The 126,773-nt window shown below is 43.4% G+C and overlaps 1 protein-coding gene and 1 long non-coding RNA gene across 2 annotated transcripts; both read right to left on the bottom strand.

Moving 5' to 3' along the window:
• Window positions 1-10,725: 10,725 nt before the first annotated feature.
• Window positions 10,726-59,518, bottom strand: LOC120915305 (G-protein coupled receptor family C group 5 member C-like). The gene is made up of 4 exons (XM_040325684.1): window positions 59,357-59,518; window positions 29,952-31,011; window positions 13,235-13,299; window positions 10,726-11,256 (listed from the first exon to the last, which is right to left on the bottom strand). The coding sequence occupies exons 2-4, from the start codon at window positions 30,997-30,999 to the stop codon at window positions 11,182-11,184; spliced, it is 1,188 nt and encodes a 395-aa protein (XP_040181618.1). The 5' UTR covers window positions 31,000-31,011; window positions 59,357-59,518; the 3' UTR covers window positions 10,726-11,181.
• A 35,351-nt stretch (window positions 59,519-94,869) lies between these two features.
• LOC120916078 lies at window positions 94,870-95,745 on the bottom strand. The gene is made up of 3 exons (XR_005743948.1): window positions 95,486-95,745; window positions 95,187-95,391; window positions 94,870-95,050 (listed from the first exon to the last, which is right to left on the bottom strand). It is a non-coding gene; the product is annotated as an uncharacterized LOC120916078 (long non-coding RNA).
• Window positions 95,746-126,773: the final 31,028 nt, after the last annotated feature.

Here is a 126,773-nt window from a genome sequence, read left to right on the forward strand (position 1 = left end):
TTCCCCGCCCCCTAGTGTTAACCCCTTCACTGCCAGTGGCATTTTTATAGTAATCCAATGCATTTTTATAGCACTGATCGCTATAAAAATGCCAATGGTCCCAAAAATGTGTCAAAAGTGTCCGAAGTGTCCGCCATAATGTCGCAATACCGAAAAAAAAAATCGCTGATCGCCGCCATTACTAGTAAAAAAAATATAATAAAAATTACATAAAAATACTCCCTATTTTGTAAACGCTATAACTTTTGCGCAAACCAATCAATAAACGCTTATCGCAATTTTTTTTTACGAAAAATAGGTAGAAGAATACGTATCGGCCTAAACTGAGGAAAAAATATGTTTTTTATATATTTTTGGGGGATATTTATTATGGCAAAAAGTAAAAAATATTCATTTTTTTCAAAATTGTCGCTATATTTTTGTTTATAGCGCAAAAAATAAAAACCGCAGAGGTGATCAAATACCACCAAAAGAAAGCTCTATTTGTGGGAAAAAAAGGACGGCAATTTTGTTTGGGAGCCACGTCGCACGACCGCGCAATTGTCTGTTAAAGCAACGCAGTCCCGAATCGCAAAAAGTACTCTGGTCTTTGGGCAGCAATATGGTCCGGGGGGTAAGTGGTTAAAATGATCGTGTGTGGGCTGCACATTGTTTTTCATCTTCTGAAAAACGACAAAAAAAAAAATCGAATATGCTGCATTTTTTAACATCGTTTTAAACAATGTCGTTTTTCGGGTAGTAAAAAATGATCGTGTGTGTGTGGGCTAAAACGACGTTTTAAACCCACGCATGCTCAGAAGCAAGTTTTGAGACGGGAGCGCTCGTTCTGGTAAAACTACCGTTCATAATGAAGTAAGCACATTCATCACGCTGTAACAGACAGAAAAGCGCGAATCGTTTTTTACTAACAAGGAATCAGCTAAAGCAGCCCAAAGGCGAATAGAACTTCCCCTAAGAGTGCCGTCGTACGTGTTGTACGTCACCGCGCTTTGTTCATAATTTTTTAAAAACGATGGTGTGTGGGCAACGTCGTTTTTAATGATGAAGTTGGAAAAACGTTGTTTTTTGGACATGCTGGAAAAACAACGTTTTTTTCATGCCGAAAAATGATCGTGTGTATATATACTGTATATATATATATATATATATATATATATATATATATATATATATATATTTATTTCAGCATCATGATGCCTATATGCCTTTGACTGTACTGATCCCCTTTTAATTTTCAATTGCATTTACTAGTTGTCCTGGAGGGACATTCGGTAGATGCATTTTTTTATTGGGATTTGTTATATCATGGTCATTTCTTTATGTATAACATTTTTGTTTGTTTTTGTAGAATAAATTATCTTAAACTGAGTGACTTGGTTATTAAACTACTTTTTGGGTGTTTTTGTTTAATTGATTTGGTTCCTATAGTAAGTTAAGGTAATAATACATCCAAGTCTATACAGTGGTGTTTCAGTTATGTCTTTTTACTTTATAGTCACCTAGATTCTGAATTAGTTAGTGGGATTGTTAGGCCTTTATGGTGGGTATGCGTATATTGCAACTTACCAGCCCGTAAATGTGCTGGCTGCTTTTGCTTTTGTTTTTCAGATTAAGAACATTTTCAGCAAGTACAGAAACCTTTTGACCTTGCCAGAAGTGTTCTTGTCACTTCCTGTGAGCTGAAAAGAAAGCACAAACCATATGTTTCTTGTATAAACTTCTAGTCCCATCAATCTACCAAGAGATGAACAAGAGGTAGAAATGTTTGAGGTCCAGCCTGGGTGACATATATGGCTCTCTCAATAGATACATTGGAGAAATTAGTGCAGACATGAAGTGGCATGAAGTGCGTTTTTCACGGAATTACCAGGTCAACACAAAGTAAAAATAAAGTTAAAAAAGTGTTAAACAAATACAGCTACCGCATTTGAGGACTGCCAAGCTTCAATATATACATTTTTTGTTTTTGGGTTTAGAGACACCTTAATGGCTGTCTTGGATCGGTGTTGTTACTGTGGCAGCAGTGGACCTTTAGGTTATGTGAGTGTTCGATTTCACATAAAAAAATGGTATTAAACATGATAAACTTAAAGTGTTACTAAACCCAGGACCCTGCATTCACAATATCTGGTCTCCCACAGTACACAAAACATTAAAATGCAATTATTTTAGTAAATCTAAGCTGCTAAATACCCTTTCTCATCAGCAGTATATAGCAGTCTTGCGACTTCTATCAGTGTCCAGCCAAGCACTAGTTAAAGCTTGTAGGAGGAGTTTTCTGACTGTGCTATGAGACTGAAAGACCCATAACCCTTTGTCTGGACAGTGCTGATTGGCCCTGTGCTGAATCCATGCACTCTTCCAAGGGAAATAAAAACTCTCTAGCAATACACACCAAACTGAGCATGTGCCCCATAGACTCTGTGTTATCAGGAAATTATTAGGAGTCAGTCGAAGGAGGGAAGGATCAGAGAAGACAGGATCAAACAGCCTTTTTACACAATGCAGAGGATTAACCCCTTAGGTTACACAGTGAGTATAACAATCATGCTTTACTGCTTATACACACTGGGGTGGATTCAGGTAGGGGTGGATTCAGGTAGGGGCGCGCACTACTACGAAGGCGCAGCGTACCGTTTTTACGCTGCACCTCCGTAAATTACCTGCGCTACGCTTCATTCACGAAGCAGTAGCTCCGTAATTTGCGTGGGTGCTCCGTAAAAATGGCCGGCGTAAGCGCGCGTAATTTAAATGATCCCGTAGGGGGCGTGGATAATTTAAATTAGGCGCGCTTCGGCACCGAACGTAGTGCGCATGCTCCGTCTGGAAACTTTCCCGACGTGCATTGCGGCAAATGACGTCGCAAGGACGTCATTTGCTTTAACGTGAACGTAAATGGCGTCCAGCGCCATTCACGATTCACTTACGCAAACAACGTAATTTTCAAACATCGCGACGCGGGAACGACGGGTATACTTAGCATTGGCTGCCCCTGCTAATAGCAGGAGCAGCCTTACGCGGAACCCGACGAACGCAAACGACGAAAAATGCGTACGCAGGGCGCGCGTACGGTTGTGAATCGGCGTGAGTATGCAATTTGCATACTCTACGCTGACCACTACGGGAACGCCACCTAGCGGCCATCGTAAGAATGCAGCCTACGATACGACGGCATAAGAGCCTTATGCCAGTCATATCTTAGGCTGCAGTCGGCGTAACAAGCTTTCTGAATACAGAAAAGTCGTTACGCCGGCGCAACTAAGCAATTGCGCTGCGTAACTATGGATACGCAGACGCAATTGCTTACTGAATCCACCCCACTGATTTTACTGTTACTGTGGGTTTAGTAACACTTTAAAGCGGGGGTTCACCCTAACGACGAAAAAAAAAATTTTTTTTTTCTTTTACCTTAAAATCAGGCATTGTAGCGCGAGCTACAGTATGCCTGTCCCGAATTTTTTACCCCCGTACTCACCTTGTAGTCGTCCATCGAAGATACCGGGGAATGGGCGTGCCTATGGAGACGGAGGATGATTGACGGCCGGCTCTGGCGCGTCACGCTTCTCCGGAAATAGCCGAAATAGGCTTGGTCTTCACGACGCGTGCGCATAGCCTGTGCGCAGGCGCCGTGAAGAGCCGAGACCTACTCCGGCTGTCTTCGGGGAGAGTGACGTGCCAGGGCCGGCCGTCAATCATCCTCCCTCTCCATAGGCACGCCCATTCCCCGCGGGAGCCGAAATCTACGATGTCCGAGTACAAGGTGAGTACGGGGTTAAAAAAATCGGGACAGGCATACTGTAGCTCGCGCTACAATGCCTGTCTCGATGGTAAAATGTGTCGGGGGGGGGGGGGGGGGGTGAACTACCGCTTTAAGAACAGGGCTGCTAAGCTAACATTTATTTTTCCCAGCCTTTATTCATATCTGCCAAGCAACATTTCATGTGAATGCTGTAATGGTGACACACCTCTTAGCACTCAGGACATTTTGCCCAACATATTAAATTGAAGCAGGTCTAATTAAAGTGGAAGTAAACCCTTCAATTCGATAGTTACAAAAAACAATTAACATTCCCGGCATGCCGGAAATGCTAGCTGTCACATTTGCTTGTGCTCTCAACCAAACTGTCAATCCATCCAATGGCTGGTTTCATAACAGGTCACACGTACAGCATTATGGCAGTTACAGATTAAACAGAGGTCAAGATGGCCGCTTCCTTGGCTGAAAACGATAGGAGGGTTTACTTCCACTTTAAGGTCAGATGGATATCAACTGTAGGTCAAATACACCTGTCACTGAATCCTAAATCAGTGGTTCTCAACCCTACCCTCCAGTACCTCCAACAGGTCATGTTTGCAGGTTTTCCTTTATCTTGCACAGGTGCTTTAAATCTGAGTCAATGGCTTGGAATTTTGGAAAGCTATTTTATCGAAGACCCCTTTCACACTGGGGCATTTTTTAGGCGCTTTTGGGCTAAAAATAGCTCCTGAAAAATGCCCCCCTGACAAAATTCTCACCGCTCCAGGTGAGCCCCGTAAGCAATCAAGGGCTGTTGAACCACCAAGGTGCTGGCAATGCTAATGATAGCAAAATGGAAAGACGAAAACTGGACAGCCGCACTCCAAAATCACTTAAAAAGAGATGTCTTTTATTTTTCAACTGTACATACAGTCACTGCAAACCAACAAAATACAGTATGGCCGACGCATTTCGCACTGGCAGTCAGTGCTTAGTCATGGCTCAGCACTGACTGCCAGTGCGAAATGCGTCGGCCATACTGTATTTTGTTGGTTTGCAGTGACTGTATGTACAGTTGAAAAATAAAAGACATCTCTTTTTAAGTGATTTTGGAGTGCGGCTGTCCAGTTTTCGTCTTTCCATTTTGCAAAAATGCCCCCCCTGCAGTCTTGGTGTAAAAGGCAGAGGGCTTTCACAGTGAGGTGATGCGCTGGCAGGACGTAAAAAAAAACTCCTGCCAGTAGCATCTTTGGAGTGGTGAAGGAGCGGTGTGTATAACGCTCCTCCCACTGTTCCTGCTCATTGAAATCAATGGGCTTCGCAGCCAAACCACTGGCAAAGCGCCGCCACAGCGGTGATTTGGAGGTGTTTTAAACCCTTTTTCGCACGCTAGCAGGGGTTAAAAGCGTCCCACTAGCGGCCGAAAACCTCCGCAAAAACGGTGGTAAAGCGCCTCTAACGCCGCCCCCGGGGGCTAAGAGAAATTCCCAAAACATGGCCTGTTTGGGGTACTTGAGGACAGGGTTGAGAGCCACTGTTCTAAATGATCTCAGAAGTCTCTCAAATGACACAGGTCATAACAATTATGACACTACAGAGGATTAAAGAAAACCAGTCACTTGTGGACCTTTGTAAATCTGAATCTCCACTCTTGAATTGTTATAACAGTGCAGCTTTATGTCTTGTGAATTACAAATTTTTTGCTTTTTACTTAGTTTTTTTTTTAGATTCTCTCCCTGTTAAAGCAGAAGCATCGGGCCGAGTGTCAGGCTGTAACGACATGCTGTTTTCAGCATCAAGTCTAGTGATAACAAATGCTCAAAATACAGTCAAATAATGAAAGTACACAAAACATAAAAACAATAAGATTTGTTAATTAATGGTTTTACCCTCAACCAGCAGACCAAATACAGTGCTATTTATCCACCCTGAGCTCAGACAGAAGACAGTACAGTCTTAATGGAGGGCAGCCTGACATTGGGCTGACATTTCTGTTCTGACATTTAAAGTAGAGGCTTAAAGCACATCTAAACCCAAGATTTTTTTTATATATATATTGTAGTTTACTTGTCCTTAGACGTGGTGTGTTTTAATAAGTACAGAAAATACCTTGCAGTTTTGCCAGAAATGCAGTGTCCATGTCACTTCCTGTGAGCTAAAGAGAAAGAACAAACATCCATATCTTTATTTTGTAGACGGCTAGTCTCATCAATCCACCATGTAATGAAGATGAACAAAGGCAGACATGTTGAAAATCAGTTTGTGACAACCACGGCCGCCTTCATACAAACAGTGGGGAAGAAAGTGTAGCACTACCCCCGAAGGAGCTGCTGGTTTGATTTGGGTGGCACGATACCTCTTGTCTTCCCGTCATCTAGGGTACTGGATGAGAGCTGCAATAAAGTCAATTAGGTAGATTCAGAAAGAGTTAGGCCGGCTTATAAGTAGATAAGCCGACCTAACTCCGAATCTACGCCGCCATATGTTAAAGCGTATGCTCAAACAGAGATACGCTTAAACATATCTAAGATAGGCCGGCTTGCGCCGTCCTATCTTAGATTGTAATTTTTCGGATGGCCGCTAGGTGGCGCTTCCATTGCGGCTGGCGTAGATTATGTAAATGAGCTTGTACGCCGATTCACAAACGTACGCCCGGCCGCCGCAGTCGAATTACGTTGTTTCCGTAAGGCCTTAGGACGGCCTAAAGTTATTCCACCTATGAGGTGGAATAACAATGTTAAAGTATGGCCGCCGTTCCCGCTGCGAGGTTCAAATTTTTTACGTTGTTTGCGTAAGTCGTCCGCGAATCGGGAGTTACGTCGTTTACGTCCACGTCGAAATCAATAGGCCCGTACGGCGTACTTAGCCGCAATACGCACTGGGAAATGTAGTCGCCCGGCGCATGCGCAGTTTAAAAAAACGTCAAAAACGTGAGGGTGGGTGGGCCATAGAGACTCTGGGGGAGAACCCACTTATGAGGGATCTGCAAGGAGGAGTGTAAAGAGCTGGCTGGACATTCAGTGTTCATGTGTTTTTACACTGTTGTGAATTATAGTGCTGGTCATCTAGTTATGGAGGTGAAGAATGTAATGCACAGATCTATTGACATGTTGCTGTTACAGTAAAATTCCGTTAAGTGGCTGTACATGTGGACATTCCAATATTGTTGGAGGTGGGCCTCAGGCCAGGAGAATGTGAGTAACTAAGGCGACAGAGTTTCTTCCTATACAGGTATATGCACACCCCAAGTAAGAAGATGATAGGAGGTGACCTAGCCAGTTTGGCAGAAGCTGGTGGTGAATCGTGACTGCCAACAAATTGACAAAACATCATCTTTAAGGCTGCATTCACACCTGAGCGTAGGTCGTTCGGTCGTTTTTTCCGGCGTTTTTTTCCAGTGTTTTGTTGCGCGTATTCATGCTTATTTGTGCGTTTGCATACAGCGTCGTCCGACATTTTTGTACTTCGACGTTTTTTATTTTAGCCAATAGGAAAAATTATCATCTTTTCATCACTTGTTGCTATGTTGGTAGATTTTTTTTATCTTCTGCCTGGGTGAAATGTTCTATTGATTAAAGCGACAAAATGCCCGTAGCAAACGCTCGTTGTCGCGCTAGTTGCTTGAATCGAGAGTTTCCATTACTTTCTATGGGAAATGGAAACGCTCAAAAACGCCCAAACCGCCCGTTTCGCGCGACAAATAAGGGTCCGGAAGTTGTTTGAGCTTCAGGCGTTCGGCGTCAGGCGTTTTGGAGTGGAGACGTGAACCATCTCCATAGGGAATAATGTATTTTTTCCCCTTTAGCGTTTTTTGAGCGTCGCGCTTCAGGCGACAAAACTATGATAATTTTATAATACTCATAGTATATTCCTTCATGGAGAAGCAATAAGAAACAGAAATGTATGGCATAAGCAAAGTCAATCTCACAAAAATGTATACATTCCAATAGCAAACTAACAAGAACAGATACCACGTGTTATACTGTATTTGATGTATGCATGCTGAATGTTAGTTTGTAGAGTGGGGAAGGGTTAGAGCCTCCATCAGGTTTTCATTGCCCACTGTGCCCACATAGTTTTCACTTCCCTTTCCAAAGATCATTGTCACTAGGCCAGGAAAAAAAAGGAAAAATTGCCTGGTAGGAACTCAGTCAGCAATAAATATACTGAAAGCCTGGATAAGAGTGTATCTGTGTTGGATAGTTGCAGTCTGGTATCTAATGATCAGCATCTAGTCAAATGAACTGGAAGAGACAATGTCATCAATTTAAGTTTTTCAGGATGCTCATGTCAGTTAAATGTATGAAATTAGTATTTGGTTGTGTAAAGTAACATGTTATGCCTACTCTGAGTAAAAAAGCAGAACACTACCTTGGTTGCAGAGGCTTTCTGTATCACACAACCTCTACTTCTATCTCCTTTTCACTCTAGCATAGGGTTTCTCAACCAGGGTTCTGTGGAACACTTAGGTTCCTAACAGAGATTGCTAGGGGTTCCTTGAGCAACAAGAGTTTCTAACTCCCAGTAACCGCTGATATTAATGATCTTTTTAGCTTTATGTAAGGGGGCAGTTTTCCCACTGTTTAACAAAGTAAGAGTGTCCTTCTCCCATTGACCAATAATATAAAGTGTCCATCTGCCATTGCCCACCAATGTATGGGACCACTGAACCAACTATCATATTGGAGGGCACTTTTCCACTGACCACCAATGTAAGGAACACTACAAATTTCACAATTGGTCTCTCTTTTCTGGCCATGTCATGATTGTTACTGCAACAAATTTTTCTTATAGAGCAGGGGAGTGGGAAATATGCTAGATCCCCTACTTTTTGTGTAATAATATAGTTACAACTTACTGGCTATACAAATGTTCCCTAAGCTAGCGATGTAATAATACAGCAGGGGTTCCCCAAGTGATGAAAATTATTTCAAGAGTTCCTTTGTATTAAAACATTTGAGAAATGCTGCTCAACAAACAAAACAACAGCAAAACCAGCAAATGCTTTGATTTAATAAGCTCTGATTCCAGCTTCTCACGTACATGGAGCCCTGATGCAGGGGGATTTTTTCCTAGCCCTTGAAACTTGTTGGCTGCGTCATTCCATGAACCTTGTTTATGAAAATGACTACAGGCGGTCCCCGGGTTACAAGACAGGGTCTGTAGGTTTGTTCTTAAAGTGGAGGTTCACCCGGAAATGTTAAATTTTAACCTTAGATTAATGCTCATTTTGTCAAGGGGAATCGGGTAGTTTTTTTTAAATCTAAGCAGTACTTACCGTTTTAGAGAGCGATCTTCTCCGCCGCTTCCGGGTATGGGCTGCGGGACTGGGCATTCCTATTTGATTGACAGTCTTCCGACAGGCTTCCGACGGTCGCATCTATCGCGTCACGATTTTCCGAAAGTAGCCGAACGTCGGTGCGCAGGCGCCGTATAGAGCCGCACCGACGTTTGGCTTCTTTCAGCTACTTGTGACGCGATGTATGCGACCGTCGGAAGCCTGTCAATCAAATAGGAACGCCCAGTCCCGAAGACCATACCCGGAAGCGGCGGAGAAGATCGCTCTCTAAAACGGTAAGTACTGCTTCGTTTTTAAAAAAACTACCCGATTCCCCTTGACAAAATGAGCATCAATCTAAGGTTAAATTTTTTCGGGTGAACTCCGGCTTTAAGTTGAATCTGTTTGTAATTTGGAACAGGTCAATTTTTTAAGTGTAGCTCCAGCCCAAAAAACTATTTTTAAGTGTTTTGGATAGCATAGGGAAGGGTTAACACCTCTATAACGTCTGTTTTTCTGTCTATGTCCCTGGTCAGAAGATTTCACCTAACTTTCTGTCCCAATGACAATTGGATTTTGAAAATGTTGGGTTGTTGTGGAAATAAGGATTGGTGATAAAGCTTCAGTGGAGACACCTTTTCCCATAATAACTTCTTATGCCTCGTACACACGGGCAAACATGTCCAATGAAAACGGTCCGCCCCGGAGATTTCTGTATGATGGCTGTACACACCATCATACAGAAATCCGCGCTTACACGTTACGCGGTGACGAGGCTGCGCCGTCGCCGCGACGATGACGCGGCGACGTGCGCGGCCCTGGAAGTACATGCGAGGGATGGCGGCCACTCGGACATGTACGGTAAGTCTGTACAGACGACCCAACATGTCCGACGCACAGGATTCCAGCGGGCATGTTTCTAAACATGTTTAGAAACATTTGCCCGCTCGAAAACGGTCTGGCAGGCAAATGTACGCTGGAATCCTGTCCGATCGGCCGTACACACGACCAAACATGTCTGCTGAAACTGGTCCGCGTACCAGTTTCAGCAGACATGTTCGGTCGTGTGTACGGGGCCTTAGGGGTAGATTTCCTCTGACTTCCTGTTTACTCCCTCCTGTAAGTAGGAGTCATTTGTAAGTCGGATGTTTGTAACTAGGGGACCGCCTGTACTACGGTGAACTCTGAGGCCCCTTTCACACGGTCGGACTGTTTAGGTCGTCCGTTTTCATCAGATCTCGCCATAGGAGACAGCCGTGCTGCACAAGCCCCTCCCCACTCAGTGAGCAGAGAGGGACTTGTCATCCACCGGCTCAGCAGAGATCAGTCCGCCTCATGTGGAAGAGGCCTTAGACCAGTGGTGTGTAGTTTTCATTACTCTGCTCATCAAAGCAATAAAAATAAGTATATATGCGCAGACCTAAAAGGATAAATGAAAATAAGGCACAGGTTTTAACTCTTTTCCCACTAATAAAAATTATTATATTGCCATATTTGTCCCCGTTGGGGAGATTTCTATACCCTTCCTATTTCGGTTATCATTGTCACTGCTGCAGGAAGTATAGAACGTTTTCCTAAGCAAGGACACAGGAATAAAAACCAAACAGAGATTCTAACTCTTTCCCACTATATAGTAGGTCTCCCTCCCCTCTTCTTCTGTTTGCCACTTGCAAAGGTTCACCAGAGTTTTCAGTGATTGAATGTAGGTGGCTCTCTTCTATGTAAGATTTTAATACAAATTTTCTTTGGTTTGATAAGAATATACACAGTCATAGTATGACTTTTCCTTTACAAAACACCTAAGTGTCAGAATTACCGACCAATAAAGAGCAGATGTTTGCTACTCGTTGCACTCCAAGCAAACATTTGTCCTTCGGAATTGTTAACAGGTTAGTTAATTAAGGCTCCGGGGAGCTGTCTGGCAAGTGGAAAACATAGTAAATCAGACCAAGAATGATTAAATTATAATGTAGCCTGTTCAAATATTCATAGCACTGCAAAAGAAGAATTGCTGGGATGACTTGAGATACAATTTGTTTTGTCTGCTTCCCGTAGGGTTAGATCAGATTCTTCACACCTATATGTCTTGTTCTGAACTCTGCCCAACTGAACTTTATCAGGGTCTTCTAGTCAGGCTGGAGGGCTGCGCTGTCAATGTGTCAGAGATTCAAAGATGGTATCTCCAAGGCTCCATTGAAATCCGTGGTAGATGTACAGGTATGTGATTCACAGCATCCATGTCCTAAAATCAGAATGATAAAGAATGTTGCAATGTATCAGCTTGGAACAAGAAGTGTAATTACAGAAAACGCCCAGTGATAAAGACTCTAAAAATGGTACACAATGATAGCATACTCCAGACACAATTGAAAATTAAAGTGGAGTTCCACCCTAAAAAATTACTATCTATTAACAGCTTGCCTTTAATGTAAAAAAAAAATATATATGTATTTTGTTCTCACTTCTATCTGGCTGTTACTAGGCAGTATTTGCAATCTGCCTAGTTCCTGGTTCTAGATGGTTCAACTTCCTGTCCTAAGACCCCATTGCCTCCTGGGAAATGATGACACTCATTTCCCAGGAGTCTCTGGGCATTACTGTACCTAAAAATCACCCAACATGCACCTCTCCCTGAGAACCAGGAAGAAAAAGGAACTGGGCTTCACATGCCCACACATATGATGGATACGGCCACAACATGAGCTGGAGGATAAGGCAAGTGTTTGCAATGATTTCTGGAATGATTGGGGAGCTATTAATATGTTTTAGGGACTATTTAATGTGATTAATTTTAGCTTGCAAAAAAAAAATTATGCCCGGAACCCCCGCTTTAAGTCTTTGAAGCAGCTGGGATATTGTTATCTCGGTACCATCATCTATACTTAACTGGCGAATGTGCAATTGGGTGGCAGGTCTTTATCAAGCTTTTATGATCTGGCAGAGACATGGGACAGATCTATGACATATGTGGCTAAGCCGCGTGGGTTCTGGCATCAAACTTTATAGGGTTCTGTGGCTCATTTTAACATGCGCAGAAATGTCTGCAGAGGTCTGCTGCTGCTCTCTGTCGTATCAGAAACAACATGTTCGCATCGTAAACCAGCGTCGGGTATGCAAATTAGGAGTTACGGCGATCCCCGAAGTTTTTTTGCATTCGCTACGTCGCCGCTAGTCTAGTTTCCCGTCGCAAAGTTAGTCGTTTTTTTTTGGTGCCTTAACTTTGCACAGCAATCGTATTGCTGTGTAAAGTATGGCCGTCGTTCCCGCGTCGAAATGTAAAAAATAACGTCGTTTGCGTAAGCCGTCCGGGAATACGGAATTACGCTGCGCGCGTCACCGTTCAAAAAAAATGACGTCACTTCGCGCAAAGCACGGCGGGAGTTCGGAAACGGAGCATGCGCGGTAGGTCCGGCGCGGGAGCGCGCCTAATTTAAATGGCACACGCCCATTTGAATTGGCCCGCCTTGCGCCGGAGGCCGCCGGCGTAGGTTTTCATCGCAAGTGCTTGGTGAATCAGGCACTTGCGATGAAAAATTGCGGCGGTGTAACGTATCTAGGATACGTTACGCCGCCGCGATTCCACGTGAATCTGGCCCATAGAGTCTGGATAAAAAGTTTAGGGCAGCATAACATGTTTGGTAGTAAAATAAAATATTTTCTATATAGCTGAACACATCAGACCAAAGAGAGGTTCATCTAATACTGCACAAAGGATGGAGGGATTTGGTCTCAAAGGAGGGCCAGTCTCTTCAAATGAGGCACAGTTGGGCGCTATGCCGTTCTCACCAATCATTGTGCAAACAAGTCCAATGTATTTCCCCATTGTGGTCATTTGTGCAGCATCCAGTATTGCACTGTAAATGCATGGTAGCACATATTGATTCATACCAGCGTTTTTCAGGTATTGCTGGTGTGAGCAAAGCCCTAAATATGCAATAAACTAAAGCTGAGTTGTTCAAGATCAAAGGTTGTGTCTGAGCCATGCTGTATGTGACATTTCCTGTAGGGGGCACTGTTCTATTACTTTCTATCAAGGAATGAGTATCATAGGTCCTGGATATTTTCTGCCACTATCTTTTATACATCCTCTAATTCAAAACTTTGACAGCTGTAATCTTGTTGTGATGTGTGTTTAATGTATCAGAGGTTTAGTCCCATCATTAAGCACAGAGTAATAGCTCAATAAGTAGAATCTAATGGTCCTTTGAGGCTCTACTTACCACAGGATGCAATGGCAGAGTGGGATAGAGTCCAGTGTAGTTACTGTATGGAGAAACGGGCTTGTCTGGTGAAAAAAGATGCAAACAAATACAAATAAATACATGAATACATTAATCAAATTAATTTCTCAAAATAATAAAATGAATTTATTGACATCTGCTCAGGAAAGGCTTACACATTTTTGCATGCACTGTTGGAAAAATTATAATAGTTATATATTTTATAGTGCGTCTCTGAATATTACTATATTGTATAATCTCTGTAGGAATGACCACATTTAAACAAAGTTGGCAAACCTAAAGCAGTATTCAACCCCAAAGCAAATATAAATGATATTAAATCTTTCCAATTCAATGGCTGCCTTTGTTTTATTTTTTAGGCTTTTTTTCTGTGACAAACCATTTACTACTGACAGTACAATGCTTACAACGGTCAGCTTTTATTTATTCATGTAAAATCTTTCTCACAAAAGGGAAAAAAACTAATTTTCACCAGCAAAAGATTGAGAGCTGGTTCTCAAATTTTCAGACGAAAAAATTCCTATTGGAAAATCCGATCGTCTGTAGCAATTCCGACGCGTAAAATTCCGACGCATGCTCGGAAACAATTTGACGCATGCTTGGAAGCATTGAACTTAATTTTCTCGGCTCGGCGTAGTGTTGTACGTCACTGCTTTCTTGACAGTTGAAACTTTTGTGTGACTGTGTGTATGCAAGCCAAGCTTGAGCGGAATTCCGTCGGAACACAAAATCCGGTCTTGTGTACGGGGCATTACAATCCGTGCATGCACCCACCAGTCTTGGTGCCAACAGAGCCAAAGCGCAACAGGGAACAAGGTTTCAGGAATGGACGATGGGAATATAAAGAACCTTCTTTTTCACACTGCTGAGAAAGACACTTTAACCACTTCAGCCCCAGAAGTATTTGCCCCCTTCCTGACCAGGCCATTTTTTGTAAAATGGCACTGCGTCGCTTTAACTGACAATTGCACGGCCGTGCGACGCCGTACCCAAACAAAATTGATGTCCTTTTTCCCCACAAATAAAGCTTTCTTTTCGTGGTATTTGATCACCAACTTTTTTGTGACGATTTTGAAAAAAACATAAAGCCGGATTTAGGTAGCTGGGCGCATTGTTACGGCGGCGTAGCATATCGTATTTACGCTACGCCGCCGTAAATCAGAGAGGCAAGTGCTGTATTCACAAAGCACTTGCCTCCTAAGTTACAGCGGCGTAGCATAATGGGGCTGGCGTAAGCGCGCCTAATTCAAATAAGGGGGGCGTGTTTTATGTAAATGGGTGGTGACCTGACGTGATTGACATTTTTTACAAACGGCGCATGCGCCGTCCGTGTACATATCCCTGTGTGCATTGCTCCAAAGTACGCCGCAAGGACGTATTGGTTTCGACGTGAACGTAAATTACGTCCAGCCCTATTCGCGAACGACTTACGCAAACAATGTAAAAAATTCAAAATTCGACGCGGGAACAACGTCCATACTTAACATTGCGTACGCCTCATAGAAGCAGGAGCAACGTCACGCCGGAAAAGCCTTACGCAAACAACGTAAAAAAATTCCGCCGGGCGCACGTACCTTTGTGAATCGGCGTATCTAGGTCATTTGCATATTCTACGTCGCGGCCAGCGTAAACATGCACCCTAAGATACGACGGTGTAAGAGACTTACGCCAGTCGGATCTTAGCCTAATTTCGGCGTATCTTGCTTTCTGAATACAGAAAGAAGATACGCCGGCGCAGCTTTGAATTTACACGGCGTATCTATAGATACGCCGGCGTAAATTCTTGCTGAATCCGGACCATAATAATTTTGTACCTTTTTGCTATAATAAATATCCCCTAAAAATGTAAATAAAAAAAAATCTTTATCAGTTTAGGCCGATGTGTATTCTTCTACATATTTTTGGTAAAAGAAATTGCAATACTGATTGGTTTGCGCAAAAGTTTTAACGTCTACAAAATAGGGGATAGATTTATGGCATTTTTATTATTATTATTGTTTTCACTGGTAATGGCGGCGATCTGCGATTTTTATCAGGACTGCGATCGGATACTTTTTTGGGACCATTGACATTTATACAGCGATCAGAACTTAAAAAAGCTGTATAAATGTCACTGGCAGGGAAGGGGGTTAACGCTAGGGGTGTTCTAACTGGGGGGGGATGGGACTGACCAGGGAAGGAGACCGATCGGTGTTCCTATATACTAGGAACACACAGGGCCAGATTCAGAAAGGAGTTACGTCGGCGTATCTCCAGATACACCGTCGTAACTCCGAATGAGGGCCGTCGCATCTCGGCGCCTGATTCATAGAATCAGATACGTCTCACTGTTGCCTAGATATGAGCGGCATAAGTCTCCTACGCCGTCGTATCTTAGGGTGCATATTTACGCTGGCCGCTAGGGGCGCTTCCGTAGATTTACGCGTAGAATATGCAAATGAGCTAGATACGCAGATTCAGAAACGTACGTCCGCCCGGCGCTTTGATTTACGTTGTTTATGTAAGGCTTTTTCCAGCGTAAAGCTACCCTTGCTATATGAGACGTAGCCAATGTTAAGTATGTTTTCAATCTGAGTTTTATTAAGTTCTAGTAGTTCCCAGTTATACATACATTACTACTATAATCGTAGCAATCAAGCATACAAATATGATACATATTATCTTAACCAAAACGTCTAACAAACATACATGAGGGAGATAGAGGGGAAAAAAAAAAAAAAAACAACAAAACAAAACAAAAAAAAAAACAAACAAAAAAAAAAAAAAAAAACAAGGGGGGGGAAAGAGAGAGGTAGAAAAGAATAAAATAAAAGAGATAGGAAGTAAAAAAAGGGTTATGATCCACTAGTGATAATCCCCCCAGCATGGCTACTCATCTATATGGTTCCCTTTAACCCAGCTTAAGAATTCATCTGACTTTCGAAATTCAGACCATGCAGTCCAGGTATAAGAAAACTGCTCTTCCCTTCCCATTTCCCGTGCCAATAGGCTTTCCAAGTCCCTAGAGCGTTCCAATTCCTTCGCCCATTCCCCCAGGGAAGGCACTAACCTTGTCTTCCAATATCGCGGGATAACTACTCTAGCTGCTGAAATGAAGTATCCAAGCACCTCATCTCTTGCCTTTTTTAAGGGACCTGGGGTCATGTTTAGGAGAGCCACTCTGGGTAATGCACAAATTACTGTACCCTCCAGTTTTCCATATAAATCGAAAATTTGTTTCCAGAACCTTCTTACCGGCGGGCAATCCCACCAGACATGTAGCATGCTACCTTTTGCCTAATGGCAACGCCAACAGGTGTCAGGTATATCTTGATTAATTTGGTGCATTATAGAAGGACACCTATACCATCTACTCACCAGCTTATATGCCTTTTCTTGTGATCTTGTGTCTATTGAGGTTTTATGAGTCATAATGAAACTTTTTTGCCAATCTGGTAAAGCTATATTCTCTTGGAGTTCTTTCTCCCATTTCCGTGTAAACGGGGGTAGATCTGGACGAATTGAAAGCAAAAGGATAGAATATATTATAGAAATTGAGTGTGACAGTGGTTCTTTTTGTAATAACAAAGATTCAAATGCGGTTGGTTCAGCATAGAAATCTTGTTTCGATGGAATTGATCGTATATAGCATAAGGCTTGATGTCTCTGTAACCACTGCGCAGGGTTCTGAGAGGTCTTAGTCAACGGAGAATCTACCACTGATAATGAATCTGTCTGAAGTACTTGAGCAATTCTCCTATGTTCTTGTTTGTGCCAGGGCCCAAAGGTGATTGGGTGTAAAGCTGGTATAAAATCCGGTGTTCCAAAAAAAGGGGTCATGGGGCTCAACTGTTTTGATATTTTATATATAGGTATCAATCGGTCCCATATATACAGTGTTTGCCTAGTAAGGTCTACTGGTATTGAAAGGCCTTTTCGTAAAATAGGCGATGTCCATGGAAGGGCACATAAATCTATAGGATTCATATGTCCTTCCAATTGAACCCATTGCTTCGAGGAGGAGTGGTGAAACCAGTCAATGATACGTGCTAATATGGTCGCTTTATGATAGATCGAAACGTCTGGTACCCCCACTCCACCTTTATTTTTTGGTAGAGACAGTGTCTCAAAACTAATTCTTGACTGGACTGAATTCCAGATAAACCTAGAAAAGAGTCGATGAATTTTACGAAAGAACACTGCCGGAAGATGGATTGGGATTGTTTGAAACAGGTATAGAAGACGAGGGAGTATGTCCATCTTAAGGGTATTAATTCTACCAAACCACGAGAGACGTTTAAGTGTATATGATGTCAGAGTTGTTTGGATTTTATTGAGCATAGGGAGAAAATTTAGAGAATATAGTTGTGCTGGTGACGCTGGGATACTAACCCCCAAGTATCGAATCGACTCCATACACGTCTTAAATGGAAAGTCCTTCGATATTCGCTTCATTTTGGCTTGCGGAACAGATATATTGAGAAGTTCTGATTTGTTATAATTGACTTTAAAATTACTAACTTCGCTAAATCTCTGGAATTCTAAGAGTATAGAAGGAATAGAGGTATGTGGATTTGTTACAAATAATAATAGATCATCTGCAAATAGGGCCAGTTTTTCATGTAAGGGACCTACTTGAATGCCCGTTATGTTTTCATTTTGTCTCAGTGCATTTGCAAGATGTTCCATTATTATAACATACAACAATGGGGAAAGAGGACAACCCTGACGTGTTCCATTAGAGATATGAAAAGCTAGGGACAACGATCCATTCACCCTAACTCTAGCCGAGGGCAAATGGTAAAGAGACATAATCCTTGCCATCATACAGGGACCCAAGCCAATTTGTAAGAGGGCAGCTCGTAAAAATTTCCAACTAACCCGGTCAAACGCCTTTTCGGCGTCAACTGTTAACAGACATAAAGGAATCTCATGAACACGGGCATAGTCCGTCAGCAGGAGGGTTTTAAGCGTGTTATCTCTTGCCTCTCGACCACTGACAAAGCCAACCTGATCTAAATGGATTAGTTGAGGCAATAGTGGTTGTAAACGGCCTGCTAGAATTTTTGAAAATATTTTTACGTCTACCCCAATTAGAGATATAGGTCTGAAATTTGCGCACAGCGAAAGATCCTTATCTGGTTTCGGAATAAGTGAGATATGTGCTTCCAGCGTTTGTTTCGGAAAAGTAGATCCGTTTGCTATAGAATTAAATACTCTAGTTAGAAAGGGAGTAATAAGAGAAGAAAAGTGTTTATAAAATTTTGGTGTAAAGCCATCGGGGCCTGGGCTTTTACCCCCCGGGGTATTAACAATAGCTTTGGTAACTTCTTCTTCAGTGATTACAGTTTCCAACTCTTCTACTATATTTCTCGCCAAAGCAGGTATCGAATTATCTACTATGTAAGATGTTACTTTATCTTCTTCATTATCAAATGCGCTTAGAAATTTGTTTGGGGGTATATTGTATAAAGACTGATAAAAGTCACTAAATGTATCCCTAATTAAAGATGGTGAAGATATTATTTCACCATTTGAACCCTGAAGCTTTGAGATAAAAGTAGGAGTCTGGTATGGATTTAGAGAACTAGCCAACGACTTTCCGCACTTATCACTAAATTTGTATTGGTGTAACGCCACCTTACTTGAATATGTGCGGGCAGATGACTCATATAGTTTACGCAGACATGACCTTGCTAAATCAACCTCTAATAGAGTTTCTGTCGTGTTTAATCTCTTGTGTTCTGTTTCTAAGCTTCTAAGTTTTTGAAACGCCTTTGTAATATCTGCTGACCGCTTCTTTTTCATTCGGGTACCTAATTGAATAAAAGACCCTCTCAAAACTGCTTTCATAGCTTCCCATTGAATGGGAAGTGACGTAGAATCTAGGGCATGGTCTAACAAGAAATTTGAGATAGTTTCCGCTATATGGTTAGAGCACTCTGTATTTTCTAATAATGCGTCATTTAAGCGCCATGTCCATTCTCTAAGTGGAACAGAGGGGATAATAAGTTCCAAAAAAAGAGGTGCATGATCTGACCAAACCATTGTACCGATATCACATGTTGGTGACCAATCCAAGCAATTATGATCAACAAAAAAGTAGTCAATTCGACTATAGGATTGGTGGACCGTTGAGAAGTATGTATAGTCTCTTGATTTAGGGTGTAGTATCCTCCAAACATCTATCAAATGATAATCATAGAGAGTACGCTTCAATGTCTTCAACCTGGACCCTGAAACCACTTTTCTTAATGGGGAGGTGTCTATTTGCGGGTCCATTGGAAGATTAAAATCTCCCCCCAGAATAAGTCTCCCCTCCATGAAGCCAGACAGTATTTCCAAATATCTCATTGCTATTTGGCTTTGGTTTGTATTCGGTAGATATATATTTGCCACTGTAAATTTAGTTCCCCACAAGAAAAACTTAACAAAAACGTACCTTCCCTGAGGGTCTACCATATCATCAATTAATTCAATAGGCAAGGTTTTATGGAACGCGATAGAGACTCCTTTAGTCTTCTGTTCTGGATTAGTGCTATGAAACCACCGATTGAAATGTCCACTAGGGCAGATGGGGAAAGAATCAGTCTGAAAATGGGTTTCTTGTAGAAAGAGCAAATTAACTTTATGTTTATGCATTTGATATATAATTTGCCCTCTCTTAGATGCTATGTTTAGGCCCCTAACATTGTAGGAGCATATCTTTAGCACTGGTTGGGACACCATTGTAGTAGCCATGATTGAGAGAGAGAAAGAGAAAAAAGAAAGAGAAAGAGGGAAAAAAAAAAAAAAAAAAAAAAAAGGGGGGGAGGGGGGGTGGTGAACGTCTCGAAGAGACCCTAATGTACTAACTTGTGCAGTACACTGTGTGATATTTCACACCATAGGCACAAACTGTGCCTAGCCTATATAGGGGGTGAACAACAATACTAAACACACAAACGACAAAAAAAAAAAAAAAAAAAAAAAGGGGGGGGGGGGGAGGAGATTGGGAAACACAGAGAAAAAAAAAAAAAAAAAAATTAAACAAATAAATAAAACCCACCCCAGAAAAAGGGGGGAGGGGGAGAAATAAAAAACACAAATTTAACAAAACCACGAGATGCGCTCCCTGCGCTATCGCAGACTTTAAATCATTATTGAATTTAAGGGAAAGTGTATACCCAATCAATTCACTAGTTATTCTAAAAAAGCTTTTTAACACATATCACAGAAATCATATCCCCTTATGTTCAAGTGGGTTAAAGTACCTATCACATCATATAGTTTCCTACTTACCACTAAACAAAAAGCATTTAATATGTAAATTTCCCTCTACCCTATCCCCTTCCCTCCACTCACCCTCCTCCTCTGCTTACCGCTATAGTTCACTATCTGACCAAAAAAGAAATTCAAACAGAAATCCGACCAGGGCTGGTCGTTTCTCCATATTAATCCCATTATGAATCGCCGTCAGGCTGACGGATAAAAAATAACTAGGGGGGGGGGGAGAAGGGAAGGAAAGGGACAAAAAGGGGGATACCTAGAACTTCCAACTTTATTCTAACTAGTTTGTCCCTTGATTAGCGTCTTGGATCCCAGATCGAGATCCAACACTTCCCTGTTGCTGATTACGGGTGACAGATAGTCTTCCTGGCTGGCGGTGTTCCTCTGGTGGATCAAGCCAATTAGGGATAGGAATATGATTCTGTCCAAGAAAATCAAAAAATGCTGGAAGAAGTTCTGGTTCATAGAGGACGAACGTCTCATGTCCCTTTGTTACTTGTATACTAAAAGGGTGACCCCAAGTATAAGTAGCGCCTGATTGGCGAATTAAGTCTAGTAGAGGACGAACCATCCTTCGCATGTACAATGTATTCCTAGACAGGTCTGGATATAGGTGGATAGTGGAATTTTCATTGACAACCGGGCCGTGACTCCAAGCTTTACGCATGATTTCCTCTTTTAGAGTGTAATAATGCACTCGACATACAACATCTCTAGGGCGACTGGCTTGATCCCTCATCCCTCTCCCCACTCGGTGTACTCTGTCTAATTCGATATTAGAATCAGTCTCCCTACCCAAAACTTGATTAAGAATAGCAACCACTTTAGGATTTAAATTAGCGCCTGAAATATCTTCTGGGATCCCTTTTAAACGGATGTTATTTCTCCGGTTACGATTTTCGCTATCTTCAATACGTAGTTGGTGTTGACGAAGACGATGTATGTTTATTTGGGATGCAGTCTCCAAAGCAATAAGGCGTGCAGTGTGATCTTCTTGTGTATGGGCAATTCCAGATACTACATTACTGGTAACTGTTACTTGTTCTCTAAGTGTACTTACTTCGGAATAAATAGAAGATTCAATTTTTATAGCCCATGATTCAAAATCAGCCCTAAATGCAGAGATTAAAACAGCTATTTCAGACCCCGAGCCTAAAGAGTCCCTTGACGCGCCTTGCTGCGTTGTGACTGGACCCTTCCCAGTATGTACTGAAGAGGAGGATAACTCCAAGTCCATAGGCCTAGCCTGGTTAACATTATCCGTATATGGTACATCTACTCCATCTGTTCCTTCTATCGTTGTTGCCTTGTAAGTTGCCTTATTTACCCTTGCAGCTTCCTCTCCTATAGACTCCTCAATTCTATCAATTTTATCCATTTTATTAGATTTATTCGATTTATCAACTTTAGTTTTATCAGCAGTTTTTCCAACAGTTTTATCCATGGATAGCATGCTTTCTTTATCTAATTGGAACGATGGAAGAGACTGAAAGGCAGCGACTGCTGCAGCGGCCGCCGCTGCCCTAGTAGATAAAGAGGATTTTGTTTTACCTGAAGTCATCTTGTCTCTGTCGCTGAGAATAACTAAGTTTTCGATATTGCAGAGAAATATAGAGAGAAAGGGAATAACGGGGTATGAAAAACACCGCTATAGACCAACCTCTATAACCAGCCACTATAATTTATGACCAGTGTATAATCAGTAAGATCGGTAAAATCAGGAATCAGGAATACGTTTCTTAATAATAGATCTTAACGTCTGTAGCGGTACTGTAGCGGGCACTCCAGCAATCTTTCTAGGGGCACCTTGGGGGTTCCTCTCTTCCCCCTCACCACCACAGGCGGTCACTCAGCGTCAGCTGGTAAAAGTCTATATAATTCTATAGGAGTCTGTTGGAGTCTGTAGTCTATAGTCTGTAGGAGAGTATATTTATTTATTTATTTTTTAAACCTCTCAGGCTTCTCCCACAACACCTTGGGGGTTCCCCTCTCCAACACCACCACGGGTGACCACTCAACGTCAGCTATTTGAAAGTCTGGTAAAAGTCCTTTAAGAAAGTTTTTTTTTTTTACCTTTTAGACTTTCTTTTATATTTTCTCCGGATCTCCTGGTCTCCTGGTTTTCCTGATTCACCTGCAACAAACAACTCAGACAGACAGCGGCAGCAGCTGGCACCAGCACCCGACCTCCAACTACAGAGATGTGCGGGTGTACGGATGAAAAATATGTGACACTTTGTCCGCATCCACTCACATCCACGCGCCGCCTGCAACTCCCTTCAATCTCCGGTAACAGCTCAGATCAATTCACTGCTCAGTTCAGCTCGGTTCAGCTCAGTTCAGGCTGTTGCACGGATTTGCACGGCTTTGCGGGATTTTGCGGGGTGTAGAGTGTTAAGTGGGGAGTGGAGCGGAGGAGTAGAGCGGGATGCACCAACACACACGCCAGGCACGGATCACGGATCACGCCAGGCACAGGTCACGCCGGTCACAGGTATACAGGTATACAGGTACCGCTATTAGATCAGGTTGATAGATCTGGTCGGCGGGCAGCAGCTCTGTTCCCTAGGTCACTAGGTCACTAGTCATCCGCAAAAAAAAAAAAAACGATCGGGAATCTGACACCTCCAGCGGCAGCACAACGGCAATGGTAACAGTAGTGGTAACAGTAGCGATGAGTAGCGATGAGCAGGGGGAACTCCCAGGCACAGTCAGGCACAGTCAGGCATCAAAAGATCAAAGGGATCAGTCCAAGATAGCACCCATGTATCCAAATGTATCCAAATAGTGTCCACACAGAGTATCCGCTCAAACAAGCTCCAGAGAGGCTATCTGTCCATTCAATCTGCCTGTTGCAGGGAGACGCAGAGCTCGTGGAACACGTGCACGCTCAGCAGCTCATTGTTAACCCCTGTCTGGGCTGCCAATGTTAAGTATGGACGTCGGGCCAGCATCGAATTTTGCGTCGTTTACATCGTTTGCGTAAGTCGTACGCGAATGGGACTGTGCGTAAGTTACGTTCACGTCTAAAGCATTGACTATTTGCGGTGTAATTTGGAGCATGCGCACTGGGATACATTCACGGACGGCGCATGCGCCGTTCGTTAGTAGCGTCAATTACGTGGGGTCACGATTAATTAGCATACAACACGCCCCCTACCAGCCTATTTTGAATTAGGCGGGCTTACGCTCATATACGCTACGCCGCCGTAACTTCTGGCGCAAGTTCTTTCTGAATACGGGACTTGCCTCTCAAAGTTACAGCGGCATAGCATATATGAGATACGCTACGCCCGCCTAAAGATAGGCATTTGTTTCTGAATCTGGCCCAGAGTCTCTACTCCCCTGACAGGACGTGGATCTGTGTGTTTACACACAGATCTACATTCCTGCTCTGTCATGAGCGATTGCGGGTGCCCGGGGACAAATCCTCATACATAAGTTGTACCTGTGTAACTACAGTCATCTTTTCCCTACATTTATTCAAAGTGCAGAATTTACACAGGATTTCTCAGCTCTGAAAAGCAGGGGGCAGGGAGCTGAAGTTACATCAATGAGAAGAGCTCTGAGAGCTGATTGGAGGGAAGGGACACGCCCCCTGCACACATAATACAGGTACAGAGTTGAGGTTGTCAATCATAGGCTGTGTCCTCCCCATGAACATTTTTCTCTTGATGTCAGGAAAACTCATCAGAAATTATTCATACTGTTGGCAGAGGAAAAAGGCAGCTGACAGAAATTACATGTAGTGCTCTGGATTGAGACAAGTAAACAAAAGCCAAAAGTATTGGGACAACTGCCTTTACTCACACTTTAATGGCATCCCAGTCTTAGTCCGTAGGGTTCAATATTGAGTTGGGCCACCCTTTGCAGAGGCCCAAAGCAAAATCCATAAAGACATGAATTAGTGAGTTTGGGGTGGAAGAACTTTTGGCCTGCACAGAGTCCTGACCTCAACCCGACAGAAAACCTTTGGGTTGAATAAGTGTGGAGAATGCAAGCCAGGCCTTCTCATCCAACATCAGTGTCTGACCTCACAAATGCGCTTCTGGAAGAATGGTAAAACATTCCCATAGACACACTCCTAAACCTTGTGGACAGCCTTCCCAGAAGAGTTGAAGCGGTTATAGCTGCAAAGGGCGGGCCAACTCAATATTGAACCCTACAGAATAAGACTGGGATGCTATTAAAGTTTATGTGTGTGTGTAAAGAAAGGCAATACTTTTGACAATATATATTTCATGTCTGAGGTTTACAACCACTTTAAGGCTGGAGACTACATCATATTGTTACTGAAGAATAGCCAGTTGGGGAGAAGACTTCATATGCTGGCAAAACAAGTATTTTCCTGACCTCGTACTGAAGGGTGTTCTTCCATAGTTTCATAGTCGGGGGTGTTGATTCAGGAGGAGTGGATTGGAGGCATTCAGATTAAAACTACATCTGTCCATTTAGTCTGTTCAGGGCTGTCTTAATCAGAGGGCACACCTGGGCACTGCCCAGGGGTCCTGGCTGCATGGGGGAGGCCCTGCACTTTCCCCAAAGCAGCTGGTCCTTGAGCCCACGCTGCCCCAAAATTGGGGACCCCATAATGGCACTGGGAGTGATGGATACACAGGGGAGGCTGGCTGGTAGCAGTGCGCCATACGGTGCAGAACGATACCTATTATTTCACAGAAAGCAAGGAGGGGCAGGGCCGGAGCGCCAGTGATACTCTGACCCTGCCCCATGCAGCTTGAACTCGAAGGCTGCGGGGTAGGAGCTGGAGTGGAAGCTGCTGAGTTGGCAACACTGAGAGCCCACCTGCGGAAGTAGAATTGTGGATGGTGTCATGGTGAGCCAGGCTGTAAAGCACTGTTTGCATCGAACATCTTGGAATGCCCGGAGGGATGCTCCCTCCACTGCCTGTTTGATTGTTATAGGTGAGGGCAGTTCTGGAGGTGGGCACAGAGTCAAAAGTTTACATGCACTGTATCTCCACTGGAACAGGGGGTACTACATGGATGGAATAATGGTGCTGGGGGATATCAAGGGCGTATGGGGGGAAATAATGCTGAGAGGGGATCTGGGGTGTATAGGAGGTAGCAATGCTTGGGGTAGCTTGGGTGGCTAAAGTGCTAGAGCTATCAGGGATGTAGAGAGGCCACAGTGTAAGGGGCATCAGGGATGTAGTGGGGTCACTATACAAGGGGTATCTTATGGTATATGGTTACAGTGCTGGGGGGAATATCTAGGATGTTGAGGGATCAGAGTGCTGGGGAGATATCTAGGGTGTAGAGGGGTCAGAGTGCTGGGGAGATATCTATGGTGTAGAGGGATCAGAGTGCTGGGGGGATATCTGGGGTGCAGAGGGGTCAGAGTGCTGGGGGGAATATCTGGGTTGTAGAGGGGTCAGAGTGCTGGGGAGATATCTGGGGTGTAGAGGGATCAGAGTTCTGGGGAGATATCTAGGGTGTAGAGGGATCAGAGTGCTGGGGAGATATCTAGGGTGTAGAGGGATCAGAGTGCTGGGGAGATATCTGGGGTGTAGAGGGATCAGAGTGCTGGGGAGATATCTGGGGTGTAGAGGGATCAGAGTGCTGGGGAGATATCTAGGATGTAGAGGGATCAGAGTGCTGGGGAGATATCTGGGGTGTAGAGGGGTCAGAGTGCTGGGGAGATATCTAGGGTGTAGAGGGATCAGAGTGCTGGGGGAGATATCTGGGGTGTAGAGGGATCAGAGTGCTGGGGAGATATCTGGGGTGTAGAGGGATCAGAGTGCTGGGGAGATATCTGGGGTGTAGAGGGGTCAGAGTGCTGGGGAGATATCTGGGGTGTAGAGGGGTCAGAGTGCTGGGGAGATATCTGGGGTGTAGAGGGGTCAGAGTGCTGGGAGGATATCTGGGGTGTAGAGGGGTCAGAGTGCTGGGGAGATATCTGGGGTGTAGAGGGGTCAGAGTGCTGGGGAGATATCTGGGGTGTAGAGGGGTCAGAATGCTGGGGAGATATCTAGGGTGTAGAGGGGTCAGAGTGCTGGGGGGATAATCTGGGGAAAAGGGGAAGCTCCGCTTGTCTGCCTCTTACCTACTTGATGTCTGTTTACCTGCACGGTCTCCATTGTAAGGGCCCCAAAGCATTACTTTGCCCAGGGGCCCATGATGCTATTAGGACGGCCCTGAGTCTGTTACTACTGAGAAGTGGTGTGGACCTGTTTATGATGCTTCTCCGCTATTTCAATGTTGGCAATGCAACAGGCAACAGCCTTTGTCTCTACATCTTTCCAATCATTCCAATGGCAGATTGTTTTCAGAAAACCAAGAAATCACTGTCCAGTGACAATAAGCACCATCTTGATGGAATATGTGGGACTTGTTCCCAAGCTGTTCATCAATACAACTATGGAAAACAACTCTGGTCGTTGTTGACAGATAATCATGTGAATGTCCTTGACAAATCCAACTTCTGTTTGCTGAGTTGAAGAGGACATGTACATATATATAAAGTAAGTGAATTCACACAGAATTATATAATAGGCATCTAGATTGGTAAAATGAATACAAAAATGCTGCACAATAGAATGTTATGTCCTGACTAATACACCAAGGGGGTTATAACAAAAAATCTTGGCATAACTACACTTGTAAAAGAACACATATCCTGTGCTAATTTTTTTAAACTACAGTTAATATAATCTGTATTGATCATTTCCGAGGGAGAAATAATATTATTCATGTTCAGCAGCGTTAAAATAAATCAATGCTGAGCTCCGTCCATGCATTAAAATAATTGACATCCAGTATCTACTGCCAGCTTAATATGTAAAGTTGTGAACTGAAGAAACATTTGGAATAAAGATACTCCTCTCTTTGGAATAAAAGTATTCCTCTCTGTGTATAATTATTAATTTTCTTACTATACAACAGTGATGGTGAACCTTGGCACCCCAGATGTTTTGGAACTACATTTCCCATGATGCTTTTGCACTCTACGGTGCAGATGAGCATCATGGGAAATGTAGTTCCAAACATCTGGTGTGCCAAGGTTCCCCATCACTGCTATACAACATCCACAGAAGGGCTGACTGCACCATGCCCGCTTTTTATTTGTGACGTTACCAAGTCACATGTTTGGATTCGTTTTCCACCAACAACATGCAGGAATTCAGTAAAAGGAACTTTACATCACATAGAAAAATCTGGTTCCCTTTCCCATGATCCTTTCTCCCAAAACCCTGGACGGCTGCCAAGATTTGGAACCTTATGCCTTGTACACAAGACCGGTTTTCCCGACGAGAAAACTGCCATTCTTTAGATTGGTCGGGAAAACGTGTTGTGTGTATGCTCCATTGCAGTTTTCCCAACGAGAAAACTGCCCGCAAAAAAAAATTTGAACCTGCTCTATTTTTTCCCATCGTGTTTCCCATCAGTCTTTTTCTCGTCGTGAAAACCACTTGTGTTTTTTTTTTCCCGAGGGGAAAAAAACGTGCATGCTCACAATCAAGTATGAGACTGGAGCGCTCGTTCTGGTAAAACTAGCATTTGTAATGGAGATAGCACATTCATCACGCTGTAACGGACTGAAAAGCACAAGGCTGAAAAGCGCAAATCGTCTCAAACTTTTACTAGCACAAGGATCAGCAAAAGCCGCCCAAAGGGTGGCTTGAGAGGAATCATGTCGGGAAAAAGTCGGGTTTTGGCATGTCAGGAAAACCAGTCGTGTGTACAGGGCATTAGTCTGGGTTTTACGTGGTGAACGTAATTCCTGTGTTTAGTGTGCAGTTTGGCATGCACATTTACATGCGTTTGTAATGCGTTTTTTGGCATTATTTTCTACCTCACTAAAGAAAAATATGTATTTAGTATACTCTCAATTAAGCCAGCAAATCATGTAAGAGAGGAGAGCAGGACTGCCAGTGCAGTCAGTGCTGGATCTTGAGAGGTGTCAGATAAGTGTTTGGTTTTGGGGGGGGGGGAATAGCTAGTGGAACATTTTTCCCCCTAATGCAGAGATTGCATTAAGGTAAAAAAAAACTTTTTGTTTTTAGGACCACTTTACCACTTGACCTCCCTTCCTGGTCAGGTCATTTTTTTTTTTTTGATACGCCACTGCGTTACTTTAACTGACTGTCATTCTGTCAATGTGATAAATGATCGGTGGGTCCTGTCGGACATCGATTCCACGAGAGCCGCTGATCAGCTTCCACTGTGTAAAATCAAAGTGGAAGCTTTGCACCGAAAACCTGGAATTCCAGAATGACATACATATGTATGTAATTCTGAACAGAACGGCTGCCCTGTAGCAGTAAATCTGCTATGGGGCGGCCGTGAAGCAGTTAAAGTCAGAACATCTGATCTGTATACTCTTTCCAGGGCAGTTACATTGAAAGCACTGAAACCATTCAATCAGTATGGTTACCAGGCAACCGACATACTATAGAGCAGTGGTGGCCCACTCATTAGGGGCGCCACCCCCCCAATCCATGCGCCCGACCCTAATCTCCATGGATTTCAATGTGGGTTTTTTATTTTTTTTAAAGCACGTGATTAGAGCCAGAGGCTTCAAAAAGGGTGACTTCCTGCTTCTCCTCCTGGCCAATCAGGAAGCAGGTCCTGAGACCCGATTAACCAGGGAGTCTTAGGACTCCCGGCCTATTGGATTTCAGGACCCGCTTCCTGTTCGGCTGGGAGGAGAAGCAACGGCCCCGGCAACAACAGTCTCTTCCAGGAGCCCTACCCCGGATTCAGCAGTGCACCAACACCACCACCTCGTACTCATCGCCACACCTCTACGGCAGCATAAGGTAAGGCCATTGAGTGTCGGGGGGGGGTAGTGCAAGTGGATCGCTGACTACCCGATTGATCGCTTCAGCACCAACCCCACCTAAAATATTGAGCTCCAGTCAACACTGCTATAGGGAGAAGTGAGAAATCCTGCCTCCATATTTCTTTGAGCACAGAATCATATTTGTTTTCTTTGATAAAGTCAGTATTGTAAAATGTTAAAATATATATATATATATTTGTCAGTTATATCCTTAATACCAGCCAGAAAGTTAGGCGCCATTATTATTATTATTATTTGCTTTGTTAAGAAAAGTTTGCTAGTTAGAGAGCTCAGTAGCTAAAGCTTCAGTACACATAAGGTTGAATGAGTCAGAGGAGTGACTCACCCCCAAAAATGGTACAGTTCTATACAAAGTTTAAATTAGAACGAGAGAGTGTCAAAGGGAAAAGCTACTGTTGTGTTATAAAACCCTTAATGCTTCTTGATACTATGTATTATGGGTTTACTATCTGTTAAATGTTAAAAAAAAAAGGTTTTATAGAAATTGTTTAAAATGATGTAAAACAAATAAAAATACCAAAACCACATTTCCCAGCATAAACCCAAAGCTATAGCTAGTAACGGTGTATGCCTAGTTTTTCTATATGATAACATGTCTATTACTTGTTTCTTATTTATTGCTTACTTTGTTCTCTTCTAGAGCTGTCTGGCTCAGCAAAATTCAGGTTATCCATAGAGAATGCCCGGTTTTCCATTACAATAGAGGGAGACTCATCAGAATGTCGATTCAGGATGTTCAGTCTGTCTCCTTCATGTTTGTATCCAGACCTTGTCATCTCTACAAGCTGCGGGATGGCATAGAACACGAGGAACACCCAAGCGTTTGATGCCAAAGCTATGGCCAAAACTGGATCATCCCAAGATTTGTGGCCTAACTTCTCATTGCCATACAGATACATCACAATCCAGGCCACCCAGATAAGAAGAGACAGCAATGCAGTAGATACAATATGTTTTCCATGACGCCTCCATTGTAAATAGTGTCCACGGAGCACTGAGCAAGGGATCACCAATGATGCCACTATCAGGAACATAACGTAGACTAATGCCGTCACAAAGTCCTGGTTAGTAATGTTACATGGATTATCAGTATTTTGCTGAGTTTGGCGTACATTGGTAATGAGAAGCCATTCCACATTTATCACCGTCTCTACCATGAAAAGTCCAATAGCCAGCAGAAAGACCAAGCATCCTCCGGGGCCACGATTCTGAAGTACGAGGTAGTTGAGCCTTACTGAATTTGCCACAAGGCATGCAAAACATTTGGCAAATAACACTCCAAACAAAAATCTGCGGATTATGCAGACTGTGGAATTAGGTGCGATGATAAAGGCAAACACTAAAGAAAATAATCCAAAAACTCCAGTAAGAAAAAGAAAATTTAGAGCTAAGGCACCTTTGCGTTCATCTTGAGAAACTGAAGCAGAAAGGGCTATACATAGTAATATTAAGATTAGTGTAACAAAAATACCCAAAGCTGCCACAGATTCTAGGATAATACCCCAGGCAGCTTCCAAATCGCATAAGAAAAAGAAAATCCACTTCACATCTTGACCACAACCAGGAGGTAAAACTGTGACATTCGGGGAATTTGAAGCTGTTGAATTCTGAGTGAGTACTTCTCTTGCATATATCACCAGGCATAAAATGATCAGGTGACGCCAATGAGCCATTTTTTGTTAAATCTATGGGAGAAGAAGAAAACAAAATTACTATGACATAACTCTCACTTATTTTTCAAATACTGGGCTTAAAGAACAGCTCCAGATAATTATATTAATCGCCTTTCACCTCACTTCTGTTTTGCTTCAAAACATCTGAAATCGTTTTTCAATTAAAGGAAAGATACTGTGTATTTCCAGTGAGCACATATTTTAATTTTTATTTCTGAGTTTAATTTAAACAGAATTGTTTTAAGCATCTTTCACATTTGTATTTTTTATTTTGTTATTATTAAATAAAGAGATTGTTTTCAGCAAACTTTTCTTTAAAGTACAGTGGAACCTCGGATTACGAGCAAAATCCGTTCCAGGAGATTGCTCGTAATTCAAAATACTCGTATATCAAAGTGAGTTTCCCCATTGAAGTCAATGGAAACGAAAATAATTTGTTCCACATTGACTTCAATGGCATGCAATACCGCATGTCGCCAGAGGCGGGGGGCGCCGGAGAGCCTTGGAAACAGCCAGAAAGGCCCGAGGACAGTTGGGCTGACTTCCGCAAAACCTTTCCAAGGTTTGCTAAGGTCAGCCGAGCTGTCCTCAGGTCTTTCCTTGCATTTCCGAATGACGCTGATTGGCTCCGGCGCCCCCCCACCTCAGACCAAACACGGAACTGCACACCACTTTGTCCTGAATCCTGCTCAGTTTGCGAGACCACGCTCGCAAACCGAGTTAGGATATTTTAAAATACATTGCTCATATTGCGAAGAAGGCAGCGGCAATGAAGACAATGTCAACACGAGGAAGAAGAGAAAGCATGCGGTGAGGACGAGGCAAGGAGGAAGATGAAGGCAGTAGTGAGGAGACGAAGGAGGAAGAAGACGATGACTCAGGGAGACAGCTCGAGAAGACGAGGGCACCGCAAGAGACGGCAGCTCAGAGCTATTTTACTAATAAAATAATTGTCAAAAACTGTCTACTTTTCACTGCTTTTTTGGTGAATGGGTAGGGGTACCATGTACCCGATACCCATTTACATAGGCTGGGATCTGGGGGTCCCCTTGTTTAAGGGTCCTTCCAGATTCCGATAAACCCCCTGCCCACAGACCCCGACAACCGCCGGCTAGGGTTGTCAGAAAGAGACCTTTGTCCTCATCAACATGGGGGCAAGGTGCTTTGGGGAGGGGGGCGCAGAGCACCTTGTGGTTCAGGAGGAGGGGGCGCTCGCTCGTTCCCTCCCTTTCCTGACCTGCCGGCATGCTCGCATAAGGGTCTGGTATGCATTCTGGGGGGACCCCACGCTGGGGGGGGATCCCCTCCAAATCCATACTAGACATGAGGGTCCTGGTATGGACCTGGGGGGGAAACCCACACCGTTTTTTTGCAAATGTTTGACAGCTGATGATTCATCAGTTGCTAAGGATGCGGCAACCAGCTTCCCAACCCCTGCATAGCAACCAGCTATATACAGTGGTAAAATAGGAGCAGCAAAGCGCAAAACACATAGAAAAGATTGCATCACAAATGCACAAATTGCGTTTCTGGTGCAGATCCACTAAAGTCTATTAGCCACAAATCGCGGGATTAAGTCCCAGACCCTTTACAAAACCTCACCAGCCGCAAAACGCATAGATGTGAACTAGTACATAGGAAAACATGTTAAATGGACTGTGGTGCGTTTCTGCAAACTGCAAAACGCACAAAAAAACGCATAGGTGTGAACATAGGGTAAAATATGTGTTTTAAATGCTCAGTGTGCAGTGCCGCATTGATGCATTTTATTTTTTAGAACTTGTATGTTTGCTGGAAATTGTACCAAAGATACAGCAAACCAGCAAGCAGGCTTTTTCAAAAACCTAGAAAAAAAAAAAGGATTGATCGGAAGCTGAATCAAGCAATCTAACTTTGTTTTTTTTCTCCCCATCCCCCAAACCTCTCCTGAATGTAACCTGAAAGGTCAAGAGTACTAGTATATTGTTCCTGGAAAGAATTCCCTGCTTACTGACCTGCAATCTGTTCTATAAGCAGATCCAAGGATTAATTAGACATTCTTTCTAGAGGGCAGAGAGGGGAGAAGTGTGTGTTGCCAATAAGAAGAATAAAGCATTGCTGGTGTCAATTACATTCAAGGATACATGTCACTCTTCTAATTTTAGGGATATCATAAAATGTTGGTGTTTTTATTACATTATTTACAGATATGTGTATCTTGGTTATGGTCTGTAACTGGCCATAGAATCTAGCCCATACACTGTGGAAAAAAAAAGCCCTACAAATTCACCTAAAAAGCTGTGAAAAGTAAAAAAAAAAAAAAAAACATTGTCTGACTACAGAAACATGCATTCAACCAAATACATCAGTAGAGAGATGACATATTAATTCGATACCAACCTAAATGTTACTTGGATGCAAAAGCATATCACATTTTTCTAATCACCACAATTGTAATTTTCTGAAAAACTTTTTTTTTTTTTTTTAGGCACTGCCATTTATAAAATATTAGCAGTGTATAACACAATTTTATTAAAGTTGGTGGATGGGATTTATGGTTATGCTTGAAGCCTGTTATATAGAGATTTATTTTTCAAGTCGTTGCTTGGTAAAGCCAAGTGTGTTATAATGGGATGTTCATTATGGTGTTTATTTTGTGTGAAGTTCAGTAACTTTATAGCAACCAATCAATTATAATTTGAATTTTTTTTTGACTGCTCTGAATGGACAGAAAATGAAATATGTTTAAATATTTATAATGCTATTATATCTCCTAATGGCGCAATATTCACACTATATATACAAAGCATGTGGTTATATTTGATTTACACATTTGAAAAAGTTAGCTTCTAGTAGTAGTAAATCTTTAAGAACAAGTGCACAAGCAAGCAAGCAGAATTTTTATTAAATATCTAAAGTGTATTTAAAAAAAACACACACAAAACCTCATTGCTTGGTAGACAATTAAATTGATAATAAATCTTCTGCTTTCAGAGTGGACAGCGCTTTGTGGGAAGTTGGGAACCACCTAGAACCACTTGGAGTTTTATAATTCCTCCAATTTTTCACTGTAACTGACAATGAAGTTCCAATGAAGACATTATTTTCATGGTAAAGTGAGGCCAATGATGCTTACAGGGCATTTAAATATACATGCTCTTTTTTTATTTTATATTGCCTTATCCCGATTGGTGTGATTTTTCAATTTGACATAAAGAGTGCTTTGCCAGGCTAGCAAACTATATTAAATCACCCACCTTGATTGTTAAATTATCCATGATCTTAGACTGCATTTAATTATGGTAAGCAGTGGGAACAATCACTTGATTTTATAATCTTTTGCATACATATGAGTGCCAAGACAGCACTAGGAAAAGCCAAATAACATTTCATCTTGGAAGGTATATGATTCCTTCAGGGTATAACAACAGATTAGGTTAAATATTTAATCGCCTTTAGATAAAGTAGCACATTTACAATGAGCACAATCCTACTAATGAAAGGAAAAATGATTGCGCAAATTAACAACAGTTCTTTAAAAAAGCATGGAAAGTTTACACCTCAGCTGAGTCACAGTCACACGTTTGATGTCTCATGCTGACACCAGCTCAGGTTGTTTGATCAATTAGAAATTTGCTTTCAATGTTAATAACCTGTGCATTTGTAAAGACGCTTTAATGAGGAAACAGATGTATTGTAATGCTAATTTAATTGCTTGTAGGTGCAATTTGTCCTTTTATTTTGCCTTTACAAACGTTACCCCCTTAACCCGAAACTGAGTGACTTTCTGGGGGCTTACTGAAACATTGGGTGAATAATTAAATGAGCCCGGGGACAATAAGATTAACAATTTACTGTGTGAGTCAGAGGCAATCTGCGGTGGTCTGAATGTGTCTATAGAGTAAACAATGGGATATCTATTGAGGAACCCGTTACAGAGTTTCAGGTGAAACTATGGGACAAAATCAAACACATCTACAAAAATGTTAAAGGCTTGTACACACGATACACAACACACGATACGAAAATTTAGTCTGAGGAATGATCTGACGATTTTTCGGATAGTTAGTACGGTGCTTTTTTTTTTTTGTTCGACAAAAGCTGGGTGTGCAGGCTATAAAGATTTTGTCGTACGTGAACTCAACGTCCGATTTGCGCAAAAAAAAATCAACAGCAAGTCTACGAATGCTCAGAAACGAAAGAATACATACAAAGTTATTCAACACATTACGTTCCTTGAAGTTGTATTCTGTCGTCCGAGAATTGTCGTATTGTGAGTAACCTGTTCACTTTCGACCTAAGACTAGCAAGCAAAAAAAAAGGACTAACGGTTGTCCGAAAATCTGATCGTGTGTACGAGGCTTTAAATGGACATTGCAAAGTGCGCAGTCATACTCTTATTGCTAAACATCTTTTTTTCTAATGCAAATTTTAAATGTAAGCAAGCCTGAATTTTCATTTTCTAAAGCCAGTTTAAAATTTTGTCAAGACTGAGCCAATTAGGCTTTAAAAGAGGGTGGGGTTGGGTTTTTAAAAATCTACATAAACTTAAGTCCCGTACACACGGGCCGAATGCTGGGCAACATCGGCTGGTAAAAAAAAAATGGTTGTCAAAAATGGCAATGTATGCCAACCATTTGGCTGGCTTCTGTCAGACGAGCATGCTGGCAAACCAGCAGCTGACTGGCTCCCAATCAGCGCTCTCAGCCAATGGCGGATTCCCCTCATAGTGACAACATAGATCATACCCACACAATGTGTATCATCATGGAGAAGTATGGCAAAAAGCTTTTTTTGGTCATACTTCTCTTGTGGGTCCCAAGAGTGCACTTACTTGATGTCACAGAGCTGTTCCAGGATCTAGAATAATCCCAACAATAATGTCAGGATCTACCCAAATGCCTGACTGGCAGATGGCTCAGCCTCCCCCTCACCAGCCTGGCACTCTAGTGAGCACTGGAGGGGCAGAGCCCAGAGCAGTGACTGACAGATCTGATATATCTGGTGATCCTGCCAGCCATCTGCCTTCTTATTTCAAATTGACCACGGTAGGCATAAAAGCACATCCTTTCCAGCCTGATCAGGTTTTTTGGCAGTGCTGGGATCGCAGCCTGCTTATCCTCCAATGGCCAAGACTTGTGCTGACATGCTGTTCTCACTGGGATGATCAATGTATTGCTCTTTCTCTGCCTTCTACTGACAACCATCCTACAGTCTCCACCCACAGCTCTGTAAGCTCCATATACAGCTGAGAATGTGGTTACTTAAATTTGTTTATATATATTTATATATATATATATATATATATATATATATATATATACACACACACACACACACACACACACACACACAAACGTTTTGTCTTTCATTTCTGTTTTAAACTGAATGTGTTGTTTTTACAAAGTGAGGGTTCACATATACCTTAAAGCGGAGCTCCACCCTAAGGTGGAACTCCCGCTGATCGGAACCCTCCCCCCTCCGGTGTCACATTTGACACCTTTCAGGGGGGTCTAAAGACAGGTATTTGCACCCACTTCCGGCCACACAGTCTCGGGCAGACTGCGGGCAGGACGTCACCTCCCGTCTTCCCCCCGTTGTTCTCTGGGAACACTCGGCTCCCAGAGCACAGCGGGAGCCAATCAGCAGGCGCAGCGCAACTCGTGCATGCGCCATAGGGAACCGGGTAGTGAAGCCGGTTCCCTCACTGAGGATGGCGGGGGCAGCAGAGTGAGGAGCGATCGCTCGTCCTCTGCTGCGGACGGCGCTGGACTCCAGGACAGGTAAGTGTCCTAATATTAAAAGTCAGCAGCTGCAGTATTTGTAGCTGCTGGCTTTTAATTATTTTTTTTCATGGCACATCCGCTTTAATTTGGTAATCCTGCCGTTAACACACTACCTGTTCTGGAGTTACATCTGTACTGAGTAGGGGCTCTTTCACACAGGTCCGCCTGACAGTTTTTTAGGCGGACCTGAACGGGCGCTCCGTGCTCCTCTATGGAGCCACAGATGTCAGCGTGACATGCCCGCTGACATCCGACCCGCTCCGATCCACCAAAGTGTGACGGAGGAAAAACCTACTTTTCCATCCGTCTGGCGGATCGGATCGGGTAAACACGGACAGACGGTCCGTGTTCATCCGATCCCCCCATCGGGGAGAGCGGAGAAAAGACAGGGCTGTCCCTGCACAGTGTGCGGGGACCGCCCTGTCATCTGCCGGCTCAGTGGGGATCAACGGAGCGATCCCCGCTGAGCAAGTGGAGGTTCACGGGGCGGATCATTACTGATCCGCCCCGTGTGAAAGGGGCCTAGCGTTGTCACCCTAGGACAGGGAATGTGTTAGGACTACATAACAGTGTATTAGGACAGTATAACACATCCCTCTCTTTTCCATAACACAAGGAGGTGTATTTACCGAAAAACGCTGGGAAAGCTGGGTAAATGGCGCTGGAATAAAACATTAAATTCAATTCACAGAAGAAAACAAATAACTAAATGCGTGCAGTAATTAACCACTTCAGCCCTCGACCATTATGCAGCTAAAGGACCAGGCCCCTTTTTGCGATTCGGCACTGTGTCGCTTTAACTGACAATTGCGCGGTCATGCGACGTGGCTCCCATACAAAGTTGACGTCCTTTTTTCCCCACAAATAGAGCTTTCTTTTGGTGTTATTTGATCACCTCTGCGGTTTAAATTTTTTGCGCTATAAACAACATTTAAAAAAAAATACAATATTTTTTTACTTTTTGCTATAATATATATCCCCAAAAGACATATACATTTTTTTTTTCCACAGTTTAGTCCGATATATATACTTCTACATATTTTTGGAAAAAATATCGCAATAGGCATTTATTGATTGGTTTAGGCAAAAGTTATAGCTTCTACAAAATAGGGGACTGTTTTATGGCATTTTTAATAATATTTTTTTTTTTTACTAGTTATTGCGGCGATCAGCGATTTTTTTTTATCGTGACTGCAACATTATGGCGGACACTTTTGACACCATTTTGGGACCATTGTCATTTTCACAGCGATCAGTGCTATAAAAATGCACTGGTTACTGTGAAAATGACACTGGCAGTGAAGGGGTTAACCTCTAGGTGGAGCTGTAGGGGTTAAGTGTTCCCTAGGAAGTGTTTCTTACTGTATGGGGTGTGGCTTGGCTTGATACGTCACTGATCGTCTGTTCCGCTGACAGGGAACAGACGATCACTGACATGCCACTAGGAAGGACAGGGAAAAGTTTGTTTATACTTGCCTCTCCCCATTCTTCAGCTCTGTGACCCGATCCTGGGACACCAGCGGCGATCGAGTCATCGAGGGCATGGTCACGGAGCTTCGGACAGGGTCGCGAAAGCGCGCCGCCAGCGACCCACGGCTGGGTTCTTAAAGGCAACGTACCTGTACATGCCTTTGCCCAGCCGTGCCGCCTTGTCAACGTAAATATATAGGCGGTGGTCCTCTCTCTGGCTTCCCCCAGCATGAGCACAGTATTATTTTTTCCTCTTGTAACCCCCCCCCCCCCCAGCAGAGTGATTGCATGCTGGGGGCTTTAGCATGGTGTCTGTGAACATGCTGGGGCCGCCACTCTTAAGGGACTACATTTCCCATGATGCCCCCAGTCCCCAGAATCTTCTGATTGGCCCTCTGCTGTGGCCAATCATGGCGAGGAAAGCAGGAAGCAAGGCAGCGGCACGGCGAATCCAATTAGAGCCGCTCTCTCTCTCTCTAGCTCCAGCTGACAGAGAGGGGGAGGGGCGATCGGGGAGATATACAGTACATTGAAAACGTCTGTCTTATGACGAAATGCGTCTGGGAGGAAGGGCTCCGAGGAGGAAGGGCTCCGTTCGCTTGCCGGCCGGCAAATTTTGACATGACTGATTTTAACTGTGTTTTTGTAAGTACAACTTACTTTTTTTTAATAAAATATGTTATGCGGAGTTACGCTATGTTGTATCTTCTCTGTTTACACATGACTATTTGGTGGAGCTTGTGGAAGTGAAAGAAGCCAGTTCCAGGAACCTGTAACCTGTGGGTTCATTACAACGTTAAAGGCCACGGCTGGGCTATAGCCGACTGCAAACTGAGCTTGCCCTGTCTGATAAGCGGCTTTGATACCCGGTGGCGGGTTCTCACCGAGAGAGTGTACATATTTATGATAGTAACGGTGGTGATTAGGAGCATATCGTACAGGATTCACAGTGAAAGTGTACCCCGAGGACTGTACACATATGTTTAACAACTTTTAGCCCCCATTCACATCTAGGCGTTTTTACGCCTGTAGTGCTACGCCGCTGCCGCCAGAGGCACGAAAACACATGACCCTCTATGGAGATGGTTCACATCTCCACGCCGAACGCCGGACACCTGACGCCTGCCGCCTGAAAAAAGGTCCCGGACCTTTTTTTCAGGCGGCTTTCGGCGTTCGGCTAGGAGATGGGAACCATCTCCATAGAGGGGGTCAATCTGGGGCACACCTAGGCGGACAATACCGGCGTTTTGTCGCCGCAAATTGCGGTACAAAACGCTGCTATTTGTACCGCGATTTGTGGCGACAAAACGCCGCGAATTTGTCTGCCTAAGTGTGAATGGAGCCTAAGGCCTCGTACACACGGCCGAGGAACTCGACGTGCCAAACACATCGAGTTCCTCGGCCAGTTCAGCCCTGAAGCCGCCGAGGAGCTCGGCGGGACGAGAGCTCCCATAGAACAACGAGGAAATAGAGAACATGTTCTCTATTTCCTCGCCGAGGTCCTCGTCGGCTTCCTTGGCCGAAAGTGTACACACGGCCGGGTTTCTCGGCAGAATTCAGCCAGAAACTCGGTCGGAAGCTGAATTCTGCCGAGGAAACTGGTCGTGTGTACGGCTCCTCAGTCTCAGTGGACTTTTAAAAAAGTTTTTGGTGCATTGGTGCAGCTTTAATCCCTTGTTGTCTATATTGTTTGTGCATTGCATGCTAGCTGCTGCCTCCCTATATATTCAATCTGTTTATTAACCTGTTCAGTACTCTCTTTGAATGTTACTATTTGATTAGCGCAGTTTTTTCCTTTCTAGATATACAGTACAGCCAGCCCGCAGCTCTCCTTTCCCTGTCACAGTGCCACTGCTCCATTTACCAGAGGACTCGGCAGCGGCACTGTGACAGGGAGAGGAGAGCTGCGGGCTGGCTGTACTGTATATCTCCCCCGATCGCCCCCCTCGCTGTCAGCTGGAGCTAGAAGAGAGAGAGAGAGAGCGGCTCTAATTGGATTCACCGTGCCGCCGCCTTGCTTCCTGCCTGCTGTTTTTCTCCCCGATGTATCATGGCACTGGTTTCTAGGGGGAGGGAAGTGCCCTCCCTTGCCCTATGGAGCGGACGCCCATGCATGCGGTACAGGTATTTCACACTAAAAAACAAGTGTTTTTTAGTGAATGCCAACTTTTTTTTGAAAAACTTTATGCAGTATTTTACCACATTTCTTAACCGCTTGCCGACCACCTGCCAGCAGATATACGTACTGTGGCAAGGTGGCTCGGCTGCACAAATCGGCAAACCAATACGGCAAACACTGATCGCCGCCATTACTAGTATAAATAAATAAATATTCCATGAATCTATCCCCATATTTTGTAGACGCTGTAACTTTTGCGCAAACCAAGCAATATATGCTTATTGGATTTTTTTTGCAAAAATATGTCAAAGAATACATATTGGCCTAAACTGATAAACTGATGTGGATGGCCATCCACATGTACAAATACATGCTAAATATGTGCCGATTAGTGCCCACAAATGGGCACTGATTGGCACCATTATGAAACAAAATAAATCTGTGATGCCCAGCAATGCCACCCATCAGTGTCAGTGTCACCCATCAGTGCCACCTATCAGTGCCCATCCGTGCCCACCTATCAGTGACCATCCATGCCACCCATCAGTGCCGCCCATAAGTACCCATCAGTGCCACCTATTGGTGCCCATCAGTGGCGCCTATTGGTGCCCATCAGCGCCGCCTATTGGTGCCACCTATTAATGCCACCTATCAGTGCCCATCATCGGTGCCGCCAGTGCAGCCATATCAGTGCCCATCACTGAAGAAGAAAACTTTACTTATTTACAAAAAATTAACAGAAACAAAGAAAAACGTTTTTATTTCAACATTTTTGGTCTTTTTTTATTTTTTGCGCAAAAAATAAAAACCACAGAGGTGATCAAATACCACCAAAAGAAAGCTCTATTTGTGGGAACAAAATGATAAAAAAAATGTGTTTGGGTACAGTGTAGCATGACCACGCAATTGTCATTTAAATTACGACAGAGCTGAAAGCTGAAAATTGGCTTGGGCAGGAAGTTGTATAAGTGCCTGGTATTGAAGTGGTTAAACTAACGCAGTGCCGTATTGCCAAAAAAATGGCCTGGTCATAAGGGGGATAAATCCTTCCGGGACTGAAGTGGTTAAAGCAGTAGATACCGCTTTGTGAATGAGCCCAATATTTCTAGACACATGATCATAGACCCCGCCTCCAGACATCTGAAAACCCTTAAAGGGCCAGGAGGCACCGGCGCCAAAAGGTCAAATAAACTTCAAGCTCCCTACATAGTATACGGTATATACAGTAGTATTACTGCAGGAGCTATAGATGGATCTCATAAGAATTTATTGCTTTACAAATCTTTTGGCAGCTCAATATGTGTATTTCATAGGCGGATTAAGCCATTCATAATAACTGAATGATTGTACTGACAAGTGTAATGCTATCCTACCTATTTTATTGTTGATTCATTTGATAATAATCTGCCCTATTATTTTCCCTAATGACAGTGGCATTGATAGGAGAAAGAGAGATGTATCCCGTGCTCTATCATTATTACGGGAAATCTTGTTATAATAAGGACATTGTGCCCCGCCCCCTATTTCATGCATCCGTAAACTTTCACAGAAGGATAACTGAGAAGGAAGCACCCAAGCACAACACACTCACTATGTTAAAAGCAAGACTAACAAGCGTACACTGGCTCCCATGCTGGGCAACTTAAATAGCCTTCCACCCACCGTCATTCAGTCTCTAAGACTAGACACCGCCTCGCCAAGAGACAAACAGATTAGGCAACAGCCTCTTCCTTGTTCTATTTGTTAAGCAGTGGCATTATTCCGGCTTCACACGTGAGTTTATGAGCAAACAGTACGGAAATCTATTAAACAATACTGCTAGTGGCTGGCAGCATTCTGCTGTGATTTGTTTTATCAGCAAGACAAACATTTCATAATGAGGTTTTTTATTCTCTAGATTTAACCGTTAGGGCTCATGTTGCTGAAAAATATTTTGCTGGGTTGTTCCTCATTGCTGTCAGAATAAGGAACCGACGTAGATGAATTGGTTGCTTTCCATTTATAGGCAACCTTAAAAGAGAAGTATGGGAATCTGGGTTTTCTTACTTACCTAGGTGGATGCTGCATTGGTCCCTCGGTATCTCTGCACTGAGAACCGAACCATGACAACAATGGCTCGGTTCTCCCGGCTCCCCCAGCAGAGAACTGCTGCCTTTCAATCAGCAGCTCTCCTGATCTGCTCCTCAAATCCCTCTGCTTTGTTAGAACATGAGCAACATAGCAGAGTAGCACCTCTGACTGGCAACTTGCGCTGCATCTTTCTCTCCTAGTCTGAGCATGACCATTGTTATAATTAAAGTGGAGTTCCACGCAAAAACAGAACTTTCCGATGTCACATTTGGCACTTTTCAGGGGGGAGGAGGGAGCAGATACCTGTGTAATACAGGTATTTGCTCCCACTTCCGAGCATAGATCACCATGGTGACCTATGCCATGGCGGCACCTACTCTGTCCTCCCCCACTGTCTTCTGGGAGACAGGTCCCAGAAGACAGCAGAGACCAGTGGGAAAATGCAGCGTGACTCGCGCATGCACAGTAGAGAACCAGGAAGTGAAGCCGTAAAGGCTTCACTTCCTGATTTCCTTACCAAAGATGGCGGCGGCAGCATCCGAGAGCCGACAGACGTATCTGCTTCGGCTGCCGACATTGCGGGCGCCCTGGACAGGTAAGTGTCCATATATTAAAAGTCAGCAGCTGCAGTATTTGTAGCTGCTGACTTTAATTTTTTTTTTTTTTTCAGCGGACCTCCACTTTACGACAATTACAGTAGTAACTGTAGAGTAAATGTGCAGATTTTATTGTGCTCTTTGTCCCCATCTGGTTTTTGAGACAAAGCATGGTAAAGTTGCATCACTACAAGAATGAACCAACAAAACAAATAAAAGAATAAATATGAATGGTAAAACAGGTAAAAAATAAATAAAAAAAGTTAAAGTGAGAAAAGGGTTTTTAAATTAAATTTTTTTTTTCACTTGCAAGGACAACCCCTTGTTATCTACATGAACTTGTACTTATAAACAAAGCTTGCACACACTCTTTGCAAGCTTAATTTACATTGGAACTGTTGTCAGCAGTAGGGATGAGCCGAACACCCCCCCCCCCCCGTTCGGTTCGCACCAGAACCTTCGAACGGACCGAACATTCGTGCGAACATTTAGAACCCCACTGACGTCTATGGGACTCGAACGTTCGAATTCAAACGTGCTCATTTTAAAGCCTAATATGCAAGTTATTGTCGTAAAACGTCTTTGAGAACCCGGGTCTTGCCCCAGGGAACATGTATCAATGGAAAAAAAGTTTAAAAACTATCGTTTTTTCAGGAGCAGGACTCCTGAAAAAAAACGACAATTTTTAAAACTTTTTTTCCATTGATACACGTTCCCTCGGGCAAGACCCGGGTTCTCAAAGACGTTTTCACAGGCAAACTATAGACACCCAGCAGGTACAATATTTAAAGGAATTTTTCTTTTTCTTTTTTTTATTTAAGTATCATTGAAATCACTGCTCCTGCATATTGAACCTGCTGGGTGTCTATAGTATGCCTGTGATAACGTCTTTAAATAGCACAATCACCTGCCTGCCAGTAAATTAGGAAGAACTGATCTAGCTAAGCTATACAGTGTATAAATCTATGTACAACACCTGGGATGTATATATATCCTCTACACACTGTAACATTAACTGACTAGCCTGCCTGCTCTATCTACCTGCAAAAAATGACACTCCCTCTGTCTGTCTCTGTTCTCTGTTAACCTGCCTGGCGGTCTTCCCGAGTCTGACTCGGGGTTAGATTTTCCTGCTGCGAGCGGAAACCCCGAGTCAGACTCGGGCTTGCCTCGCTAGATCCACAGGCACAAGTTACTTACCTTGTCCCTGGATCCAGCGATGCCACCGCGCTGTGTGAGCGAGTGGGACCTCGTTCGATTCACACAGTGCCTCCGTGTGACGCCGATCTCCGTTCCCTGCGACGTTACGACGCACGGGGACGGAGAACGGCGCCAAATTCAAAAAAGTAAACAAACACCTTACATACAGTATACTGTAATCTTATAGATTACAGTACTGTATGTAAAAAAAACACACCCCCCTTGTCCCTAGTGGTCTGTCCTGTGTCATGCATGTCATTTTATATAATAAAAACGTTTCTTTCTCCCTGCAAACTGTAGATTGTCCATAGCAACCAAAAGTGTCCCTTTATGTCAAAAATAGTTTTAGATCAGCTAAAAAACAGCGATAATAAATTATAATCACTTGCAGAATTGTGCGATAGCGATTTGTGGGGAAATTCGTCATAAAAAAAAAAAAATAATGACAGCAACAATTCTGCAACTGAGCAAATTTCAGTGATTTTGATTTGATTACATTATTGAATAATTTTTATTATAATTATATTATTATTTGTTATAATTATTTATAATTATTTATTATATTATAATTTATAATTTTGTTTTTAAAAAAATGTCATACCTGGGATGCCTATTAGAATCTTGTTTGGTCAGATTTAAGTGAGTTATTTCTAAAAATTACAGACCTACAATATAAAACGCCAAATTTCCTTGCAAATAATGGTACCGCTTTTAGCATGTTTTTTCTGACAGAATCATACCGCCAGGGAGGTTAACTGCCGCAACACACTACACAAGGCCGCCCTGCAGGTGGCCTTTTATAGTGTGGGGCGTGTACTAAACCCCCTGAGCCATAATTGGCCAAAGCCACCCTGGTTTTGCCCAATTATGGCTCTCCGTTTTTTTTTTCCGCGCTGTGATTGGCCAAACATGCGGGTCATAGTGCATGCTTGGCCAATCATCAGCGCGCAATGCCGCAGTGAATTATGGGCCGTGGCGTGTCACTCGAATTTGGCGCGAACGACCCATTTTGTTCGTAATTCGACGAACGATCGAACATACGATGTTCGAGTCGAACGTAACACGAAGCTCATCCCTAGTCAGCAGGTTCGAGACTTAGGGGGAGATTTACTAAACCCGGAGAGTGCAAAAAAATGATGCAGTTCTCCATGGAAACCAATGGGCTTCTACATTTTATTGTTCAAGCCTGATTGAACAAGCTGAAGTTAGAAGCTGATTGGCTACCATGCACAGCTGCACCAGATTCTGAGCGAACCAGTTTTATTAAATCTCCCCCATAGACTTGGACCCAGCTGCCATGTCCCTGCAATTGTAGCTAACACAGCGGCTACAGCAGGGGAGGAAGCCCGGGGTATTTGAGTTGTTGAGTATACCTTTATCATCATTGTTAGCCTCCTTCTGGAAAAGGCTAGTTGTCTGGCTGGCTCAGAGCGAAGTTACAATTCCCAATTTGCATGTGTATTCCAGGTCAGTGAATTAAAATGTATTGAAGCTTTTGGATTAATGTAGAAGATACACAATTATCAATTTTAAGAGGTTTTCCTTCAATTACAATAACACATTTTGCATATGTTTTATGGGACACATATACGGTTTTAGTGTTAATGGTCGCAATTGCAAATTGAAATAAAAGATATCTTTAAATTGAAATTTAAACTGCGTTTAAAATGATAACTCATATTGATAACATTTTTCATAAAGGATATGTGCAGTCAAGAATGGAAAATCATATTCCATTATTTTCTATTAGCAATTGTTTTTGTATCTAGTATGTTACAAAGGTAATTTGTCAAGTGATTAAAATGTGAAATTAACTTTTTCCCAGGCTAGGCACACAAAAGTATTTCTATCTAATTATATCTTCGAAACAAGCAGTAAAATAACGTAAAAAATATATAACAATATAATGTGATCTAGGCATTGGTCATGCGGTCTTAGAACATTGACAATCAGGTATAGTCAGCTCTGCCTGGACAGAGGTTTTCTACATTACTAGAGGCCACACAACTAATGCCGTGCCTTATGCAACAAGAGATGAACTTGTATTCTAGATTTCTTGCTCCATTTTTTATTAATTAGCTGTTCTAGGAGTAGCACAAAAGTAATTGGGCTCATTATGGTCATTATATTATATCATATATTATATGGATAAAATAAGTCACACGGCTGAAAATGCTGATTGTTATGGGACATTACACGTGTGTTCTGGCTTAGTGAAATAAGCCTATTGCAGAACTGTTCCATTAAGATGAATGTAGAATTGGAAAATCTTGGGGACTGCTGAAAATGTAGCTTCATTCAAATGTTTACATTTCAGTCATCTTCTCATTCCATAAACCATTATGTTTTTCAAGGCAACAAAAATTAAACAAAAAAAATCACCTTTACCTGTCATCGGTTGGTCTGGTGACGTGTACTTGATGACAGACAGTATCATTGTTACATCTCTATTTTGAATCCTATTCATATTTTAACTCTGTACATCATGATATTTTTGGTTTGTATTTATACTATGTAATACATTTATATTTTTTTATGATTTTTTAAAATTTTATTTTCGTTGCCTTGAAAATCTTGCCTTCAGAGTTTTTTTTCAATTTTTTATCATATTAAGGGATGATGGCAACCACATGCTCCCTTACACGAGTTGATCCTTTCAATAAATTATTATGTTAATCTTTCTACCTTACTCATATGTAAGAAACATCCAGCTATCTGCCTGTTAAGAGTTATCATCCTCTCCTCGACATTAACAAATACGGATCATTTATTGCCGTCACGCCTGATAAGGCAGCACAACATACCCAGGGTAAAATATAAATTCATGTAGCCGTAAGAAATATTATATTAGAGTCCTTCAACCAATGAAGATTATCACTTGAGCTCTTCAAATATGAAATTCTGCTACAAAGCCATCTGGGAAATGTACAAAGGAAAAAGCATCATCCTCAACTAGGCTAAGTCATGCAACACCTCCATGCTCTATGAAACTAATGAAGGAGTTATTAATACCTTCTGTGCCTATGAGGCCCAATGCTAATTACTGTTTAGCAGTGCATGCCTTTGTGAATGCATCTTACTATAAAATACAGGCAAAGTGCAAATGTCTAAAACCCATCACATGGCATCTAATCAATAGAAAAAAGGAACTTAAGACAAAAACATTCCACAATTTTATAGTTGTCTCCTCTGACTGTGTGATGCACTTGTAGGACTGATTTCCTCCAAACTGTTTATCTTTTTCTGGAATTTAACGATTTTTACCAGTCTTTTTTTTTAGATATTCATGTGAATAGCTAAGGCTGGCCATTCGTGAAGCAAAGTTTGGCTGGTTCCTGATGAACCAGACAAAATTCAATCCGGTATCCTACCACCCGACAACCTTAGTTGACGTAAACCCAAAAATCCCATATAATCTTTAACATTTAAAAGTAATTTGTAATATTATTAAATCTATAATACAACGTATTATTGATCTTGCCATAAAGGTCTTTGCTTAGGCACATTTCTGATATGGGGTGACAACGCTCAGTCCCAGTCTCCCAATTGCTTACCTGTGTTATCACCCTTTCACGTGTACTTCTGGTGCCGTAACTCGTTGTACCGGCATGGTCCATTGTTGTCTCAAAGGCCTCATGCACGCAGGATGTTTAAACTGTTAAAAGCGTGCTTTTAGCCACATTTTTTGAGCGGTTATGGGCATTTTTCTGCAATTGCCCTCCGCCCGTACTTTGTGCCGGGCTCCGTTCCCTGCGATCGTCGCAACGCATCTGGGCAGAGCCCGGTGGCAAATTCAAAAATAGCAAAAAACATAATACATACAGTGCACTGTAATCTGTAAGATTACATTACTGTACCAAATCATTTCATGTACCTTTTGTCCCTAATGCTTTGTCCAGTGTCCTGCATGCACTTTTATATTATATATACTGTTCTTTCTGCCTGGAAACGTGAGAAGGACTGTCCATGGCATTCAAAAAAGCGTCTCTTTAAGTCAAAAGTGGTTTTAGACCAGCTAGAAAACAGCCATAGTGAATAAAAATCACTTGCAGAATTGAGCGATAGTGATTTGTGTGGAAATTCGTTATCAGACACTGAAAGTGATGACAGCGACGATTCTGCGACCAAGCAAATTTCAGTGTTTTTGATTTGATTACATTATTGAATACATTTTATTATTATTATATTATTATTTTTGATTAAACTATAGTTATTTATTATTATAAATTATAATTTCGGGTTTCAAACTTTATCATATCCGGGATGTCTACTAGACTCTTGTTTGTACAGATTTAAGTGAGTTATTTCTAAAAATGACAAGCCTACAATATAAAGCGCCAAATTTCTAGCGAACACAATGTACCGCTTTGAGCCGCAAAAATCGGACATAATCATACCGCCAGGGAGGTTAATATGACATCATAGGCTGTGATTTGTAAATGGCTAAGCAGAGGGAGGAGAATGTTACCACCACAGGGTATTAATCGAACAGAGATAACAAAAATGATTTAAATTGTAACAGACATAAAGAGAGTAAATAAGAAAAAGTTAGTTGTTAGAGTTTGCATGCACTTAAGAGAGGAGTTCCAGCCCCCCCCCCCCCCAAAGTGTTTTTATTATTACCTGTCCAGGTATCTGATGGCTTCCTCATTCAAGCCGATTCTTGAGGTGCTGAGGTGCTGCCGCTGCCATCTTGGCTAAGGGAAACTGGCAGTGAAGCCTTGCACTTCACAGCTGGTCTCCTACTGCGCATGCGTGAAATGTGTTGCGCTTTCTCAATGGGTGAAGGAGGAGGGGACCAGACTTCCGGATTCTTTGACAACTTGAGCAGGAAGTGGGAGCGGGTACCTGTCAACATAAGGTACCCGCTATCCACCGAAAGGTGCCAAATGTGGCAGTGGAAGGGGGGGATAGGCAAACAAGTGGAGCTTCCCATTTTGGGTGGAGTTCTGCTTTAAGTTTCAGGGCTAAAGACATAGCTCAGTTACAGCACATTAAAATACAGATTATATAGCAATAGGTAGTAACAAGCCATGGTCAGCAGACGTTTACCGTATCCATTTCAAGTTCGAAAAAAAAATGCAATAAAAAGCAACATTTTTATAAAAAATTTTAAGAAGTCGTGATTTTTGTAATTGAGCACTTCGGGATTCAAGGCTTTGTCATAGCAGCTCCATTACCTGGACATGTTCAAAACTAAATGCTATCAACATGTCACCTCTGCTGTTTCATTTTGTATGCTTACAATGGCATGCACAAAGGGGGCATGATGCCAACGTTTAGTTTGGCAATGATCATGATGAGAGAGAAAAAGTCCTTCAACACTAGAGTCCTTCAACAGGGATAGGCAGCCAGAAAATAATTCAGCTTGCACACAGACATGGGAGACTGAAATACCTCTTCTTAGCTAAGTGCTCATTCAAATAGTTTATTTATATTGCCATAGCTCCCAAATGTCCCTGATTTTGAGGGACTGTCCCTGATTCGGAAACAAGTCCCTCTGTTCCTCTTACTTCCTCATTTGTCCCTCATGTTGGTCTGATTTAAATAGTTGTATTAAAAATGCACTTTTTATCTTTCAAAAAGTGTTTCTCAGTGCTTAATCTTTCATTCAAGTTCTAAATTGTTGCATTTGTAATTTTCAAAAGCCAGTATAAAGAAATAATAGTGGTAAAAAAAAACACTTGTGGGTTTAACTAATTATTTATTTATTTATTTTTTCCTGCCTCTCTGCTCGATCATCAGGGGGTGCTGGCGAACATTGAGTCTGTGGTACCCGTTCCACTGTGTGTGATCATGGGGAGCGAGCCATCGGCGGCGCACATGCATGCCCCCTCCCGAAAGCCGGATCGTGTATATATACTAAAACTGCAATGTGGTGGACATAGGTGTGCGCAGCCTATTGCATTAGAGCGTGCCCCCCAAAGCCCAAACACACACTACCGATCACTCATGATTTTTATTCAGAAAAGGAAGGGGCCGGTAAATTACATATGCACTGGCCCCTTTCCCACACCTAAAACATTCCAGAAGCAACAGCCGATAGGAGAGGAGGGAAGCTGTCAGCGCTTCGGGGGGGGGGGGGGGGTTGGGAGCCAGGGCAGTAGGGGGAACCTGTGCTGCACAGGGTGAGTAGGGTGTGCCTGGGCACATCTGGCACACCCTGTGCACACGCCTATGGGGGTGGACCTGAAGTAGTGTGTCCTATGTCTATATACTTTTTCTAATAGGTCTCCCTCGTTCCCATCTTAAAAAGTTGTGAGGTATGTATTACCACCAGTAATCCTACTACATAGCGTATGGGCAGCTTAACAGTTGCATGTAAATGTAGCTTATGTTTGTGATGGCAATATAGTCCTGTTTGTACCTGGTGCTGAACCACAGACCTGCAGGCTCTTCCAGCCATGACTTACTTACTGCTAATCAGCCCAGTGGCTGAGACTGCATCACATTTCTTTACATTTGTCCCCTCTTATCACTTGGCTGGTTTTTATTTTACCCTTCTTGTAACATTGACATTCTGCATGAATGTTATTTTTTCCCTGACTTGCCTATTATTGCTATTATCTCCTGCAACATTCCAGGAACTCACGATGGTGATTTACAAGGTGCATTCACATTGGCCCAGAAACATCCAGAGATTTCAGCTGTTTACAGGGAAAGAGCAGGAATCCTTGAACTGGTAACATCTAGTGGGGAAATAAAACTCCACAGATGTTTCAGGGTTAGAGCAGAACTATAAATCTCCCTGCAATGGAGCTGTCTGCCAGCTCCTATAAAGTACTGCTCAGGCAGTCCTCCTACACAAGGCTGCAAATTAAGTTTTGGGCAGAACAGAAACAGAAAAATACAATAAAATGCTGAACTGGTCTTTTTTTTATTACTTTAAAGCTGTAGTAAAAAAAAACCTGCAAGACAATGCCATAATGTGCTAGTTAATATTGCATACTGGCACATTATGAAATATATACCTTAGAATGAAGCCCTCCAACAGCGCGCTGTCACCGCTGACAGGGATTCCATCTTTATGAGTTTGAGTGCTCCATCTGTCTGATTGCCGTGCAACGATGATATCATTTGCGCGCATACTACGGCCATTGTCCAGCGCTCTGGGTATGCCATCCCTTCAGAAAGCATGCGCCGGTGATGTCACTGGCTACATGCAAGTCCATCTGACTTTTTTCATCGGGAAATCCGATCGTGTGTACGCAGCATTAGACAACTTCTGTATCCTTGTAGACTCATCCAGACATCCTATCTTGAAGCCAATTGCTTCTAGAAAAGGCTAACATCAGGGTTGACTATTGCATGAAAATATATGATATGGTGATAAAAGAGTAAACAAAAAACTTTGACTATTCAGGTGTCAAATCATGTTCACCAATGGCTTATGCTACTAATGGCTAATGGAAAGCACTGTAGGTGTACGTTAAAGAGTATGTATAGCCCAAACTTTTCTTTTAGTTTTGGGTAGAGTATGGAAAAGTTTAAATCATTGCTAGTTTATTATTGGTGTCTGTGCACCAATAAAGACATTTAAGTTCACTTGCTGAATCGAAGATGTGATAGGAAGCTAGAGAAAATCTCCCAAAGTGAGGGGGATTCTCCTCTTAGACATCTGTCCACAGATCAGGTTACCCCAGAAGATTTATCCTTACCTCTTGTTTTGGGGACAACTCTCAAAATTTGGATTTCCCATTATTTTCTCTTTTTAGATGACAGTGGCCATAAGTACAAATAGAGGGGTGGATCCAGACAGTACTACAAATGTAATGGGGAGTCTAACCCTGTACTACTCTATCCAAAACGGAAAAAAAAAGGGTTTTGTCTTGAGATCCGCATTCATGCAGCTTTTTGGGGTGTACTCAGATTATTCTTCTAGAAGCATGAGTAGCTTGCTGTACCATTGATTACATTCAAACTTCCATGGTGAGTTTGAATCAGACTGATGGCTGTGCCCAACTTATTAATAACAATTAATGTTTCCATAAGACTTTCTGGCTATATAACAAAAATGAAGCATGGATCATCACATTGTCAGCTAACAGGGACTTGGGTGAATTGGATTCATGACTGAATACAACATGGATGTACCATGCACACTATTATATGCAGATCAAGTCTTAATTTTAAGTTTTCATGGACACATTCCTTTCAAGAGTCCATAGACATTAGATGATGCCTTGTCTTCTATTGAGCTAAAACAGGGTGGACTGTCTCCTGTTATATTTTGTTATTGCTGTGTTTGTTTTGCTATACAACTCTCTGCTTAAAGAGCTGACAATCTAATGTCCCCACCCCCTGCCAAACACACAAGCACACATACAATAGGACCAATTTAGAAGAAGACAATTAACCGACAATCACATACACACAGCATGCAGACAGTGTACTAGACGAAAAAAAAAGAGCTGAAAAACAAGACTGCTAACTAACAAGATGCCATGCTGTCATTTGGTATTGAATTATTTTTTATTGTTTTTAATTAAGCACCACTGTATGAATTACTGGGGTCTTATGCACACAGACATTTATGGTTTTCAGAGCCCTCAAGTGTAAAATCCCTAGCTCTTTTCCATGCCCGAAGAGCTGCAGGCACCACAAGTGAATGGCTGTATACGGACCTACTCATAAAAAACCTGCGCTTGTGCATGTATTTCCCCAAATATGAGAGTGATACATTCAGGGCAATACGCTGTAGCCATATGCATAAGCCATCAGCATTTACTTGAGTATCTTTAATGGATAAGTAATATCTCTATAACTTATCAGCATAATAATAATTTGCCTTGTTGGGTCTAAAATAGAAAAACAAATGTTAAGTCTCTATGATTATCAATATTTTTAATTAATGACAATCATCACCACAAATTGCACTAGCTTTCGTAATAAAACATCTACAATAGCGATATCTGCCGACTGTACTATTGTATACGTTGAACAAAATTCAAAGTGTCTTAAAATATGCCTAGGCTATTAAACTGTTTATTTTTATAATGCCTTGGTTACCAACAAATTTAAAGGGCTTGTAAAGGTAAAACATTTTTTCCCTAAATAGCTTCCTTTACTTTGCAGTCCTCCTTCACTTACCTCATCCTTCCATTTTGCTTTTAAATGTCCTTATTTCTTCTGAGAAATCCTCACTTCCTGTTCTTCTGTCTGTAACTACACACAGTAATGCAAGGCTTTCTCCCTGGTGTGGAGAAAGCCTCTTGAGGGGGGAGGAGGCAAGTCAGGACACTCGCTACTTTGCAGCTAGAGAAAAGAGCTGTGTGTTAGTGGGCGTCCTGACACTCCTGCTCGCCCCCTCAAGAGGCTTTCTCCACACCAGAGAGAAAGCCTTGCATTACCGTGTGGAGTTACAGACAGAAGAACAGGAAGTGAGGAATTCTCAGAAGAAATAAGGACATTTAAAAGCAAAATCGAAGGATGAGGTAAGTGAAGGAGGACTGCACTAAGGTAAAGGAAGCTATTTATGGAAAAAAAAAAGATTACCTTTACAACCCCTTTAATGTCTTATGTACAAAACACTTTTTCGGTGCTGTACAAACAAGTTGCTTCAGGCTTTAAACTGGCTAAGGACATGAGAAGTCACCTTGTATGTGAATTAACCAGAAGGACTTGACCTGTTGCCTGATACTTTTGATAAGAGCACTCATTGGCATCTGCTGATAACGTTTTCTACCTCCTCGGTATGTCACATTAGTATATGATATTCTAATCCTGTAGGGTTGAAAATAACCCTACTGAGCCTCAATACAATTTTGCTCCTGTGTGCAGTGCATTAACATGCATTGTGGTAAGGCAACCTGTTAATTTGGAATGGGCCGCCAACACATCCTAATGGGCTGAAATACTCATCTGCACATTTTTTCCAGCACACCACAATCCACAGATTTGAACAAATGTGTGCATTGCGGTGCACTTAACTCAAATCTCTTGTGAGGCATTAAGGAGCCATTCATAATAAATGACAGCACAAAGCACTGTGGTCTGTTTACTAATAAAAATGTTTGAACCCGGAATAAGGTTCAGTGTAGAAGGATACCGATTGATGTAGTATGCTTTCAGTTGTTTCCAGGAAAAAAAAAGTTTTATATCAATTTAAGATGTCTGAATTTTCTTTATTTGTGATCAATCTCCTTCATCAGCCAAGCACACATGCATTATATATTTGATTTTGGTGAAACATTGGAGAACGTTTTTTGAATTTCATCGGAATTAAATATGTTAATTTAACATTTACATTAGGACTAGACAAATTCTATTCACAAGGTCCCCAAAGAGATGAAAAAAAGTCTACTGTTGACCAAGAAATCCCAGCCATAAACTCCCTCATCAAGGATGGCTTCTCATCAAACAAATGACCTGATGCCTGTGCCCACCGCCAACAAGTGGAACCTATTCCTCTGTGTGCTGCACTTTCCCTTCACAGAGCGCAGGGGAACCGGGCAGTATGCATAATGTGGCAGGTCGCTTCTTTGATGACAAATGGGTCTGAGTGAGGAAGCTTTTAATGATTACCACTATGTGTGGTCACTGTAAGGCTTTGCAGTAATCATTAAACATGGTACCACCAACCATGACAATCAAGTCAGGGTTTATGGAGCATGTATGGCTGTTAGAAGGATGAAATTATAACAAATGTATATATTATATATAACTGAATTATACAGAACTATATATACAGCTGCTTTGACAAAGTCACTTTAGCTATTGAGTTTGGTATACAGCAGGCTTTACATTGAGAGAAAACTGTAAACTTCTAAAAAGAGACGTATTGTCTCAGAAGCATCATGCCAATTTATATATGCTATACTTTACATTTAAATAAAATATTAGGTTTAGTCCTATTAGTGCTGATCATAAAATACAAAAGGACATTAATTATGCTCAAAGCAGCTACATTCCTTTAAATTCCAAACTTTCTATTGACATTAATGGTAAACAGGGGACATCACTCTTCTACAGTTAAAGAAGCCAATCTCTTAATGTTTAACCAGAGCAATGCAAAAAAATTGAAATATTTTTGTACTGCGTTGTCTTGTGTGTCATTGTTTGGAAAGGCTGCACACATAAGCCCCCAGTTTGGCCATGCAAAAAGATATTTGGCTGATCAACAGTGCCATTTAAATATTTAGTATTAAAAAAATAAAGATGGGAATTGAAATAAGGAAACTATCATTTTGACTTAGTTGTATGCGTTAATGCAACATGTTATTGTGTATTAAGAAGTGATGATTTAAAGCAGCCTATTCATTTAAAAGAACTGAACTTTTTCATTCAATGCACCCCACACCACAATGCTTAACATTTGTGCATTATGGTGCATTGAGATTCGCTGATAAGATGGATTGAGAGTCATTCAAAATGAATGCATGGTAATGTTTGGATAAATGTTTATTTTACCATGTTGTTGCTGCAGTGCATCAGTATGGATGGGACCTAAATTATTCTAATTAAAATTATTCTTGTAATATTTCTTTCCTTTTACTTAATAAAAGAAGTTTGGAAAAAATATATATATATTTTTGGGAAAAAAATTACTGCATTGCCATGCTCTAAGGCAGGCCATACATTATGTGATTTTAAATAAATAATAAAGAAAATTGCTTGATTCCCCCATCAACACAGTCAGAAATGATAGGGGAGTCCCTCCTGCAGCGCTATTGGGTTCTGCCGATGTGGAGCATAGACAGTTTGAAATGTGGCCAGCTCACCAGGTAACAGATGTACATATTTTGCTGATGGGCAAGGCTCCCAGCCTTGCCCATCTGCAAAATACAATAGAAGTGATCAGGCAAAATAAACCTGATAAGACTGGTTTTACCAAAGTCGATAGATGGATAGACTTCAGTACAACCAGCCTGCCTATAGACAAACCAAAATACGTCTGGTATCTGGTGAAGTGGCCACATTTCAAACTGTCTATGGCCAGCTTTAGAAATGTCTCTACGTTTTCAGAGATAAGTCATATAAATGTAATGTAAATATGTAACTACCTATGATTGGTGGCATCTCTTGTTTTCAGGTTGTTTTCAGATCCATCAATTGACTTAACTACAACCAGCAGGCCTATAGACGGATTGGAATTTGGCCAGTTCCTGCTGAACCGGCTGAATTTTCGATCCATCTGCGACTGGCTTTAGAACGTTTTCAGAGATGAAAGTAATATAAAATGTAATGTTAATATGTAACAACCTTTGATTAGTGGCCTTTCTCTTGTTAAGTTGCTCATACATGCGCAGAATCCTGGCATACACAAGTTCTCTTTAAAAAAAATTCCCAGCAATGTTCAGCCTGCAAAGGGACCAGCAACAACTTTTGATGCTGAAATACCTGCGCAATTACCAGAAGACATGGAAAATGTATTCATTTGACGTTCACACGGACTCATATATGTAACTTATGCAGCTCTTGCACAATATTTTCCATACCCCCTTGAGCAGTTGATATCATTCTGCACCATCCACATCTTCTAGATTTAAGCTGGCAATACACGGTTCAAATCTCGGCCGGTTCCTGCTGAAGCGGCTGAGGTTAGAATCGCTAATGGGCAGGCCGAATGTTCCAAGTTGATCAATCGATTAACTTGGGTACAACCAACCTGCTGGATTTTCTTGTGATTATCGCTAGCGGATGCTATAGCCACTAGCGATAATCACTGCTTTCTCTCAGTGGGGACAGCTTCCCCCACCCTCCCCCACGGGGAGAAGACAATGGCCCAGCAGGAGGCATTCCTACATCAACAATGTCTGGGTTGATGGGGGAATCAAGCAAATTTCTTTCCTGCAATCCATGGTTGTAGGAAAGAAATTTGCTCCATGTATGGCCACCTTAGGCCTCGTATACACGACCGAGTTTCTCGGCAAAAGCCAGCAAGAAACTTGCTGGCATTATTTTTTGGCCGAGGAAACCGGTCGTGTGTACATTTTTTGACGAGGAAACTGTCGAGGATCCCGTCGAGCCAAAAAGAAAGCATGTCTTCTTTTTCCTCGACGGGAATGGAGAAATTTGGCTCGCCAAGATCCTCGACAGCCTAACAAGGAACTCGACGAGCAAAACGATGTGTTTCGCCCGTCAAGTTCCTCGGTCGTGTGTACGAGGCTTCAGCCATCATTGTAAATGCCAAACCAGTTTCATATCACTCCATCTAGAGTGGAGAGGAGGAGGTCTCCAGAGTTTCTGCCAACCTGCCTATGTGTTGGGAAAATTTCGCTAACATATATTCATACAATAAACAATAAAATACATAAATCATTACTAAAGGTGTAATTATTAAAGATTTAGGATTGTTTCAAGAGATGTCCATTCTTAAAACAATCTATGAACACTTGCAGGTTCTCTGTGTTGGATTGTTTTGTATGAACTTTTACATGACAGAAAACATATTAGTGGATTAGAAGAAATTTGACCGTTGTATATTTTGTACATGTATTAGATTGTAAGCTCCTTTGGAGCAGAAACCAATGTGACTAGTCTATGTATTCCATAAAAGGCTTCAGAAATAAATTGTCCCCAGGGATTTCCCAACTTGCTGGCTGAGTGACCATTCGGCTCGGCTTGCTTCATAAAAGTGGTTATCTATTTGCTGTGTTTGCCAGTGCTCATAACAGCCCAATTTGAATACAATATTACACTTAATACAATTGTTTGTCCCTATCTGAGATGACAGGCATATCTCAAATTCTGTTCATTTATGGGTAGCCTTATTTTTTTAAATTAAAAATATCTTTCCAAAATGTGTTCTCCTGAACAGATCACACCATGATGCAAATCAATCCAGCACGCTGGTAGAATTTGGCGACTGACACAATTTCTGTTACTTTATGGGGTTACTTATCACTTTTCATTAGATAATACACCACCTCACTACAGTAAAGGTAGGTACACACTATAAGAAAATCGGAAGAAAAATTCCATACGAGGAACGATTGTTCGATTTTCGTATAGTGTGTATGCAACTTTCGACATCTCATGCAGACTTTTCAAATGACAATTTCCAAAAGGACAAACTCCAAAAATGTTCTCGTATATGAACAGAACTAACGGTTTTCGTTTAATGTGTACAGTTTGCATATGAGGAATATTGGATATGAAGCACCGTGTGTTGTTGTGTGTGAATTTCCGTACAGTTAGTACCATCCTCCGTTTCAACTTGCTGTGAGACGTTGAGGAAAACCAGGCAATCATTCACCCGATTTTCTTATACAGCTTAATGCCGCATACACACGATCAGGCTTTTGCCTGGCCAAATCACATCTGAATTCCATCGGAAAAAAATAGAACATGTTCTATATCTAAACTCCAATGGAATTCATCTGAATTTCCGATGAAAAAACTCAGATGGGGCTACACACGATCAGAAAATCTAATGGAAAAAGTCCATCTGGCTTTTTCCATCGGAAATCCGATCGTGTGTACGGGGCATTAAAGCATGCTTGAATCTGATGAACTCATTATAACCTATATATCACTTTCATTAAAAAACATAAATAACTAAAAAAATTACATAAATGTAAAACGTTTTTTTTTTTTTAAATGCAATGTCTTACTACCCGTGCATTTTCTTTATAGCGCTTTCATGCAAATCTTACAAACCGCAAATTGATCTTGGGCTTTATAGCAAAAAATACAGAATATAATACACGTTTTAAGGTGCTGCTATAGCAATAAACAATTATGCTGTTAATTTTTTTACACACTCAATCCGATTCACTACCACTTGGTAAAAAGTGAACTAAGGCTAGGTTTGTATTTTGTTTTTATGCGTTGCAATTTTTCATACACAATACTATTTGCCTCAAAACGCACAAAAGTGGACCAAAACCTAGCCCTGGACTATTTTCAAAAATGTTCCGCAGCGCACAGATATGAAAAGGCTCTATCTACAGCATTGCCTTTTAGTGTGCCGTAGTGCGTTCAGACGCAAACGTTAAAATACAAATGTGTAAACTGCACTGTAGCTCAGCAGAGAAATCATCTTTGTATCAAAGCCCAAAGTAATGAAACAAAGAAAGTTCAAACGGTCCATTGTGTTTGTGGATTTAAATTGTTCCTGAACAAAAACAGAACCACGTGGTCACCCAGTAAATGGTTGTTTTATATTTTCTATAAAAAGTAGACACTGTACTCACCGCATGCACGTCTCTAGCTGGCTAGGCTTCAGTTTTGCAGTCTGGAATTCTGCTATCAAGTGTTTGGATGAAGAGCAGACAAAGTATTAGAGCCCCCTCCTCTATGTGACCAAGCCTCTAACAAGTGGAAGGAGACTGCTCACCCTCCCAACAGAAAGAGGTGAGCACAGAGGGGGCTAGGGTGGAGCCCTTCCAATTATTCAGCCTTCCATCAGCAGCCTCCCCTCCAATGCCCACACTGCTCCAGCTAGGTAATCTTGAGATATTTGGCAGGCGGACACAGAATAATGTTGGAATGGCTAGATAAGCACACAGAACTGTGTTGCTCAACACTTGCAAAAACATTTTTATACTTCTTGTACAAAGGCATTTCATGCTTAGAAGACGAACAAACTACACTCTGATCTGATGCTGGGCTACCAATTCAAATACAGTAAAACATTGGTTTGAGAGTAACTTGGTTTGAGAGCGTTTTGCAAGACAAACAAAATGTTTTAATAAATTTTGCCTTGATATACAAGCGATGTCTTGAGATAAGAGTAGCGTCATGTCACAACTGAGTATAAAAAAGAAGAGAGGAACCTCTAAGTGTAGCAATATGGTTACATTTAATGAAGGTACAACATTTAGCAACTTATTTCTACACTTAGAGGTGTCTCTCTTCTCTTTTATACCCTGTAAAAAAATGCTTTGATATACAAGTGCTTTGGATTACAAGCATGTTTCTGGAAAAAATTATGCTGGCAAACCAAGGTTTTACTGTATCATTATTAACTTAAAGTGGAGTTCCACACACTTTGGGGCAGATCCACAAAAGAATTACGCCGGCGTAATTTTTTATTTCCCGCGTCGTATCTTTGTTTTGTATCTTCAAAACAAGATACGACGGCATCTCGGCTCGATCCGACAGGCGTACGTCTTAGTACGCCGTCGGATCTAAGATGCAATTTTTCGTCGGCCGCTAGGTGTCGTTTCCGTCGAATTCCGCGTCGAGTATGCAAGTTAGCTAGTTACGGCGATCCACGAACGTACGTCCGGCCGGCGTATTCTTTTACGTCGTTTGCGTTCGGCTTTTTCCGGCGTATAGTTAAAGCTACTGTTATGAGGCGTACTCAATGTTAAGTATGGCCGTCGTTCCCGCGTAGAAATATGAAATTTTTACGTCGTTTGCGTAAGTCGTTCGCAAATAGGGATTTGTGTAGAATGACGTCACCGTCGGAAGCATTGGCTTGTTCCAGGTTAATTTCGAGCATGCGCACTGGGATACCCCCACGGACGGCGCATGCGCAGTTAAAAAAAAACGTTGTTTACGTCGGCCCGACGTATTTACATAAAACACGCCCCCATCACAGAGATTTGAATGCCGCTGCCAAAGATACGCTAAGCCGCCGTAACTTACGGCGCGGATTCTTTGTGGATTTGGAAAAACAAAAAGTAAGTTACGGCGGCGTAGTGTATCTTAGATACGCTACGCCCGGCGCATAAATGCGCCGCTGTACGTGGATCTGCCCATTTAACTTTATCTTATTCAATCTATCAATGGCAATCATTTCCACATTGATTGTTTTTTTTTTTGTTCGCTTACCATGTTTCAAAGGTGTTCCAATTCACTTCCTCCTTCTCCCACCCGCAGCTAATAACGTAATTTCCTGGCGGCGCACTGTGTCCTGGGAGCTTGGTGTCATAATTCCCAGAAGTCAGTGTGGATCGCTGCCGCTCGGCCTCGAGATTTCACCGCTAGATATCTTCATTGCCATCACAACGGGGCGGGCACTTCCACAATGCCGCCCATTGTGATGGCAACATCAGAAGTTTATGGTGCTGCGAGCCTGAACATACTGCGCATGCGCGAGAAAAGGCGGTGCATGCTGGTCGCTCAGCTGCACTGTATCCCGGAAGATAGTGCTTGTGAGCTTTACATGCCCACAAGCAAAATGGGAAATGCCAGGAAAGAAGAATAAGTTATTTTTTGGTTAGAAATCGAGCGGTGAGTTATACTAAAAACATGAGTGCTATATATAACAGTTATAATCAAAAGATATTCATTATAGAAAATAAATAAAAAATATACAGTTGGAACTCTGCTTTAAGAATATATCCGCAAAGCGTAGCACCAAATGTCCCCCATTTGGCATCAAACCCCTCATTCCGTGTCAAATGTCCATGCTGAACTTCTGTTGTAAAGATAGATTGTAAGCTCTTATGAGCGGGGCCTCTTAACCCTCTTGGATTTTATTATATTGTAACTGTACTGTCTCCCTTTTATATTGTAAAGCGCTGCGTAACCAGTTGACGCTATATAAATCCTGTATAATAAGAATATGAATAAGTGAACTTTTTACATGAAAATTCCACATTTTGGAAAAAATAAAAATAAATGCATCCATATTGCAAACAGCAAATATGCTCATTTATTATTATTTTTGTGCATTTATATCCTCCAGCTGAGGTCTGTACCGAAGTGTGGACCTTTAGGTGTGGACCTGGATGAACTATTATTGGGCTACAAGTGCAGTGACATCACTGCACTTGTGCTTCATTGAGAATAGGGCCTCATTCACATGGTGTACGCAGAGTACGTCCAGGCCCGTCGGAACAGGACAGGCAAAGCAAGCAACTGCTTGGGGCCCCCGAGCTGGCCAGGGGCCCCCAGCAGCCGCTTGCTATAAGTGCTGCAGCCTGTAGCGTGGCCCGGGAGTATCCCGGAATCAAATATGGACTGCCTGCCAGCCTGCCGCTGTAATTAAATAATTCTTAACTCACTGGTTGCTAGGGCCGCCCCGCTTGGCGTGTAGCAACCAGTGACGTCACATTTTGCCTGCACAGCGCTGCGCTCTCTCTGAGACTCCGACTCCACCTACCCACCTCCTCCTCTGCATATTTAGGTTCAGGTAGGCCCCTGGGCTCTGTGATTGGGTACAGTGGACATGTGCGGCGGGCGAGGCTGGCCTGGCCTATCCTCAATCTCGGGGGAGAGAAGGGATCACTGCTCCAGGTGGGTCACTATGTAGAGATGGACTGACTCAGGATACCGTGGGTGCTGGCAATGCACTGACCATGCATAAGATACGAAGAAAGAGGATGGATAGCCGCACTCCAATGACCAAACGGTTGTCTTTTATTCAAAAAAGCACAGCAAGTACATCACTTCACAGGTGCAACAAAGTAACAGGTATATACCCGACGCGTTTCGCATTGAGCTAGTGCTTAATCATGGCTTAATCTCGGGGGAGCAGGGCTTGCCTGGCATATTCTGCTAGCTGTGGACGCTCGCTGTCTCTTCCTCCTCCTCCTCCTCTCTGAGTCCGAAATGGATCCGTCATCATGTCCCCGTCGAGGGTGGCCGGCCAGTGTGACAGGCGGCGGCGCAGAGGCAGAGCAGGAAGAAAAAAAGGTGAGAGATTCCCTCGTAAGTTTTGCTGCTGACCCGGGGGGAGTAGGTATTTGTCTGGGGAGAGGGAGCAGCCAGAAAGTCGTTGTACTGTAACGTGTAGTGCATTGTGTATTGGTCAGTGTGGGCATTGTGTATTGGTCAGTGTGGGCATTGTGTATTGGTAAGTGTGGGCATTGTGTATTGGTCAGTGTGGGCAATGTGTATTGGTCAGTGTGGGCATTGTGTATTCGTCAGTGTGGGCATTGTGTATTCATCAGTGTGGGCATTGTTTATTGGTCAGTGTGTGTGTATTGGTCAGTCTGTGTGTGAATTGCGTATTGGTCAGGCCCCGTACACACGGCCGAGGAACTCGACGTGCCAAACACATCGAGTTCCTCGGCCAGTTCAGTCCAGGAGCCGCCGAGGACCTCGGCGGCCCGAGTTCTCCCATAGAACAACGAGGAAATAGAGAACATGTTCTCTATTTCCTCGCCAAGGTCCTCGTCGGCTTCCTCGGCCGAAAGTGTACACACGGCCGGGTTTCTCGGCAGAATTCAGCCAGAAACTCGGTCGGAAGCTGAATTCTGCCGAGGAAACTGGTCGTGTGTACGGGGCCTTAGTGTGTGTGTGTGCATTGCGTATTGGTCAGTGTGTGTGAATTGCGTATTGGTCAGTGTGTGTGAATTGCATATTGGTCAGTGTGTGTGCATTGCGTATTGGTCAGAGTGTGTGTGCATTGCGTATTGGTCAGTGTGTGTGAATTGCGTATTGGTCAGTGTGTGTGAATTGCGTATTGGTCAGTGTGGGCATTGTGTATTGGTCAGTGTGTGTGCATTGCGTATTGGTCAGTGTGTGTGAATTGCGTATTGGTCAGTGTGTGTGAATTGCGTATTGGTCAGTGTGTGTGTGTGCATTGCGTATTGGTCAGTGTGTGTGTGCATTGCGTATTGGTCAGTGTGTGTGTGCATTGCGTATTGGTTAGTGTGTGTGAATTGCGTATTGGTCAGTGTGTGTGAATTGCGTATTGGTCAGTGTGGGCATTGTGTATCGGTCAGTGTGTGTGTGAATTGCGTATTGGTCAGTGTGTGTGTGTGCATTGCGTATTGGTCAGTGTGGGCATTGTGTATCGGTCAGTGTGTGTGTGAATTGCGTATTGGTCAGTGTGTGTGTGTGCATTGCGTATTGGTCAGTTTGGGCATTGTGTATTGGTCAGTCTGTGTGTGAATTGCATATTGGTCAGTGTGTGTGTGTGCATTGCGTATTGGTCAGTTTGGGCATTGTGTATTGGTCAGTGTGTGTGTGAATTGCGTATTGGTCAGTGTGTGTGTGAATTTTTACATGGGTCCAGAGACGAGCAGGCAGATGACATATTTGTGACTGCTTAGTATCTATGCTGTGGTTCATGTAGGCTTTGCGTGCGGGGAGGGTTGGGGGGCCTCCATGTCCAATTTGCTTTGGGCCCCCAAATTCCTTCAAACGGCCCTGAGTACGTCCATGTGAGGCTACGTTTACCCACATGGGGATGCACAGGTTTTCTGTGCATCCCTGTGCAGGCAGTCCCATCTATGTCAAATGGGATGTAGTGGCTGTATGGAAACAGCTGCTGCTGCCAATCTGACATGCATGCAGGTGCATGGCCCTGAACACGCATTGTCTGTGTTCAGGGATGTGCACCCGCACCCGCATGGATGTCAAATTGTGAGCAGCGGTTGTGTCCATACAACCACTACATTCCATTTGATATAGATGGGACTGCCTGCACACGGATGCACAGAAAACTTGTGCATCCCCATGTGGGTAAACCAGGGGTGGATCCAGACTCTAGTCTCGGGAGGGGCACTGCCAGAAAGTTTTACAGGCAAATTGTCGGGACAATGGCTGGTGTTGGCGCTTCAATCTTCACGGCGACATGGTTGATATGGTGTCAGGATGATTGAAGCGCATTATTTCTATTATTACATTGTAATATAGAATTAAATGGTGCAACTCACCATAATGCCGAATCAGTGGGAGCCCCAAGTGTGTCACTTACTGTCCCCTGCCACCAGATGTGGATTGTCACTTGTCAATGTCTCTTGCCACAAGATGCAGATTGTCACTTGCCAGAGGCTGTGTCCCAGAGTGAGGGCGGGTGGTGAGAGATGTCAGAAAGCTGCTACCCATCAGAATATGCAACCAAGTGATGTTGCATTGCGGCCATCTTGGTACACCTGCACTCATCCACAGTAAGCCTAGAGTTAAAGGGCCAGATTCTTGTATAACGGCGTAAAACTCGGCGGGTGTAACGTATCTGATCAACGTTACGCCGCCGCAAGTTTTACGGGCAAGTGCTTGATTCACAAAGCACTTGCCTGTAAAGTTGCGGCGGCGTAAATCCCCCGGTGCAAGCCCGCCTAATTCAAATGATCCGGGTAGGGGGCGTGGATAATTTAAATTAGGAGCGTTCCCGCGCCGAACGTACTGCGCATGCGCCGTCCCTAAAATTTCCAGACGTGCATTGCGTTAAATGACGTCGCAAGGACGTCATTGGTTTCGACGTGAACGTAAATGGCGTCCAGCCCTATTCACGGACGACTTACAACGTAAATTTTTAAATTTCGATGCGGGAACGACGGCCATACTTAACATTGGCTGCGCCTCATAAAGCAGGGGCAACTTTACGCGTCGCAAATCTTACGTAAACGTTGTAACTTTACTGCGTCGGTCGGGCGTACGTTCGGGAATTCGCTTATTTTGCTAATTTGCATACTCGATCGGGAAAACGACGTCGGCGACACCTAGTGGCGAAAAAAACCGCCTGTCAGATCTAATGGTTATCTATGCGTAACTGATTCTATGAATCAGATACGACGGGCGGACTCAGAGATACGACGGCGTATCAGGCGATACGCCGCCGTATCTCTTTTGAGAATCTGGCCCAAAGTCTGCAAACGGACATGTTTATACACCCACCCGGAGTCTTGCTTTTCACAGTTATTTTTAACAGTAAACTCAGCTTAAATAGTGAAATATACAGTAAGTTGGGTCTACTGTTAAAAATAACTGTGAAAAGCAAGACTCCGGGTGGGTGTATAAAGATGTCCGCTTGCCGACTTCTAACTCTAACTAGGCTTACTGTGGACGAGTGCAGGTGTACCAAGATGGCTGCGACGCAACGACACTTTAGTTGCATATTCAGATGGGGAGCGGCTTCCTGACTCAGAACACCTGCTCGCTCAGTCACACACTAGCCCGCCGGCATGATTGCTCACTAATTAAAGCGTTGCATAAAAAGCTATATAAGTACCTGTAATAAATAAATATGGTGACAAAAGTACGTTATGGTGTAAAATTGAAGCATAGCTCCCAACTGTCCCTGATTTCGAGGGACTGTCCCTGATTTGCAACGATGTCCCTCTGTCCCTCTTTCCTCCTCATGTGTCCCTCATTTTGGTCTGATCTATATAGTTGTATATGAAATGCACTTTTTATCTTTCAAAAAGTGTTTCCCAGTGCTAAACCTTTGATCCAATTTATTATTTGCTACATTTGTAAATTTCAAAACCAGTATAAAGTAATAATAGTAGTAAAAAAGCACTACAGTCATACCCCACTTTAAAGTACACAATGGGGGTTATTTACTAAAGCTGGAAAGTTCAAAATCAGGCTCACTTCTTTATAGAAACTAATGAGTTTCCAGGTTTTATTACCAGGCTTAAATGAACAACCTGAGGTTAGAAGCTCATTGGTTTCTATGTAGAAGTGAGCCTGATTTTGCACTTTCCAGCCTGTAATATTTTTTATGTATAATTCTCCTTTAAGGAGGTGTGGCAGGGGGTGTGTCCTATGCCTACATACATTTGCTAATATGTGTCCCTCGTTCCCATCTCAAAAAGTTTTGAGGTATGATGAAGTATGGACAAAAAAGTGGAGTTTAAAAGGAAAAGTGCACTTTAAAAACAATTGCATCTATCACTTTTGCCCGCGTGCCCAGACCTAACCAATCCCATCTTCTTCCTTAACAGACACATACACATACCCTCCATCCAATGGCCACAACATGAAGTGATACAAGTCTTTAGTGTCCTGGCTATGCCTGAGTATTAAGCCTCGTACACACGATCAGTCCATCCGATGAGAACGGTCTGAAGGACCGTCGTCATCGGTTAACCGATGAAGCTGACTGATGGTCTGTTGCGCCTACACACCATCGGTTAAAAAAACGATCGTGTCAGAACGCGGTGACGTAAAACGAAGTTCAATGCTTCCAAGCATGCGTCGACTTGATTCTGAGAATGCATGGTCGTGCCTACTAGTACTAACGATCGGTTTTGACCAATCGGTTAGGAATCCATCGGTTAAATTTAAAGGAAGTTGGCTTTTTTTTAACCGATGGTTAAATAACCTATGGGGCCCACAAACGATCGGTTTTGACTGATGAAAACGGTCCATCAGACCGTTGTCCTCTGGCTATCCTATCGTGTGTACGAGGCCTTAGTGCCTCAGACTACTATAAAGCTAATATCCTGAGGCAAGAGACGATCAAATATGGTCCCATAGAAGTCTATAAGGTTGTAATGTACAGATGTGGCCATGAAAGTAACAAAAAAAATTGTGGTTCTGCATGTAAAACAACAGCGTAACTGCAGCCATAAAATCTAGGTATGCATATCTACTGTATATCTGTGGAGGAGAGAGGATTGGTTAGGATAAGTCAGGGTAAGAGGGCAAAAAGGATAATCCACACAGGAGAAAGTGTCCCCATTGCAAAATGTCCCCCCTATTCCTGTTCTGGTGGCAACTTGAAACTTTGGATTTACTATTACTTTCATTCCCAGTGATATTAGTGATCAGGACAATTAGAGAAAGTAAATCTCCCTAACGGGAACACAGACAACAATAAAGACCTAACAGTGGTTCATACCCCTAATCTTTCTTTTTAAAGCTTAACCACTTGCAGCCTGCCCAATGTCATATGACGTTGGCCCAGAACAGCCACTCTTGCTAGGCCATGAAGCAACCCCGATCTCTGTAAAGAGCAAATGACGCGGCTCTTTAACCATGTGATTGGCTGTGTCCAATCACAGCCAGTCACATGTAAATACTGGAAGTGCTGGTAATCGGCTCTCACCACCTCACACTGACAGAGTGTGCAGCGAGGAGAGCCTATCAGCAGCATCTCCTCACAGGGGACAGCAAGACAGGTAATTGGGGGAACTGATCATCAGTGCCCTGATTACAAAAAAGTGCTAGCAGTGCCAGCAATCAGTGCCCACCAGTGGCAGCAATCAGTACCCATTAGTGACACCAGTCAGTGCCCATAAGTGTGGCATATTAGTGCCTCCTCATCAGTGCCACCTATCAGTGCCCATAAGTGTGGCATATTAATGCCTCCTCATCTTTGCCACCTAATCAGTGACCATAAGTGCCACCTCATCAGTGCCCATCAGTGTAGCCTATCAGTGCCCATCAGTGCAGCCTCATAAGCACCCATCAATGAAGGAGAAAAATTACTTATTTACAAAATTTACTGACAGAAACAAAGAAAAACTTCTTCAAAGACAACTGGGAGGTAATGATCCACCCAAGGTTTGCACAGGGGCTTAGATTTCTTAACCCTATCTAGCAGGATTGCTTCGACCTTGGCATGTATCATGGCTATGGTAATTCTATTGTTAGTTTCCGCAATGTTAAGTTGAGTTTTTCAATGCTTTGGCTATAGTTTGCTTGGACCTATTTTCTTTCTGGCAACCAAGGTTGCTCGAATCTCCCATCTTTACAGTCAGTGTTGATGAGAGAATTCCTCTTGCAGAGCCATTGTGTTTCCCCAGGAAATATAACAGCCGCTAGCAATAATCGCATGTAAAATCCAACAGGCCGTTTGTACCCAAGTTGATCTATCAAATTGGGTACATTCAGCCTGCCTATACATGGTTCGAATTTCGAACGGTTCCTGCTAAAGCCTCGTCTATGATTGTCTGACACTGGAAGTGTACTGCTGGCCAGATCAAAGGGCCAATGGGGATGAACTGATTTGTACAGTCCATTGCTTTATCCGTTGAGTGGAAGAAGAGTCCCTTCCACCAGCTACAGCAGCCTTGCCAGAAGGGGAGAGGAATGGTTATGTGATTGCATGTAAGAAACACTAAGAAAGGGCGTTTAAGATTTGTGATACATACAGGGCCACGGGGAGAAAAGCATAGAGAATATTTCCATGTCAGTTTGCTAGCTAGCCTTTCCTCCTACTTAAAGCATTGGGAACCTGCAATAGATGAAATATTTGCTTTTGGGTTTAGACACGCTTTAACGTTTTATTCATGCTTCAGATTATTGCTTTCATTATTTTAAAATGTTAATTTAAAGGAAAAGAACAAGTGGAAAAACCCTCAGGTGGTTTCAGTGCTCGTTCTTGTGCTTTAATACATCATGGTCTGTGTGATCAGGAAAGTAGGAAGAGCCTTTTCTTTGCCTAAATATTCTGTGCTAAAGTGTGCCTTTTTTCCATAGCGAAAAATAGGCAAGAACTAGGCAATTTATTACACCATCACATCATCCTGAATGACCTGCACTCCAAATCGCTAAATTACTTCCAAACATATTTTGATGTGTCTAAATTCTCTCACTTATCTATTTATTTTCTTTAATTTATAATGGATATATTTAATACTGTGTAGCCCTGGGGTTTCTACTATAGTTATTCTGTTGAACGGTTCATTGTTTCTTGAATAAAAGTTTGGCTCCCCTAGTGTCTGTTGAACTTTGTCAGGATTTTCCTTTCTTTCGAAAAGTGAGCAGAGCCATGCATTGTGGGATATATAGTCTGGATGAGGAAGTGACTCTTTTGGCTGAATCGGCTCTGGACTACAGGACACACAATGCAAAGCGCACAGAACAGCCTGCTGGGAGGAGAGATAAAAGGACAGGCATGGCCTGCTTTCAGCCTCTCTGGACGCCATTCAACACCTGCCAGCAGGAGGTCTGTGTGTGACCAGGAGTGAGAGACTGCGGCCTACAGCGGTGAGACGGATCTCCCGCCAGAGGGATCTTGGAGGATGGCACCTGCTTATCTAGCAGGTGGATCGCCCTGCGCTTCACAGCTTTTGGGGGCCACCTGCATTCCAGCCCACCGGAAGTTGCAGCGCGGAGCGGTGGCGCCATCTTCACTGAACGAAGGTACCAGGAGGAGATTCCGGATGGAGTCTAACATCTGCTGGGATCCATTGTGGTGAGAGGGCACCTGCCCATCCAAGTAGAGACTACAGTATTGCTGAGTGAGTTTCTTTCCTACAGACTGCTGGTGGGACTTGTTGTTCCACGGAGGTGGATTTGCTGCTACACAGGAATCATACAGCTGGACTTTGGGGCCTTGTCTTTCTCCCCTGAGCTGTAAGGTCAGTACTATATTAATCACACATGTAAAGAGGAATCTACAAATGGGGATAGTTCTTCAGGTTAGCGATCATCAGCATAATTCTTGTTCTGCAGCCTTTAATTTTCCTTTGTCCCGTTGGATTACAAGCAAATATAAAATCATCACTGCAGTATAAACATCAGGCTAGCTGAAGACATCCGGAATTAGAGGAACATTCACCATCTTCTTCTTTTACTAGGCTTTACTGTTCTACATTGTAGTTGAGCTCTGATTGACACCATAGGGGAAGCCATTTAGTGAGATATCATTAGAATTTGCATAGTGTCATTGTATTCACATGTTGTGTGTGTTGCTCTGGTTTGTGTGCTAGGGCCTCAGTGGGAAGGTATTCAATGTATTGTAAATTTTTCCCCTTGTGCACCTGTTCACATATACCTCTTCAGGTTATCACCAAATTACGTGTATATGTATGTAAGTGCATTAAGTAATACTTGTTGTAAATTATAATCATTTATATTCTATTCATACTTTTCATTGTGTTATTTGCTACCTTAATAAACATTTCTGAGTGGTTCAGTGATACTGTGTAAGTTTTTCATCACTATGCAACATTTCAGAATGGAACCCAAGGTGTCAGAGGTAAGAGATGATTTGCAGAGTCGGTGTGGTCAGTGGGGTACAGAGTCAATCAACAGCCCCCATGGGGGTACCGCTACAACTGTATTGCTTCACAGAGTGCATGACTTTACAGCACTCAAAACTCTTAGGCTGGCCATAAATGGGACAATTGTTCATCTGGTACATCCATAGCATAGTGTTCCATCTTTACCCACCTTGTTAACCACTTCCATACAGGGCTGTTATACACACATCCATACCGGGCCTATTCTGGCACTTCTCTCATACATGTACAAATCATAATTTTTTTGCTAGAAAATTACGCAGAACCCCCAAACATTAAATATGTTTTTTTAGCAGACACCCTAGGGAATAAAACGACGGTCATTGAAACGTTTTATCTTGCACGCTATTTGCGCAATCATTTTTCAAACGCCTTTTTTTTGGAAAAAAATTGTTTCATGAATTAAAAAAATAACAAAACAGTAAAGTTAGTCCAATTTTTTTGTAAAATATGAAATATGATGTTACACCGAGTAAATAGATACCTAACATGTCACGTTTTAAAATTGCGCACACTCATGGAATGGCGCCAAACTTCGGTACTTAAAAATCTCCATAGGCAACGCTTTGACATTTTTTACAGGTTACCAGTTTAGATTTACAGAGGAGATCTCATGCTAGAATTGTTGCACACGCTCTAACGCACGCGGCGATACCTCACCCTCACATATGTGGTTTAAACGGCGTTTACATATGTCGGCGGGACTTGCGTGTGCGTTCGCTTCTGCGCGCGAGCTACCGGGGACAGGGGGGTTAAAAAATATATATTTTTTTTTTTTTTTTTTTTACATATTTATTTTTTTTTTTTTTTTTTATTATCACTTTTATTCCTATTACAAGGAATGTAAACATCCCTTGTAATAGGAATGTGTGTGACAGGTCCTCTTTATGGAGAGATGCGGAGTCAATAAGACCGCACATCTCTCCTCCAGGCTGGAAAGCATGAAATCGGTGCTTGCTGTTGCTTAGCAGCCGCAATTGCGGCTTTGTTTACTTACGGGGACCCGGGCGTGATGTCATCACATCGCGCCCGGGTCCTCCGACGGTCATAGAGATGACTGGTGACCATCTGGTCACCAGTCATCTCTATGCTTCCTGCCAGCGCCGGACGATTCGTTCTCCGGGCCCCCGATGGCACGGGAGAGCCCGGAGAAGCATCGGATGGCGGCGGGAGGGGGGGATGTCCCCTCTCGCCGCCTGTAAGAACGATCTAGCAGCGGAATCGCCACTATGATCATTCTTACGTTGTGCAGAATCGCCGGCAGAAGAGAAGGATATCTGAATGATGCCTCTAGCTGCAGGCATCATTCAGATATCCCCCCACAAAGCCCAGGACGTCACATGACGTCCACCCGAATCGAGGAGGGGTTCCTGCCGCCGTCATTTCACAATGACGCGGTAGGGAAGTGGTTAAGCAGCTGGTGCAGGCTCATTTAATTTCCTATCCTCTGAGCTCCCACAATCTCCATGACTCGTAGGCATGCCCAGAAGATATAAGTGAAACTGTCTCCTACCCTCAATTTCTCAGAGAGACCACACCTGATGACACAGCAGTGGCTGGGAATGTTATCAGTCATCCAATGACCGTGGGGTGGCCCTGTATCTTCAGCTGACTTTGTATACACCCATCGCTGGGACTTTTGCCGTTTGCTGAATATCCAAAACAGAGACTCCTTTTGCCTCTCCCCTGTGGAACCTGCCTGGAGGTCCCTGTGGTCAACCACCTGGGCTACCAGATACAACCAGGCTCCATGTGAGAGAGGTGCTACCTCACCTTCTAGGGAGCCACAAGTAACTGTGTTTACTCTAAACTGAACGGTACAGTGCTGTTTATTACTAGTGATTTGTTCATATAATATGTTCTCTTAGATACTGTTATTCTATATTGTGCTGCCACCTAAAGGCCTTTGTGGCAACGTTCTTTAAAGCGGAGTTCCACCCAAAAATGGAACTTCCGGTTCCTCCCTCCCCTCTGGTGTTACATTTGGCATCATTTAGGGGGGAGCAGATACATGTCTAAAGGCCCTTACACACGGACTGACTTTTTGTCAACAAACTTCAAAATCAGCAAGTTTTCAAATTAGTCCGACCGTGTGTACGCTCCATCGGACAAACTTTTTCAGGTTTCATCGGACAAAAAGTTCGGTCTGCAAACGGACAAACTTTATGTCAACAAGAGTCCGATGGTGCCTAGTCCGACTGTGTGTACAGAAAGCAATCGGACTTTTGGACAAAGTACAAACGCGCATGCTCAGAAGCAAAGACTAGCCAGAAGCGTTCTGTCTGGTAGAAGTAGCGTTTGTATTTGAAAGAGCACATTCTCTTCTTCTTTATAATGTGATAATACTAAAAGCTGCTTTGCTGGTGATACTGACGGAGTAAAAACAAATGTCTTTACTTTGTATTAGTGTATTTTGGTTATATGAATCAAACATATTTCTATATTTTTTGGTGGCTCAAGTTAGCACAACCCCATTGCGCAACATGTCTGCTTGACGAACGGACATTCAAAAACGAACAAAATTGCACGAAACTGAAAATCGCGAATGCACACAGACGAAACCTCTACTAACTCTCGATTAGCAGAAGGAGCCCAAAGGGTGACGCCGGAGAATTGAACTTCCTCTTTTAAACTCTCGTCAGTACGTTGAAACGTCACTACGTTCGTGTTTGTTGCCGAAAAAGTCAGAGTGTGTGTATGCTATGGGTGTGACCGGACAACTCCCTTCGGACAAAAATCCAAGGGAAAGTTTGTTTGATGTCCGATCGTGTGTACGAGGCTTTACAGTAAACATACAGTAAACTTCAATTTGCACACTACTGTTTGATCATTTGGCTGATACCGTTACATAGCACATCAAACAACTGCAAAATTATAACAAAGTTCAAAGAAAAATGCAAATGAAAGCAATTCACATGTTGAATGATCTTCTTGAAATTCATTCTTATTTATATTAGTGATGCAGCTAAATTTGTCAGATTCCTAAGCTACACAGTAATGCCCCAATTCTCTGCATCAGACAACATGGCTGCGTTCGCACACGCAACAAACCAGTGGCAGTGTCAGGTAAAAAAATCTTTCCATCAATGGCTAACCTTTCTCATTCCAGATATATGAGCATAAAATGGATTTATAATCTTTTCAGACAATGGAATAGTAAGTGCTCACACTTGTGGCAACTGTTCCAGCCCCTCTGAACATAAATCTGCAGTAGATTGCTTTTCAGGGCGCAGTTGACAAGCTGAGAGGTGATATGTCACTTCCTTGCTGCCTGTTCACCCTCACATATCTGAAAATACAGTACATTTTTTGGTGCATGAAAATCGCAGCTGCAGTGAGGCTGTGATTTTGAAAAGGCGCAGCCTCACTGCAGATGTGTTTCCTGCAGGTACAGTCGCCTATTCAAATGAATAGGCTGCTGTGCCCATGCAAAACATGGCATACAGGAAACGGCTAGATCTGATGAGAGGTTCTCCATCTCTTTACAAATGAAGAATAAGCTAGAAGATACTTAGTACCATGTACCACCTCAGATGGGGTAAGAGAGAACTTCTGCTGCTTATGGCAAGCCTATTATATTAGTTTAGAATTTTATTCAACAGTAGATGACAAGTTGTTATCGCTGCTTCACGGGATTCCAAGTATTAACCCCATGGGATGGGTATTTTATCTGGGATTGCATTGTTATATAGAGTGGTGGGAAATTGCGTCTGAAGGTTCGGCAGGGAGATGGAGGGTTTTGTGAGTGTAAACATGAGATCGTCAGCATAGGCGAACACCTTGTACTGTGTTCTGTTGGCCGTTACACCTGTGATGTCTGGGTTCAATCGGACATGGCATAAGAAGGGTTCTAGGGATAGTGCGAAGAGTAGGGGCGAAAGAGGACACCCCTGCCTGGTCCCGTTGGTGATTGGGAACGCCTCTGAATGTACCCCATTCGCCCTACCCCTGGCCATCGGGTCTGAGTAAGCTGCGGTTACCCAATTTAGCATCTTGTTTCCCAGACCTATATATTTCAGTGTTGCAAACATGAACCTCCAGTTCACCCGGTCGAACGCCTTTTCTGCGTCTGTTCCTAAGAATATACATGGCGTCTTGCTGCTGACTGCTATGTGCAATCGATTGAGGACCTTGGTGGTGTTGTCCCTGGCTGGGACGGAGCCCACTTGGTCTAGGTGGATTAGATGGTGCTGTAGTCTGGTGGCCAATATCTTGGTGAATATTTTAAGGTTAGTGTTTAGGAGAGATATGGGGCGATAGCTCCCGCATTGGGCTGGGTTTTTACCCTCTTTTGGTATAACTGAGATTTGTGCCTGTAGTGTGGTTTTATAAAATGGTTTCCCTGAGCCTAGGTCATTGTATAGGTTCACCATGTGTTGCCCCAGGGCTGGAAACAGGGTCTTGTAGTAATGAATGTTAAGGCCGTCCGGGCCTGGGGCTTTGCCTGGTTTTGCGCTTTTTAGGGCAAGTTGGAGCTCGGGTAATGTGATGGGTTCCTCCAGGATTTCCTGTGTCTCCGCAGGTAGCGAGGGCATAAGGGACTGGTCAAGGTATTCTGTCATAGTGTCGTGTACGGATGGAGACGTGTGTAGGTTGTACAGAGAGCTGTAGAAAGATCCGAATTGTTGCGTGATTTGTTGGTGTAAGGACATTTTCTGTCCTGTGGTGGATATTATGTGTGGGATGTAGGGCGCTAGCCGTTGTGTTCGCAACGATTGGGCTAAGAGCCTGCCACACTTATTGCCTGATTCGTAAGTTTTCCTCCGTCAGATTTGCGAACAAGATACTTTTTCATACAAGTACACGGTACAACATATACATATTGGGAATATAAAATATTGGGTTTACATATTCTTTAGTGTGCAAAAAAATAGACAAGGCCTTTTTTAACACAGTGCATTACAGCAAAAGATAACATTAACAACACTCATAAAGGCTCTTAGACCTTTTGGGAAAGGCAAGAGCATTAAAGAGGTTCTTCAGTCCTACAGAAAATACAAATACTGTAGCTTCTGCATTTAGAAAAAAATACACTCACCTATCTAAGTATCCAGCACCGTCCTCACACAGTTCTTCACCGGTCTTTGGGTCCCCATCACTGGCATGTTTTGTAAGGGAAGCCAGTGACTCCTTGTGACTTTACAACCAGCTTCCCACAGTCACATTTCACTTTCTGAATGGACCAGCAGACTTCTGAGATCTTTGACCTGAAGGTTGTGGGCAAGGAAAAGGAGATCTAGGCGATCAGAGATGAAGTCGGAGCAGGTACTTGCTAAAACTCAGTACCTGCTCACCAAAAAAAAAAAAAAGAAGGGGGTGAAGGAGGAGTTAACCTCTTGACGACCGTGTCGCGAGGATATACATCGGCAGAATAGCGCGGCTGTGCAAAGTGGCGTATATATACATCTCTTTGAAGTTCCCGCCATGTGGGTGTGTGCACGCCCCTGCTGCGAGCTCCGTGACCGTGCACGCGTGACCCGTGGACTCTATGTCCGCCGGTGTCCCGCGATCGGGTCACAGAGCTGCAGAACGGGGAGAGGCCAGTGTTTTTTGTTAGTAGAGAAAAATATAAAAACCGCAGAGGTGATCAAATACCACCAAAATAAAGCTCTATTTGTGGGAAAAAAGGACATCGATTTTGTTTGGGAGCCACGTCGCACGGCCGCACAATTGTCAGTTAAACGACACAGTGCCGAATCGCAAAAAGTGGCCCGGTCGTTTGGCAGCCACATTGGTCGGGGCTGAAGTGGTTAAAGTGAAACTTCCTAGGGTGAAGTTTCGCTTTAAATCGCAATGAGATAGTGGAGCAAATAGAATAAATTTGGCCAAACGCTGATTGAATCCCTACTGAATGGACGGAAGATTCCTGGCAAAACAGCATCTGCATCCCGTGAGATGAAGTCATTGTTTAGGTATTCTGACACTTGCAGGTGCTGACTAACAAAGTACAATAGTCAGCAGTAGAAATTCCTCCATCCATGCTGTTTAGCGTAGATGGGGGATTGATTGATTTCTCTTGTTCACCAGTATGTGTATTGCCAGCTTCAGACTTGTAGATAGCTAATTTATTTATTTTTTTAAAACACTTACTGCTCTCCACGAAAACCCATTTATTTGCCTTTTTGTTATCATCATCTAATTACATGCAAATGGTTTATTTTACAGCATCTAGCCAGAAATTTTGATCAGTCTGGTGCTAATTAGGCAAATGAAAGCAATTGTTTAGTTGCTAGGGGCTACACTCTCCAGCTGCACTTCAAGGATAGTCAATACAGCTGTGCATATGGGTGTTGCATGCCCCATAGCAGTTCAGACTGTAAAATTCATTAAGAGCGTTATAGACACTATTCGAAATCTGTCTGGTAGTAGTGTGACAAATGGCACAACAATTCATGTTCATGCCAGTAAGGTGATTATAAATGTCTCAGAAGTGCATCAGGCAGAATTTGCTACACAATACTTACACTCTCCAGCCACATTATTAGGTACACCCTGCTAGTTGGACCCCCTTTTGCCTTCAGAACGGCCTTAATTCTTTGTGGCAAAGATTCAACAAGGTGTTAGAAACATTCCACAGAGATTTTGGTCCATAGCGACATGATAGTATCACGCAGTTGCTGCAGATTTGTCGGCTAAACATCCATGATTCAAATCTCTCAATCCAAAGGTTCTCAATCCAAAGGTTCTCTGTCCACTTCCCGCCCGGTCAATAGCCAAAGTTAGAATCACTAGTAGGGAACACATTTAACCCCTTCCTCTCCCCCTAGTGTTAACCCCTTCTCTGTCAGTCACATTTATACAGTAAACAGTGCATATTTATAGCACTGTTTGCTGTATAAATGTGAATGGTCCCAAAAATGTGTCAAATGTGTCCGATGTGTCTGCCATAATGTCGCAGTCACAATAAAATTCACAAATCGCTGCCATTACTAGTAGAAAAATAATAATAATAAAAAAAAATGGCATAATTCTGTCCCCTATTTTGTAGGCGCTATATCACTTTTGCACAAACCACTCACTATACGCTTATTGCATTCTTTTGTGTTTTTTTTAACCAAAAATATGTAGAAGAATACATATCGGCCTAAACTGAGAAAAAAAAATGGGATATTTATTATAACAAAAAGTAAAAAATATTGTGTTGTTTTCAAAATTGTCGCTCTTTTTTTGTTTATAGCGCAAAAAATAAAAGCCGCAGAGGTGATCAAATACCACCAAAAGAAAGCTCTATTTGTGGGAAAAAAAGGATGTCAATTTTGTTTGGGAGCCACATCGCACGACCGCGCAATTGTCAGTTAAAGCGACGCAGTGCCGAAAGCTGAAATTTCACCTGGGCAGGAAGGGGGTGTGCCCAGTAAGCAAGTGGTTAAATACCAAAGATTGGAGTTGAAGAGAGAAGAAAAATGGACTTTGTAGGCACTTTTATGTAAAAATACTGTACAACATTTTTAATAACAATAGAAAATCACAAAACAATATGTTGACATATCAATAAATACAAAATATTAAAACATGTATAGGATATATAGAACCAGGTGAATGGACCATAAAGGGTGATTTGTGTTGTCGTTAATCACTGGGGAACTTCAGTTCGCGCTTGGTCCACACTTGTTCAATCCTTAACATGTAAAGAGTTCTAGTTGAGCCAATCGTGGAACTCTTTACATGCTAAGGATTGAACAAGTGTGGACCAAGCGCGAACTGAAGTTCCCCAGTGATTAACGACAACACAAATCACCCTTTATGGTCCATTCACCTGGTTCTATATATCCTATACATGTTTTAATATTTTGTATTTATTGATATGTCAACATATTGTTTTGTGATTTTCTATTATTATTAAAAATGTTGTATTTTTACATAAACGTGCCTACAAAGTCCATTTTCCTTCTCTCTTCAACTCCAATTTATTTAGGATGTGGCACTATTATTTTCAAGGATGTTGATTGCCATCCAAGGGCAAAGCAATCAAACTCTTACATAAATACCAAAGATCTAAAATCCTTTACCATCTCATATTTCAAACCTCAATGCCCCTGAAGGTCATGATCCCTCCCACTATGTGCAAATAGTGTTATCAAGATATAAAACGATCAAAACAATCATCACTGAGATATCACATTAGGGAGGGTAGTCACATTACCGACGCATTTCACCTTGTCGGCTTCCTCATGGCTCAGGGGGCTTAGTCAAACGCCCCACACTATATAAGGCTGCTTACACGGCGACCATATACAGTGTAATGAATGAGAGGCAGGTTAGTTAGTGGCATGCAGGTAGTTTAGTATATACTGTAGGTAGGCCGTGGCATTTAAATGATATTCAATTGGTACTAAGGGGCCCAAAGTGTGCCAAGAAAATACCCCCCACACCATTACACCACCACCAGCCTGAACTGTTGATAGAAGGCAGGATGGATCCATGCTTTCATGTTTTTTACGCCAAATTTTGACCCTACCATCTAAATGTCACAGCTGCCATTGAGACTCATCAGACAGGCAACTAGTTTCAAATATTCTATTGTCCAATTTTGGTGAGCCTGTGCAAATTGTAGCTTAATTTTCCTCTTCTTAGCTGACAGGAGTGGCATCCGGTGTGATCTTCTTCTGCTGTAGCCCATCTGCTTCAAGGTTCGGTGTGTTGTGCATTCAGAGATGGTATTCTGCATACCTTGGTTGTAACGAGTGGTCATTTGAGTTCCTGTTGCCTTTCTATCATTTCGAACCAGTCTGCCCATTCTCATCTGATCTCTGATATCAACAAGGCATTTTCTTCCACACAACTGCCGCTCACTGGATATTTTCTCTTTTTCGGACCATTGTCTGTAAACCCTAGAAATGGTTGTGTGTGGAAATCCCAGTAGATCACCAGTTTGTGAAATACTTAGACCAGCCCATCTGGCACCAACAACCATGCCATGTTCAAAGCCACTTAAACCCCCTTTCTTCCCCATCCTGATGCTCGGTTTGAACTTCAGCAAGTCATCTACACCACGTCTAGATGCCTAAATGTATTGAGTTGCTGACATGTGATTGGCTGGTTAGCAATTTGTGTTACCAAGCAATAAAACAGGTGTAACTAATAAAGTGGTTGTGAGTGTATACATGCCACACAATTTAGTGCAACATGGCAGAGGTCTTATTTACCTCCACTTTCCTTATCACCAGTATGGTGGTATTCCTTTATGAATTTGTCACAACAATAGTGTCAGACAGTAAAAGTGTCACAAATAAGAACTACATTAGTTTGTCACATGCATTGATACTAACAATCAGTGGTGGCCCAGCAGGGGCGCCTCCCCCTTATCCATGCATCTGGCCCCCTAATCTACATGCAGGGTGCTAGATGCATGGATTCCAATGGGGTTTTTATTTTTTTGAAGTAGGTGATTAGAGCCATAGGCTTTAAAAAAAGGGTGGGCTCGGGGTGCAGATCTGTAAGATTACAGTGCACCCCCTTTCCTTATGCTGCTGCTGGGAAGAAGCTGGATGCATTGCTTGAAAGCAGAAAGTAGGGGTCTGGAGGGGGACCAGAGGAGGGCTGGAGCTCTCCTGCAGCTGCAGGAGAGGTGCAAGGGCCACATGAAATGGCCTGGAGGGCTGGATTCGGCCCGCGGGCCTTGTGTTTGACACCTGTGGCCTAGAACAATACACATAAATCTGTCGCAATTACAAGAAAGGGATAGAGTGTTTGCTTACATCAGGTGACTGAGCAGATCAATCACCTAACAGGTGAACACAGACAGGGAAGATGAAACAGCCTGGCTGGAATAGGGGGCAGGAGCACTTAAGTGATCATGACAGGCCCACTCCATAGATGGGGTCAGAGCGGACCCGACTGACCCGCGGGGGGGGGACCCGACTGACCGAGGGAGTTGTTTGTGGGTGCATTGTTTGGCAACCCCCTCTCCAAAAGAAAACACCAGCCGCCACTGCTAACAATGCAAATGTCACAGTGGTTTTGTGAATTAATTGCAAGGCTTCCAACTACATCCACACCCCAGAAATGTGGCGCGAATGCCTCATCGCATCATCCCCACTACATTTTTATGGAAACCTATGCTGAGAAAATATGGAAGATTGCTATTACTGAACTATCCCCTTATTTATTCTAGCTTGGCTGTTACGATGATCCCAAGACTTTAGTACTTTCTAAGGCACTAACTTGCAACAAGTATACAATTCAGTAGTGCCTCTAACTTCTAACTGTATAATTGTTTGTGGTCAGTGACTCAAAGTATTGATGCCAGACTGCAGAGATAGCCAGGCAAGTAGCATTTTTAGGAAAAGATCAGCAATGGCAGCTTTCATTTTTGTCTCAGCCTTTCTCTTCCTTTAATTTAACCACTTCCATACAGGGCACTTATACACCTTCCCGCCCAGACCAATTTTTAGCTTTCAGCGCTGTTGCAATTTGAATGACAATTGCGCGGTCATGCTACACTGTACCCAAACAAAATTTTCATCATTTTGTACCCACAAATAGAGCTTTCTTTTGGTGGTATTTGATCACCTCTGGGATTTTAATTTTCTGCAAAAAAAAATCAAAAATGACCGAAAATTTTGAAAAAAAAACGTTTTTTTTTTTGTTTCTGTTATAAAACATTGTAAATAATGTGGTGGCATGTGATGGGTACTGATGTGGTGGCATTGATGGGTACTAATATGCGGCACTGATGGGCAGCACGGATGGGCACTGATAGGCGGCACGGATAGGCGGCATGGATGGGCATGGATAGGCAGCACGGATGGGCACTGATAGGCGGCACGGATAGGCGGCATGGATGGGCATGGATAGGCGGCACGAATGGGCACGGATAGGCGGCACAGATGGGCGGCTCGGATGGGCACGGATATTCGGCATGGATGGGCACTGATAGACGGCATGGATGGGCACTGATAGGTGGCATGGATGGGCATAGATGGGCACTGATAGGTGGCACTATCGTATGTGTTGTACTAATGGATGCCAATCAGTGCCAAACAATGCCTGCCAATCAGTGATGCCCATTGTGGGCACTGATTGGCATCCATTGCGGGCACTGATTGGCATCCATTTTTTGTGTCATTGTCATCCCTGGTGGTCTAGGGTGGCATACCTGTGTTTTTTTTGCATCCCTGATGGTCCAGTGGGCATCCCTGGTGGTCCAGTGGGCATCCTCGGGGGGGCTGTGCTGATATACGCGGGGATACGCCGGGCCAATTACACTACGCCACCCCAAACTACGGAGCAAGTGTTTGGGGAATACAGCACTTGCTCCTGTAGGTTGGGGCGGCGGAGTGTAAATGGCTTACGCACCGCCCGCCTACTTTCTACCAGAATATGGCCCAATATTTTTTACTTTTTACTATAATAAAAATCCCCATTTAAAAAAAAAAAAATAACTTTTTTCTCAGTTTAGGCTGATATGTATTTGTCTACATATTGTTGATAATAAAAATCACAATAAGCATATATTTATTTGTTTGCGCAAAAGTTATAGCGTCTATAAAATAGGGGATAGATTTATAGAATTTGTATTATTGTAGCGCCCCCTTACTTTCAGTATGGGCACTACGCTAAAGTTAGTGGGGAATGGGAGAGTTATTTTGCTCCCATTCGCAATTTGCTAAATTGGGACTTCTGTCGTTCCAGAAATGTCCACTGGGTCAGTCTGTGCTCCAGGGATGCGGTGCCATCCCTGGCCGGCAGTTGGCATCAGAGGGGTTCTGGCAGAGCAAGTTTTCCCCAGCAGCCAATCAGAGGAGTTTTCCCTCGCAAGTAGGGTTGCCACCTCATCCCTTTAAAACCGAACACATATTAATTACACAGGTTCTGTGGCTAATTAAGGTGGTAATTAGACTCATTTGGTGCCTTATCTGCATTAAATTAGCCTCAGAACCTGTGTAATTAATATGTGTTTGGTTTTAAAGGGATGAGGTGGCAACCCTGCTCGCAAGGCATGCTGGGGGAGAGTATATCTGTGACAGATGTCATGTGCTCTAAAATCTTTGCAGGGTCCGGGTTCCAGGCGCGTTTTCTCACGGCCGGTGGTCATTGAGCATCGGCACCCCCCGCTATGCAACAGGCATGCGTGCCTGCTATCCTGCACTTCCCATTCATTCACTGCCCTGTGCAGCTGAGGCTGCAGAGAAAAGTATGTGTTTGAGTTTGGGGGTGCACAATAAAGCAATAGGCTGCGCACACCTATGGTTACTGGCCAGATCACCAGGTGAAAAAGTCTAAAATAAGAAAACCAATGCAGCCATATCATCTAATGATCCGTAAGCTTCAATATATATATTTTTTTATTTTCGGTTTAATAAAAGCTTTAACGGCTCTTGTCAATATATGTGGCAATTTGATAAAATAATAACAATTTTGATTAGCAAAGTAATTCAAAAATAAATTACATGGCACTTTTAACAGGCTACAATGAGACTGGGATTGCCCCAATCAAACACAGTGGGAAAATCAGATCATTTTCAAGGACATTGCAGTTTTAAAAAAAAAAATGTATTGATCTCTCAATAAACTGTATTCATTTGTCAATTTATAGCCCAGTTTTAGCTTCACAATCAACCAGATTCTAGTGGTTAATCAATCTTGTGGGTGGTAGATTGCTTTGTTTCACTTGATGACTTGCGTTTGTGATTGCAATTCCCTGTGAATAGATAGTGGATGAAATTTACTGAAATTTGTCATTAGCATGGACAGCTTATAGCCTTGTGATCAGTTTAACCACTTAAGCCCCGAACCATTTTGCAGCTAAAGGACCAGGCCCCTTTTTGCGATTCGGCACTGCTTCGCTTTAACTGACAATTGCGCGGTTGTGCGACATGGCTCCCAAACAAAATTGGCGTCCCTTTTTTCCCACAAATAGAGCTTTCTTTTGGTGGTATTTGATCACCTCTGCGGTTTTTATTTTTTGCACTATAAACTAAAATAGAGCGACAATTTTGAAAAAAAAAATATTTTTTACTTTTTGCTATAATAAATATCCCCAAAATATATATAAACATTTTTTTTTCCTCAGTTTAGGCCGATACGTATTCTTCTACATATTTTTGGTAAAAAAAAATCGCAATAAGTGTTTATTGATCGGTTTGCGCAAAAGTTATAGCATCTACAAAATAGGGGATAGTTTTATGGCATTTTTATAATTTGTTTTTTTTTACTAGTAATCTCGGCGATCAGCGATTTTTACAGTGACCAGTGCTATGAAAATGCAACAATTACTGTAAAAATGACACTGGCAGGGAAGGGGTTAACCTGTAGGGGGCGCTAAAGGGGTTAAGTGTGACCTAATGTGTGTTTCTTACTGTAGGGGGGCATGGCTTGACATCACTGATCGTCGTTCCCTATGACAGGGAACAGACGATCAGTGACAGGCTCACTAGGAAGCACAGGGAGAGGTTTGTTTACACTTACCTCTCCCCGTTCTTCAGCTCTGTAACTCGATCACGTGACACCGGCGGTGATCGGGTCCACGGGTCCCGCAGGCCCGCGCCTGCGGGAACCGTGGACCCGATCACCGCCAGTGTCCCGGAGCTCAGGACCGTTTTACAAGCGCGACCCACGACAGGGCTCCTAAAGGGCAACGTACCTGTACGTGCTTATGCCCAGCCGTGCCGCTCTACCGAGTATATCGGCGTGAGGCGGTTCTTAAGCGGTTAAATATTTTGTTTGGTCCAATGTAACCCAAAATAACAATTTCCCTCAGTAATGGATGGGCCCCCTGTGAGCGCTGTATAGACTGTACATAGTATCATCTTCATACAGTATACAGGGTTGTGTTCCAGCAGTAGTATAGGGACTTTTCATCCAATTCCTGGAACAAAATCAATGAGTTAGATGGAACCCTGCTCAGCCATTGAGAGGAAGCATTGTATTTTATCATATATACAAAGCTTCCCCTGAATGGATGAGGTGGAGATTGTGACACACACAAAGACCCCAGTGTCAGAAAAGATATGTATAGCTTTATGTGATTTGACTCTTCTTTTTAGATTAATGTTCTGTCTGGTTTTGAACATTTGTGTTTCTTGTATTAAAGCGGGGTTCCCATTACATTTTTCAATTTTTAAAAATATCACCTTTCATCTCGCGTTGTACATCTCTCTATAGTCTCACTTACTATTTGCAAAAGGCCCGCCGTTCTGCCGAGTTATTTAAAACGAATAGTTTATATTCCTCTCTGCTGAGCGTTCTCATTTTGCTTGTAGGCATTGTGAAGCCCACAAGCAATTACTTCCGGGAATACTGGGGATGAATAGTTGAAAGGGCCGCCCGTCCCGCCCCATTCTCGTGCGTCCGCAATAGACCTGCAGCACCGCGCCGTCAAACACTTGGGTTGCCATCACAACGAGCGGCGGCGGCGAAAGTGCACGCCGTTGTGATGGCAACCCATAAACATCAACAAGCCGGGAGACACAGGGGAAGCGCATGGCATCCTGGGAGCCGAGGGAGCTGACGTCAGGATCCAAGGTGAATAGAAAGGCAGATTTCGTGGGACCGTATAGCAACAGGCATTTCGAGGTGAGTAAAAAATGTTTTTTTTTTTTTTCAGGTCTAAGCTACAATGTAAAGCAAAGTTATATTTTTGATGGAACCTCCACTTTAAAGATGAGTGTTTTTAGCTCTTCAACCTTGGAACAGCCCGAGCCTTTGAGGTTTGCCTTTTCACTAAAAGACATTGGGGTACATTCAGAAAGCAATTACGCCTGCGTATCCATAGATACGCAGCGTAATTGCTAAGTAGCGCCGGCGTATCTACTTTCTGTATTCAGAAAGCTAGATACGACGACTGTAGCCTAAGATACAACTGGCATAAGTCTCTTATGCCGTCGTATCTTAGGGTGCATTCGGACGCTGGCCGCTAGGTGGCGCACCCGTAGTTGTCAGCGTAGAGTATGCAAATTGCATACTTACGCCGATTCACAAACGTACGCACGGCTGGCGCTCGTTTTTTATGTCGTTTGCGTACGTCCTTTTAGCCGTAAGGCTGCTCCTGCTATTAGGAGGCGCAGCCAATGGTAAGTATGGATGTCGTTCCCGCGTCGCGATTTTCAAAATTTGCGTCGCTTGCGTAACTCGTTCGTGAATGGCGCTGGACGCCATTTACGTTCACGTCGAAGCCAATGACGTCCTTGAGACGTCATTTGCCGCAATGCACGTCGGGAAATTTTCCCGACGGAGCATGCGCAGTACGTTCGGCGCGGGAACGTGCCTAATTTAAATGATCCACGCCCCCTACGGGATCATTTAAATTATGCGCGCTTACGCCGGCCCCTTTTACGAAACGCCGCTGCAAATTAGCAAATGCTTCGTGAATGCAGCGTAGCTCCAGTAATTTACGGAGGCATAGCGTAAAAACGATACGCTGCGCCGCCGTAGCAGTGCGCGCACCTAGCTGAATCTACCCCATTGACATTTGTACAGAACATGCACACTTTTCAAAGCATCCTCCTAAACAGATAGAGGCATAACAAACAGAGCTTTGCCTTAGTGTATAGATCACCTGGAGATGAGCACATACCATGGATTTAGTAAACTGCTCTTTAAAAATAGTTCAGCATGTTCCAGAAAACGAGAGACATGGGAGTACATCTCACCATCTCTTGGGGTTTGGTAGATATTCACTGCCAGGCACAATATGAGTGAACGTCATCACCTCCTCTGTAGTCTCCGATTATCTCTCTCACCGACTCTTTCTTGGTATTGCACAAAAGATCTCCAGCTATTTTCCCCATACAAAAAGTAACAAAATATGTTAAAAATCTCCAATATATTTAAGAGTTCTATGGTCACAGTATACAATTTCATTTTACAACATCAGTATTATAATAACAATACAAACAATATTTATTATTGACAAACCAATATAAACCTATTTGAAAAATGTCCTTTCATGTTGTAAATTCTGCCTGTCTCTTGGTCATCTCTTTCCACAACTTCCTGGTTTCCCTGCATCTTTGCAGTTTCTCCTCTGTTGTTTAGATTTGATTTCTAAGGACTACATATCCCACGGTAACTTGCTGTCAGCAAGTAGTGATTCCTGCACTGACTCCGCCTCTAGAAACTCCTCCTCTCAGCAAATCTGTAGTTCAGAAGATGTGTGACACAGCAGTGCCTAAGCACAGGACATAGTGAGTACGCATCACAGAATTCAAGGAAGTAAATGTGTCGGGGTCTTCCCAAAGTTACTTACAAACTTCATGATTGTCCAGAGTAATAGGAGTAGGCTATAAATAACTGAAATACAATGTGGAAATGAATATATGACTTTAAATTATGGCCATAGATACATTTTAGAACACTTTAGAATTAAATATAAAAGAAATATGTACATAAATGTCCTAAAAAAAATAAGATACCATATTTATCTACGTATACCGCGCACTTTTTTGCCCTGAAAATCAGGGCAAAATCGTGGGTGCGCGATATACGCCGATACCCGCTTTCCCGCCACGAGTTTGAATACTGCGCCAGCATATACCGAGCGCAGTACACTCGTGTATCTTCGGGCAGTCTCGGCGCCTTTCGTACTGACGTCCTGAGCGTACAGGACGTCAGCGTGAGAGTTGCCCGACGATACACGAGTGTACTGCGCTCTGTATATGTCGGCGCAGTATTCAAACTTGGCGTGGGAAACGAGCAGGGAGGACGCCGCAGAAGGACGCCGGACCCGACGAAGAGGACACCCGAAGCCGCAGACGGACGCCGGACCCGACGAGGCCGCCGATGGACACCAAAACTGTAAGTACAAAACATCTTTTTTTCCACAGGAATTCAGGCAACTTTAGGGGTGTGTGCTATACACAGGAGCGTGCTATACCCCGATAAATATGGTAAATGGATTATTATTAGGTGAATTATTACCCTACAGCCTCCTCCCCACCACCTCCCACCTCAGTTCATTAGTGTACTTGCCTTTGTGGGTGCTGAGCAGTCAGTGCCCATGAAGCCGGTGTTAATGGTGGGACATATCAAAGTGACTCCAATTGGTAAGCACCGGCACAGAGAAGAGCGTACATTTTAAATCCCTGAACCACTACACCGTTTGTGTGGACACTGACCCCTCATCAGTCATGGAGGTAAGTGCAATGGGGAACAGGGAATGAGAAGGGTGTAAGGTGTTAGTTCACCTTTCCATTTTTACTAAAACCGATGACTAAGAGAAAGGCAAATGAGGTATATAGCGTGGTTAAAATTGTATCCCAATCCACCAAAAGCAATTGGATACTCCCTGGATCAATGTACTCCAATTATTTCCTACAACTACATGTACACCTAATTAATGCACGTATAGCCACTTACAACCCCTGGCAAAAAGCGCGGGAGTGATGTCATCGTGGCTCCGGCCAGTCACAGTGTCGGAGCCGCGATACCCGGAAGCCACTCCGGGAGAGATGGAGGAGGCGGACGAGGATGGCTGCGGGGCTTCGATCTCAGGTATGTTTGTTTTAGAACTGCAAAGTACATGGTGATTCAATAATATTTTTCTCAGAATTGAGTGACTCCATAATTTTGTCCTCTGCTTGATCTGCAAAAACAGTTGCAACTAACAACAGTTTTCTTTCTTTTTTTAAGTGTTTCTTAAAGCCAGAAGGTTGAAATATTAAATGAAAATAGTTTTGAGGCATGTCTGTAATTCGTTTTCTTTTTTTTTACACAATTAAACAATTTTCCTATTGGGAGATTAAACGTCTTTTCCTCCAGTTGCAAATTCTGTTTTTTTTTGTGTTGTCATTAGGGCTCAATTTGTTTAGTTCTGAATTTGTTTTTTAATCAATTTTGCCAAATTCGTCAATTCCGAATTTTCTGAATTTCCGAATTTTTCAATTTCCGAATTTTTGGATTATCGGATTTTGCAAATTTTGAATTTCCGAATCTTTAAATTTTCTAAATTTCGAAATTTCAGGAATCCTGAAATTCGAGAATTCAAGATTCAGAAATCCGAAATTTGGAAATCCGAAAATTTGAAAAATCAGAAATTCGAAAATTCAGATTTTAAATTTTCAGATTTTCGAAATTCGGAAAATCGAAAATTCGGAAGGTTGAAGTTAGAAAATGCAAATTTGAAAATTCGAAGATCTGAAAAATCAGTAATTCGAAATTTCGAAATTCTGAAATTAGGAAATTAGAAAATTCTGAATTTAAAATTTCTTAATTCGAAATTTGGAAATCCGAAAATTCAAAATTTGGAAATTCAGAAATTCGAAAATTCGAAAATCTAAAAATTTGGATTTTCACATTTTCGCATTTTCAAATTTCTGAAATTCCGAATTCGGAAATTCGAAAGTTAGGAAATTCAGAAATTTGGAAATTCGGAAATTGAATATTCGGAAATTCGAAAATTCAAAAATTATAAAATCGGAAATTCGGAAATTAAAAAATTCGGAAATTCAGAATCTTCTGATTTCTGCATTTTCATGCAGGCGGAATGCACAGGTGCACCACCCAACCCTACTGCCTACAGCCAACTTAATCTGTGGCTGGATGGTGCACTGAGCGCTACTAACATTTAGGGCAGTATGTGCCCAGGGACGGAGACCCAGAACCAAGAAGTCTGTGTTCCAGGCATTCGTCCCTGAGTGCATGCTGCCCTAAATGTTGGTAACACTTGGTGCATCATCCAGCCTTTTAGCCTTTTTAGCCTTTAGAGTTTTGGAAACTACCTAGCTGGACGTTGATCTAATATGCCTATGTGTCTTCTGCCCACATGAAATCCCATGCATTGGGGCTAAACGCTGAGTGTACGTGAGGGCTAAAGTGATCAGCTTTTCACTGAGCTAGCCAAATGCTTCATTTATGCATAACAATATGATCATATGGCAACTTAAAGCATAACTTCATTCTCTTAATCGCCATTGACTTGACCAGTGTAGATGAGATGTCCCACCTTGTTTGTGTCTGCCCAACCATGAGTACTCACCAACCCCCTTGCTAGGAACTAAATTAATGAGACCGCACATGAACTGGAGTACAAATGGCCATAGCAGCCTTTTTATTAACAAAAACAACTTATCAGCCTGTTGGTCTTATGACGGCACCCAGAATTCCAACTTGTTCCACTTGTAACACTGCGGGACCTTTTACCATATTAGGCCTCCAGAGAGGAGACAACCAACACCCGCAGTGCAACCATTACCGTATTCCAGCTAACCTTAGTAATAGCAATACACCAGAGGGGCACATACCACCGATGAGCCCCCCACACTTCCATCCTAACCGTATTTTCCTCCACCGTCAAAAGACCAACCACCACCACCACACGATCAGCTGCCATGACGTCCTTTGCTCATATTGCACCTGCAAAGAGATAAAGCCAGCCAAACAAAACAAAACACACCTGTGTCACCTGTCCCTTCTCTGCTGTCCGGGAGACCCCACGTATCCCTTAACTACCTACCACAAACCCCTCCTCATCCTGTTGCTCCAACCAATCCACCTCTCCCCCATTCTCCACCTACAATCCTTAACTCCATAGTTGTTTCCCCTTCTCACACTGTCATGCCAGCCCTGCACTATCTTTCATTTTATTTTCTCTTGCTTCGGGCCTTACTTTTTTAATGCTCATACTGCTAGTATTAGTAAATAGATAGGAAAGTATATTATATTTACTTGTTTTACAATTTTTTTTTTTAATCTCTTCAGTTACTTCCTCGTTTCTAGGCTTAGGTAAATGGTGTCATAATTCAACAGAGTCTTCAGAAGGGGAGGAGAGGTTTATGCAGTTATGCACACCTGAGCAAAGTGCAGATGGATTCCGGGACGTAAATGCTACATGAATCCTCTGCTTTTAGATGGAGTGGAGAAGGATAGCACCTGGCAGTTTTTATTGCTGTCTGTGCCCCCATTAGAAAGATTCATTCTCTCGATTAGTTCCTGCTTAGCCCCTTTGTCCTAAACAGTGGCTACTATGGCAATTTTATTTTTTGCTGGGCTGTAGTTAATTTAGACTGATTGTATAGTCTTACAACTGGTTGTCTTGTGATTTCTCACTGTTGCCAGTAGATGTCACTGGCATAGCATATGATTTTACAAGCAAAACTAATTACATTTTATATATTTACATTTTCGGCAGTCAATCCAGTAGAAGGTTTAAGTCACTGCTGCATGCTGGGAGAGGATATAAATATTTGAGACAGGCCATGTGCTCCCTCTCTTCTCCTGGTCTAAGGTCTAGGGAAGTGCTACTGGATGGAATGCTACTGTTAGGCCCAATAGCCTTTTTTGGGGCCTAACGTGTGCTGAATAGGGATGAGCCGAACACCCACCTGTTCGGTTTGCATCAGAACTTGCGAACACACCAAATGTTCGTGTCGAACTTTAGAACCCCATTAAAGTCTATGGGACGCGAACATTTGAAATCTAAAGTGCTAATTTTAAAGGCTAATATGCAAGTTATTGTCCTAAAAGGTGTTTGGGGACCTGGGTCCTGTCCCAGGGGACATGTATCAATGCAAAAAAAAAGTTTTAAAAACAGCAGTTTTTTCGGGAGCAGTGAATTTAATAATGCTAAAAGTGAAACAATAAAAGTGAAATATTACTTTAAATTTCGTACCTAGGGGGGGGGTGTAAAGTTAGCATGTGAAATAGCGCATGTTTCCAGTATATAGAACTGTCCCTGCACAAAGTGTCATTTCTGAAAGGAAAAAAAGTCTTTTAAAACCGGACTTGCGGCTATAATGAATTGTCAGCTCTGGCAATTCAGAGAGAACTCATTAATAAAAAAAAAAAATAGCGTGGGGTGACCTTCAGGTCTGGAATGGATATTAAGGGGAACCCCGCCATCAATTTAAAAAAATAAATGACGTGGGGTTCCCCCCAAATATCCATTCCAGACCCTTCAGGTCTGGTGTGAATTTTAAGGGGAACTCCACCCCAAATAAAAAAAATGGCGATTTTTTTTTTAAAAGTCAGCAGCTACAAATACTGCAGCTGCTGACTTTTAAAATATGGACACTTACCTGTCCAGGGCGCCCGCGATGTCAGCACCCGAAGCCGATCTGTCCCCCGGCTCTTGGGTGGAGGCGCCGCCATCTTCGGTAAGGGAATCAGGAAGTGAAGCCTTGCGGATTCACAGCCTGGTTCCCTACTGCGCATACGCGAGTCATGCTGCACGATCCCACTGGTCCCTGCTGTCTTCAGTGACCTGTGTGTCCACCAGAAGACTGCGGGGAGGGACGGAGGAGGCACCGGACGTGGCGTAAAGTGGGAGCAAATACCTGGATTACACATATCTGCTCCCCCTTTAAAGGTGCCAAATGTGACACCGGAGAGGGGGAGGATTCGGAAAAGCGGAAGGTCCATTTTTTCTATGTTTTCACTATTTTGTCCTCCTTTGCTGTTACTTGGTGCAATCACAGTCTCATATGTAGCACTACCCCCGAAGGAGCTGCTGGTTTTGATTTGGGCCTGTACTCTGCTTGCCAACCCCCACAATTTGGCTCGATCCCTCCCTGGCACAAATGAACAACAATGTGATTGGGACCCCCAATTGGTGGTAGAGGACACCAATGATACCATACAACAATAAATGTAGTAAAATGTTGTTACCTTGTTGTTGTTCGCCTGCTACACAGCTACAAAAGACAGAATCCAACACAAGATGTAGCTTAACCAGTGGTAAAAACGTTTACTTGGTAAAAAAAATAAAACAATGGTTATGAAGTAAACATTCAATACATACAGCTTCCTGTATAAATCAATGGAGTACCCCCGGTTTACAGTATCTCAATAACCAGACCCTCATAGAGCAACCCAAGGGCCAGACTTGAGTGAGGGTGTGATGGAGGAATCTCCCAGTGTACTAACTTCAACACTGGGGCACCTCTCCACCAAGTCTCACGTAACCAATAGAAAACACAACTTAATGCAATCACTTATATTAATCACATAAAGTCACAACGGTATGGCTCCCCCTAGTGGACAGTTCAACTGGTGTGTGTCCTGTAGCAACTTATTGCAAGGATAGGGAAACGAGTGACTGTTCCTTTAAGAGGCAGTTAATCTTCAGCTAGCCACGTTGGTGCACTTAGTTAATTGTAATCCAATCACAAGGTGGAGAAAGCATGAACACTCAAAGTATAAAGTGGTATGGAGTTAAAACGTCAATCCTCCCAGGCCGTTGTATCGTTCTTAGGTGTAGTGTATCCCTGCTTGTGACACTGCAAATTTCAGCACATGCGGGTGGAACTATAAACAACCCAACTTCCTGGGACTCAGTTAAATAAATGGATAGGCAAGTGCCCTCTCACCGAATGAGGCCTTGCCACGCCAGGCTGCTCCAATTGGGCCCCGCTTGGCTCTCAACCTCTCTGGAACTCATTATCCCTGGTCCTCCGCACAGCTGCTCACAAGGTGCTGTGGACATGTGGTTCCGGATGCTGTGGAACGTAGGCCGGTCCCTCTCTGGTCTGATCAGCAAGGCTGTAGCTAGGATCCCTCTCTGGCTAGGTGATCCGCCTTCAGTCACTGTAGGCCCAGGCTCCTTGGGCCTAGGAGACTTTCAGCAGGCCTCAGCACAGGCCTCCTGCCGGCTTGAAGATGGCATCCCAAAAGAGAGAGCCGAGGGCGCGCTTGTCTTAAATAAGTCATCCCATAAAGCCATGCACGGCTCACTGCCCTCTGGTAGCACAGTAGCCTTGTGGGCAACGTAGTCTCTGTGCTACCCACTATAATAGAGTCTTTGTCTCTGGGTAACTGAACCAAACAAGTTGTAATGAACTAGCATGAAACCAACACCAGAGGGAGCCAACTTATATTAAAAGCACAAATTTCAGTCCTTTAGGATGCTAGCAAGGGTAATACCTTGCTACACATATATAATACAATATACAGTATTATGAGGATTATTTTTATTTTAAATACGTATCTGGTAGTGTCTTTTTTTGTATTTATTTCCATTGTGCTTTACTTTATTGGTGCAGAATATGTGATATTACAAGGTAATGTGAGCTCACGGTTTCCAGAATGGCAGTTATGAGGCACTGGCTCCATGAGTTATATTTTGCCGTGCATCAGCTCTGTAGATTCAGCAGTGACATACTTTTAATGATTAACTAAATGACTCATAGCTAGAAACTCTGGGGAAATGATGGGCTTAATCAGTTGTTTAACTTCTAAACTAGTGAACATATCACATTAATATTTTCAATGGTGTTTCGCTTTACCTTTACCAAACTGTTTATTTAAAATTCAGCATTAAGTAAATATATAAAGGTACCATCTTATTTGATAATATTTTCCATCAAAAGTCATAAATAAAGTGTTTAACTGATTGCCGCCCGGCACATGCAGATATACGTCTGCAGAATGGCACAGGCAGGCAGAAGGACCTATATATGCGTCCCCTTTAAGAAGCGGTTGTTGCGGACGCGCGCGTGCCGCCAGCGGCAGCACTCTCCACGATCTCTTTGAGCCTGCCCGCGGGTCCTGCGGAATCGATCAACACGGGCATACACGCGATTGTCTCATGGAGAGATAGAATGAGGAGATGTTAGTGTAAACACAACCTCTCCCCGTTCTGCCTAGTGACACTGTCACTGATAGTGTTCCCTGTCATCGGGAACAACTATCAGTGATGTGTCACAGCAAGCCACACCCCCCTACAGTAAGAATCGCTCCCTAGGGAACACTTAACCTATACAGCGCCACCTAATGGTTAACCCCTTCACTGCCAGTGTCATTTTCACAGTAATCAGTGCATTTTTATAGCACTGATCGCTGTAAAAATTACAATGGTCCTAAAAATGTGTCAAAAGTGTCCGATGTGTGCGCCCTAATATCGTAGTCATGATAAAAGTCGCTGATCGCTGCCATTACTAGTAAAAAAATTATTAATAAAAATGCTATAAAACTATACCCTATTTTTTTATATCTTTTTTGGGAATATTTATTATAGCAAAAAGTAAAAAATATAGATTTTTTTTCCAAATTGTCGCTCTATTGAAAAAGATTTGGCTCATGTATGAAGGCATAATGTTGCCAACATCCCTATGTCAATACAAAAAATGGATACCTCTAAAAGAGGTGGGACTTTTAGGGCAACAACAAGTATGGTGACAACTGGGTCATAAAAATATAGAAATTTATTACAAAATAGTATTACAAAAATAGTCAAAAAATAAACACTTCACAGTAGTATGTCAACATTTAAAATAGAAAATTGGAAAAAACTGCTGCTATGAGATCATCATGTACCCCAGCACAAAACTGGGGGTATGGATGGTCGTTTCCGACGCGTTTCAAATGCTTTTAGTAATACATCCTTCTTCAGGGAACATTAGCAGTGAGGTTTTTCTGAAAAATGAAATATAAAAAAATACATATATACAGTGAAAATACTTGTTACCAGACACAGACACTGCAGCATGTGGACAATAGGGGGGAAGAAATGGGAGGCTCAACATGCAGGGGGGAGGAAAAGGAGACTCACCCTCTCCCAAGCTCGGAGTGCCCAGATCGTCCCCAGAGAGCCCGTGTGTGCACCGGATCCAATGCGGCCAAATCAGATGATATGTTCAATGCCCATAGGTCTCCCCCACTCCCAGAGGGCTCCAAGACCATGAGGGGTGTGTGGAATAACAAACGTATCCACATAAAAAGTGTCAGCAGCCAAGAATGGATGTGAGGTATCACAACTGAGGGAAAATTTAAATAGACACAAAAGGTCATTAGACTAATACCCAGCAACAAAACACAGAGTGAAACAAAAGAGCACCAAAAAGTACTCACCACTCCTAATCAATGGGCTCAGTATGGATAGACCAGCATTCCAAGTGGAGATGAAAAATAAATCAAAAATAAAAGAAAGAAAGGAAAAAGGTGGTCAGAGACCAAAATAACCTCCCTCTCCAACAGTGGAGGGTAGGGAAATGATTGCTGGACAAGCCCCTCTGACTCCCTTATAAACTTACCATTGATGATGCAGCCCCAGGTGAAATGAATGATCTCCTTGTACCAGAGCAGCTGTCATTAGTGATCAAATCACTAGCGAGGAAAGCCTAACCACAGTCGCCCCTGCCATCTCCAGATCAGCTGAGCCTGAGAGTAGAGCATTCGATGCAGACACCTGTGTCCAGGGCCGTCTTTAATATGGTTTGGGCCCAGGGCAAACATTTTTTTTTGGGACCCCCTCCAGCTTATTTTGGGCCTGGCTGGTTCACATGTATGTTTTGGCAGTCCTCATTTGTGCAGGTACAGCAGCCCATTGATTTGAATGGGCTGCCATGCCTTTGTTTCCTGCAGAAAAAAGGTGCATTCAGCATTTTAAAAATACAGTTGCCTTGAAATCCATTCTGCTTTTGCACGATGCTACTTACCTGCAGTTCTTGCACACACAAACGCACTGTGTTTTTAAAAGCGTGACCTAAACATCTAAAAATGCAGCAAGTTTGACAGTGCTGCTGTGCCTGCGCAAATGTGGGCCGCCAAAACACATACATGTGAACCAGCCAGGCCCAAAATAAGCCCATCAAGCAGTTAAATACAGACAGTAATGTCATGTACTCTGAGGCTTTACTCAGCCTGGACTGCAGGTCTGGTCTGTGATTTAAAGAGTTCCTCTATTTTACACATGGCATGGCATGGGGTCCCATGGTGCTAAAGCAGAATGGACAGACGGTGCTGTGACCCCATGCCATGCCATGTGTAAAATAGAGGAACTTTTTAAAACACTGACCAGACCTGCAGTGAATCATCAAATATTATAAAGACTTTGGGCACACTCTACAGAAAACTTCAATTTACAATATAGATTAGCAAACAGTGACATACCTTGAGGAGCAGGACATGAAGAAGTCAGCCTCAGGAAGAGCAAACTGGGGATGTTATAAAATCACATTCTAATTCACTTTTATATGCAAGCAGCACCCAGTGGCAGGAAGGGAGAAGTGCGCGTCTAAAGGGAAGCCAGGGGTGCTGTACATTTTAAAACACTGGGAAGGGAAGCAGTACTGTCACTGGCTGCGTGCCGCTAAAGATTTTCAGCCTGATTTGTGGGCAGCACAGGGGCTTAACGGGAGGCAGGGCCGCCATCAGGAATTATGGGGCCACTTACACAGCTTCAGGCATGGGCCCCCTGGAGCAGAGAACTGGGATGGGGGGTGCTGCCGCCTGAAATTGAGAAGCAGGGGGGGCTGCCGCAAATTTAGAAGCGGGGGGCCCTTTACAAAAAAGGAAAGAAAGAAAGAAATAAAGAAAAATATATATAAAAAAGGGGTGTAGCCATCCGGGGCCCTGGGGACCTCTGGGCCCTTTAATAAAAAGAAAAAAAGAAATAAAAAATATATATAAAAAATATATTTTAAAAAGGGGGTTGCCATCTGGGGCCCTGGGGACCTCTGGGCCCTTTAATATTTTTTTTTAATAAAAATAAATTACAAAAAAAAGGGGGTTGCCATCTGGGCCCTTTAATAAAAAATATATATAAAGAAACATTTATAAAAAAAAAGGGGGGGGTTGCCATCCAGGGCCCTGGGGACCTCTGGGCCCTTAAATAAAAAATAAATAAAAAAATATATAAACAAAAATAAAAAAATGAACATTTATAAAAAAGATAAAGGGTGTTTGCCACATGGGGACCTCTGAGCCCTTTAATAAAATATATATATATATATATATATATATATATATATATATAAAGAAAAAAAAGAAATAAAAAAAATGTTTTTTATAAAAAAAAAAGGGGGGTTGCCATCTGGGGCCCTGGGGACCTCTGGGTCCTATAATAAATAATAATAAACATTTTTATATATTATTATAATTATATATATATATATAAAAATATTTTTTTTTTATAAAAAAGGGGGGTTGTCATCCGGGGCCCTGGGGAACTATGGGCCCCTGGGGACCCCCAGACCTCTAAAAAAAATTGGCCCTTTAAAAAAAAAAAAAAAAAAAAATATATTAAAAAATTGTCCCTTTAATAAAAATATATAATTTTTTTTATTTAAAAATAAATAAAAAAAAGGGGGAGTTGCCATCTGGGGCCCTGGGGTCCTCCGGACCCCTAAAAAAAAAAAAAAAAAAAAATTTTTTTTTTTTTTTTTTTTTCAAAGGGGGTTGCTTTGGGCCCCCAACAGTGACAGGGCCCAGGGCACCTGCCCCATTTGCCCTGCGGTAAAGACGGCCCTGCCTGTGTCAGCTGGCCATGCTGCAACCAATAGAAAGCGCAGCATTCCAGCTCGACGCTAGGCGTCGCCCATCTAGTGCGTCATTCTGCTGGGACCTGAGCATATCTAGTTGCATCCAATGAGGCGTGCGGCCACGGCGCAACCAATCAGGTGCGCCGAAGGTCGCTCGGTTGTGACGCGCCGGGAGTGCGGGCTGAAGTCAAATGTTCGGCTCGTCTCTAGTGACGCCGCCATACGCGCCCATTCGACGGATCATGGCCGGACACAGAACGGAACCGTATCCACCAACAGGGGGCGGCCCCCGCCGCACACAACACACCCAAAAAGACACACTCAAAGACAAGCAATAATAAACAAAGGACATGATACATGCACATTGGGAGGAAACGAGACAGCCAGGTGGCTGGTGGAACAGCTCAATGTATACAGGAGTAGGGAAGGGGCCGAATGTGTCCCAACACAATTCCACCCCAAAGGGAAGGAAATAAAACCACAAACGAACTCCTAGATGTGATACTAAGGAGTTCTATATGGTTATGTGGGACCCCAGTATCTTATAGGCTGACAGGCAAAAAGTCTGTCAGTTGCAAAAAGGGGATATAGTCACCACTGCCGGAGACGAGGGTACCTCCAGGGCATAAATGCCCTGGTGGAAAAGCACCTAAGTGCTCATCTCCCCCGGCAGTGGATGGAGGAGCCCTACTAAATTAAGAGGGGGAAGCACCGAACAGGGCACCTGATAGGCCCCAAACCTTCGCTCTATTTTTGTTTATAGAAAGCTTTATTTGTGGGGAAAAAAATCAATTTTGTTTGGGAGCCACGTTGCACGACCGCGCAATTGTCAATTGAAGTGACGCAGTGCCGGATCGCAAAAAGTGGCCCGGTCATTTAGCAACAAAATGGTCTGGGGCTTAAGTGGTTAAACTGGTATTAAACACAAAACCAAAAATATAATATCTTGCAGCTTATCAATCATTATATGTGATGGCTGCATTCGTTTTTGTTAGGCTTTTTCCCTCTGGTGAGGGGTTACACACACTCCCAACTGCTACTGTACGCTTTTCAAGCCTTATGTCAGCTTTAAAATTAAAATTGGTGCTTTCTCTGACCCCTGGAAGTTAATGGAGCGATTTGTGCTCCATTAGCCTTAATCGAGCATCTATGAGTCATCAGGGGTCTAAAAGACTCCTGATGACTCATGATGTCTCATAGGCATGTGCATTGCGTTTCGTTCCAAATCGAAATTCGGGCAAATTTTTCATTATTCGGACATTCGGATGCATACGAATTCCCGAATTGTAATATTAACGAATTAACCGAATCCGAACGAACGTTTTCGAATCGAAAACCCGCGTACGAAATTCGATCGAATTCGAAAACAAATTCTATTCGACTCGAATTCGAAAACAAATTCTATTCGAATCGAATTCGAAAACAATTGAAACAAATGAAAATTTAAAGCAAATTTGAATCAAAATCTAAAAAATATAAATCGATTTCTAAAAAAGAATACAATAAAATAGAATATAAAATAATAAAACAATAGAATGAAAATCAAAGAATAGTAAAGAACAGAATGAAATTTAATAGAATGTAATCAAATACAATAGAATATGATCTGGCTTCTTCTATCTATCTTCTATCTATATTCCATTTTCTGAAATTTGAAATTCATATAGAATGAACTAAAATTCGAATAGAAAAATATTAGAAGAGTAGAATAATAAAATATATATATATATATATATATATATATATATATATATATATATATATATATATATATAATTACATTTATATATATAACCATCTTCTGAAATTCGAAATTCATATTGAATGAACTCAAATTCGAATAAAAAAATATTAGAATAGAGTAGAATAATATATATATATTTATATTATTTTTTATTTTTTTATTATTATTCTACTCTTCTAATATTTTTCTATTCGAATTTGAGTTCATTGTATATGAATTTCAAATTTCAGAAAATGGAATATAGATAGAAGATAGATAGAAGAAGCCAGATCATATTCTATTGTATTTGATTACATTCTATTAAATTCCATTCTGTTCTTTACTACTCTTTGATTTTCATTCTATTGTTTTATTATTTTATATTCTATTTTATTTTTATTTTTTTTTAGAAATCGATTTATATTTTTTAGATTTTGATTCAAATTTGCTTTCAATTTTCATTCGAATTTGTTTTCCAATCGAATTGTTTTCGAATTCGATTCGAATAGAATTTGTTTTCGAATCCGACTGAAATATTATCGAATCAGGTCGAAATATTTTCGAATCTGACTGAAATATTATCGAATCAGGTCGAAATATTTTCGAATCCGAGCGGATTTTTCGAAATTCGGTCGAAAATGAACGAATTCCGAAAACGAATTTAACACATGTAACGAATCTAACTTAACAAAATTAATTAAATAACGAATATAAACGAAACAAAACTAATTTTTCCCTTTTGCACATGCCTAATGTCTCATCATAGAGAGCATTATAACATTATATCACAACATTTTATCAAGACAGGGACTTTAGTATAGTGAAAAATGTTTAATGTGTCGAAAAATACTTATACCCAAGCACTTTGAAATTGAAACCCCTTTATAAATATTTTTACCTCCACCCCCCCCCCCCCCCATACATACAAAAGTAAACACGTCGGGGGCGCCTACTTATGAAAATGCTACTTGCACTATAGCTACAGGAATTAGGTTAATAATTCTAGGCCCATTATTCACAATTAACTCTAAACTAATGACCTGTATGTGGCTTTAAAGCATCACCCATGGAAAATATAGGGTGCTGAAGTGCGTTGTCATTTTGCAGGCGCATACAATTTTAATGCTTGACATGTTGGGTATCTATTTACTCAGTGCAACTTCATCTTTTTATATTTTACCAAGAATTGGGTAATATGTTTAATTTATGTGCCCTAAAATGGACTTTACCACATTCTACTGAGGCGCTTCTAAACAGCCAGTAAAAACACTGAGCGCTTTTGAAGAGCTTTTCACGTGCTTTTGAAGAGCTTTCCATTCAATTAAATGGAGAGGGGAGCTTTTCACAGCCCTGCCAGCACAAAGAATTTATTGATTATAATGGAAATAGTTTTTGGCAAGCTTTTTAGGCGCTGTTTTTAGCGTGAAAGTGGCTCAGTGTGAAAGTGGTCTAAGTGTCAGAAATCAGCAGCTGGGAGACCAGATATAAGTAGCTACACCAAGAAACTGGGACCAGACCATATGTACATTTGATCAACAATTGTATGGCTCAGAACAGTGGAAATAAAGTCTTACTTTGGAAGTTTGCATTCAGGGTGTCCAAGCTGTGTGTCCTCTCACACACCAATAGACAAATGGTCATCAAGAAAAAGAAGCAGCCGGCAACTTCATAACATCAAGCGTATTTTTTTAAAGCCTTCACAGTGAGCACAGTCAGCAGCAGACTAGTTTTGGTGATAAGCCTTGTTCACAGCACACATATGTTGAAAAGCATGAACATTTATACATAAGAGACTATCACATGACTATGAGCTATAGTAATAGTAAGAGCCGGTTCACACAGGGGCAAGACAATTTTGTGCGTGACTTTGCAAGGCAACTTGGACACGACTTAAGCGTAAACCACAACGCGACTTGGAGCGACTTACAACGCGACTTGAAGTCGCCTCCAGGACAGGGGACTTTGCCAGTGGCTTATCATGAGGGGGAACTCCACGCCAAATTTTAAATAAAAAAACAGCATGGGTTCCCCCTTTAGGAGCATACCAGGCCCTTAGGTCTGGTATGGATTTTAAGGGGAACCCCCTATGCCGAAAAAACGGCATGGTGTTCCCCCAAAATCCATACCGGACCCTTACCGAGCACGCAGCTGGCCGGTCAGGAAAGGGGGTAGGGACGAACGAGCGCCCCCCTCCTGAAGTGTACCAGGCGGCATGCCCTTAACATGGGGGGTAGGTGCTTTGGGGCAGAGGGGCGCCCTGCGGCCCCCCCACCCCAAAGCACCCAATCCCCATGTTGATGAGGACAAGGGCCTCTTCCCGACAACCCTAGCCGTTGGTTATCGGAATCCAGGAGCCCCCAGATCCCGGCCCCTCACCCTATGTAAATGAGTATGGGGTACATTGTACCCCTACCCATTCTCCTGGGGGAGAAAAAAGTGTCAAGAAAAAAAACACACTAGACGGTTTTTTAAAGTAATTTATTAGGCAGCTCCGGGGGTCTTCTTCCGACTTCGGGGGTCTTCTTCCGACTTCTCCGTTCTCTCCGGCGTCTTCTCCCGATCTCCGGTGCCTTCTGCCGGGCTCCTCCACTATCTTCTTCCTGCTCTTTTACTAGCAGTGGCCCGGTCTTCTCCGTTGTGTTCTAACTTCTTCTCCCGCTCTCCGTGCCTTCTGCCGGGCTCCTCCGCTTTATTCTTCCTGCTCTTTTACTAGCGGTGGCCGGTCTTCTGCGTTGTCTTCTTCCCTCTTCTCTTCTTCCGATGTTGACTCGACGATCTCTCCCGCTGTGTGCGCCGTGCGCAACGATTTATATAGGCATGGGTCGTGGTCACGGGGCATGATGGGACTGTGACGCCATAAGAGGCAGGGTCACCAGATGACATCACCCGGTGACCATGCCCCATGCTCTACACAGGAGGAGGCAGGCCCCAGTGGCACACAGGAGGTGCCAGGCCCCAGAGGAACACAGGAGGTGGCCAGACCAAACACAAGTCCTGAGATGCCTCCCCTCCGCATTCAACAAAAAAAGGCCCAGGAGGCTTAGGCAGATGGAGGAGGAAACCTGTGACCTAATTAGGGAGGCTACTGCGGCCCTCGAACAGCCCCCACCGCTGCAGAGGGATTTGCTGCACTTATAGGAGACAAATTGACATGGCCCAACGTCTCCTTAGCGAAAACCTAATTCTGAAGGTCGTCAACAGGGGCTTAAGGGGGCAGTTAACCGACCTGTTGGAGGTCGCCCCTCCTCCTCCTGCTCCTGTCACAAGCTCTCCTCCGAAGACACGTTTAACAAAGGCTGCAGAGAAGGCTGCAGAGAAGGCTACAAGGAAGAGAAAAAAGTAATTGTGGCCCTAAATATATGTGCTTCTCATGGTCCCAATTTTGGATTTATATTCTTGGATGTTTGCTGTGGCGATCTGTGTCTGCACAAATTCAAGCAGGGTCTCCAGTGCTGCCTTTACCTTTAATTTGTTATATGCCAGAATAAATGTTTTCTTTGGTTTACTGTAAAAACTTGATCATGTGTTTTTATTCAAAATTTGAGAGTTTGCTAGTGAGTAGGCAGGGACATTTAAAAAATACAATTTCAAACTAACAAGGGACACTAACCTCCTTGAGGGTAAATACAACTAAATAATTATGTTGTTGTGATAACTTGACAGACTAAAAAAAAAAAAAGAAAATGGAAATTAGTCTAAAATATTCTACAATTAATAACCAAAAATGAAGGTCTTTATTAACCACTTCAGTCCCGGCCCATTTTGCTGGTCAATGACCAGGCCCCTTTTTGCGATTCGGCACTGCGTTGCTTTAACTGACAATTGCGACGTGACTCCCAAACAAAATTGGCGTCCTTTTTCCCCCCACAAATAGAGCTTTCTTTTGGTGGTATTTGATCACATTTTTTGCGCTATAAACAAAAATAGAGCGACAATTAAAAAAAAAAAAAAATTTCCTCAGTTTAGGCCGATACGTATTCTACATATTTTTCGTAAAAAAAATCGCAATAAGCATTTATTGATTGGTTTGCGCAAAAGTTATAGCGTTTACAAAATAGGGGATAGTTTTATGGCATTTATTAATATTTTTTTTTACTAGTAATGGCGGTGATCAGCGTTTTTTATCGGTACTGCGACCTTATGGCGGACACTTCAGATACTTTTGACACATTTTTGGGACCATTGGCATTTTTATAGCGATCAGTGCTATAAAAATGCATTGATTACTATAAAAATGCCACTAGCAGGGAAGGGGTTAACGCTAGGGGCGAGGAAGGGGTTAATTATGTTCCCTGTGTGTGTTCTAACTGAAGGGTTGGGTGGGACTGACTAGGGGAAATGACAGATCACTGTTCATACATTGTATAAACAGACAAACAGTAATTTATCCCCCTGACAGGACCGGGAGTTGTGTGTTTACACACACAGCTCCCGGTTCTCGCTCTGTAACGAGCGATCGCGGGTGCCCGGCGGTGAACCCGTCCATCGGACCGCTTTCATCAGACAAACCGATCGTGTGTACAGGGCATAAATATAACAGTTTTTTATGCAGTCACAAGATACTCTTGTGCATAGAATGTGAACCATTTTGGAACAACAGGAAACTGACGTCATTAGCTATGAACTATGGTGGTATATTCTTTCACCTTTTCTAATATAAAGAGGTGTCTAAAAAATAAGCAATACATTCCCCAGTAGTGCCACATAGATGGTAATTCATTTCCTAACATGCAATGAATAAAGGAAACGCACTACAAATGAAGACAAACTATTCCAAAGGTATGAATATTTCCAAATAATTAAATTGTTCCTTGTCCTGATTTAGTATGTTGCCATGTAGTTTGGACTTATGAACAGGCTGCACAAGTTAATTCCTTTTTTTCTTTGTGATGTACAGAAGCCCTGCCTGAGGACATGTATAGTAACTCAGTAAGTGTACAGGAAACGATCATCTAATTAGACGACCATAAATTTAGTGCAGGTGCTTTTTATCCATCTGCAGCCAGCCAGACAAATAAAACCCACCATCATCCTCATGTCATTACCTTCAATTCATACAGCTGTAGTCACCCCAGATGTGCTTCGCTAGTCACAGCGTATTTGTATAGAATGGAAAATTAAATCTCACTTGTGCGTTACAACAACAACATTCCGGGGAAGGCAAACAGTCAAAGAAGCTAAACATTTAGAAAACAGAAAACCTCAACTGCCTCCCCACTCGGAGGCTTTTAACATAAATGCTTAGCAGGATACGGGTTCTGTAAGTATCAACAACTTTGTTCAGTTCTGTTCATCCAGCTGCACCTCTGGACTAAGGCTACGTTTACATGGTCGATGGGGTGCCAGGAGTTTGTTGCGCTAAGTTAGCTGTGGGCAGTTTGTGTGCAGCCATAGCGCAGAATGCAGCTGCATCCAAAGGCAGGGTTTAGCCACCTCTGATTTTAGCAGACTATCTGCACCCTATTTCCTGTGTGAATGTAGCCTTATGCCTCGTACATACGGTCAGATTTTCCGGCGGGAAAAGCGTGATGGCAGGATGTTATTGGATAATCCGAACGTTTGTATGCTCCATCAGACAATTGTTGTTGGAATTTCCGACAACAAATGTGGGATAGCATGCTTTAAAATTTTCCAACAACAAATGTGTCTTGTCGGATTTTCCAATCGTGTGTACACAAGTCAATCGGAAAAAAATCACAGTACAAACACACATGCTCCAAAGCAATGCTAACCATAAGACAACATTAGCAGAAGTTGCCCAAAGGGTGGCGCTAAAGAGCTGAAAAACCATGTTGTTTTATGTTTGTTGGATGACAATTCTTTGCCGTTTGTATGCAATCCAAGTATGGCACCAGGCTGATGGTCTATGTGGATAGTTTGTGTCTGAGATCTTTGCTGGAATCCGCACAGCACAGAGGAGGAATAATGTACCCCCCACCCCCCTTCTCCTCTCTTTTTTGCCTAAACCAGAGTATTATACACTGAAATGTCTGACTCTTAGGCCGCATACACACGGTCGGACAAAACCGATGAGAATGGACCAAGGTTCAGTTTCATCGGTCCAAACCGACCGTGTGTACAGCCCATCGGTCTGTTGTCCTTCGGTCCAAAATTTTAAAACATGCTTTAAAATGGAACCGATTGCCCGCTGCCCGATCGGTCCAAACCGATGGTTAGTACAGAAAGCCCCAGGACGATGTTCTATTGAACGAAACGCGTCGGGAGAAGACACTGACCTTTTCTGCCAGTTTTATGTACAAGTGCTTTTATTACTCCGGTCACATGTGAGTGTAATTTTATTACTTTTAATAAATTTTGAACCATACGCAGTATCACGCTATGTGTGTTTCAATTTTTCTTTGGTAAATCATTCATCCCAAAATCTGAGAACCTGTATGGACATCGTGTAACCGGCTCCACTTAGAAGCAAGGACTATTGCAGCATACATCTCTTCCCTTCAACGGATGACATCAGGTTCTTTGCAACCTCACAAGCCTGCATGACTTGATAGGTATATACCTACTCGAGTCTCACCATCTGGTAAGCAGATATTTATTCCATTTCCACTGTTCAGGAGCCTGTATTATTCAATTGCCCTCCCTCTCCTTCAGGGATTGGATTACACTGTGGACTCTGGTCTATTTCATCATTTGAAACTGTTTCACCATATGGACTTTTGTTATTAGAATTTATTTTAGCGCCACACTTTTGCTTTGTTTGTGTCCTATTTTTACAAAATTGATCTAATTTTGTTGTGTTGGCCGCTTAGTTTTTAGCTTTTTTTGGCAGCGCATATACCGTATAGATGCTTCTTGTGTCTATAAATTTTCCTGTAGTACAGAAAGCATCGGTTCAAAACCCGCGCATGCTCAGAATCAAGTCGACGCATGCTTGGAAGCATTGAACTTTGTTTTATTCAGCACGTCATGTGTTTGACGTCACCGCGTTCTGACCCGATCGGTTTTTGGAACGATGGTGTGTACGCACATCAGACCATCAGGCCACTTCAGCGATGAACCGATGGAAATGGCCCGTCGGACCATTCTCAACGGTTTGGAACGACCGTGTGTACGCGGCCTGAGGAGGAAGTCGTGCGGTCGGTAACGGCAGTGATGTGAGAGACCCCCGCCTCCCCCCACTTTTCAGGACAGAGAAGCACCCGACCAACAGCCCAGGCTAACAAGTAGAGGTGTGAGAGACCTCCCCCGAATTTCCATTGCGGCTCTGTATGCTGGAATGAGGGCAAAGTCTGGAGGAAGAGTGACTGCTATACCTTCCCTAAATTCACCTACTCTAGGGAGAGATGGGAATGTTCCAAAGCAGGGGTAATTGGGGTAATTTTCCCCTTTTTTCTCTCCCCTCCTCTCTTCCTCCTCCCCCTTTTTTTGCTAACTTAGGGCCAGATCCTCAAAAGGGATACGCCGGCGTATCTAATGATACGCCGTCGTATGCCTGTTTCTATCTTTGGAACCGATCCACAGAATCAGTTTCCAAAAGATAGGGAGAAGATCCGACATGGACTTACACTGCCGGATCTTAGGATGCAGTACCGCATCCGCCGCTGGGGGCATTTCGAGTCGAAATGCCGCGTCGGGTATGCAAATTAGCACTTACGGAGATCCACGAAGCTTTTCAGCTTCGTTTTTACTCCGTAAATTTTAAGTTGCATGTGTAAAATTAGGGCTGCTTTTACAAAGTGTAAACTGTTTACACCTTGTAAAAGTAGACCCTTCTTTCCCGCGATGCTGTTATTTTTTTTTTTTTTTCGCCGTATCTTTTTTTTTTCCCGACGCAACTTTTTTTACCCGGCGCGATTCACAAAACTCGGCGTAACGTAAAACCGCGCAATGCACGTCGGGAAAATGACGTCGTGAGCATGCGCAGTACGGCCGACGCGGGAGCACGCCTAATTTAAATGGGACTCACCCCATTTGAATAGGAACGCCTTGCGTCAACCGGATTTAAGTTACACAGCCGAAAATTTCTAGGTAAGTGCTTTGTGGATCGGGCACTTAGGTAGAAATTTCCCGGCCGTGTAACTTAAATGGCAATATTTAAGTTACGGCGGCTGGCTGTGGATCTGGCCCTTAGTGTTCGACGTTATCTAAACGGCTGGTCCGCGGGGAGAGTGGAGGAGGGGAAAGAGCGGACTGAGATGAATACAGTATACATCTACGAGTACCAACCAGCTGACCATATCTGACTATGCCATCACAGCGCACTACAAAGGTGAGCCAGGCAGCTGCTGCCAAACTAGAGCAATTTTAACACATGCAGAGTCAAACTCCCCCACAGTCCAGTATGTTGTCTAAACCACAGACCGGAGCTAATGTAACAAGGAAGAGCCAGGGACAGGGCCAGGTAACCCCTGCGAAGGGGGCAAAGGTTCCCGTAGGAAATTTTCCCGGGGGAGGGGATGGATGAAGTCCAAAAGCGATCAAAATCACCACTTAGGCCCTGTACACACGATCAATCCAAACTTATGAAAACGGACTGAAGTTCAGTTTCATCAGTCCAAACCTACCGTGTGTATGCCCCATCAGACTTTTGTCCTTCAGTCCAAAGTTTTAGAACTTGCTTTAAAATCGGACTGATGGACGCCTGACCGATCGGTAAAAAACCGATGGTTAGTACGCAAAAGCATCGGTTCAAAACCCGCGCATGCTCAGAATCAAGTCAACGCGTGCTTGGAAGCATTGAACTTTGTTTTTTTCAGCACGTCGTTGTGTTTTACGTCACCGCGTTGGACTCGATCAGTTTTTGAACTGATGGTGTGTACGCACATCAGACCATCAGTCTGCTTCGTCGGTGAACCGATGAAACGGAACTTCAGTCCGTTTTCATCAGTTTGGACTGATCGTGTGTACAGGGCCTTAGAGTGGAATCCCGGGGGGGGAAACAGAACCGTCATTGAAGGAAATATTGCACACAATTAATTCCTGTAAATCCTCCATCAATGAAGTATCTGTCCAGTTAAAAACTGTTCGGGAAGAACTGGCCCTTGTCAGGCATGACATGCAAAAAATATGCGAAAGGACCACTGCACTTGAGGGGAGGGTTAGCCTGATAGAGGACATCCTGAACCCTTTGAAATGGGAGATGAGAACTATAAGGCCTTGTACACACGATCAGTCCAAACTGATGAAAACGGACTGAAGGCTGAAGTCTGATGGTCTGATGGACTGATGGTCTGATGTGCCTACACAATATCAGTTCAAAATCCGATCGAGTCCAACGCGGTGACGTAAAACACAACAATGTGCTAAAAAAACGAAGTTCAATGCTTCCAAGCATGCGTCGACTTGATTCTGAGCATGCGCAGGTTTTGAACCGATGCTTTTACGTACTAACCATCGGTTTTGACCGATCGGTCATCAGTCCGATTTTAAAGCAAGTTTTAAAACTTTGGTCTGAAGGACAAAAGATGGGCCATACACACGGTAGGTTTGGACTGATGAAACTGAACTTCAGTCCGTTTTCATCAGTTTGGACTGAACGTGTGTACAGGGCCTAAGGGAACAAATGGCCAACTATCAGATAAAGATTGACGAAATGGAGAACAGGATGCAAAGGAAGAACGTGAGAAAAGTAGGCCTCCCCGAACACAGCGAGGGATCAGATCCCACCGGTTTTTGGGAAAAATGGTTCAGAGACTTATTTGGCGAACAGGCCTTCTCACCCTTCTTTGCATTAGGAAGAGCTCATAGGGTCCCTTCTAGACCCCCTCAACCGGGAGCCCCCCCCCCCGATGTCTCTTGGTAAAAACATTTCATTACAAAGTAACTATACTAAAAAAAGCCAGAGAAATAGGTAATGTTTTTTACAATGGTAACAGGTTGTCCATGTACCCTGACTTTTCACCTGACCTACAAAAACGGAGGGCCAAGTTTGGAGATATAAAACGTAAACTGCAGCAACTAAAACTGAACTACGCACTGTTATACCTGGCAAGACTGCGGATAAATGCCCAGCAGGAGACTGTGTTATTTGAAACCCAGGAGGGAGTGGAGGACTGGATAGCAACTTATAATAGGATACTGTAGATTAACCTGGCCAAATTACCCTTGAATTCTATTAACAATATGATTTAATTTGTGGCACAGATTTGCACATTGTTGATTAATCAGAGGGGGGTGGTGGTGGATAAGTGGGAGGGAACGATGAGCATATTACCCCTGGCTACCAAGGGGTATTGTAAAGAGTTTTCTTCATATGTGTTTTTTGTTGTATGTTTATGTTTGGTCTTTTTCGTCGTTTGTTTTTTATGATGTTGGTTGTACGGGGCTCAGAGGGGGGAGGGATAGGGAGGGAACAATGTAAGGACACAAGTTTAAAGATGATAATCACACTTTTAACGATAGATAAATGTAAAGGTCACATCAGCAAGCCCCCATATAGGCCCAGGGGGCTAATGAAAGGGAGGCATTGGAGCACAAGTTGGAATGAGTGGTATGATTGACACAAAAATTTGGTTAAACTTAAAGTAAAATATGAGAATAGGCAATATTGGGTCACAAAAATGAAACAGGAAAATTACACTAAGAGGAATAGGCACTTGTTATAGAGATCACAGAACACTGAATTTTAAGGATTAGAGCACACAATTTCACTCAGTTCATACCTCCTACGCTAGGGGGGGTGAGTTTTTTGATTAGATCTGGGGTGGCGTTTACCTGCATGCAGTCCAAGGTTGAGAACAGAACCTGCATACTGGCAAATGTATATATCCCCCCCTTTGATGTCTTGATCCTGTGTGGGTTCGTGGAGTTTGTCTTGGATAAGCCAGGGGTACTGGTGATAGTAATAAGAGACTTTAACATGGTAATGGACTGGAAGTTGGATAGGTTCCCCCCAGGAATACAAACGAGCAGTATAGGAGATAGTCGGTTACCCGATTTCTTAAAAGAAACTGGACTGAGGGATATCTGGAGAATAAGGAATCCGGAGACCCGACAGTACTCGTGCTTCTCCAGGACTCACTCTACGCTTTCCAGGATCAATTTAGTTTTGGGAAAAGATGAGATGATGCCCATGATAAGGAATGTGAGCTATAGGCCAAGGAGCTTGTCGGACCACTCCCCTGTGACTGCGTTACTAGAATTAGGTGAGTGTAGTCCTTTTGGGGAGTGGAGGATAAGCCCTTTCTGGATCGAACTGATGGGGGACCCGAACAAGGTACTGGTGTCCCTGGTAGAGTTCTTGGACCTGAACAGAGGCGACGCCTCAGAGGGAATAGTATGGGATACTCTGAAGGCCTTCCTAAGAGGCATAATGATACAACAAATCTCAAAAATTAAAAAGCAGACCAAGGACTGGGAGAGATTAATCGGGGAGAGGGCAACAACAGCGGAAGAACAGTGTATTAACAACCTGACACCAGACAGACTCAGGAATTGGATAGAGGAACAACAGAACTATCGGTTGGTCACCCTTAGAAAGATAGAGAACAAATATCTCTTTCAGAGACACTCTGTCTTTGGAGAGGGGGAAAGTGTGGGACGCATGCTGGCATAGCTAGTCAGGGCGAACTCTCCCTCACCTGTGGTACCCACGATAACTGTAGGAGATGGTAGGGTGTCCTCACATATGCCAGAAATAGCGGGTAAATAGGCTGTTGCAACCTAATAAAATTATTTGGATGCCGCAGCTCCTCTACGTACTACATAACCCCCCAGTCTGGTTATATAAAATGTGGTTTCAGAAGATAGACGCCGTGTTTAGGGAACTGATCTGGAAGAGTGGTCTGGCGAGGATCCGGGTTAAGTACCCTGCAACTACAGAAACAGGAGGGAGGAGTAGCGCTTTAGCTACTTTCTAGCGGCACAACTCCTGTATATGGGGGGTGTAATTTAGGGGAAGAGGCAGGGAGGAAGTTGCTGTTACAAAATACCCCACATAACTCAATAGTTGAAGCCCTTGAGGAAAGATCTTTCCCCCCGGGACTCCCCACTGAGTCTTATGATAAGAGTGTGGGATATAGCGAAGGCCACACTGAATTACAGAGGTCTCACGGAATATACTCCTCTGTGGGAGAATAGTAAATTGGGAGAACTGCAGAAGATGGGAGTAGTGAGGGAATGGGCAAGATGTGCGATAAAATGTATTACCCAGCTTTATCAAGACGGTGTCTTGAAAACTTTTCAGGAACTTAGAAACCAATTCGCATTACCAAATAAATCCTTTTTTTAGGTATCTACAGGTTAGGCACGCATTAGAGGATCAGTTTAGAGGGCGGACTCTAGAATGGAGCACAATTACAGTACTCCAAAACATAATCAACGCTGAAACAGGGAAAGTTTTAATTTCGAAAATATACCTACATTTAAGCAAAGGGAGAATGAGAGGGTTAGAGGTTTCCAAGTACAAAAGCAATTGGGAAAAAGATGTGGGTGATATCTCTGAAACAAAAAGAAAAGAAAGGAGGGCGCACCGACCTTGTGCATTACCACTTAAATGTTTTATTAAAAACAGAATAAAAAGCAATGGTCCTACTCACAAGGAAATTTGTAAAAGTAAGTAAGCGCTTTTCAGACAGCTGGACTGGACCTTACGGCACCTGCCAGTAGAACTGGACAAGATGTCTGAGGTTCTACTGGCAGGTGCCGTGAGGTCCAGTCCAGCTGGCTTACTTAAATTTCCTTGTGAGTAGGACCATTGCTTTTTATTCTGTTTTTAATAAAAATTTTAAGTGGTAATGCAACAGGTGGGTGCGCCATCCTTTCTTTTCTTTTTGTTTTAGCCATATAAACACCCTTTGTTCTGTGGAGGGCTGCAAGACTTCAGACTTTGCCGTTAGACTATACTGCTGTACCTGGTTTTGGCTAAACACCAGAGCGCAGGAGGTTTTTGTGTTATTGATATCTCTGAAATACAGTGGAATAGAATCTTGGAACTCGCCTCACTGGTATCGGTGTCCCCCTCTCAGAGGATGTCACATCTGTTTTTATTATACAGAACCTACTACACCCCACGTAAACTTTTTCAGTTTGGCCGTAGGTTGGATGCAAGCTGCCCTAGGTGTGGGGATATAGAGGGGGACATGCTCCACATGTTTTGGAGATGTCCCAAGTAGGGTTGAGCGAACCCGAACTGTAAAGTTCGGGTTCGGTACAAACTTTGTTTTTTTTTTGTACCCGAACCCAGACATTTTGCTGAAAGTTCGGGTTTGGGTCCGGTGTTCGGCAATGTAATGGTGCGCTGCAGGGCAGCCAATCACCATTTTTTTTACTTGTTTTACCTAGAAGCCATCACAGCCATGCCTACTATTGGCATGGATGTGATTGGCCAGTGCAGCATGTGACCCAGCCTCTATATAAGCTAGAGGTCACTCTGCTTTAGCTAGGGTAGGGAAAGGTTCCTGCTGATCTGAGGGAGAGATTTAGATAGGACTATCCTGCTTCAGAAATCTACACCAGCACTGTTTCTTTCTGTGAGATACTCTGCATTAGATAGTTTAGGGCAAGGTTCCTGCATGATAGGAACACAGCCTCGCGCCAGGAGGGCCACGAGGCGAAGGCCCCCGAAAAACAGCATATGCTCCTTAAGTACCCCCTCCCAGCATGCACAGCGGGACACCACTCCCACTGTGCTGCTGCCGAGAAGGGTCACTCAACACACAATGGTTCGCCGAGTTCCAACATGGGCCTGAGGTGGTAACGCCACCCACAAGCAACAGAGGAAAAATTTTTACCGAGCACAACCACAGTCAGAACAGAGGCAAATTTACATAGAATTGGCAAAGTCTGAGCCCAACTATGGCTTAGACACCCCTAAATTTACAATAGCACCCGACTCATTGGGAGACCAGCGCTACATAGGTTTCGCCTAGGGTGTCAAAAATCCTTGCACCAGCCCTGTGCGCAGGTGCCCAAACCGGCACCAGCTTGACCAGCATAAACGTTTTAATGCAAAGGATAACATCCAACACACTGCCGTTGAAATTGTACAGACAAAGGCGCCATCTGTCCTACCAGATTTTGGTGTGCGTATCACTGCTCAAACGGACGTGACATCACAAGCGGTCCACGTGAATAGCAACGGCAATCCGCCCTCTATGCATTTCGCTGTATAGCTTCATCAGAAAGTTGATGACCACCCTTTTCCATATGACAAAGCTTGTTTGAAGTTCGCTTGAAGCACCTGCGGCTTTTGAGAGGCTTTAATTCAGCTTTAGCTTTGCTTTGGAGAAATTGCAGGTATGAGATATATACACACACACACACACACACAGGGAATCTGTCAAGCTTCAACAAAGCTTCAAAAGAGCATCACGGTAGCATCACTGACGCTTCACCGAAGCAGCACCGAAGCTTTATCGAAGCACCAATGAAGCATGACAAAAGCATGTTGAAGCGGTAGACACTTTACTGTGTGTTGAAGCCAAAGCAAGTGTAAATGAGCCCTAATATAGTGGTGTTTGGCAGCACAGGCATTGAAGAGGATAGTATTTACTTTAACATGAACATACAGAGCAGTACTAATATTATTAGCACTACACTGTATGTTTCTATTTATGTAGATCAATTGATATTGATTGATGTGCTAGCTGCTTCACCTATTTTTTTTGCGCAATTTCTTTGTTGGATGTGTAGCGCCCCCTTACTTTCAGTATGGGCACTACGCTAAAGTTAGTGGGGAATGGGAGAGTTAATTGCTCCCATTCACAATTTGTTAAATTATGGGCTGCTGTCATTCCAGAACTGTCCTGTGGGTCAGTCTGCGCTCCAGGGGTGTTGTTTCCACCCCTGGGCGACAGGTGGCGCTAGAGGGGTTCTGGCAGAGCCACTTTTCCCCAGCAGCCAATTAGAGGAGTTTTCCCTCGTGGGGCATGCTGGGGAGGGGTATATCTGTGGCAGACACCATCTTTATTGGTTCTTCCCGCGGGTTCCAGGTTCCAGGTGCGGCATCCACCTTTAGGGTGCGTGCATCCAACGGACCCCGGCGCTGGCCTTCCAGCCCGGGGTCGCATGCTACGCGGAGCTCCATATTGCAGAGAGGGGCCCCAGTGACTGGCTGGGTCCCCCGCTTTACTGAGAGGATCCCAGGCTGGGTGCCGCTCGATTGGGGGGTCGGCTTGAGGAGAAGCCGGAGGCAGGTTGTCCAACAGAGCTTGAATGAACCATCGGGGATCTGGTGACTGGAATGCTGACAGATACTCTTTACTGTCATCCGGTGACCTATGTTCAATCTACTGGGAGGATTCGCTCAATTCGTCCATTTAGCTCATTCAAGTAATTGGCCTGTGGCAGAGGCCCTAGAGCCAGGTCTGTGGCAGAGGCCTGTTCCTCCCAGCAACACTAAGTGACACCTCGGCTGCCAGGCTTGTGGCAGAAGTCTGTCCGGGGCACTTCACCCACTCTGGCGAGTGGCGACGAATGGTGACTACAATTATTGTGCTGTTGAGAGCAGGATTGCTCTTTCTATATGCAGGCCTGATACCGCAAAGTTCTCTATCGCTTCATCAACCTTTTCCTTCCTACTGCATGTTGATGTTGGCTATGTTGGGCCTGAAATAAAGCATTTGAAAACTTCCTTCACCTACTGGACTTTCGCTCACTACTTTATTCATCAGCTACACCCCTAGACAACTTTGAGGTAACTTAATATGCCGATCCCAACAACAAACCAGCGGCTCCTTTGGGGGTAGCGCTACAGATGAATTTGAGTCCTTATTTTTTTTTTTTTTTATTTGTAGAAAGATTTTATTTCCCATACAGGATCACTTTGCCATGACAAAAACATCTTTTGCTAGGTCCTCTATAATTATGTTTTTGTTTAACTTTACAAATATTCATTTAAAAAAGTATTGCTTTATTGGGTTTGTAATTGCATTGCTTTATTCACCCATCCTTACCTCTTGTATTGTCTTTTTTTTAAATGCAGTTTGTATAATTGTTTAATTTGCATTTATAACATATTTTGCTGTGATTGTGCTATGTAAACTATTGTGACTAGCAAGTGCTTAAACATATGGTTGTGCAAAACACGTAAACTTGCATGTTTGTAATGGTTAATTAAAATCTGAACAACAATTGTCTTTTTGCAAATAAACGCAAAACTATAGTAAATCTCATTACAACCCCATGGTGTGCAGTTGTGACATTAAAACAAATGTAGTTAAACATTCCATATACGGTACTTTCAGCATTATACATGTAGTGAACCACATTTTAACTGATTCTGTTCTTTAAAACTGAATTCCAGGATAAGCACATATAGCCGGATTCAGAAAGCACTTACGCCAACGTATCTTCTGATACGCCGCGTAAGTGCACGGATGCCCAGTCGTACCTCTGCGCCTAATTCTTAATGGAAGATACGCCTGAATTTTGGCCTCATGCGACCGACGTAAGTCTCCTATGCCGTCGTATCTTAGGCACATATTTACGCTGGCCGCAAGGGGCGCTTCCATTGATTTACGCGTCGAATATGTAAACATTTTTGTTAATTTGTTTTTCAAGTGCTGAATCACTCACTCAAATTCCACAATAATACACAATTTATGTTTATGTGTGTATACTTGTTAAAGGGGTTGTAAAACCTTGTTTTTTTATTTTATTTAAATAACAAACATATCATACTTACCTCCACTTTTCATTTTGTTTTGCAGAGTGGCCCCAATCATCGTCTCCTGGGGTCCCCCAAAGCGCTCACGGCTCTTTCCCACATCGATAAATACCCTGGGAGAAGAGCTCTCCCTGGGGGTTACCGCACGGGCGCACTCCCGAGTCCAGCATTTGCGTCCATAGACACAGAATGCCAGACGCCACCCCGTCCCCGGTGCCCGCGTCATTGGATTTGATTAATGTGGACATTGCTTCTTTGGGGATATAAAGGTTAATGCCCAAGAATATCAGGAGGAGGCCTCTGGCATAGAGGGGGCACACGATGGAGGAGGGTTAAAGCCTTAAGCAGGTGTTGTTTTGGAGGGGAGCAAACAGGACAGGAACTTGTGCTGTTGGCCCCATTATTGGCCATTTGCAAGCCCCCCTAACATATACTGTCACGCCTATAAATGCACACAAAAAATTCTCTCCTGCGCTCTGGTGTTTTCCTGCTATAGGACAACATCATCCAGTTATAGTGTAAAGTCTAAAATCTTGCAGCCCTCCTAAGAATCATGGGAATTCATAAAGCTATAAAAGAAAAGAAAAAAGAGGGCGCACCTAGTGCATTATCACTTAAAGGGATTTTATTAGATAGATTAAAACAATGGTCATACTCACAAACGGAGCTGAAAGACAGCGCTTATCAGACAATTGAACTGGTATACAGTATCGCCCATCGACCACGGTAACAACACGGATCAAGATGGCATCAGGCCGACATCTATGGCTTACGCGTTTCAGAGGCAAACCTCTTTCATCAGAGCCTCGGTGGTCAGTAGTTGCCTATAAATGGCCTTTGCAAAAGGGAGCACATGGAGGAGTGAAGCATGTCAAACAAAACTAAAGAAAATTCCCAGCTCAACTTACCAACCAGTCTGCAACTAGCCAAATTATCCTGTCTAACAGTATGCCTAAAAACAGGGGTTTAGCTTGCACACATTTGCAAATACATGAGTAAGCTGCAGAGCCACTTCACGTCACCCCAGTATTAGACTCAAAATTTTGAGAGCGTCCACAGTGGAAGCACAGTTATAGGTGGGAGCATTAGCCATTTGTTTGTACTGTTTAAATACTGGTGAGGGGCTGCACTGGACACCTTTGCTACCATTGTTATATATGCTGGGTGTCCAGTGTACCCCTGTGCCTTTAAGGAGAGTGGGCTCCTTCCAGGCTCACCTGCCCTCTGTCTATCCATTATAATGCATGTGCTTCCACTGGGGAGGCTCTCGAGTTAGAACTACAGAAAATACTGGGGTGCTGTGAAGGGGCTCTGCAGCTTTCTCATGTATTTCCAAATGTATGCAAACTAAACCTCTGTTTTTAACACATACTGTTGGACAGGATAATTTAATTGGTTGCTGACTGGTAGGTAAGTTGAGCTGGAAATTTTCTTTGTTTTTTTTTCTCGCAGTTTTACTGCATTGGCTAATAAGAAACCAGTCACCAGACTCTGGGCCGGATTCAGAAAAGAGATACGCCGGCGTATCTCCTGATACGCCATCGTATCTCTGAGTCCGGCCGTCGTATCTATGCGCCTGATTCATAGAATCAGGTTACGCATAGATATGCCTAAGATCCGACAGGTGTAAGTGTCTTACACCGTCGGATCTTAGGCTGCAATTTCACGCTGGCCGCTAGGTGGCGCTTCCGTTTGTTTACGCAAGGAATATGCAAATTAGTATTTACGTCGATTCAGAAACGAACGACCGCCCGGCTTTTTTTTTTTTACGTTGTTTGCGTTGCGCTTTTTCCGGCGTATAGTTACCCCTGCTATATGAGGGGTATGTGCGGCGTATCCTATTTTAAGTATGGCCATTAAGTATGACGTCATTTAGAGCAATGCACACTGGGATATTTTACGGACGGCGCATGCGCCGTTCAATTAATACGTCAAAAACGCGGGGTCAAGCCCAATTTAAATAAAACACGCCCCCTACATCCCCATTTGAATTACGCGGCCTTACGCCGCAACATATACGTTACACCGCCGTAACTAAGGGCGCAAGTTATTTCTGAATAAAGAACTCGCGCCCAAAGTTAGAGCGGCGTAACGTATCGGAGATACGTTACGCGGGCCGGACAGATACGCCATTGTATCTGAATCCGGCCCACTGTCCCTACCACTCTACAGGAATAAAGAGTAATGCCTCATACACACGACCAGTTTTCCTGTTGGGAAAACTGCCATGATAGCTTTTGGCCAGGAAAATTGGCCGTGTGTATGCTCCATGGCTCTTTTTTCCTGCCACGATTCCTGGCGGTCTTTTTCCTGGCAGTTTCCCTATGGGAAACACTGCGGTGGAGCATACACACGGCCGGGATTCCCGGCCAGAGCTCTCACCGCAGTTTTCCCGACGGGAAAACCTCTGGTGTGTACATGGGGAAAGTGACCAAGCAGGTTCTCGTTTTTCCCCCTGGGATTCCTGGCGAACAGTCGGGAATCCAGATTGTGCGTACGGGGCATAATGCCTGGTAGTTCTGGGTATAGGGAGCAGGTGACTTAGTCTTTTTCCTTCCATCAGACAGTGTTGGTGCTTTGTGACTTAAGGGTCTATTTATAAAAAAAAGTATTTGTAAATGTCTTATCCGTGTAAGTGTAATGAATAATACCCATAATCTTTGTAATATGTATGAATTGTAAATTTCTATTTGTTTCCTTATGCCAGGGAAATGCATTTCTTATCATTTGATCCTAAGAAAAATATAACCATGGGAGCCCTACCGGTCCTGATTCCTCTACATATCTTTAGGATATATCAACGCAAAATCCCAGGGTCAATAGACAAATATTATATGCTGGCAGGATCAATTGAGGACTCTCAGTCCCTAATCTGCAAGCCTACTATATAGCCACACTATCCCATCTCCACAAAAAATACCAAATGCCGCTATGGGCTACTATGGACCTAGTGGATTCACATCCAACACCTATCTCTTCTTCGCCCTGGCTCCCCTCTACACACCACCCTCCCGTCTCTGGCTCATTACCTTTGTCTTTGGGACTCGGTCAAGTACTCAGCAGGTCTGATTTCCCCTCATCTACCCCTACTCCAAATCCTCCATTGCCCATTGTTCCCACCAGGGTGCGTAAGCCCCCAGCAGTTCTCCTGGTGGAAGAAAATGGTTTTACGGACATCCACTTATTGTTTACTCCCACCAAGATAATATAATTCGAGACCTTACGCTCCTCTCACGAAATCCCTTTAAGAGAACAATATAGCTATTTACAGATCCAACATTTCCTCCAGAGGCTTATAAAATCTTGACCAACCCCTTACACCCTGACCCCCTTTGAGAGCTTCTGCAGAGCTTGACCCTGTCGCCCCCCGCATAGACGACGCAATGGTTAACGAAAAGCTGACTGCTATCCTCTCAGACACCCATGATAGGTTCCTAAGTGAACTTGGAACATGGACCATGGAATGCCATTTCAGTTGACATCATGTCCCATTGCTGTTCAGTCATCCCTCCCAGACCCCCAGATTTACACCCCACCCCCATACACACACACACACACACACACACACTGTCACATACCTGGTAATGGAGTCTGACATGGAGAGGAAGGGGATCTTTTACACTTCCGGCTCGGTACCCCTGATAAGGTAACAGGAGGCACAAGAGCCTGGAATGATATGAGTGCCTGGCAGTTCTGGTGATGGTGGCTGCAGATGAGAGGTCTGCGCACACTTGGATACAGGCTGGATTGTGACACAAAGCAGAAGGCACAGCAGAATGGAAGAAAGTCAGCAAGCACTTGGCGACTGCCAGGTCACAGGCAGTAAGCATTTAGAAGGCCAGCCGGTTACAGACAGCAAGTACTGGGCAGGCTGCAGGAGTAGGGATGGCCTCCCCGTCAGGTTCAGGCTGGAGTTGGCAATAGCAAGCAGATAGACAGAAGAATCAGGCAGGGATGTGGTCGAAGCGCAAACCAAAGGTCGGTTCAGGCAGAGTTTAAGCATGGTCAGACGGATAGCAGAACGGCAACAGGAGATCAAGCACAGGAACAAGTAGCAAGTAGCAAATTGCTGTAAACCATAACACAAAGGTCCTAGTGTAGCAGAGGTGTTTAACCACTTCCCGCCCGGTCAATAGTAAATTGACGTCCGGGAAGTGGTTCTGTAATCCTGACTGGACGTTTCTTGACGTCCTGCAGGATTACATTCCGGCATGCGCTAGTGGGGGCGCGCAGCGCGGCGATCGGCGATGCAGGGTGTCAGTCTGACACCCTGCATCTCCAATCTCAGTAAAGAGCCTCCGACTGATCACGATGTAAACAGGAAGAGCCGTTGATCGGCTCTTTCTCACTCGCGTCTGACAGACGTGAGTAGAGGAGAGCTGATAGGCGGCTCTCCTAACAGGGGGGGTTCGCGCTGATTGTTTATCAGCGCAGCCACCCCTCGGATGCCCACACTGGACCACCAGGGAGGGACCCCCGGTGCCCAATAGAGAAATAATAGGCAAAAAACAATTAAGAAAAAATCGATCACAATCGATGCCAATCAGTGCCCACAAATGGGCACTGACTGGCAACATGGGCACTGACTGAAGTGATGCCCAGAAATGCCATCAGTGCCACACCTCAGTGTCCATCAGTGCCACCCCTCAGTGTCCATCAGTGCCACCTCTCAGTGCCCATCTATGCCCAGTGCCCACCTATCAGTGCCCATCTGTGCCACCCATCAGTGCCACCCATAAGTTCCGCCCATGAGTGCCCATCAGTGCCGCCAAAGAGTGCCCAGTGCCACCTATGAGTGCCCATCAGTGCCGCCTATCAGTGCCCATCAGTGCCACCTCATCGGTGCCCATCAGTGCCGCCATATCAGTGCCCGTAATTGAAGAAGAAAACTTACTTATTTACAAAATATTACAGAATAAAATAAAAACTTAATTTTTTTCAAAATTTTCTGTCTTTTTTTAGTTGTTGCGCAAAAAATAAAAATCGCAGATGTGATCAAATACCACCAAAAGAAAGCTCTATTTGTGGGAACAAAATGAAAAAAAAATTAATTTGGGTACAGTGTATCATGACCGCGCAATTGTCATTCAAATTGCGACAGCGCTGAAAGCTGAAAATTGGCTAGGGCAGGAAAGTGCGCAAGTGCCTGGTATGGAAGTGGTTATAGAGTCCACTTGGCGCCAATTTACAGAATATACGTCTATTTACATTTGGTCTTTCCTGACAACGGGTCTGGCTAATAGAAATTCTTCATCTGTGCATAACTATGCACCTAGGTATATTTTGGCTTTCCTGACACTCACAGATATCCCCATGTGCTCCCCTCCCTGGCTGACAGACTTCACTGCCTGCTCCCCCCTTTCAACTGACAAACATTCTCCCATTGACAGTCATCACTCCACAGGATGACTGACATTCTTACCTGCCCGCTTCTTCCCACCCACATGCACCTCTTCCCAGCTGTCTCACCATTCCCCACACACATTCCTCCCTGTTCTATTCATCCCTCCCTCACAGCAGCTGTAGATGGACTGGAGGTAGGGCACTGTGAGCAGCTGTAAAAAAGCTTATTGTAACCACACCTGCCTAAACTGAACACTGCACATGTGTATACAGCCCCTGCTTCTAGCCCGCACCACACACTGCACACGACTCTCTTGATCATACTTTCCAACATCATACTCTCTACGAAGTAAAGGGAGTAACCGCTCCAGGTGGGTGTGTTGGGAGAATCAGCAGCCGTTCAGGAAATCAAGGGTGCTGGCAATGCAAAAAGCAATTGATATAAGGAAAGAGGGGATGGACAGCCACACTCCAAAAAAAAAAACATAAGGTTGTCTTTATTGTAAAAAATGGATAAAAGATGCACTACAAAACAAGCGTTTCACACTCCAATTAGTGCTTAGTCATGACTTAGCACTAATTGGAATGTGAAACATGTAGGCTGTTTTCCCTGTGTTCTTCTTGTTTTGTAGTGCATCTTTTATCCATTTTTTACAATAAAGACAACCTTATGTTTTTTTTTGGAGTGCGGCTGTCCATCCCGTCTTTCCCTATATCATACTCTCTACACTCCTAAACATGCAAATCAATGTCATAATTTTCACACTTCTCTGTTGTACATATGTAGCGCTACCCCCTCAGGAGCCGCTGGTTGTTTTGGGATCGGTGTATTAATTTACCTTCAATCGTTGTCTTGGGTGATTGTAGTGAGTAGAGCAGTAAACGAATGTCCAATCAGCGGATAAGATTTTCTGAATGCTTTATTGTCTCGGCCCAACACGACCAACATCAACATGAGATAGGACAGAAAAGGTTGATGAAGTAAGAGAACCTTGCAGTATCAGGCTTGGATAAGAGACAAGCAATCCTGCTCTCAGTAGTAGTAGATACAGTTCGTCGCCACTCTAGCCAGAGTGGGTGAAGTGCCCCCTGACAGACTCCTGCCACAAGCCTGGCAGCCGAAGTGTCACTTTAAGGTTGCTGGGAGAAACAGGCCTCTGCCACAGGCCTGGCTCTAGTGGGGCCTCTGCCACAGGCCAAAAGCTTGGATAAACGGAATAGTTGAGCTTATCCTCCCAGTAAATAGTGCTTTGGGGTCACCGACTGACAGTACTAAGGTTATCTGTCAGTATTTGGTCACCAAGATCCCCGATGGTTCGTTCAAGCTTCTCAGACTACCTGCCTCTTGGTTCTCCTTGAGCCGATAGTGGGCCATAGTGGTGGGGCCCGCGATGTGCGGACACCCTAAAGGTGGGTGCCGCACCTGGAACCAGGAACCCGCGAAGAACCCAGAACAACGGCTTCCGCCACAGAAATACTCCTCCCCAGCATGCTCCGCGAGGGAAAACTCCTCTAATTGGCTGCTAAGGAAAAGCGGCTCTGCCTGGACCTCTCTGGCGCCACCGGCCGCCCAGGGATGGTGTCTCATCCCTAGAACACAGTCTAGCACACAGAATCCAGATTTGGCGACAGACAAATTTGACATAATTCAGAATGAGAGCAAATTCTCTCTCTCATTCTCCCACTAACTTTAGTGTAGCGCCTTTACTGAAAGTAAAGGGGCGCTACATACTCCCCCCACTTGAATTGACACTGTCCCCAGTGTCCTAAGGCATTCAAGCCTGAATGCCAGCCTGATAATTGCTAAACAGTATAGAAAGTAGGAAAAGAGAAGAAACACATTTGTAAACATTAAATTACAATATTGGCAATTTAAATAACATATGACAATACACACATACACAACTTTATCTATCTATGCTGCCCATTCTCCGCAGTGTTGATAGTAGGTGGGTCCAGAAAAACCTGCATAAAAATATAAAAGAGCATACAAAATACACATCCTAATGCAATAAGAACCTTTCTATATACAGTCTCCAAGTGCGGAATTGAAACTGCACGCTCCTGGCAAAGCGCAAAATTTCCCTTCCTCCCGAGGAGTTTAAGTGTAAGTGCTGAGCATAATTTACCCTTTACTCTGTTTGCAAGAAAAATAAAACTCTAAACCAAATGTACATTTTTGTCTGGCAATAGAATGTTGCAGAACACTGCCCCTAGCGGTCAGTGCGCTGGTACTGCGGCAGTCCAAGTTCAATTGTAAAGAAGTAGCAGTAAAAAGGAAGTAAAAAAATAAAACATTTCTTTTCTCACTGAATCTTCCAGTGCTGCTGTGAAGGAGTTGGCAAGGAACCCCTCTAACTGACTAAACCCAACCCCCCCAAAGTTCTTCACATAAGCCTTGATGTGAATCCGGAGAGGCCAGGGGACAAGGGGAAACAGGGAGAAAAACTCAACTTAAACGGGGCAAACCCTTGTCCAGAACTTCTGAAAAGTTAGTAGGTCAGGCAAACTCAACATCTGACCTACTTATAGAAACGGCGATCAGGCAAAATAACAGTGTCCCCTCTTGCGGTAGTCGATGAGACCGAAAAGATCTGATCCTCCTTCCCGGGACACTTCAACACGACCCAGACTCTGTAGATATGTCTGCCCCAGCTCCAATCTCTGAGACAGTCTTGAAAACCCTTCCCCACACAGACAAAAGCATAAGGGGGTCTCTCGTTCTTCTTTTGGGACATTCAGGCCCCCCCATACAGCGTTCCGGCACCATCCCTCCCTCTCCTGATCAATTTGGTAAAGGAGAGGGGGTGGCACATATGGGTACTCATATCCATACTCGGTGGCAACCTTTTGGACTACCACACGTTGTAGGCGGGCCAAATTGGGCAGGATCCGTGGGTCTCCTCGTCCTGGCAGCACTAATGCATCCGGCGCCCTTTTTAACACAAGAGCAACTAGGGGCACAGGGGTGGTGAATGTAACAGGGAGAACAGAAGTGGACTCACCGACTCCCCAGGTTAGCTGCGGAACGTTCACGGACGGCTGCTGAGACCCACGGAGTTCCGTAGGTGGCACGGGATCCTCCGAAGCCCTGCAATTCCCAGAACCTTGGTTCAAATAAACTTTCCAGTGTGTCCTCATCCTCAGATAAAGAATCAAGATCAGAGGGGTTTAGCTCCTCTGCAGGTAGATAGCCGCAGGGTTTAGATGCAGGGAGGTCCCTTGGCCAATCCGGCCAGGAGTGACTGGTGGGTAGGCCTCGACCATGGCTGCGGGAGGCTGGATCAGGTCCTACTCCAATTGGGGCATGCCACACGGAGACCGCTGAGGATGTGTTGGTCTCCGAAGTGGTATCGGCCTGTACACTTGTCACGTCCGTTAGGCTGGGCACGCTGGTTGGGTCATCTCTGGTCATAGGGCTTACATCCGGAGAGCAAGGTGGCGGGGTAGCCAAATGCAAGGTCAGGGTTGATGAGACCGGGATGACCTCTACGTTGGGAGCCTCCGGCTCTATGAGCTCCACTGATGGGGATGGCTCCGGCCGTGTGGCTTCCTCCTCCGCGGTGACGTCAGCCGTGATGAAGTTCACCCTGTACTCTCTTGGAGTCTTAACGGGTGATGTGGCGATGAACAGATAGGCCCGGCATCTCTGGCATCAGGCGAAAAGTTGAATCTTGACGGACAGTTCCTCGCATTGAGGGCAGATCAGGCCCAGCATCTCTGTCCCTCCACTGGACAGTAGCACAAACTGTCCTTCTGTGGACAAACGAATGCCCGTATCTGTCACAGGTATGCCGCTTGCGGCAGTCACGGAGAAGACTCCCGGTGTAGTCACGGGGCGTCTCAATCCGGCAGGGGCAGCAGATTTTCCCAAAGGAGCAGACATTCTTCACGCTGTCTGTCTTTCGCAGGAAAATGGTTGGTCTGCGGATTTGGCGCGAAGATGGGCGTTTCTTTGCTCGTTTGGCGCGAAACTTTTTCCCACGTCTCATGCAGGGGAGGGTGGCTCCTCCCACTTGAAGAACTTGTCCAGACACGTTTCAGGCCTGTGCTGTGCTGCACGTACGCCCAAGCTTAGCTGTGTGAGGTGTACTCCCTCGTAGCCGGACAGTTCAAAACACGACACTCTTCGCTCATTTAGTAAATATTGTACTCACAGTTCTTGTTGCCAGAGGTAACAGCCAATATCCTGGACGAGCCCCCGCGTGTAGTGCTACCCCCTCAGGAGCCGCTGGTTGTTTTGGGATCGGCGTATTAAGTTACCTTCAATCGTTGTCTAGGGTGATTGTAGTGAGTAGAGCAGTAAACAAATGTCCAATCAGCAGATAAGATTTTCTGAATGCCAACATCAACATGAGATAGGACAGAAAAGGTTGATGAAGTAAGAGAAATTTGCAGTATCAGGCTTGGATAAGAGACAAGCAATCCTGCTCTCAGTAGTAATAGATACAGTTCGTCGCCATTCTAGCCAGAGTGGGTGAAGTGCCCCCGGACAGACTCCTGCCACAAGCCTGGCAGCCGAAATGTCACTTTAAGGTTGCTGGGAGGAACAGGCCTCTGCCACAGGCCTGACTCTAGTGGGGCCTCTGCCACAGGCCAAAAGTTTGGATGAGCGGAATAGTTGAGCTTATCCTCCCAGTAAATTGTGCTTTGGGGTCACCGACTGATAGTACTAAGGTTGTCTGTCAGTATTCGGTCACCCAGATCCCTGATGGTTTGTTCAAGCTTCTCAGACAACCTGCCTCTTGGTTCTCCTTGAGCCGATCCCCCACCGCACAGCACGCAGCTTGGGATCTCTTCAGTAGAGTTGGGAACCCAGTAAGTCACTGGGGCCCCTGGTAGCATCAGTTGCTCCAGGCCAGGAGGGCCCAAAGTCAGGAACTCCGCGTTGCGCGCGACCCCAGGCCAGGTAGGCCAGAGTGGTGGGGCCCGCGATGTGCGCACACCCTAAAGGTGGGTGCCGCATCCAGAACCAGGAACCCGCGAAGAACCCAGAACAACAGCTTCCGCCACAGAAATACTCCTTCCCAGCATGCTCCGCGAGGGAAAACTCCTCTAATTGGCTGCTAGGGAAAAGTGGCTCCGCCTGGACCTCTCTGGCGCCACCTGCCGCCCAGGGATGGTGTCTCATGCCTAGAACACCGTCTAGCACACAGAACAATCCAGATTTGGCGACAGACAAATTTGACATAATTCAGAATGAGAGCAAATTCTCTCTCTCATTCTCCCACTAACTTTAGCGTA

The sequence above is a fragment of the Rana temporaria genome, chromosome 10, assembly GCF_905171775.1.
Source record: "Rana temporaria chromosome 10, aRanTem1.1, whole genome shotgun sequence".
NCBI classification, from domain to species: Eukaryota; Metazoa; Chordata; class Amphibia; order Anura; family Ranidae; genus Rana; species Rana temporaria.

What these genes read in the sequence shown, in the direction of transcription:
- LOC120915305 (XM_040325684.1), bottom strand. Translation starts at nt 30,999, where the DNA reads ATGGCTCATTGGCGTCACCTGATCATTTTATGCCTGGTGATATATGCA. An exon ending in CAGCTCTAGAAGAGAACAAA is followed by an intron (nt 13,300 to 29,951) that starts GTAAGCAATAAA and finishes TTTTTTCACCAG; the next exon opens with ACAAGCCCGTTTCTCCATAC. An exon ending in CTCTGCCATTGCATCCTGTG is followed by an intron (nt 11,257 to 13,234) that starts GTAAGTAGAGCC and finishes TTCTGATTTTAG; the next exon opens with GACATGGATGCTGTGAATCA.